The 138899-nt window shown below is 34.8% G+C and overlaps 13 protein-coding genes across 21 annotated transcripts; 3 read left to right on the top strand and 10 right to left on the bottom strand.

The window, feature by feature from the left end:
- The first annotated feature begins 26286 nt into the window (after positions 1-26286).
- LOC141692834 (glucan endo-1,3-beta-glucosidase 8-like) lies at positions 26287-29069 on the top strand. The gene is made up of 2 exons (XM_074497785.1): positions 26287-27092; positions 27875-29069. The coding sequence occupies exons 1-2, from the start codon at positions 26779-26781 to the stop codon at positions 28980-28982; spliced, it is 1422 nt and encodes a 473-aa protein (XP_074353886.1). The 5' UTR covers positions 26287-26778; the 3' UTR covers positions 28983-29069.
- Positions 29070-34088: 5019 nt separating this feature from the next.
- LOC141689034 (GATA transcription factor 5-like) lies at positions 34089-35622 on the bottom strand. Its single transcript, XM_074493193.1, has 2 exons — positions 35320-35622; positions 34089-35059 (listed from the first exon to the last, which is right to left on the bottom strand). Exons 1-2 carry the CDS (start codon positions 35581-35583, stop codon positions 34265-34267), a joined length of 1059 nt encoding a protein of 352 aa, XP_074349294.1. The 5' UTR covers positions 35584-35622; the 3' UTR covers positions 34089-34264.
- On the bottom strand, positions 35466-43026 carry LOC141689035 (uncharacterized). Of its 5 annotated transcripts, none has more exons than XM_074493196.1 (9): positions 42501-43026; positions 42218-42272; positions 41771-41845; positions 41439-41530; positions 40982-41063; positions 40662-40745; positions 40174-40291; positions 38018-38050; positions 35466-37151 (listed from the first exon to the last, which is right to left on the bottom strand). In XM_074493196.1, exons 1-7 carry the CDS (start codon positions 42809-42811, stop codon positions 40184-40186), a joined length of 807 nt encoding a protein of 268 aa, XP_074349297.1. In that variant the 5' UTR covers positions 42812-43026; the 3' UTR covers positions 35466-37151; positions 38018-38050; positions 40174-40183. The 5 variants fall into 5 exon arrangements, with proteins under 5 accessions (XP_074349297.1, XP_074349298.1, XP_074349299.1 ...); XM_074493197.1 differs by having other exon boundaries at positions 35466-36742; XM_074493198.1 differs by having other exon boundaries at positions 35466-36719.
- A 2222-nt stretch (positions 43027-45248) lies between these two features.
- On the bottom strand, positions 45249-46554 carry LOC141693705 (putative carboxylesterase 9). Its single transcript, XM_074498866.1, has 2 exons — positions 46260-46554; positions 45249-46143 (listed from the first exon to the last, which is right to left on the bottom strand). Exons 1-2 carry the CDS (start codon positions 46318-46320, stop codon positions 45515-45517), a joined length of 690 nt encoding a protein of 229 aa, XP_074354967.1. The 5' UTR covers positions 46321-46554; the 3' UTR covers positions 45249-45514.
- Positions 46555-59778: 13224 nt separating this feature from the next.
- LOC141689223 (protein SINE1-like) lies at positions 59779-63631 on the top strand. Its single transcript, XM_074493440.1, has 3 exons — positions 59779-60050; positions 60946-62270; positions 62996-63631. Exons 2-3 carry the CDS (start codon positions 60957-60959, stop codon positions 63503-63505), a joined length of 1824 nt encoding a protein of 607 aa, XP_074349541.1. The 5' UTR covers positions 59779-60050; positions 60946-60956; the 3' UTR covers positions 63506-63631.
- A 1447-nt stretch (positions 63632-65078) lies between these two features.
- Positions 65079-72087, bottom strand: LOC141690079 (T-complex protein 1 subunit theta). The gene is made up of 13 exons (XM_074494683.1): positions 71761-72087; positions 69986-70248; positions 69614-69760; positions 69365-69530; positions 68902-68975; positions 68669-68802; positions 66710-66782; positions 66557-66634; positions 66358-66480; positions 66167-66261; positions 65662-65871; positions 65474-65531; positions 65079-65383 (listed from the first exon to the last, which is right to left on the bottom strand). Exons 1-13 carry the CDS (start codon positions 71906-71908, stop codon positions 65312-65314), a joined length of 1641 nt encoding a protein of 546 aa, XP_074350784.1. The 5' UTR covers positions 71909-72087; the 3' UTR covers positions 65079-65311.
- A 6908-nt stretch (positions 72088-78995) lies between these two features.
- LOC141690310 (glutamate dehydrogenase B) lies at positions 78996-83304 on the bottom strand. Of its 3 annotated transcripts, none has more exons than XM_074495042.1 (10): positions 82843-83304; positions 81378-81519; positions 81181-81294; positions 80743-80964; positions 80542-80616; positions 80292-80408; positions 79891-80141; positions 79711-79786; positions 79545-79631; positions 78996-79441 (listed from the first exon to the last, which is right to left on the bottom strand). In XM_074495042.1, the coding sequence occupies exons 2-10, from the start codon at positions 81483-81485 to the stop codon at positions 79256-79258; spliced, it is 1236 nt and encodes a 411-aa protein (XP_074351143.1). In that variant the 5' UTR covers positions 81486-81519; positions 82843-83304; the 3' UTR covers positions 78996-79255. The 3 variants fall into 3 exon arrangements, with proteins under 3 accessions (XP_074351143.1, XP_074351142.1, XP_074351144.1); XM_074495041.1 differs by having other exon boundaries at positions 81378-81509; XM_074495043.1 differs by lacking the exon at positions 82843-83304 and adding an exon at positions 81638-81776 and having other exon boundaries at positions 81378-81509.
- Positions 83305-92225: 8921 nt separating this feature from the next.
- Positions 92226-93104, top strand: LOC141692166 (uncharacterized). The gene is made up of 2 exons (XM_074496903.1): positions 92226-92550; positions 92897-93104. The coding sequence occupies exons 1-2, from the start codon at positions 92386-92388 to the stop codon at positions 92981-92983; spliced, it is 252 nt and encodes an 83-aa protein (XP_074353004.1). The 5' UTR covers positions 92226-92385; the 3' UTR covers positions 92984-93104.
- Positions 93105-98970: 5866 nt separating this feature from the next.
- Positions 98971-100383, bottom strand: LOC141690298 (uncharacterized). Of its 2 annotated transcripts, none has more exons than XM_074495027.1 (2): positions 99490-100383; positions 98971-99327 (listed from the first exon to the last, which is right to left on the bottom strand). In XM_074495027.1, exons 1-2 carry the CDS (start codon positions 100198-100200, stop codon positions 99214-99216), a joined length of 825 nt encoding a protein of 274 aa, XP_074351128.1. In that variant the 5' UTR covers positions 100201-100383; the 3' UTR covers positions 98971-99213. The 2 variants fall into 2 exon arrangements, with proteins under 2 accessions (XP_074351128.1, XP_074351127.1); XM_074495026.1 differs by having other exon boundaries at positions 98971-99330; positions 99490-100378.
- A 3392-nt stretch (positions 100384-103775) lies between these two features.
- On the bottom strand, positions 103776-109380 carry LOC141692337 (5'-adenylylsulfate reductase-like 7). Of its 2 annotated transcripts, none has more exons than XM_074497137.1 (4): positions 109073-109380; positions 105834-106015; positions 104840-104964; positions 103776-104590 (listed from the first exon to the last, which is right to left on the bottom strand). In XM_074497137.1, the coding sequence occupies exons 1-4, from the start codon at positions 109244-109246 to the stop codon at positions 104157-104159; spliced, it is 915 nt and encodes a 304-aa protein (XP_074353238.1). In that variant the 5' UTR covers positions 109247-109380; the 3' UTR covers positions 103776-104156. The 2 variants fall into 2 exon arrangements, with proteins under 2 accessions (XP_074353238.1, XP_074353239.1); XM_074497138.1 differs by having other exon boundaries at positions 104840-104946; positions 109073-109378.
- A 6436-nt stretch (positions 109381-115816) lies between these two features.
- LOC141693336 (ethylene-responsive transcription factor ERN1-like) lies at positions 115817-116908 on the bottom strand. The gene has a single exon (XM_074498405.1). It carries the CDS (start codon positions 116708-116710, stop codon positions 115949-115951), a length of 762 nt encoding a protein of 253 aa, XP_074354506.1. The 5' UTR covers positions 116711-116908; the 3' UTR covers positions 115817-115948.
- Positions 116909-122258: 5350 nt separating this feature from the next.
- Positions 122259-125793, bottom strand: LOC141692165 (fatty acyl-CoA reductase 2, chloroplastic-like). Its single transcript, XM_074496902.1, has 8 exons — positions 125542-125793; positions 124471-124599; positions 124191-124379; positions 123912-124147; positions 123664-123825; positions 123497-123578; positions 123205-123327; positions 122259-122906 (listed from the first exon to the last, which is right to left on the bottom strand). Exons 1-8 carry the CDS (start codon positions 125791-125793, stop codon positions 122667-122669), a joined length of 1413 nt encoding a protein of 470 aa, XP_074353003.1. The 3' UTR covers positions 122259-122666.
- A 1856-nt stretch (positions 125794-127649) lies between these two features.
- Positions 127650-130480, bottom strand: LOC141692164 (fatty acyl-CoA reductase 2, chloroplastic-like). Its single transcript, XM_074496901.1, has 9 exons — positions 130162-130480; positions 129972-130075; positions 129666-129865; positions 129461-129561; positions 129154-129370; positions 128761-128922; positions 128545-128626; positions 128055-128425; positions 127650-127982 (listed from the first exon to the last, which is right to left on the bottom strand). Exons 1-9 carry the CDS (start codon positions 130478-130480, stop codon positions 127829-127831), a joined length of 1710 nt encoding a protein of 569 aa, XP_074353002.1. The 3' UTR covers positions 127650-127828.
- Positions 130481-138899: the final 8419 nt, after the last annotated feature.

The following is a 138899-nucleotide window of genomic DNA, read 5'->3' as shown; positions in this document are numbered from 1 at the left end:
TCAAGGCTCCAGAAAGACATTTGTTCCCGCAAGGTGGGAATGTTACCAGAGATTCAGGGCTCGTCCTTTCAACTGATGTAAAACCTCGATTGAAATGTATAGTATCTGAACACAATACACACGCACACTCTTATGTGTATAACACAGTGAGGAAGTAAACCACGGTACTTCTTATTAAACCAAAACAGCGTACAAGAGAATAAATAGAGAACATAACATAAATAGAACCTATAAAATAGGATCCGCTTAACTACTACTGCTTATCTAGTTAACTACTCCTACTAAACCTCTTCTGATTTTATTCAATCCCTACTCAGAAGACCCATTCCATTTTCACTCCTAACGACTTAACAAACTAATTAGATAAAACAAGCTAAGACATGCTAAGATTAAATATAACACCCAACATATTCCCCCCTAATCTTAACATGGTTCCAGAATCTAGTTCAGCTTCCTGCAACAAGGTCCTTAACTCTTATTGCCTTCCTCATATATTCAAACTTGACTCTTTCCAGTGCCTTAGTTAAAATGTCCGCTCTTTGCTCTTGAGTAGCCACATGCTTGACAATCAACTCTCCTCGTTCAATGCATTCACGAATGAAGTGAAATCGAACATCAATATGCCTGCTCCTACCATGTAGTATTGGATTCTTCAGCAACTCAATAGCAGACCTATTGTCTATATGGAGTATAACTGGACCAACTTGTTGTCTCGAGATCTCTCCCAATAACCCCCGAAGCCATATGCTCTGGCAGGCTGTTGTTGTGGTTGCAATATATTCCGCCTCACACGAGGACAGAGCAACAACCTTTTGTTTCTGTGAGTTCCACGAAATTAAGCTCCTATTTAGATAAAAACACATCCCTCCCGTGCTTCTTCTGTCAATAACATCACCAGCCAAATCACTGTCTGAAAACCCGTGTAAAGTTTGACTAATCTGCTCTTTTTCATAAACCAGCCCATAGTCAATCGTTCCTCTTATATACCTCAAAATATGTTTAACAGCCTGTTGATGCTTGATCGTAGGACTCCCCATAAACCTACTTACTACTCCCACGGCGTAAGAAATATCTGGGCGGGTGTGTGTCAAATAACGCAGACTTCTAACTATACGTCTGTACTCAGTAACATCTACCAAACTTCCCTCTTCATCTTGATCCAACTGCAATTTATATTCCAGGGAAACTTCGACGAGTTGCAGCTCAGTACTCCTGATTTTTCCAACAATTTCTTAGCATACGCTGATTGTTTCAATGTTGTACACACTCCCCTTTGGTTGACTTCAATGCCCAGATAGAAAGACAGCAACCCCATATCGCTCATCTCAAACTGCTCATTCATTCCATGCTTGAAAACCTCAATCTCTTGTTTGTCTGAACCAACCACCAGTAAATCATCGACATACACTCCTACCACAAGTACACTTTTAGTTCCACACTTCGTATACACATCATGTTCGTGCAAGCATTTGTTAAAGCTCGTCTCTTTTAAACATTTGTCCAGCCTTGCATTCTAGGCTCTAGGAGCTTGACGTAGCCTATACAAAGCCTTTATCAGTCTATACACCATATGTTCTTGCCCTTTCTTCACGAACCCCTCGGGTTGAACAACATAAACTTCTTCAGTTAGTTCTCCATTTAATAACGCTGATTTAACATCAAGATGATGGACATCCCAACCTTCTTTTGCTGACAATGCTAACAACAATCGAACTGTATCTAGTCGAGCAACCGGGGTGAAAACTTCATCACAGTCTATACCCTTTCTTTGAACATACCCTTTAGCGACAAGCCAGGCCCTGTGTTTCACCACATTTCAGACCAATTGGTTTGTGCCCAGGTGGAAATATCGTAAGTGCCCATGTCCCGTTCTTCTCTATTGTTTCAAACTTTGACTTCATTGCATCTCCCCATTCTTCTAATTCTGCAGCTTCACGATATGAAGTTGGTTCTTCAACCTTTAGTAACATTAACTCATCAATTATATCAACAACTTCGCTATCATTATAAACATCACTCAACAACTTGTATCTCTCAGGTTCACTACTGCTTGATGATGATGATGATGACCCACCAGTGGTTTCTGCACTTGATGCAGCTGTGGTGACAGGCATAGTCTGTTGTGACGATGACTGCACAGATCGTGACTGTGAAGATGGTGACTGCAGAGGGGTCATGGGTTCTTGTTCTGTCTCGACACTTTCTTCTGTTTCTGCAGACTCATTTAATTTAATATAGTTCCCAGAAAATGTCACTTCACCATCCTCTTCTCGTTGCATGGCCAAAACATACCCTCTTGGCACACCACATCCCTGCTAATATGTACAGCCCCAGTCTCTGGGTCGTACAAACGACACCCTTTAGTTCCTGGTTCCTTGCCAATGTACACCACTAACTTACTCCTATCATCCAATTTTATCACATGTACTGATGGAACCTTCATAAACGCACTACATCCAAACACTCTCAAGTGCGTCAAGTCTGGTTTATTCCCACACCACGCTTCATATGGAGTTCTCCCATCCAGATTCCGTGTAGGCAATCGATTCAGAACATAGATCGAGTGACGTACCGCCTCTCCCCATAAAAATGCTGGTAGGTTTGCCCCCTTCAAGAAACTCCTCGTCATGGAAGCAACCGTCCTATTCCTTCGTTCAACCACCCCGTTTTGATGTGGAGTATATGACTTTGTGTAGTGCCTTAAGATACCCATCTTTTCACAGTATAGTGTAAATTCCTTGGAACAAAACTCACTTCCCTGATCGGTCCTCATGATTTTAATAGTTTTCTCAGCCCCATTTTCGACTAATGCTTTAAACTTCTTAAACATTTCAAATGCATTGTTTTTCTCTTTCAACATATAAGCCCACATTTTCTTACTAAAATCATCAACAAACAATAGGAAATAACGATTACCTCCAAGCGTCATTGGCGAGATAGGTCCACAAATATCAGCATGTACTAATTCAAGTGGTCTCCTTGACACAGAGCTAGTCTGGCGTGGGAAGGGCTTTTTGGAATGCTTTGTCATCAAACAGCCTTCATATTTCTTTAATGGTTGAGCCATGGTTGGAATTCCATATGCCATTTTCTCTCGTGACATCAATTCCAAGGCTTGAAAATTTACATGCCCGAGTCGAGCATGCCACAACCAAGTGTCTTCTTCCACCTTCGTGAGTAGACATGAAGCTTTACTTTCTTCGAGACTGATTTTGTACAACCGATTTTCAGTCTTCTTTACTTTCATCAACAACCTGCCACCAGCTTCGTGAACCCACAAATATTCTCCGTCAAGAATTACTCTATTACCCGCTTCAGATAATTGACCCAAGCTTATGATGTTGTTACATAAATTCGGAATGTAGTATACATCCTCGAGTGTTCTCTCTTCTCCATTTTTACACTGAAACACAATTGTCCCCTTTCCCTTGATACTCACGGTTGACCCATCACCGAACTTAACTTTTCCAGACACACATTCATCCAACGTTTTGAACTTTCCACGTTGCCCAGTCATATGATTACTAGCACCGTTATCTAGGTACCATACTTGTGATTCCTTTTGATCTTCGTTATTTGTCCGTAATTTTGGTACCAATGCCTCTTCCTTCAAGAACATGGCCAAATTCTTCGTTTGTCCAACCTCGGCAATCAACAGGGCCGGCTCATCCTCTTGAATTCTTGAAAGGTTCGCCTCCCTTGACATGTCTATTTCCTTCCTTGGTCTACGACAATCCGCAGCAAAATGTCCATGTCCTTGACAATTAAAACATCTCACTCTACTTCTGTCCCGTACCCCACGAGTATTTCCTCCACCTCGAGTCCCCTCTCTGTTACTCTTCTTTAACCATTCCTCTCGAGTTAATATCAGTTGTCTCTCGCTGCTTTCTTTTCTTTTCCACTCTTCCTCTGTCAGTAGCAATTGTCCCTGGCCTTTCTCCGTTGTTCCCCGTAACCTCTCCTCACGGGCCTTCAGAGAACCGACAACCTCTTCTACCGACATCTCTTCCAAATTCCTAAATTGTTCGATAGCCGATGCAATTTGCAGAAACTTGGAAGGAACCGCTCTGAGCAATTTCTTGACCACATAGGCCTCACCTACTTTCTCTCCCAAAACTTGAATGTTGGTGACCAAACTGTTTAGTTTCAAATAAAACTCATCCTGTTGCTCATCTTCTTTCATACGCAAAGCTTCGAATTCACTCTTAAGGGTCTGTGCTCTGGCCGCTTTCACCTTATCTGCTCCCAAGAACATGGTTTTGACAGCCTTCCAAGCATCTTTGGACGTGTGTTTCTCTGAGATTGATAACATCACATCCTCTGGAACCCCCTGGTAAATCACAGCAAGTGCACGTTTTTCCAGTTTGTCATCTACAACAACCTCAGGATTCTTAGGCTCGACTGCATCCCACACCCCGTGAGCTTGCATGAAGACCGTCATTTTCAGAGCCCATGTCGTGTAATTTATTTTTGTCAACAACGGATAACTCAGACCAAACGAACCCTCTTTAGTCTTGCTCGTCCCCTCCATTCGAACATGTTAAAGCTCTGATACCAAGTATAGTATCTGAACACAATACACACACACACTCTTATGTGTATAACACAGTGGGGAAGTAAACCACAGTACTTCTTATTAAACCAAAACAGCGTACAAGAGAATAAATAGAGAATAGAACAAAAATATAACCTATAAAATAGGATGTGCTTAACTACTACTGTTTATCTAGTTAACTACTCCTACTAAACCTCTTCTGATTTTATTCAATCCCTACTCATAAGGCCTATTCCATTTTCACTCCTAACAACTTAACAAACTAATTAGATAAAACAAGTTAAGACATGTTAAGACTAAATATAACACCCAACAAAATAGACCCCAGATCTTCATGAACGGTTCCCAGAAGCAGTTAATCAACTCGGAGGAGCAGAGAGTAAGTGCAAACGCTTAAATTCAGTTCAAAGGTACCCTGTAACTTTAATACACTGCAGTGACCTAATTATTTATTTTTTGTTTCTCTACTGCAGAGGCTACACCAAAATCAGTTTTAAAACTAATGGGAATTCAAGGATTTACTTATACCACTTGAGAAATCTAGACATAAACAGTTTACTATTATTCATTGAGAAACCAGTTTTCCAGTTTATTAGTATCAGAATTTAGGTCTTTAAGGAAAATATCTTTACACTTTTATTGTAACAGCCTTTCAGTATATTAATGAAAATAATAATGAAGACTAGTATATTGCACGGGTTAATATCATGAGCATTACTATGCCCAGCAAGTCCATTAAGAGAAATAATAGAAATATGGTAATTTTAAAGAAAATAAAAATAGAACAAATCGCTTAGCCAGCAAATAAAGAAAAAAAAATGTTTACTCGAAATTTAACCTTCATTTACTAGAGTGATCAGCTCTAGTGGCCATCAATTTTGTAACATGCATATACTAAACCCATCATTTGTGGATGAATACCATCATGTAGCCACATAATTTCAATTACAAAACCATCAAGTAAGACAAGGTTGTATATCTTTGACGTTTGTCAACAAGTATTGACACATAATAAGATACCATGCTTCAATAATATCATCAGTCTTAATTATCAGAGTTTAAGAATTGTCCTTATTTCATTCCCAATTCATTCACCAATCTTGTAAAAGTAGCTTCACAGAGAGGTTTGGTGAATATATCTGCTACTTGCTGATCTATAAAAAACAAAGACAAATTACACCGTACCTGCTTCCACATGTTCCCTTATGAAATGATACATGATGCTGATATGTTTAGTCATTGAATGGATCTGTTTTACAGACTGAGGTATCTGTAAGGGTCTAACCACCTTTTTCTTAAGGTCAACATTTATCAAGTCATTAAAAGCCCGTTTTGCAAGTTTAAATGGTGGAATTAAGTCGGTGGTAGGTTGGGGTTCATCAGCAATCAGAACTTGAAGAGCCAGTTGTATGTTCTGATGCTTCTTGAGATGTGGTTGTATCTTCAGTATGCTCCCCCTGCTCAGGTGCATCCTCTTTTGACATAGTCACCACAGTTTCAATGACATCAGAGTTTAATCCATCAGAGTTTGCAGTATCAGAACTTAGACTGTCAGGGTTTTCAGTATCAGAATTTAATTCTGCTCATCACCAACACCAGTCCTATCAACTACTTGTGGCGCATGAGAAGAACCCTCTGTAGGCACTGGAATATCCGTCCAGCCACTCTCTACATCATTAAAAATATATCCCAACCTCTTAACATGAGGTGCACCTAAGAATGAATAACTCAAGTGATCTGGTAGTATGACACTTTATCAAAGTTTCTTGTAAAGAATCACTTCACTAGAGGTACTGTAGACAAAAATTTATTCTTTAGAAATATTAATGGCTTTAGCATACTTGTTCGAATTTATGTAGATGACATTATTTTTGGCTCTACAGACGAAAAACTTTGCAAAAAGTTTGCTAAATTGATGCAAAGTAAGTATGAAATGAGCATGATGGGAAAACTAACTTACTTTCTTGGTTTGCAAGTTAAGCAAGTTAGTGAAGGAATATTCATTAGTCAAACTAAATACATTTATGATCTTTTAAAAAGGTTTGAACTAATGGATTGCACACCGGCAAAAACTCCCATGGCCACTGCAACTAAACTTGAATTAAACACTACTGAAAAGTCTGTGGATATTTCAAGTTATAGAGGCATGGTTGGCTCACTTCTATACTTAACAGCTAGTAGGCCATATATAATATTTGCTACATGTCTTTGTGCTAGATTTAAGGCTGATCCTAGAGAATCTCATGTAATTGCTATTAAGAGAATTTTCAGATATCTCAAAAACAACTCCTCCAAATTCAACAACAAAATCATGATGCAGGTCTATCTTCGAATGAAAAATCTGAATTGGAGGAGTTGAGGCTTATGTGCAAAAACCAGGCTCTTATATGTCAAAGTCAGGCTTGATACAGAAGTCAATCCAGGCAAGAGGGAAGTTGAAGAGCAGGTGAACGCCATCATCTTGAGGTATGGAAAGGTCGCAAGCCCCCAAATTCAGCAAGACGAAGAGCCTGAAAAATCTCAAGATTCAGAAAATGCAGTTGTGGCTGAAGAAGAAGTGCAGAAGGAAGCAGAGGTGGAACCAAGGAAGATTAATATGGAACACACTCCTTGCAGCTCAGGAAGGAGATCAGGAATCTCTGATCTCAAAAGAGCCACAATTTGCTGAAGCTACTGCATCTACACCTCCATTGTCACCAACTCAGGAAACTGCTCAAGATAAAGTATCTACACCACCTGTGACTCCTGTAAATGAACCAGTATCTACTGCCGACTCATGCACAAGTTTTGAGATTGATATTCACAACCTAAGAATCAATATATGAGGATACTTTCAATCAAGCTCACTGTGATTAACAAATAAAAATTTACTCTCAAAGTACGGAGAAATCTCAAACATGCTATCTAAACGGAAATAAAATGATCACACATATCAACAAGATACCAACAATAAAGCAAGGAAGAAAGAGAGAACATGATGTTAAAAGAGAGGGATGGAGAAAGTGAAGGTGGTCTCCTCTTCTTATAAAGCCTATCTTCCGAATAAATTCCTAAACTCGTGTTACTCTATCATACCTAACCCCCACATTAGTACTCTCCAGATATTATTTTTTTTAGCTTTAATAAGTTGATATTTAGCACTTAAAAAGAAACTTAACTATTACTAAAAAATATTAATAAAAGAACAATAAACTATACTATATAAACTAAAGATATCTAAAATATTTTCCCTTATTAATATTAGCATTAAAAAATGACAATTTGTTATTTTAAACTAATTTAATATCAAACAAATTTTCACATCAATGTACTAATTACTATTATTACCAGAATAGTAATAATGTTCACAATTACAATATTATAATTTACTAGTCATTATGCCCGCTACACTATGTTTTTAAAAACGTAAAATTGAGTATTCCAAAAAATATTAAGTTTTACTTACATATTTAGAAAATGTTTTGGGAGAGGGAGGGAGGGAATACATAATAAAACACTCAGATTACTATTCCTATATTGGATTATGTGATAATAATATGTGTTTGTCTTGAAAAATGAATGAGGAAAAGATAACTTTGAATGATCTAAATTTATTTGAACAAAATTTGTTTAAATATCAAATCACATGTACACATTCAGGTATAAAAAAGCATAACTGTATACATACATGGTAAATGGAAAAAAGATGTAGGTAGTATATTATATAACGGTGATTATAAAAAATTCAACAAAACACAATATGCATTTTTTATAAAAAATTTTGTGAAATTGTCTGAAATTAAAATCAATTAGAGTACATTCCATGGTAAATGATAGTGAGGTTTTTTTAGGATAATCCAATGCATAGTGGGTTTGTGTCAAGTTCATTCAATATTTATGCAAGGTGAATTAATTGAGTAAAATTAGATTTGAGTGTAAATTTTACTGTATAGGGTTTGATAGTACTATTGACCTCAACTCAGACATCGATAGTATACAAACATTGATAGTATACAAAATCCTGCACAATACTATCCTTTTATCACAATTACAATATTATAATTTATAAAATTCATACTAACACGAGGCATTACATTTATGCCGTGATAAAGGGAGTGAGAATTATGGCTGTTCACGAACTGAGCTGAGCCAAGTTTTGATCGAACAGAACCGAGTTTTAATTTTTTTTCTGACGAACCGAGCCGAGCCGAGCTTTCTTATCGAACAAAAATCGTGTTCGAGCTCGTTAACTAACGAGCCGAACACGAGCTTGTTCGCAAACATAAACGAGCCGAGCCGAGCCAGAAAAAATTATGGTCAACCAATGTTTGACTGTGAAAATAACTAATCAAATAAATTTTTTTTTTTGAAAATTTGGTTATATCACTAAAATATACTCCCTCTGTCCCTCCCATTTGTTTACACTTTCCTTTTTGGGATGTCCCTTCCAATTGTTTACATTTCAAAATTTTCCAAAAATAGTAAAGTTTTTATAATTTTTAAATTAACTACATCCACTACTTTCCTCCACTATACCCACTTTATACATATAATATTAATCGGTCCCACTACTTTACTCATTTTTTCAACTTTTCTCCACTACTTTATCATTTTTCTTAAACTCCGCGCCCCACCCAAATGTAAACATTTGGGAGGGACGGAGGGAGTATATATCTTGACATCCATACGGTTGGATCGAGGGAAAAATATTTTAAAAAAAATCGAAACACCAATTAATGACTAAACACTAGTTAGTGGTAATAGTCAAACTACTACTTGACTGTTAAAATAACAAACCAAATAAAATTATTTTGGCTGAAAATTTGGTTATATCATTAAAATATATTTATTTTGACATCCATAAGGTTGAATCAATTAAAAATTATTTTAAACAAGTCAAGATACTAATACATGACTAAATACTAGTTACTAATACTAGTCAAACTAATGTTTGACTGTTAAAATAGCAAACCAAATAAAATTATTTTGATCTGTAACTTTGGTTATATCAATAAAATGTATATATTATGACATTCATACAGTTGAATCAATATAAAGTATTTTTAAAATAATCAAAACAACGAATCAGGACTAACCACTAGTTAACGGTAATAGTCAAACTAATACTTGACTGTTAAAATAACAAACAAAATAAAATTATTTTGATCTGAAAATTTGGTTATATCATTAAAATATATTTATTTTGACATCCATACGGCTGGATCAATTAGAAATAATTTAAACAAGTCGAGATACTAATACAAGACTAAATACTAGTTATTAGTACTAGTCAAACTAATGTTTGAATGTTAAAATAGCAAATTAAATAAAATTATTTTGATCTGTAACTTTGGTTATATCAATAAAATGTATATATTATGACATTCATACGATTGGATCAATATAAAGTATTTTTAAAATAATCAAAACAACGAATCAGGACTAACCACTAGTTAACGGTAATAGTCAAACTAATACTTGACTGTTAAAATAACAAACCAAATAAAATTATTTTGATCTGAAAATTTGGTTATATCATTAAAATATATTTATTTTGACATCCATACGGTTGGATCAATTAGAAATAATTTAAACAAGTCGAGATACTAATACAAGACTAAATACTAGTTACTAGTACTAGTCAAACTAATGTTTGAATGTTAAAATAGCAAACCAAATAAAATTATTTTGATCTGTAACTTTGGTTATATCAATAAAAATGTATATATTATGACATTCATACGGTTGGATCAATATAAAGTATTTTTAAATAATCAAAACAACGAATCAGGACTAACCACTAGTTAACGGTAATAATCAAACTAATACTTGACTGTTATAATAAAAAAACAAATAAAATTATTTTGATCTGAAAATTTGGTTATATCATTAAAATATATTTATTTTGACATCCATACGGTTGGATCAATTAGAAATAATTTTAAACAAGTCGAGATACTAATACATGACTAAACACTAGTTACCAGTATTAGTCAAACTAATGTTTGAATGTTAAAATAGCAAACCAAATAAAATTATTTCGATCTATAACTTTGGTTATATTAATAAAATATATATATTATGACATCCATACGGTTTGATCAATATAAAGTATTTTTAAAATAATCAAAACAACAAATCAGGACTAAACACTAGTTAGCGGTAATAGTTAAACTAATACTTGACTGTTAAAATAACAAACCAAATAAAATTATTTTGATTTGAAATTTTGGTTATATCATTAAAATATATTTATTTTTACATACATATGGTTGGATCAATTAGAAATAATTTTAAATAAATCGAGACACCAATACAAGACTAAACATCACTTGCCAAGACTAGTCAAACTAATGTTTGTCTATTAAAATAGCAAACTAAATAAAATTATTTCGATCTAAAACTTTGCTTATATCAATAAAATTTATATTTTATGACATCTATACGGTTAGATCAATTAGAAATAATTTTAAATAAATTGAGACACCAATACAAGACCAAATATTAGTTAGCAAGACTAGTCAAACTAATGTTTGACTATTAAAATAGCAAACCAAATAAAATTATTTTGATGTAAAATTTTGGTTATATCTATAAAATATATAGTTTATGACATCCATACGGTTAAATCGATATAAAGTATTTTTAAAATAATCGAAACAACAAATCCGGACTAAACACTAATTAGCGTTTATAGTCAAACTAATGTTTGACCATAAAATAGAAAATCAAATAAAATTATTTTTATGTGAAACTTTGGTTATATCATTAAAATATATATTTTATGACATCCATACGGTTGGATCGATGAAAAATATTTTAAAAAAAATCTTAACCAAAATATAATTATGAAGCCACATTTTAAAATTAGAAACTGATAGGGATAAATAAATTATGTTTGTATAATTAAATACTGCATTAATTGTACAAACTGTGGGCTGCCAGGCCCAATAAAAAGATATATGATACTCAGACCAGAAAGGTTAAGCCTGATGGACCAGATCAGGTCTGATGGAATAAAAAAGGCCCAAAAGCCCTGATTATTAATTAATTTCGTAATTAATTAATAAGGGAGAAATCAGATGTTGAAAAGAGTCCCGATGAGGATATAAATCCTTAGAGATTAGCCTCAAGGGGGCCTAAAAAGATAAGGAATCAGCTTCCTACTTCCTAGGACTCCTAAGTCTATCCTAATTCAGAGGCTTATCCACCAAGTCTCCTATACCAAGTCCAATTCAAGGACTCTCACATCTATATAAGGGGTCTCACCCCCACCAATCAGAACTACGTTTTTTGACTTGATCCTTGGTAATCAGCAAGGTACGTAGGCATCTTGTTAAGGCAGATTGAGTCACGAAATACAAGAGCAGTCAAATCGAGCCTTGGAGCTCACGTTCCTTAGTATTAAATACAGCAATTATATATAGTAGTTTTAATCCATAACATTTGGCGCCGTCTGTGGGAAAAACGCAACAACAACCATGGCGAGAATACGGAGAACAACCAGCACTCTGGAGGAGGGAACACCATCAGGGACAACCCAGGTGATTTCATCAACCGTGGAGGTTCCTCCCCATTCAACTTATGCATCTACCCAGGGGGAAGCCCAGACAGGGGCAACTCATCCTCAGCCACAAGGGACAACTCCCCCGATTATTCAAGGTACGAATCCTCAAGTTCAACAAATACATATACCTGTGAATTCTCGACCCGTCGGGTATGAATATTCAACTATTGTTACTACTAACCCCCCTTATGGGATGCCCCTTCACCCTGAGGTTGGAGGAAGTGGATATGCTGGGCGAAGCGAAGCACGAGGGCGGTCGCCCCCCTATATACGAGGTTTGGATCCTATCCCTGAGGATCGGGAATTTTCTGGTCCATACACTGAGAGAGACTCCGAATCTTCGGATGATGAAGTGGCCCCGAGAAGGAGGCGTCCTGGAAAAGAGCCAATGGCCGATGGAAGGCAACGCCCCCAAAGCACCCCAGGGGCGAATCCCCAAGAAGTGCAGGAAAAGATCAGGGCTCATGAGGCTGAAATCCAAAGGCTGAGACGTGATTTGGAGGCTCACCAAGCCACCAGATCCCACATACCTCCTAGGGGGAGAAATCATCCTCCTATCATAGACCTGGATGGTCCGGTAAGAAGAAGGGCTGCTGTCCCAAGAACTGATCCAAGCAATCTCCTTCCCCTTGGAGATCCTGATGATCCAACTCCACCCTTCACAGAAGAGATAATGAATGCCCATGTCTCAAGGAAATTCAAGATGCCCACCATCAAAGCCTATGATGGCACGGGAGACCCCGCTAATCATGTTAGGACATTCTCTAATGCACTGCTGCTGCAACCCGTGAATGATGCTATAAAATGTCGGGCCTTCCCTCAAACCCTGTCGGGTATGGCTCAAAGATGGTACAGTCGCCTACCCCCAAATTCTATTGGATCATTCAGAGAACTAAGTCAGGCTTTTATTAAGCAATTCATCAGTGGAAGGGTCCATGAAAAAAGTTCAGCATCTCTTATGAGTCTTGTGCAAGGAGCTAAGGAATCCTTAAGAGATTACCTGAATCGTTTTACAAAGGAGGCTTTAAAAGTCCCAGATCTTGATGATAAGGTAGCCATGATAGCATTGCAACAAGGAACTAGGGACGAGTTTTTTAAGATGTCTTTGGCCAAACGACCCCCTGAGAGCATGTTGCAGCTCCAAGAGAGGGCAGGGAAGTATATCAAGGTTGAAGAAAGTATGAGGAAGACCGTAGTAAGTAATGAGCCCACTGGAGGCAAGAAACGAAAAACTGATTTGGAGTATATCGCTAAGGACAAATATCCTAGAACCGAACAAAACCCTGATTCAACCCCTAAGAAGGGAGGACCTGGGCAAAAGTTCACTGAATACGCTAAGCTGAACGCTCCCAGAAGTCAGATTTTGATGGAGATTGAGAAAGACAGAGATATTCGCTGGCCTAAGCCCTTGAAGGCTGATCCCGCCAAGCTAGATAGGGGCAAGTATTGCAGGTTTCACAAAGATGTTGGCCATGACACCGATGAGTGTAGGCAATTGAAAGATGAAATTGAGTTTTTGATTCGAAAAGGAAGATTGAATAAGTATACTGGAGATGGAGGGGACAGAAATAATAATGGAAGGAAGAACTTTGAAGATCGTAGGAGGGACCAAGATGATCAGGGGCGGAATCCCCAACCTAGAGGACCAGTTATAAACACCATTTATGGAGGGCCGAGACCTCAAGGGCCTGTGATAAACACGATCTTTGGAGGTCCAACTGCTGCTGGATTGTCCAAAAATTCCAGAAAGGCATATACTAGAGAGGTTATGCATATTGTTGGAGAAGCCCCGAAGAGGGCCAGGACAGAAGTAACATTGGCTTTTGATGATTCCGACCTAGAGGGTGTGAAGTTTCCCCATGACGACCCGCTGGTCATAACACCAATAATAGGAAATAGCCCGGTTAAGAGGGTCCTTGTGGATAATGGTGCTTCTGTGGATATCTTGCTCCACGACACCTTTCTAAGGATGGGGTATAACGACTCCCAGTTAACACCAACCGACATGCCGATATATGGATTTGCTGGAGTAGAATGTCCTGTGGAAGGGATAATCAAGTTGCCAACCACCATAGGTACGGAGCCAAGGCAAGCAACGCAGATGCTGGATTTCGTAGTGGTAAAGGCTAGTTCAACTTATAATGCTATCATGGGGAGAACAGGGATACATGCCTTCAAGGCAGTCCCCTCTTCCTACCATTCAGTCATGAAGTTTCCCACCCGAAATGGGATTGGAGAAGAGAGAGGAGATCAAAAAATGGCTAGAAGCTGTTATGTGGCCTCTTTGAGGGCAGATGGAGTCGGGGGGCAGGTTCTTCCTATTGAAGATATGGATGTTCGAGAAAATGATGAGAATAGAGGAAGACCAGCAGAAGAATTGGTTTCGGTTCCTTTAGATCCCAAGAATCCTGAGAGGATGACTTTCATTGGAGCCACATTAGAGGAGCCCCTTAGAGGGAAGTTAGTGAAATTTTTGCAAGAAAATAGTGATGTGTTTGCATGGTCAGCAGCTGATATGCCAGGCATAGACCCGGAGTTAATTACTCACAAGCTAAACGTGGATCCAAGTCGGAAGACAGTGAAACAAAAGAAAAGAAATTTTGCCCCGGAAAGACAAGAGGCTATAAAGCAGGAAGTGGAAAAGCTCTTAGAGGCTGGTTTCATTGAGGAGATTCAATTTCCGGAGTGGTTAGCAAACCCTGTAATGGTGAAGAAGGCTAATGGAAAGTGGAGGATGTGTATAGACTTCACCAATCTGAATGATGCATGCCCCAAAGACTGTTTTCCGCTGCCTAGAATTGATACTTTGATTGATGCCACCGCTGGACATGAGATGCTGAGTTTCATGGATGGGTTTAGCGGATATAACCAGATCAAAATGCATAAGGATGACATTCCAAAGGTATCATTTATCACTGACTTTGGTGTTTATTGTTATCTTGTTATGGCGTTTGGTCTCAAGAATGCAGGAGCCACCTATCAAAGGTTGGTGAATAAAATTTTTAAGGATCTTATTGGGAAGACTATGGAAGTCTATGTTGATGACATGCTAGTCAAGAGTCTAGTAAAAACTGATCATATAACCCATTTGAGGGAAGCTTTTGAGGTCCTGAGGTACCACAAGATGATGTTGAATCCCGCGAAGTGTGCTTTCGGAGTAGGATCTGGAAAATTCTTGGGATTGATGGTCTCAAAGAGGGGAATTGAGGCTAACCCCGATAAAATAAAGGCAATCCTGGACATGGAACCCCCAAAAACTGTCAAGGATGTTCAGAAACTCACAGGAAGGGTTGCTGCGCTAGGACGATTCATCTCCAAGTCAGGAGACAAGTGCTTGTCATTCTTCAAGTCATTAAAGAACATTAAAGACTTTGTATGGAGTGAGGAAAATCAGAAGGCATTTGAAGAGTTAAAGAAGTATATGGGCCAGGCCCCGTTGTTGGCCAAGCCAGTTCTGGGTGAAGTTTTATTCTTGTACTTGGCTGTTTCAGAAAGCGCCTTGAGCGCGGTGTTGGTTAAGGAGGAACTGAAAGTCCAGAAACCCGTATACTATGTCAGCAAAATTTTGCATGGTGCTGAGTTGAATTATTCAGCCATTGAGAAATTCGCTTTAGCCTTGGTGATGGCTTCAAGAAAGCTGCGTCCTTATTTTCAAGCTCACCAAATTGAAGTGCTAACAAATCAGCCACTGAGAAATATCATTCACAGTCCCAAGGCAAGTGGGAGACTAATTAAGTGGGCAATAGAGTTGGGAGAGTTCGATCTCAAGTATAAGCCACGTATGGCCATAAAAGCCCAGGCACTAGCTGACTTCGTGGTGGAATGTACCATACCCAACCAAGAAGTCGGGGGGCAGGAAGATACCACACCTCAAGACAAGGGAGTCGACAATGGGGACAAGGAGAAAGAATATTGGGTTCTCTATTTTGATGGAGCATCAAAAACAAATTCCAGTGGAGCAGGGTTGGTTTTGCAAAGCCCTGATGGATTCTTAATTGAGTATGCCATGAAGCTAGACTTCCCAACCACAAACAATGAGGCAGAGTATGAAGCCCTGATTGCTGGCCTTGGTCTAGCTGGGACACTTAGAGTCAAAAACTTAAAGGTCCGTGGAGACTCGAAGTTGATCATATCCCAAGTAAAGGGAGAATTTGACGCAAGGGATGATACGATGGCAAAGTATGTTCGCCTAGTAAGGGCTGTGATGACCCAATTTAATGAATGCCATGTTGAACACATTCCAAGGGAAGAAAATGCTAAAGCAGATGCGCTATCAAAGTTTGCTTCATCTGAGATTGAAGAAAGTTCAGGAAGTGTGTACTTCCGTGTTTTGAAGACACGAAGCATAGATGTTAAGCTTGTGGCTCCCGTAGGCTTGGGGACGTCATGGATTGATCCCATCAAGGCTCACATTCAGACCGGTTGGTTGCCAAGCGATACAATTGAGGCACGGAAGTTAACTGTTCGAGCACTAAGGTACTCTTTGATAGATGGGATTCTATATAAAAGATCTTTCGTGGTTCCTTACTTGAGGTGTCTCAGGCCCGATGAGGCACGCTTGGCTCTTGAGGAAGTGCATGAAGGCATTTGTGGGCAGCACTTGGGGGGCAAGGCCTTGGCTCATAAGATAACTCGTTTAGGCTTCTATTGGCCAGAAATGATGGCTGATGCCAAAGAATATGTAAAGAAGTGTGATCGTTGTCAGAAGCATGCACCAGTCGCCAGACAACCCCCCGAGATGCTGACCTCTATCAACTCACCTATTCCCTTTGCTATGTGGGGGATGGATATTCTAGGGCCTTTTCCTATGGCCACAGCACAAAGGAAGTTTCTGATTGTAGCCATTGATTATTTCACCAAGTGGATCGAAGCCAAACCTTTGGCCAAAATCACAACTAGGCAGGTTGCACAATTCCTGTGGGAAAACATTATGTGCCGATATGGAATTCCCCGTATCCTCGTCACTGACAATGGAACGCAATTCAACAATGAGGAATTCAAGAAGTATTGTGAAGAAAATGAAATTGAGTTACGATTCACCTCTGTGGCTCACCCGCAAGCCAATGGGCAAGCGGAAGTAGCAAATCGGATAATCTTGGATGGACTAAAGAAGAGGATCGAAAAGTCGAGAAATAATTGGGTAGATGAGATACTTCCCATATTATGGGCTTATAGGACTACCTGTAGAGTCACGACAGATGCAACTCCTTTCATGTTGGCATATGGGGCGGAAGCAGTAGTTCCTGTGGAGATATCACATTCCTCTCCAAGGATTCAGGCTTTCGATGAGAAAGAAAATGAGGAAGGGCAGAGATTAGCCCTGGATTTAATTGATGAAGTGCGAGATAAAGCACATGCAAAGATAGTAGAATATCAGAAAAAAGCTTCATTCTACTACAACTTAAGGGTTAAAGAAAGGTTTTTTAAACAAGGCGATCTAGTCTTGAGGAAGATAGAAGCATCTGGTGTAGGACAAAAAGGGAAGCTTGCCCCAAATTGGGAAGGGCCGTACAGAGTCAAGAGTGTTCAAGGTAGAGGAACCTACAAGCTCGAGACTATGGATGGTTTTGAAGTCCCGAGGACCTGGCATGCACAAAACCTGAAGGTTTACTACGTGTAAGATAGGCGAAGTACGATTCTCACTTGTCATTGTGACAAGTAGGTTTAAAAGCACCTGGAAGCTTTGCTTGCATAGAATTTTATATTCCAGTAGAATTTACATTGTCTAGTTATTATTGATTAGGGTCGAACCCATGCTATGTAAGGTTTTGAAAAACCAGACTTCAAACTGAAGAAATCGAAATTATTTCAACCTATGGATGTTTGAGTTGTGATAACACTGGTGTGGCCAATTAGTTCAAGCTTGAATGCATATTAAAGTATCAGAAAGATAAAGGAGAAAAATGCGAATAAGGAAAGAAGCATATAAAATAACCCCGGAGGGTAATAAGATCTGATACAAACAAAAGTCCAGACATAAATTAAGGATCAAATTACAGAATAGAAAAACTACTCCTCCATGTGGGAGCCTTCATTCTCTTTCTCCTTATCAGCGCCTTCAGCGTCCTTCGCAGGAGAAGCGGGAGGAGAAGCAGTGTTAGGATCCAAGATGCGATCATCTGGCTGAGGGGAGTTAAAGAGGGCATCTATGCTGTCCTCCGACTCAGCCTGCTCAGGACTTATAAAGTCCTTAGGGTCGACTAAGCCCGGGTACTTCTCAGAAACCGCCTTCACGGCCGCGTCCCATCCCTGAGTAAACTGTAGGGAATAAAGACCCTCATCATGAATCTCCATGAGATTCTTAAACTTGTCAGAATCCATGTAGTCATCGATGAGCTTATCCTTATCGCTCCTAAGTTTCACCAGCTCGGAATGAGCCTGAGCCAGCTCCTCTTTCTTCGTGTCCAGCTTCTTCTCCAGGACCTTGGCTCTCTCCTCCCATTTCTTCATCTCTTTCTCAAACCCATCTGAGTTACCCTTCCAGGACCTAGCCTGATGGAGGGCCGCCTGGAAGTAGGTATTACTCTGCAAAGAAATATGTATGAGTTAGCACAAGTTCGTTGGAATACAAGAAAGTTGGGATTCAAAGAAGGAGAGAAAGAAAATTACCGCAGCTTGGGCTTGAGAACCCAGAAGCTCAATAGTCTCAATATCACTCCCCGTAACAATGTCAGTAAAGTCATGGGGAGTGACGGAGTGATAAGACCAATCTTTAGCGTGTTTGGTGGATCCAACCACCGTATCGCTCCTCCTGAAGCCCCAGTTAGGCCTGAAGGAATGTGCCTTAAGTGGAGGATCCACATCGTCCCCCAGCTCGACCACCGGGACGTGGGGCTTAAGAAAAGAAGGACCGTCAGGTTTGCTCCTAGGGTCCCTGTTTAGCTTGGCCCTTTTCTGACGGCCTGACTCCCCCTCCTTAGGCCTGTTAACATTATTGATGGCCTCGCAAGCTGAAAGGAAAAGTATAAGGAACATTAAAATCCAGAAAAAAAGAAAAAGTGCGATTAAAAAGAAGGAAAAATAATTACGCAGGAATAAATTTACCCTTATCACTGGCCTGGGAGAGACCAACTTTCTTCAAGGAAAACTCCTCTAAAAGGGTCCAGGTATCCGTTTTCCCATCATCTGAAATTAAGGCCTGGTAGGCCACCTCCTCCTCATCAGTCAATCTGATACTACCAGGACTACCATCTGATACCTTGCAAAATGGCCTACGGAAGAGTGTGGCCCAATCACCCCCAGCCCAGGTCAGCCTCACAAACTCATCCCTCCATTTAGGGTTGTTCTCGACTATAGAGTTACTATCAAAGATATGGGGAACTTTGGGTCGTTGGCGAATTAAAACCATCCCGGTTGACTCATGGAGCTATTATAGAATTGGAAAACTTTCCTAAAGACAGCTACGGAAAGAGGGAAGTTATTCCTGAGACAAAGGACCATAAAACAGATAATATTCCTCCAGGCGTTGGGAGGGAGTTGACAAGGGTTGATTTGTACATCGGCTAATAAACGAGGAATAAATTCGTGGAATGGGAACCTAAGACCTGCGGTCAGGGCTCCTCGATAAATGAACAGGGTATCCCCCTCCCAATTACAAGTCCTATCCCCAGGGGCGGCTGGAGTGATCCTAAGGTGGGGTGGAAGTCTGTACAGGGTGTTCATAGATTCTATTCTACCATCTAACTCATGAAAAGTGTTACCATGATTATACGAATCTAACTCAGATAGAGAAGGATATTCATCACCTCTCGAGTTAATCATGTCAATAAGAGAAGTATATGGAGATTGAATTTGAATGTTTGTACCTCTCTTAGAGACATTCATCTTCTGCAAACGAGCCAAGTCGCGGTCCGCCATTGATGTGCTTCGTTTAAAAGCTTGAAACCCAGAAATGCTTGAAAAACGGTGGAAGCTACGATGGCTGTGAGCTCGCCGGAAATCGCCTACTCAAAGGGAGAACTCTAGAGAAGTTTATGGGAGAAAATGAGAAATGAGAAATGAGAAGTGAAGTGAGGATTCTCACTTCACACTACACTTATATAGGCGAAAAGCTCGGAATACGAGGCGTTTCTAGGCCCATTCAGACAGGCCCAACCTAAAAGCCCATCTACTAGAAATATCAGGAATAATCTAGAGGCTCCTATGGAAAGTGAATGGTCAAAAATCGACCAGAATTTTAAACTGGACCAATCAGAGTCCTGATCGACGCAAAAACGAGAATCCTGATCGATATATTATTCGAACAGAAGGGAAGAAATCCCCTAAATCCGATCAGAGTCCTGATCGATACAAAAGAGAATCCTGATCGATATATTATTCGAACAGAAGGGAAGAAATCCCCTAAATCCGATCAGAGTCCTGATCGATACAAAAGAGAATCCTGGTCGATATATTATTCGAACAGAAGGGAAGAAATCCCCTAAGATCGATCAGAGTCCTGATCGATACCAAAGAGAATCCTGGTCGATATATTATTCGAACAGGAGGGAAGAAATCCCCTAAGATCGATCAGAGTCCTGATCGACACAGAAGAAAATCCTGATCGATATTCCATTCGATCAGAATGATAGAAAATCACTTAATTCGATCAGAGTCCTGATCGAAATCGATCAGGAATCCTGATCGAAATCGATCAGGAATCCTGATCGATTAAGCACGTGTAACAGTCGACTAGGGTGTCACTTTGAAGATCAATTCGATCAGAGCCCTGATCGAAATCGATCAGGAATCCTGTCGACCAGAGTGTAAGATCCTGAGTTAATTCGATCAGGATCCTGATCGAAATCGAGCAGGAATTCTGATCGATTTGGCTGAATCCTGATCAATTTCTTCTGCATCCTAATCAATTTTGTATGCATTTTAAACCAGAAATTACGGATAAATCCAGAAAATTGCGGATAAATCCAGAAAATTACGGATAAATCCAGGAAATTACGGATAAATCCAGAAAATTGCGGATAAATCCAGAAAATTACGGATAAATCCAGGAAATTACGGATAAATCCAGAAAATTGCGGATAAATCCAGAAAATTGCGGATAAATCCAGAAAATTGCGGATAAATCCAGAAAATTACGGATAAATCCCAGAAGTTAAGGGAAAAATCCAGAAAATTAGGATAAATCCCAGAAATTAAGGGAAAAATCCAGAAAAATTAGGATAAATCCCAGAAATTAAGGGAAAATCCAGAAAAATTAGGATAAATCCCAGAAATTAAGGGAAAAATCCAGAAATTAAGGGAAAAATCCCGGAAATAAGGGAAAAATTCCTGGAAATTAAGATAATTCCTGAATAAAAGGAAAAATTCGTTGTGAATGTGTAGGTCGCTCCACACTTTACGGAAAAACGAAACCCTGTAAGGGAACAAATAGACTTAACTTCTGCGAAACCTAATCAATGTTTCCCAAAAGTTGGGGGGCAAATGATAGGGATAAATAAATTATGTTTGTATAATTAAATACTGCATTAATTGTACAAACTGTGGGCTGCCAGGCCCAATAAAAAGATATATGATACTCAGACTAGAAAGGTTAAGCCTGATGGACCAGATCAGGTCTGATGGAATAAAAAAGGCCCAAAAGCCCTGATTATTAATTAATTTCGTAATTAATTAATAAGGGAGAAATCAGATGTTGAAAAGAGTCCCGATGAGGATATAAATCCTTAGAGATTAGCCTCAAGGGGACCTAAAAAGATAAGGAATCAGCTTCCTACTTCCTAGGACTCCTAAGTCTATCCTAATTCAGAGGCTTATCCACCAAGTCTCCTATACCAAGTCCAATTCAAGGACTCCCACATCTATATAAGGGGTCTCACCCCCACCAATCAGAACTACGTTTTTTGACTTGATCCTTGGTAATCAGCAAGGTACGTAGGCATCTTGTTAAGGCAGATTGAGTCACGAAATACAAGAGCAGTCAAATCGAGCCTTGGAGCTCACGTTCCTTAGTATTAAATACAGCAATTATATATAGTAGTTTTAATCCATAACAGAAACTAAAATATAAAATTTCTAAATCGCGTCAAAATATATCACATATGGTATGCAAAATGATCGTTGGAAGATAAAAAAAAATACAGTGAAGTCAGATTTTTTTTTTAAAAACATACCTATATTAAAATATTTAGGATATATTAGACTTTTTTTGAATTTTAACGAACGAGTTCGAGCCGAGCCGAGCCGAGGTCGAGCCGAGCTCGAGCCGAACAACCCAAAGCTCGGCTCGAGCTCGATTTGCTTAACGAACACATTTTAACGAGCCGAGCTCGAGTTTGAGTTCGTTACCGAGCCGAGCCGAACGACCTCTTAATGAGCCGAGCTCGAGCTTGTTCACGAACAGCTCGGTTCGTCAACAGCCCTTGTGAAAATATTAGCATCATCACAACAATTTTCGATAGATTCTCTCGATTGTAATGTTGTCGTAAAAAAAATATAATCATTGCTTTTTGGCTGGCGGAAGTATTGAGCAAGAGTATACATGGACTATTACAATCTGGATCAAACAAAGTTGGTGAGGCAAATGAGAGTCAAACAATTAATCTGAGCATCGGAACTCAAACGAAAAAGTAAGAAACATCTGGCCTTAATTTGATTCTCAAAAAAGAAATGCAGTTCATACATTTTTATATTGATGATGTTGTAATTTAACTATGATGATGTGTTACACTGAAGTTCACATATGAGTGAAGCAATACAAATTGAAGTGCTGAGGCAGCTACATGAGCAGCTTGAGGGATGCAAATTGGACATGTATCAGATACAAAAACAGAATTTAGGCTACGATGGACTCGAGGCTACAAAGATCCAGCTATCAGAACCAGTTTCTGAAGTATCAAACAAATGCACAAATTCCGCGAAACTCGTTTCCAGCTTCTATCAGCAGCAAAACCAATCAAATCTAGATAGTTAGTTACCTGCTTAACGCAACAACCCACTACATGTCAGTCGGAAAAAACTAGCAGGTGTCAAACACTCTTATTCTTTAATCATAAAGTTTTCTTTGAATCAAATGATGCCGCTAGTTTTCCTGATCGAGTTACGAAAGGATCAGATTCGACTAAACCGAAAAATAACGACATAAATTAATGCAAGAGTTACAGCTCTCCTGCTTGATGCTAAAGTTAGACCTAAATATACATGATGACTATGATGCTACTCCAACATGTAAGAAATTTGGTTTGAATGGTTTTAAGTGGTGCTAAGGAGTTAACTTCTTAGGCCAAAAGACCTAACATTGTTTACTACTACAACTAAATTCTGGGTTCTGGATTAAGGAGCCAACAACGTTGAAAATGATCTTAGGCGGATCTCGAATTGAACGTATTCAATTCAAGATATCGCATTCTCAAACTCCCTGATCAAATTACATAATTTACAGTTCGATGTTTAGGCCAACTAAATTTACACAACAATAAGTATAACAAGAAATCAATTAATTGTTAGAACTTTAATTTAATGGGATAAATATGGGGTGTTTGCCACTGAGTAGCGGATTGAACTAAATTTGAGGTTTGATCGTATAATTCCTATTATATATACTAACCTATAATCTGCTATTGTTTTTAATATTCGATAGTTTTTAATAATATATTTTATAATATAATTTTCAATAGTTGAAAAATAAATTGAAGAATAAAATAAGTTATAACAATATATATTTTATAATAATTTGAGACTTAACTGAAAATAAATAATATAATATAATATGTTATTCACAGGACTCGAGTCCTGAACCTGTAAAAATTGTTAAAATAAAGAATATAAAAGTTTAAATATAATAAGTTGTTGACGGAGTTCGAACCCTGAATTCATGAGAGCGGTTTAAATATTAATATAATAATATTTTATTATTGAATCCAACTATTCTCATCATTCTGACTTTAGATCTGACGGTTGTTATTTGTCGTACCAAACAACTGTACCGAGTAACGGACTACCAAATAAAGGGTATTCTGCTTATAATAGTATATATAGATATTCAATAATTAATAGATTGAAATAGCGATTTAGACATAATTCGTTAATTTTCAAAAAATTGTTTGGTGAAATTTTCAAAAATTATATTTTCCACTAACATTTCCCCCTAATTAATTTTACTTTCAATACTCTCTTTCATTAATCCTCCACTCATTTTCTCTATTGCCCATTTTTCTTTTCATTTCATTTCCTCCTTTTTATGGCCTTCAATTACTCTTCTACTAATTTAATTTTTTTTATCAAATTCTTTTATATTTTTATATTTAATTAAAAATTGATAATATAAAATATTATATTTGTGTCGTACTATTTTTTTATGTTACATTGTAAACACAACAGAATATATATTAAAATTAAAATATTTCAAAATATATTTTTATAAAAAAATTATATAATCGGGCATATTCCCGGGAACTAATCTAGTATGCATCACAAATTTATCACGTAATTTAAACTTGAATTTATTAATATTCCGAATTTATTTTTTGCAAATTATTAACTATTTTAAAATAAGTGGTTGAACCGCAAATCGATCCGCAATAACCACAAATTCGCAACCGCAATTGACGCGGTTAACCGCAACCGCAGGATAACAATTTTCTAAAACCGCTCTTCGCGGTTTGGTCATTTACGATTGCTGATAACAATTTTCTAAAACCGTTTTTTATAATTTGATTCAACTTTTACCCAAAACCGATCCGATCCGAACAACGTATCTAGATCTTAAACTTCAAACGGGACATTTGCTCAAACACTGTCAACCATATCCTCAAAGTGTTTGTATGCTGAGGTCCCACATATACACCACCAAACATGTCAATTTAAAGAAGAATTTTTACTAAACAAAATCTCAAAGCTAGCCGTTAGGATTTGTCACATTTCTGTTCAATTAAGGGATAAATGTATAACAAATCCGTTACTTCACTAACATTCGTTTCATAAAAATTAAAACAAAACGTAAGCATTTTTTTTTTGCATCGGACATATATGAATTAATTTAGTAATTGTAAACAAAAATAACTACTAGATACTATAATTTTTTTTCAAGGAAACTAAAACGAAAGAGCACTGCTGGACAAAGTTATCATCAATTATTTACCAACACTTTTTATTTTTTTTCCCTTTTTACATCCTTTCCTTGCCACACTTGTTTAAAATCTTAACATAGAAGACTTCTAATTACTTTTCCGTAATTCCAATATTACACCGATGTAAAATGGTTGGCTATAATGATTAGCTATTATTATCTTATAAAATTTTAACTAACGGATTTAATATACACTTTAATGGTATTTTCTAATATTTAATTATGTAAAATTATAGGTAAGAGTTTTTTGGTTGGCCAAATATAGCCAAACTAAAAATCAAAAATGATTGTCTATAATTGGATACATGACTCGAGTGTAATTTTTTTTACATATTATCTAAATATGTCACATACTTAACATCTGAATGTCAACTAAATTATTTACCTAAGGATTTTGTAGTATTGGAGATGCTCATAGAGTGAGAGAAATTGACTGATTTATCAAAAAACGTTGATAAATCGGTTAAATTTTTTTGATCAATTTTGTAAGTTGTTGAATTTCATTGATAACGAATTTTCAAAAATTAACGAAAATTTATAAATTAATAACTCGATCGGGTAATTTTGTTTCTGAAAATTATAGTCACGATCACACCCCAAATAAAATGTAGAGAAATTACCAAAAATACTATTTTTTTTCTATTTTTTTGTGATTTTACTATTTTCTGATTTTTTTTATAAAAATACGGAATTAACCAAAATCAAGCATATGTGCAACCAGAATCGAGTTTTTTTTTGTTGAATTTGAGGTTGCATGAAATTACAGAAACTCGTCGAAATTTGCATTCAGTTGATATCGGTTACAAAAAATCGTATTTTTGCAAAAAAAATTAAAATAATATTTTCACAAATAAAGAAATACTTTTATAAAAAATTAAAAAATAATACTAATTTTATAAAAATATCTTTCAACTTGGATATTTTTTAAAAAAACCCAAAAATGTAATATCAAAAGATAAATTTTATTTCTTCCCAACAATACTAAAAAATGAACAAAGTCGGTGTGAAATTATACTATCCAAACTTTACACTGTCAAACCGCGTCATTTACACTGTCAGTTACAAACTTTACACTTCCATTTACAAACTGTACAAAACACACACACCTTCATATAAATTCATCACTTTCACCAAGATACACACACACACACCACCTTCTTCACCTCCCCCTGCACTGTACTATCCTCAGTTTCCCCTAGATTTTCGCTCTTTTGCCTCATCATTACACTTGCCTTATTTCTCTCATAAACATACTTACATATACATACATGTCTGAGCTTCATTCTTACATTTTTACAGACACTCTCTGTCTAAATTCTTGAAAAATCTCCCCAATCAATCACCATAGCATAAAGATTCAATCTTTTTAACACCCATAACAAAAATACTCAATTTTGTTAATACCCATTTTAAAAAAATCAATCTTTTGAAGCATCAAAGCATAAAGATTGAATCTTTTTGAGACCCCTGGCAAAAAGATCCAATTTTTTTAATACCCAGAAGGAAAATTTAATTTTTTCAGTCACCAAAGCATAAAGATTGAATCTCTTTGAGACTTATAGCAAAAAGATCCTATTTTTCTAATACCCTTTACAAGAAGATTTAAGTTTTATAATGGGTTTTTTATTTTTAATGATTTTGGTGTGTTTTGTGAGAGTTGAAGGTCTAGGTGTGAACTGGGGAACAATGGCAACTCACAAATTGAAACCAGAAGATGTGGTTCAGATGTTGAAAGACAATGGGATTCAAAAAGTTAAATTGTTTGATGCTGAACAGAGTACAATGAGTGCACTTGCTGGCTCTGGGATTGAAGTTATGATTGCCATTCCTAATGATCAACTTGAGTCTATGAATAGTTATAAAAGAGCTCAAAAATGGGTTCAGCATAATATTACCAGATATAATTTCCATGGAGGTGTTAATATCAAGTATGTTTTTTTTATCCCTCTTTTGCTATGCACCCCCCTCTCTCCCTCTCCCTCTCTCCCTCTTCCTCTCTCTCCCTCTCCCTCTCTCCCTCTCCCGCTCTCTCTCCCTCTCTCTCTCTCTATATCTCTCTCTATATCTCTCTCTCTCCCCCTCTCTTTCTGTTTGTGTGTCATTGATTTAAAGTTGATGGCAAAGCTTGTTTATGGTTTTGCCTGATTGAGATTACTATTTATTACATTCTGGTTAGCATTGTTATCTTTGTGCAAGTTGTATGATGTTACATTGCTTTGAAAGAAAGTTGGCTTTCTTTCTTTGACAAATATTGATCATTGAAAATTTGCACATGGTTTTGTATACTATCTGAAGCTTTTTCGAGATTTTGTCTTTCTTTATAGCCGTTGTTGGTAATTCCTGCTCTGTTTTACAACCTAATTGTTTAGCTGTATATTGGTTGTTTGCCATATAATTAGGCTTATTAGTGCATACTTTAGCAGTCTCGACGTACATGACAACTGGAAAGACCGAAAGAGTGGAACTGCAGCTAATTTTAGTATTCTTCAGAATCTCGGGAAAATTGATAGTAATAAACGGAGAGGAGTTTACTGATTGAAATTAGGAAGCGATGCCAGATTCCCTTGCTGTAAATCGCTTATAGTTGTTTGATCCATAAATAGGCATTTGTTCACCCTTATCAAATTGCTAAACCTATGTAGTGCTACCGTTGGTTTAATCTGTTTAAATTATCAGAAAGAGAGGTTATAATTACTTTGTTTATGTGTAGATATGTGGCGGTTGGTAATGAGCCTTTCCTGAAGGCTTATAACAATTCATTTCTGAATACTACCTTTCCAGCACTTCAGAACATCCAGAATGCGATAAATGATGCTGGTTATGGGGACACCATCAAAGCGACTGTTCCCTCAAATGCTGATGTCTATAGTTCACCAGATGATAATCCTGTCCCTTCTGCTGGTAGATTTAGGCAAGATATCCTAGATCAAATGACCCAGATTGTGAAGTTTTTAAGTGATAACAAAGCGCCATTCACGGTTAATATATATCCGTTTCTAAGCCTTTATGGCAATGATGACTTCCCCATTGACTACGCCTTCTTTGATGGAGTAACTCTTCCCATTCACGATAACGGTATTGACTATCAAAATGTTTTTGATGCCAACTATGATACCTTGGTTTCATCACTGAAAGCGGCAGGTTACGGGGACATGCCGATTGTGGTAGGGGAGGTTGGATGGCCAACGGATGGAGATAAAAATGGTAATATCGGATATGCTCAAAGATTCTACAATGGGCTTCTACCAAGACTTGCAGCCAATAAAGGCACCCCACTTCGGCCTGGATTTATTGAGGTTTATTTGTTTGGACTTATTGACGAGGATGCTAAGAGCATAGCGCCTGGAAATTTTGAGCGACACTGGGGTATCTTTAGATACGACGGACAACCCAAGTTTCAAATGGATCTTTCAGGTCAAGGCCAGAACAAATTTCTTGTACCTGCACAAAATGTGAAGTATCTACCTCAGAAGTGGTGTGCGTTCAATCCAGACGCCAAGGACCTCAGCAAACTTGCTGAGAATGTGAATTACGCTTGTACATTTGCAGATTGCACAGCACTTGAGTACGGATCATCTTGTAACGGCTTGGATGCTAATGGAAATGTATCTTACGCTTTCAATGCGTATTTCCAGGTCCAAAATCAAGGCGACTTGACCTGTAATTTTCAAGGGCTTGCCTCAGTGACAACGCAGAACATATCGCAAGGGCAATGCAATTTCACCATTCAGATCATGCCGTCGTCCCGATCTTCCTCCACAGACCCTTCACTGGTAGCTGTAGTATTTCTAGCCTTTCTCATGTTATTGGTGGCTTGATGATTGTTGTTGATTCATAACTCAGATTTGGACATGAAATAGAAGATTTTATATTTGATCTATTCCAGTTTAAAAATGCATCATCCATTTTTAATCCGTCATTCCCTTCCAATTGTCTACATTCTGAGTAAGTCTCGGTCACGACGTGCATAAAAAGTGTATGTAACTTATTTTTATAATTTTCTTTTTCTGAATTAAAGTTAAATGTTTTAATTTTTATTCAGAAAAATACAATTATAAAAAAAATTACACAACTATACGTAATATGTACCTCAAAATACGTGTCGGACACTCTCTAAAAAAATATAAACAATTGAAAGGGAAAGAGGGAGTATGTCTTAACATACACCTATTTATCAAACTGATTTTAAAGTCCAAACCAAGATTTTATAAATTTAGGGCTTGTTCCCGAGTTTTTTAATCGGAATGAAGAAAGTGATTAGGAGTTAAAATACTTTTATCTCATTTTTGAAGTCAAAATTTATCAAATTTGCATTTATTAACATTGTTTTTATCTCATTTTTGAAGTGAAAATTTATCAAATTTGCATTTATAAACATTGTTTACTCTCCTTAAAAATCGGGAGCACAATTACGAAATGAAATTAGTTTACTTATCCTCCACTTATTTTTCTTTCTTTTTAAAACTCAGGAGTAGAAGATTAAATTTGATCTCCAGTTATGAGTTGTGTTGGGCCGTTTAAATTTCAGCCCACGAGCCCAAAATAAAAACAAATGTGGTGTTGGTAGCTAAACGGGCCTATTGGGTTTTAGTTCAAGTTATGGTGTTTGTAGCTAGACGGGCCTGTTGTGTTTTAGTTTTTGTCTGCAACTTTTATTTGTTATAAAGTATTATTTTCCAGTAAAAAGGTCAGTATAGAAATTTAAATTAAACTTTTTCATTAATTTAAATTAATGAAAAATAGGAATATTGTTAAATCAGTATATTATTCTGAATCCAAATATAAAACTGATTTTAGCCTTAAAAAGAAAGATGATGTAATTCTATAGTACGACACATAAATTTATATTGTATTTCAAAAAATCCGTATGATGTAAAAATAAACTGAATTTTTTTATAATATCTAAAAAATTGTATAAATTTCTTGATGCTTTGAAATAGAAGATTTGAACACTAGAAATACACCTAATTGTACTATTCGATTATCGATTTTTCTAGTGTGTTTTCAAGCGCACACGCTAAGAATCCGAATTTGACTAGTTGTTAAAATTTTATTATTGAAAAGTTTATTAATAGTTATGGACCTATTGCTTGACAAAAATCTCCTATCAAAAAAATTTTGGCAACTTATTCTATTAGAGCAAGTCCAACAGTGTTATAGTGGTTTATTATAAATATTAAAAAATATTTACTTTTAGTGATTTAAGACATTATTTTGAATTTCAACTCCAACAATGATCCTTATCTTCGTTCCTTATTATTATTATATTAATAAATTTGAAAAGATATGGACAAAAAATGAAACAAAGAGAGAGACAAATATAAAAAAAAGAAGAGATAAATGAATTTTTTATTGCTAAAAATGTTAAATAATGAAGCTCATGTCTTAGTGATATAAGAAAGTATTAATACTGTTAATACACTGTTGAAGTGTCATTTTTTGTCAAAATCTTTATAAATAAGCTTAAGAGCTCATATAACGGAGCCGTTGGACTTGCTCTGATAGTGTGCACTTTCAATTATTAATACAAAAGATTAATAATTGAATCTAAATTATAGTATCATTGTCACTTCAGTGACTCACTGCAGTAATAAACTACTCCCTCCGTCTCAATATACGTGTTCTCTTTTAACTTTCGTTATTGTTCACGTTAAGCGATTGACTAATAATTTACGTATAATCTATAATATCAAATATAGTCATGAGTGATCTCGTTGGATACGTATTTATCAGCAGTGAAATTTTTATATTTAATACTAATATGAATTTAAAGATATTAACGATCAAAAGTGTGCATTGGTAAACGTGTCCAACACAAAAAAGAAACGTTTTTAGGGACGGGGGAGTATTGAACAGTCTAAACAATCATCATTTTGAGTGACCATTTGCTCTGGTCACATGAAGTCATGTACTAGCAACTTTGACCCATTTTCTCTCTCAAATAATTTGCGCCTAAATATGGCACTCGTAGTAGTACGATTCAAAAATAAGATTGGATCAATTTTATTATTCGATCAAATAACAAGAGATTTTATTCTCTGTCGTTACAGGTGGTTCAATCATGGCCATTTTGAAAAGGTATACGAGAATTGATATTTGGTAATTAGCGGATTCAGATAATAATTTAGACTCAATTGTGCTTTTAATTAAATAATTGACGTTATGTATAAGTTAAAATGCAAACAGTTAATCAGACAGATATTTGTCAAACAGTTATTTTAATGTAATATGTTCTTATAAATATTAATGTTTTCATAAATATTCGGGGTGACCGGGTATCAAATCCAACATCATAAAATAACAAAGGATAAACTCACAACCACCTGAACTACCCAACCGTCTTTTGAAATAACTATGTTTAATTCTCAAGTAAAAACAACTTCTTAAGTCATTTAATCCGTCGATTAAAATAGCTAAATAACTATATTTTTTTTACAAATATGATTTATAGTCTTAAAAATAAGTACGTGTTCTCATAAATTTTCCGGATAAATAAATATCGAATAACACCTGAAATGACATACGATAAACTCATAGCTACCCAACTGGGCTTTAAAATAACTATGTTTAATTCTAAAGTAAAAAACAACTTGTTCAGTCCGCTAATCCATTAGTTAAAATAGCTAAATGGATTTATTACCGCTAATTGACAAACATGATTAGGCATGATTTCTTGAAATGAGAAATCAATATTGTAAACAGATGAAAAGGGACCCATGGTAGGGCCATATGAAAGCAAGAAAAGGAGAGTGATGGGGGTGGTGGGTATAACAATAACATGGAAGACAATTGCATACTTATTGGCAACCACCCACCTGCACCACTCATTTTTCAAAAATTTTTGTGTCTTGTTTGCTTCCTCCCCCATTCAAATTCAAATCCTTTGGAATCTCAAATTTCACTTTTTTACTTGGTAGCAAGTTCAAAAATTCACATTTTTCACATTTTGAATATAACTTGTGTTTAAAATTTTAAATCAGAGGTACACATTTTTTTTATCGTAGATAATTCACGGCCGTTACCCTTCAGGTGCGTATTAGGTAAATCATACAAGATCATGTAATAGCTTGCAAATCACGTGAACCAAGGTAAACTGTATTTAAACGATATGCTCTGACTCAGGAGGCATAATCATAAATTCTCCTTTCACGGGATTCGAACATGTGCCCCGGAGAATAGTTATCCCCTCCCTCTTTAACCAGTTGAGTCAACCCTTGCGGACAATACACTTGTAATCAAGGGTCGTGGCCCTAAATGTCACTTCAAAACGGTACATCATGTACCGTTTATGCAAAACACCTAAAACGGAATTTCGTGTAAGGCTTTGGCATTTTGAATTTTTTTTATGCGCAAAACGGTAGATAAAGTTCCGTTTTGGTACAAAACACTATATGATGTACCATTTTGAGCCAAAACGCTACTTCAACAAACGTTTTGCACATTATAAAAAATTTAAAAAAAAAATAAAGTACCAAAACAGCACACTATGTACCGTTTACAAAACGGAAGACGAAGTACCGTTATGAAGTGATATTTTAAGCCATTATTTTCAAAAGCGACATTTTGGACCATTTAACACTCAAAAATGACATTTTGGTCCATCGTTTACATCAAAGAGTTTGGATTTCTTATCCTCTCCTGTGTCTCTGACATGTTCAATTTTTACTATTGGTCAATTTTTTACGTTTCACGTGATCGACTCAAAATATGTTCGTAACTAAACTGATTAATAGAAAAAACGGAACACATTAAGGGACACGTTAGGAGACATGTCAGGTACAGATCATCCAAAATCAAAATTAAAATTTAATCTCCGAATAATAAATTTTTGTCAAGACCGAATCTCGGCCAACTGAGCCTATTATAAATCGAACCTAACATATAGAAGAATGACTAACAGTATAATGACATCTTATCATTCGAAAACATTTCCTAAACTATTTTGAAAACGTTTTAAGAAACTTTAGCATTTTGAATTTTTCAAAAGATAACAAAACAAGGGTAATCAAGCTGCTGATTACTACAGTAAACACAAAAACAGAGCATGTTAGAGGAGAGTAATCAACGGAGTAATCAAGGAAAAGGAGAGCAGCAGAATCATGTGAAAAAGAAAAAAAAGAAACAGAATCCAATAACTGTTTCCAGTTTTCACGAGTTTCATCATACTTTTCCTTTCTTGAATAAAGCTAACCCTATCAGTTACATTCCACGTGCCTTGTTGCGTGTCTACCTCACCCTATCATCCCAGTGCCACTTTATAACTCGGGGTTCGGTCCGGGACAACCGTTTGCCACGTACGAGTTATATAACAAACGGTTTTCTGACCGTTCGATAAACTATCAACAGTTATAATTAAAAAAAAATAGTTACAGGGATCGCAAACATTATCTACGGTCTGGAAACAAATAAAAAATCATTTATTGTATAAGGATTCTATGACAAACCGTTGACAGGGACTTTTCCCGAACTTTTAAATTTTTTATTTTTCAACATTCATGTACCACGAGGAGTCTAGTACTACTACAAATTTTTCCTCATCATTTTTACATCCCGCTCCAAAAGCAAGTTCGAAAAGATCAAAAGAAAAATGTACGTAAATCTTATCTCTACGGTATGTCGAAGCAATAGGCTCTTGCAAGCAAAAGAGAGAAATGACTTGAGACGAATTCATGTTATTTCCAAATTCATGTTCTACTAATTTTTCCGGTATGCATAAAACAGAGTTCGGAAATACGAAGCAATAAAATGTACTAAATTTTACCTCTAACCAGTGTTCCAGAAATCGCTAGGCGTCCAAGTCGGGGCGTTTTACCACCGCCTAGCCTAGGCGCCGCCTAGACCCATTTTAAGAACACTGCCTCTAACACACGCGGGAACAATAGGCTCTTTAGTTCATGTTCTTTCTTTTTAGTGTGGGGAAATGGTTGTAATAGGAAAAACTAAAGACTTCCATTGATGGACTCTTTTAGGTTATAATATATATAAAGTCCTCAACAAGGGCTCTGCTCAATGCTAAGACAACAAGCTACATAGCTATAATTTGGTAATAATAAACTCTAATTCAGTAGTAATTCTCCATCTTTCTTGACTAAAAATAACACTAATAAGATGAAGTATTGGTTGAAAGATGAGACATGGTTCTCATTTCCAAGACTTTCTTGTGTGAATTAGAGTGCTTGTAGCTCACAAAAGTTGGACTTTTAGCAGGCCTGTATTCGGGCAGCAACCTGCCCGACTTGTACCTCACTCCACATGCATTGCACAGTGTTTTTGGACCTAATGGTCCTGTCCTCCATTGAGGTGTCCTCTGTGATAAACAGTGTGTGCATCTTCTTGGCTGTTGCTGTTGCTGCCCATTGTTGTCTTCAAAGCTGCCCAAGATTCCCTCTTCTTGATCTTGATCCTCTTCTTCCTTGACTCTCTTGAGCCTAGTTTTTTCATTCTTGACTTCTTTATTTTCCTCCTTTATGGGCAAGATTAGCTCACTGTCAGCTAACCAGTAGGTCTGTTTTAGCAAAGGTGGATCAGAGTTTGTCATGTAAGGATTGTGAGACCAGCTAGGAAACTGGCTAGTGATTCTTCTTGACTTGTTACCAATTGGACCTGGGCCTCTACTTCTTTTGCTTCTTGCCTTGCCTGGTATCACAAACTTGTGGAGCATAGATGACTTGAAGTCCATTTCAGGCTTCACCACTTGTAAGGGCTTTAAGTTTGCTTCTGCAACTGCTGGTGTTGCTGGTTTAGGGATGCTTTTAGTTGTGCTTCCATTGGTTGTATTAGTCTTTTTTTCGACAAATTGCGGTATCATTGCAGAAGCATTTGGTAAGCAGTTCCCAGAGCTGGAGAAACAATCTTCAACATAAATTGATAGCCACTCTAAGTTCATGTCCTCTTCCTGCACTTTTTTGCATTATAAGAAAACCAAAACACAAACACTGTCTAAACTTGCTATATAAAGAAAACAAAAATGACCCTTTATCCAAAAACACATACAACATACTAACATGACAAATCAATCATCTTTATCTAAGCAAGAACTAAAAAAGCTTGGTTCTTGAAAAGGTCAAAAACTCAAGAAAATGAGAACAAAGTGGCAAGAAAACAAGAAAACCTTGCTTGAACTCAAGAAAGAAGTGAGGTACTTAAGTTTCATACCATGTTGTTGCCTGAAAACATGTCATCCAGGCTTCCAAGCTTGGAGCAAGAAGAAGGAAACATCTGCTCCTGCTCATACTCTGAACTCAGGCCACCGGAAACTGAGAGATTCCGGCAAAAGTCCATGTTTTTTGGCAAAGTAAGTACAGAGAGAGAGAGAGAGAGAGAGAGAGAGAGAGATTGGAGTAAATTGTAGTAGTTCTTATAATGACTTGTTTTCTGTCGGTTGATAAAAGCAAGAATACAAAATACTTCAAATTTCATCAATTAAAGAGAAACCCCACATTCCCATACTCCCTGTCTTTTTTCTATCCTGACCTGCCTGTCTCTCACACTCTCAATTTATAACATGAACACAACCTGTAAACAATTTAAATGCATGCATAACCAGACCCTAATCACTGTGCCTACTCTACTGTCTTGGTTTCAGCAAACTACAGATTAAATTATTCACCTCACTTTTTCTGATTTATCACTACACTGTCAAAATCTTGAATTTTTGAATTGAAAAACCATCAACTTGATATTTAACCCGGGATAGTGTTCATGTATGTTTGTTACATCTTAGGTTCATTAATTACAATTTTTGAAGGTGCTTCAAAATCGGGAGTTTTGATATTTAATCCCAAAAAGCGTTCATGTTAGTTTGTTACATCTTCGGTCCATTTAAAATTACAACTTCCAAACGTTCTTTCAAAACCGAGAGCATATGCGGAAACAATAGTGTATGCATGTTAGATTGTTACATCTTCGTCCAATTAAAGTTACATCTAACAAACATTCTTTCAAAATCGAGGATATCTAAGAAAACGATATCTCTACTCTTCATGTTAGAATAAACTCCATTACTTTCCTCTCCTATACACTCGAGTACTTTTAAAGTACTTAAGTTATAACACAGATTCATACTATGCGGAAACAATAGTGTGTGCATGTTAGATTGTTACATCTTCGTCCAATTAAAGTTACAACTAACAAACGTTCTTTCAAAATCGAGGATATCTAAGAAAACGATATCTCTACTCTTCATGTTAGAATAAACTCCATTACTTTCCTCTCCTATACACTCGAGTACTTTCAAAGTACTTGAAATTATAACACAGATTCATACTTAGCAGAAAAGAACATTACAAATATAATATAAATTATTCTTTACTTCAGTTGCTAGTTTTGAATGCAAATGGTAAATGAAAGGCCCACTGGTCCAGTGGCCTCTACATCTATGCATTACATGTTGCACTAGTACTATTCTTCACAACTCACAAGTGAGGGAGAGAATAATGCATGTATGTGTTCACAAAGAACCAGACAGTATAAATTACAAGTCCAAAAATATCTTACAAAATGGTGCCAGATTCTCCAATTTTCAGAACCATGATATTCTGGAAATGGCAATGCCTCTGCATTAGGACCATCAAGTGAGCTGAACAGAATTTTTTTCACAAGTAAAAAGTAGGAAAAATACAATGAAACAATTGAAAAGAGGCATCAGATATAATTGGTCAATCTAGTAAACTACATCAACTGGGAATCATTTTGATTGATAGTCCATGCTTGCTTTAATGTTTATATCACTTTCATTGTAAATTTTAATCAGAAGGAATCAAGTTAGTAATCATGTCTCCGTGGAAGCACGTGTGCGTGAGTATTTAAATTTCCGCGGTTGACCTTACCAAAAAAGAGTCCCAGAATTATACAGCTCACAAAGAGTAATGTGTAACAATTATACAGCTCACAAAGAGTGTGAACAAAGCAGTAATAAAACTTCTGACAAATATTTACATTGGTCACAAATGTATTCCAGTAGTTTCTTTCATAATGTGGACTGATCACTGCAGAGCAAGTGAAGCAATGGTATGTTCAGAAAACAGGACTTGTTTTGTACAAACAAGATCATATCTTCAGATCATAATTTAAAAAAATTAAAAATAACTATCATCACTCGCCAGACGATAAACGAGGTCTGACAATATGTATGAACCGCATAAACCATACATACCCGGTATATCCCGCTTACAGCAGTAAATATTCACAAAAAATAGTAATTATATTACCGGAGATTAAAAAATAATGCAGACATACAAAGCTATAATTTTAATCATTTAATTTAATAATAATTGTGTATAATTCTTCCTTCTGGAAATATCAACCTTATGTGTGATTTCAATCACACAGCATGATAGATTGATAGCCCCATGGCCATGACTACCAATTTGGTTGCACATGCAGCTGGCTATACATGAATATGACTGATACTAGATATAATCATAAAAATCGGGTGTCGGGATTTATCGGCAAGATGACTTTGTAGCGATGAGTCAAATAATTGGAGATTAATCGGAACACTAATATGATACGTTTAAAAAATAATAATAATAAATTTATTAAGCTTGTTATATTAGGTTAAGAAAAATATGTATAAACATTGACATAACACCTAATAACGATTAATCAGGTGATCAATCGGCTATTTTAGAATGATGCATGTAGTCAATTTATGTTGAAGCACATAACATGGTTTGGTCAATAATAGATTCAACAAGAATGAAAAGAAAACAATAGATAGGTGAGGGTTCATAATACTCTCAGAGATTTATGGCAGCAGATAGATGAGCCCCAACTACCAGGAAAAGCATTTATTTGATAGATAAGTTGTTGATACCTCATAGAAGGTGAGAAAAAAAAAGTGAGGCACTACCTTGGCTTATTGGCTATGGTTGGTTCCTTCAATCTGCAAATTCAATGACAGACAAGAAATTTATCGATTAGTGAGAGAATGATCGAAAGAGCAGGTAGTAGTATTACATTTTAAAGATATTCCTGACAACGGATTTTGACTTATAACTTATAAGTTGTGCAGAAAGTGCAAGACAAACGGGCGATATCAAAAAACTGGAAATAAGGTCATCAGTGAATAGAAAAACGGGCGATATCAATAAATGACATAATTAGCTACGGACTGATGAATAACATCAAATGAACAACAATTGTTCAAGTCATACGATAAGTATTAATCAGCTACGGGTACAAAGGAGATCATAGATCTCCTTTAATGGTATGCAGACACTTACAAATGAGAGAATATCATTTCATTTGATGAATGTGCATCAGTTTGCCAACAATGGGACACCACTGATCTTCAGAAACTAAGGGCCTAATTAACATTTGGTGGAGTCTATTCAAACAGCGCAAAACATTTACATTTAAGCTTTGAAATACCAATCCCACTTGATGAACAATGAAGCAACTTCTAACCACAAGGATTTAATTATAGTTAGACAGCTCATTTTTTTAATTAGTTTCGGTCTTTGCTCTACTTAGCTTAATTTTAATCGTAAATGATCCTGATAACAAGTTTACGGAAACCTAGAAGCAATGGAATGAAACAATAACATTGAGACAAACAACTTCCATGGGACTGAAACTATAATCAACAGACATATAATTTGGAACTGATAATTCAAGATAACTGTACTGAGATGTATTGGCCATACTTGATGTTACTTATATGCAAATGTTCTAAGACAGAAATCATTTCCATACATGTCACTGAGGCGGCTTCTGAAATAAGAATGCAAATCATAGAGCAGTTGTAATACTGGAGTCCCCAGACTCCAGCTATTATGTTGGCTGATACGCCACGTTCTCAAGCGATTGCCCTACACAGGTGTCTTAGTTTGATGCTAATTTTTACGAAAGGAAGTGACTATATTGGACTTAACTAAAGAAATAGAAATGGACAGAAAAATATATCGAAAGAATCAGCAGTACAAATTAATGCAAAAAAATTGTTCAATGTTACAGGGTCAATGTAAAGAGAAACAGAAAAGCATGCCAATTACAGATCAAGAAACGATCACTGATTCTTAGCATCATCTACAAGATCATATCGTCAAGACTCAAGACCGATAATTTAACCAAATGGAGGATGTGGAGAGCACATTCAATTCACTCTGGGAAAAACATACCACGAGGTTCGTATATTCTGGCAGGCTACTGAAGCCAATGAAGAGGGAAGCAAAAATCATGAAAAGGCAGTATTACCAAAAATGCAATGTCCGGACGAGTAACTGTAAGAGATATTAGTCGACCACTTAGACGACAATATTGACTAGGGTCTGATAGTGGAGTACCATCGGATGGGAGTAGTTTGAGATGTTATTCCATAGGGAAAGGGGATGGCCTTGTGTTAGTTAAGCCGGAATCTTGTAAAATATCGATATCTCAAACTACTCCATTCTGATGGTCCTTAACCCTGGTCAATATCGACGTCTGTTTGATCGACTATTATCTCTTACAGTTACTCGTCCGCGCATTGCATTTTTGATAAATTATTTTACTCAATGCATGGAGAGATTGTAGCAATAGTTAAGATATGGGAGCTGATCTTTGTAGTACTAAGAATCTCTGTAGTACTAATTTGTTAATTATAAATCAGGGATATAAAAGTATGTAAAGTTGCTATACTAATTGCTAATTATAGTTAAGGATCCTATCATGTTTACTTGACATAGTACATCTAACAAAGCCCATCTAAACTACATAGATCATCCAACAAGTACATTAAAGAGAACCAATAAAATCGGCAAATAATAGTACAGTTGAAGCCACTTTAGTTATACTATGAACAAGTAAAGAGTATATTAACTCTATATACATGTTATACCATTAGAAATATGAAAGCAAAGCCCTAAGACATAATGTACATAATGTGGATTAAGAGAGTGGGACGCCTATGAAGGCAGCAGAATACAGAAGATATTATGTGTATTAGTAAGACTGCAGACTGAAAGAAATTAATTTGACTGTATTACTGAAATGTACAAGTCAGCCCTGTGTTGATCATGAACTGACATGATGATGGTTAAGCAAGGTATTCCTGCCACTCCTCCGGTGTTCCCTTTCTCATTCTCAGCATCTTTATTGCGGAGTTTGTCAAGGGTATGGCAACTATGTCATAGTCTTTAGGGGCCTGTAAAACCAGAAGAATTCAGAAAACTGCTAACCAAATCATCGAACTACTAAAATCTTTAATCTTCCTATTGCAACTCATTGATCCAGTATATCAGAACCTATTGTCTGGGTATTACAGATAAATGAATCAAATTGCCATTGTAGAAACCAAGCCTGCAATCGCGTTTTTCTTGGATCATATCTTTTTAAGTTTACTCTATTATGGAAAAAAACTTTCTGTTCACCAACTTAAAAAACTAAACTCAGTGCCAACCCTGATCATAACTCATTGCACAACATATTCTCTATATGAAAATTTTATTTTCCAAAATGTTAAAGCAGGCAGATAAATGAAATTAACGATAATTCCACTGATAAGTAAAAGCTACCTTGGGGACCTTATTCAGTTTCATGTTTGCTTCCTCTAAAATCTTCTGACCTTTTCTGGAGTTGCAACGGGAACATGCAGTCACCTGTTATGCACAAGACATCGTAAGAACATTACAAAGATGACATCTATACGATGATAATGATAAATGAATTATTGAAAACCACATCAGTGTCTATTAACTCAATACTACCATGCAAAATTTTGTAAATCTTCTGGAATAACTGTCATAATACAACTTCAGACTCAATCCTTTATGAAGATAGTATCTAGGGGCTGCAAGAAGCTTAGAAACATAATACAATTTCAATATTATCATACCAGGTTTTCCCATGTCCACTCCCCACCTCGCGCAATTGGAATTACATGGTCAATCGTCAGGTTCTCAGTCGAAGAACAATACCTGTTGCCAAGAGGAATCACAGTATAATTAAATAAAGAACTTGCCACACAAAACTACATTACTACAGTTTTGATCTATCTGATAGGAACAATTGCAGCCTGTAATTAATTCATATTAGCTTCTTTATCATATTCTCCAAGGCAATAATTTTTTCTATGCTATCCCTTACGGCCTCTCCTTACATGCCAAATCTCTATGAACATATCTATTCGTCATCTGTGTATCCTACATATAACTGTCTTTTTTACCAAAATGTATCATGGCTCAAGGGAAGAATGTGATCCTTAAGCAACACATATCTTTGCAAGTTTTACTTGTTAACATAGGAAACAAAGACACCATACATATTGTTAAAAATGTAGGAAGACTACTTACTGACAAGTAAAGCTATCCCGAGCAAGAATATTTTTACGACTAAGTGTATTCTTTATTTTCCTTCTCCTGACAACTTGTAGCAAATGCGGTACCTGGAAGAAGGAACCAGCAAATCCCAATATAATAATCTTCGATTAGTGGAAAGCACTTAAAGATCAGAAACATAAAAAAAACCTATAGAAATAGATCTCAGAGTGAATAGAAAGGCAGTTCAGTTAATGGTAGATGTAGTAATATTAGTAGTAAATTGACCCTTCATCTCCACACAGGCCCAATTCATCTCACCAAGAAGAGAATGTGATACACAGAAAAAACACTTTGAGGTTGCATACCCTTAAAACAGCAGGTATATAAAAGGATCCACTAGGAGAATTGACAGATCGATCATAATACTCCAGAACATCAGCCTGTAAAAAAACATAACCTGTACTAACTTCAGATTCAAAGATTCAGAGCAGAAATTCCAAGCACTTGAGATTAAAAGCAAACGATATTATGACAAGTCTCGGTGTTAAAAGCTTGCAAACTATATATTTCTTTAATTGGGTGAAATTAGAACATCATATTGCTCAGAAATCAGAATACTTGTTGAAATACAACATACACTCGTAATCTCCAGACTTTTCATATCACAAAATCCAAGAAGTAGTACTATATAACGATAGACTAAGTACTTGTCACTTGACACGATTACTAAAACATAGCAAACTAAAGTAATCAGAGTAACTTAAGTCAAGAATTTGAACTACTAATCTAATTTAACTAAAATTTAATTCAACCTTCTCCATAAATTCCAAACAAATTGCACGTTTCCAGCACACAACATTAATAGGCCTGCAACAACACAATTCAAAACTCAAAACACAATAAACACCATACACATACAAATAGGGCCACGTTCCATGGAGAACAGTTTTAGAACGAGAACACGTGAGAACAGTTTTGCAGAAGAATACAAACAAAAATTGCAGAACAATTGTTCACGCGCGTGCCTGTGGACTAAAATATAAAAATATCTTGAACAATTATGTTAAAAAACAGATAATTTAAATTACAAAATACCTGTAAGAAATATCAAGTACTAAACCCCGAAAACTAGACAAATCGTCTCTAAGATACTCCGGATCATCATAAAACAAATCATAACCAATATCATAGCAGCTCTTGTCACTATTAACAGGTTGCTTAAACTTATAACTCTCAGAAGATGACACAGCAAACACTCTACTGCTACTACTCCTGCCAAGCTTAATTTTACGCTTGTGACATCGCAATGAAATGATCGACTGATCTCTCGGTTCGAATCCGATCAACATTCCATCACCATTAAATAAAGGTTTCACTTGACTCTGTGCTTTGATCAGCTGTGCCATTGTCAGATAACTCTAAATAAAATGCAGTTTAATGAAAAAATGTCGAATTTCAGTGATTTAAATTCGAGGTTTGATCAGATGTTTGCACGTTATGATTTTTGATTGTGAAGATGAACACGCAAATGTTTTGATCACGTTTCTGTAGGTAGAGTTGTGTGTTTGTTTTAATTTTTGTGGAGAAAAAATTGAATTTGTAGTGCTGAAAATTCTGTTACCACATATTTTCTACTCCCGCTTTAAATATCTCTTTCTGTTGTGTAATATTCGTACTGGTTTAGTGCAGTTATATCATCACTGTTTCGTACTTTTTACTTTTGTTTCCTCAAGTTTTGATCCTTCTTTGTTTTTCCTTTTATTTTTCGAATTTAACGCACTCAAAAGGATAATGTTCTCTTTCAGGCCTTTCAACCAATCGCGATGAGTTTTTTTTGCTAAATTTAAAACAGATTTCATTAATAATTTGGTATGCGGATTTTTATCATGATACACTTGTTTGGTTATAAAAAATAGAGGAAATAAAAATACCTAAGAAGTTAAAATACCTATATATATAATACAAGAAGTTACCTAGAGGTCGTTTGGTTGACAGAAATTTAGATGGTACTTCAAATACCTGGGAAGTGATAATTGATAACACAAAATATGGGTATTAGAATTGCCTAGAAACTCCAAATCCCTACACAATGTGCGAAGTTGTTCACTCACCCCTACCTAGGTTAGTCACACTTCCCTGGATTTATAATCAATCCATATATTAAATAATTAAAATCCAAAATTTATGTCTAAATGAAAGATATTTGTTATTAAAGTTATTTAAAAATTAAGAAAACCTAACTCACTATATTAATAAATTATAGTATAGGTGCAAATAATATTTCATAATATTAATTTTTAAAATCATGTAAAAAAATTTGATATTCAAAATTTTAGTTAGCATACGAGTTTGTAATTAAAAATATAATTATTTCAATTCAATTTTTATTATTATTCAACTAAATTTTATTTCAAAATTTAAAATGTACATTTATAATTTATTGATGATAGCAAAAATAATTTGAAGTCATGTGTTAAAATACTAGTAATTATGTTTTTTAATACATTAATACAAAAATATATTGAAAAGATATATAATTTTGTATAATTATTTTTTATTTTATATAATTAAAAAATTAAGATAAACAATAAGATAGATATTATAATGAAATAATAATAATAATAATAATAATAATAATAATAACTCAAAATAATTATTATGAAAAAAATAAGTAAATTAAATTAAATATGATAACAGAGTACCTATAAATTACATATATAGTCAACCAAACAAGTTTATTACACTTCTAGGGATTCCGAGGGAGTGCAAGTAGATGAGAAGTATAACTTCCAACGTAAATTAGTTCCCTAGTGGAACCAAACAAGCACTTACTCACTCCGCCTTGGTTATCTACACTTCCCATCCTAAAAAATAATCACAGACACATTTGCTTATAACTATATATATACATGTGTTTATATATTTTGTAATTACAAGTTCCTGCATGTTAACTAAACAGAAAATTTCACTTCCAAGAACTTTAAAAAGATAGAAAATATGACTTACCATGGTAAGTTAATTCCCAGTATATACCAAACAAGCACTTAATCGGGATAAATTCTCAATTGATCATGAAATCAAGTTGAAAAACAAATAGAGTTAAATAATTAGTCGTTTTATTTTCGGATTACTTAACAAACTGAATACAAATATTCTGAAAATTAAAAGTTAAGGTAATGATTTCCTGGGCAAAATCTAGCATGCATCTCCCCCCGAAAACAGTAGTTTCACAATTGAGGCTCATATTAATTCCATTAATAGTGCAATCTTTAGAGGACTCAATTGCAACAATTGAGTTTAGAGGCCTTATATTATGAATAAATATTTTTTGTAAGAGGTTAGCACATGTGATTTTCACCACCGTTTAAACACACCCCAGCTATCTACCTGTCGGACACCAGCTCCAGACATGTCGAAAGTGTTATTAATGCGAGATATTCAGATCTCACAATACACTGTCAAATTCATTTTCAAGACAACCACCACATCGCACAAAGCGAGATGCATCGCATACATCGAGACAATCAAACATAAAAATAATAGCTTAAACAAAATAATACGAAAAAAACCCAAATTTTAAAAATCTCAAAATAACACTAAATTGTAATATGTTGCTAAACCATAGATTTTAAATTCAAAAACTGAATTTTATTCTAAAATCTAAACTCTTATCTTAGTAAATTTGAAAATTAAAGTGAAGAATTGTATTGGATTTTTTGAGTTTTGTGAAACAAATCTCGATTTTATTAAAAAATAAATAAATAAAAGGAGGAAATGGAGATGAATATGGAGATAGAAATGCGCAGAAAGAGTAAAAAAAAATGGTTAAGATTAGAAGAAGGTAGGGCGACCGACTCTCGTACAACAGAGAAAAGATAAAGATGGACAGAGGCGGTTGGAGTGCCAATAGCGATGAGTTAAGTACACAGATAACCGATCATGAAGACTAATGATTTGTGCTTTCTTTCGGTTTACTTGAAATTTTACATTATCTCCTATGTTGACGATTCATAAGAAGAACGGAATGTTTACAAATAATCAGCATTCCACATTTACGGACTTATAAGTTATAACTTCTGCAATACAAGGAGCTCATCATGATACGAAGATCAGACGAACTCTTTGATGAAACTTATAATAGCAGCAGCCCGTCTAGGATCAATCATATCGATATTATGGAATCCAACATCATCAAACTTGGCTTCCACCATTACTCCACTAATCACCAACATCTTCACAAACTCCTGTTGTCGATCAATTAAAGGATCGCCTCCGAATCCAATAACCAAACACCGCCCAATGGACTTGAGTTTTTCTTTATTGTTCTCTTTCAAAGGGTTACAAAATCTATGATCTCGATCCATCCCTTGTGGCAGGGAAAGTTCCCATAACAAATCAATAACTGGCAACGGAAAATACTGATCCGTTGCCAGTTTTAGTTCTGACTTTGTTCTTTTCTTACCTCCAATAAAAGGCTGATTCATGATCATCCCTACTATTTTTAGTGGCTCAATTTTTGTTTCAAGAAGACGTAATGCTGCATTATATGCGATGTTTGCTCCACAACTTGCTCCGTATAGGTAACATCTTGAGTAATCAGCATAATCTCTTAGCCATTGATCACCTTCTGGATCAGAGGCTTGATTTCTGACCCAATTAATTGTTTCCACAGCATCATCATACTGTGCAGGAAGTCGATGTTCTGGTGCAAGCCGAAACTCAAGGCCAATCACAATGGCTGGAATTTCATGCGACATTTTGTTACATGACTCGTGACAAAATACATTAGATACACTCAAATCAATCCAACCTCCAGCATGGAGAAAAATTATGATAGGAAGTTTAGCAACTGACTTGTCATTAGAAGGCAGCTTTGTAGGTCGAAAAATACGCATCCAGGTCTTGTTCTGCTCATTCAGAGTGACATCCTTAGATACTACAGTTTGGCCTGGTAAAAGCTGGTCTTCTCCTGTGGCTGGAAGCCTGGGGAGGTTGAGGTGGCGCGTGAGACTTCCGTCTTTATTAAGGCTGACATTGAGGTGCTCATAAGGATCGAATTTCGACATGTTTAGGTAAAAGTTGAAGATGAAGTGATGGATTAGTTGTGCAGAGGATTAGAGTTTGCATGGGATGTTGAAGTTGTGTTAATAAATGTTTGCATGTAGTGCAAGTTTTGGCTGTCCGTGAGCATTGGATGGGGGGTTAATTTGAGCCAGCCAGGTTTGATGTTTGTTAAATTAGCTGTGAAATTACTGTTTCTTATGGCAAAGATAGATCTATTTTTACTAGTCCCCTGTCATTGGAGTTTCACAGTCTTGTTTTGTGGACAAATTTTGAAATAAAAATTTGTATTATCATTACATTAAGACTTCAATCTTAATCCAAAATAATGTTTTTTCAAAAGTATTTATGTTTATATGACGTACAAGTGAGTATACATTCTTAAAAATCTCATGGTAATATTGGGGTGAGCCAAAATCGAAACAGATTATATGTTTATTATTATAAGATCATAAAATTGAAAAAGAATTATCTATTATTATCTATCACCGTGAAAATGTAATATCCGGAAAAAAAAATTATGTGAATATTATATGTTAAATAAATAAATATTGTGTGTTTTATAAATTTAAAGTAATTGTTGCTATGATATGAGATGTTATAACTGTTATGTGTGTTTCTGTGCGGGCCAGAAAATTTTTCGATTGATTAAAAATATGTTTAAATTGCAATTATATGAACTTATCTGCAAACGGAACGCGTAATTATTAGTGTCTTTATTAAGATACCTGTTTTATTTGATTTTATGTGCGTTTGAATGTATTTTACGTGTTTTCGGGATTTTCTGGTAATTTAGGGATCGTTTCCGTTTTTCAAAAATTTATGAACTGGGACCCCACCCGGACATCAAACCCCACAAAATCTGTGTTTTTATTTTTATAAAATTATTCATATTTCAAATACCCTTTATCTTTGTATTTTTGAATTATTCGCAATTTTTGGGGAATTTTGACATTAATTTTGTATTTTATCATTTTTAAAATTATTCCCCGTAATTATTATTTTGGGGCCCTAATTATTGTAATTAGGGGATAAAAACACCCTTAATTTATTTTGGGATATAATTTTTGTATAGATATAAATAGGCCATTATTTCTTTTAGTTTCTTTTAATTTCATTAAAACCAAAAATCAAGAATATAATTTTGGGGGTAAAATCTTGTCAAGAACACAAATTCAGTGATATTGGGAGTTCTAGGAATCCTCTGTTGATGCTCTTGTAACCAAAATAATCCTTATTAAGAGCCCGTTCTATTGATATCAAAATCACGAATTGAGGTGAGTATTCTGTAAAATCGATTTTTTTAGTTTTGTTCTTGAAATCGTTCTTGAGTTGTGTTGATTTTTGATTGATTCTGATGTTACAGATAGTTTTAGATGATGTTTTCCAGTCGTTTTGATTATAAATATGTGTTGTTTGATCCCCGAAGTGTTGAAGTCGAGTTCTAAGTTTTTGTGGATTTTTCAATTTGATTTTATGGATTATAATGACGTTCTTAGTTATACTTGATGATTGGATTAGTTTGTATGTGTTATGGGCTTCATTTTGATACCGAGAACACAAGTTTTGGCGTTGATTTGGTTATAATCGGGTTTTCCGATTTGGTTCGCCGGGAAATGTTTGAATTTGATCGGAGTTGTTGTTTGGGTTGAAGTTGGAGGTTAATATGGTTGCAGTTGAGTTCCTGGGAAAGATTGGAATAGATTGGTATAAAAACCCATCGAGTTTGGCTATGATTCGAGGTTGTGGTGTGGTTTCTGGGCGGCGCCGGATTCCGGGAGGCTTCGCCGGATTCTGGAATCATTTCCAGTTTCCGTCGGGTGCTCTTGAATTTCCGGCCGTTTCCCCACCGCACAGGCCGCTGTTCGATCCATTGGAAGGGATGGCCCAAATGCCAATTAACGTTTCTGATTTTCTTTTTACTTTTTAATAAAAATCATTTTTCCTATTTTCAAAAATCAATTTATTTAATTCTAAAAATCAGTTATTAATTATTTTAAATTCCTAAAATTATTTTCTTTAATTATTTTCAAAAATACAATTTGATTTAATTATTTATAATTTATTTTAGTTAATTATTTATGAATTTAATTAATTGATTAAAAATCAATTAATTTTATTTATAAATAGTTAAATAAATGTAAATTATTTATAATTAATTCAAATAATTTCTAAAAATTATTTTAAGGTTTTAAAAATTATATTTTGGTATTTAAAAATCAATTAATATTATTATTAATTGATTTAAATCTATTTATTCTTATTTTATTCATAATAATTAAACCGTTCGTCCGTTTAATACGAAACGAACGCGTATAGACTCAGAAAAATATTACGCTTTCAATAAAAATACTTTTGAGTCCTAATTTCTTTGGTATTACAATGACATTTGATTTGTGTATCAGTTTGAGTCGGTATCTGATTGGTAAATATTATTAATGACCTGATTTTCATTCTGATCGCACTGAGACATATCTTTTAACGATCTGACTTATGTGTTACATAAAATATGTGATTAAGTGTTATACGAATGCCATGATTATGTGCTACATGAAATGCATGCTATCTGTTTACAGTTTTAAAATACCATGCTGGTTATAAACGATCGGGTAGATGTCAAGACGTATAGTTACGTCGATTGAGTTTGGTTCTGCTAATTAAGATAGTTCTTTTGTTTATAGAATCGAGTAGCAAGGAGTGCAGTCAACTGTTAGACGGAGATAGTAGCCATCAGTTATAAGCAGAGTTATAGTAAGAGGTTATCGAGCATACCAGGCAAGTACCCCTAACTTCACTTATTGTTCAAGTGATGTGTAGTTTGAATCATATTATGCAAATATTATAACTTCAATTATCATTCAATTGATATTGACTTTGAATTATATTCTTTCAATTTCCAAACTATTCTAAGTTCAGAATAGTTAAACGTTTTATATATTTCGCTATAAATCACTCTATACAGTGGAACATTGAATTGGGATTAGCGAATAACTAATTGTTCTGGTTATTTCGCCATTGGTTGTTGAGAAAACTCCGGACCATGAGAAATGGGGAGTTATGTGGTTAAGGATGTCATTTGATTCGACTCCTTTAACGAAAAATTGTTTTAATGGGTTGGATGGTTGCGTAAGAGGCCGTGGCGGCGGTCCAGTGTGAGCTATGTGTTATACGGGATATAACACCTTGCTAGGCCGATATGTGCCTTGGGTACCTTTTGTTTAGTTGGATATGCTTCGGCATACCGGTGTTGCTCCGCGGCTGATCACCGGCGGCAACACACCGTCGTTCGAGGATTCCAATCCCAAAATAAAATATATTGCAAATGTTGTTTATTATCAAATATATATCAGTTTTGATATTGTTCAGATATTTTGGTTTGGTTTTGTTCATCAGATATGTTGTTATTGTTGTTCCAAATCATAAGTTATTTACTGCTTGCTGAGCATTTTTTTCGCTCATACTTGTTTCATATCCTGTTTCTTTCAGCCAGGCCAGGGCAAGCTTAAGTTCCAGGTCTGACCAGAGGTTGTGTGCTTGTAGATAGTTTGGTGTGTTTTCCAGGTAGACAGTTTGGGACGCTTGAATAGTATAAAGGTTTGTAATAAAATTTGAATAAGTTGTAAAACTAATTAGACTTATGGTTTGTAATAACAGTTGGTTTGTATTAGTGCCTGTTCCACACTATAACCTGTGATCGATCCAGTTGCATGCAAGGGGTCATATTTATTATATTATTTCGCTGTGATTATTATTTTGGTTTATTAGCTAGTGACCCCCGAATCTAGACACCGGGTTTGGAGGGCGTCACAGGTTGGTATCAGAGCTACAGGTTATGGTCACTGAAACAGGCTTAGGATTGTCATAGATGAGTCATAGGAAGATCACTTAAGATAGGCGCGTGTAGTCTAGCTTTTATAGGATTAAATTTAGGTTATTGGGTTAGGATATAGTTAAGTTATTTAAGTTCCTTGTTTTGCGTTTAGCTTTAGGCCTTGTGTCATTGCCCTGCTATTTTATTGGTTTAGTTAAGATGAAAGCAAGGATTTAAAAGGGTTGGATAATTCGGAGTAAATTTTCTTTGTGTTATTATTCTTGAGATAATAAGCAGGATTATGTGATAATCATGTCGCTTGTGTTAATAAGGTAGCAAGTTTATGATATTCAGGGAAGAGATACTATTTGCGAATTTTGATATGCTAAGGAATTGCTACATATTTGACACAATGCTTGACAGATTATTATATATGTTGCTTGTTTCTTACTAGAATAATGGCACCAAAGAGAAGGAATAATTCAGGAGAGGGTAGTACCGAGAGCCGTACAGATCCAACGATTATCCAGATGTTGGGACTGATGCAGCAACAGATGTTACATCTTACGCAGCAGCAACAACAGCAGCAACAACAACAACAGCAGCGAGCAGCACCACCTGCAGTGACTTTTAAGCAGTTTCAAGCAGTGAAGCCACCTGAGTTCAAGAGAAGTGCTGATCCTGTGGAAGCCAATGCATGGCTCAAGGAAATGGAAAAGGCTTTTGAATTGGTCGGAGCAGGAGCTGAGCAGAAGACCAAGTTTGCAAGTTACTTTCTGAAGGGTGAGGCGAACTATTGGTGGGAATCCGCGCGAGCATTGGAAGGAGGTGAGTTTATAACTTGGGAGAGATTCACAGAGCTGTTTCTAGAGAAGTATTTTCCGAGGTATATGAAGAATCAAATGGAGATCCAATTCTTGAACTTGACCCGGGGAGATCTTACTGTAGCTGAGTACGAAACTAAGTTTACTGAATTAGCGAGGTTCGTGCCAGACCAGGTTGATACGGATGAAAAGAAAGCAAGAAGGTTTGAACAGGGATTGAGATTTTGGATTCAGAATAGGGTGGCCATGTTTGAGTTGACTTCATATGTGGCAGTGGTTCAGAAAGCAATGGTGATCGAAAGTAGGAGTGATATGTATCAGAAAGGGAAGGATGGGAAGAAAAGGAAAATAGAAACCTCAGGAGGAGCCAGCAACAAGGTAACTTCCAGAGCCGTTTCAACAAAAGGCCAGAATATCAGGGTAATAGGAATATGGGATTCAGAAGACCACAATCAGGAAATGGAGGACAAGGCAACCGTTTTCAGAATTCAAATCAGCAGAGGCTCAATCGTCCACCAGTACCAGATTGCAAGTTTTGTGGTAGAAGGCACTTTGGGATTTGTAAGGCTAATGTGTTGTGTTATAAGTACAATCAGAAGGGACACTATGCTAATGAGTGTCGAAGTCAGACTATCGCTCAGAAATCAGGGACATTGTGCTTTAAATGTGGAAAGATGGGGCATATTGCCAGGTTCTGCCAGACAACTGAACCAACTGCTAATGTGCCAAGGATTGAAGGACCACCAGCAAAGGACCAGCCAAAGGCTAGGACATTCAATATGACTATGAAGGATGCTGTTCAGAGTTCAGACGTGGTTACAGGTACGCTTCCAGTCAACTCCATAGATGCTAAAGTTTTATTTGATTCTGGAGCTACAAGATCATTTATTTCTCAAAGTTTTGTCGATAAACTGCATTGCGAAGTTAAGTTGTTAGAACAAGCATTAATGATAGAGTTAGCTAATAAGGATCAAGTTTCCGTCGACCGAGTGTGCCCGAGGTGCGATATTGAGATAGGAGGACATCATTTCTATGCCGACTTAATATCTTTTAAGTTGGGAGAATTTGATGTTATTTTAGGAATGGATTGGTTGTCAGAAAATAATGCTCAGATTGATTGTAAGAATAGAAAAGTAAGACTTCAGACCTTGGATAGTAAGAAAAAAGTGATATTTCGAGGAAATAGGCAAGAGAAGAAGTTCTTAACGATCGCTCAAGTGAAGAGGTTATTACGTCAGAATTGCGAAACATATTTGACTCATGTGGTAGACACCAACAAAGAAATTCCAGCACTAGAAACGATTCCAGTTGCCAACGAATTTTTAGATGTCTTTCCAGACGATCTACCAGGATTACCTCCCGACAGAGAAATTAAGTTTGTAATTGATTTAGCACCCGGAACAGAACCAGTTTCTAAAGCTCCGTACCGGATGGCACCAGTGGAGATGAAAAAATTGGCAACTCAGTTGCAAGATCTTTTGGAGAAAGGAGTTATAAGACCCAGTGTATCCCCATGGGGCGCACCAGTACTGTTTGTCAAGAAGAAGGACGGGAGTATGCGATTGTGTATTGACTATCGAGAACTGAATAAGCTGACTATTAAGAACAAGTACCCGTTGCCGAGGATTGATGATTTGTTTGACCAATTGAGGGGCGCTATATGGTTTTCTAAGATTGATTTAAGATCCGAATATCATCAATTGAAGATCAAGCCTGAAGACATTCCGAAGACCGCGTTCAGAACTAGATATGGGCATTATGAGTTTCTGGTGATGGCATTTGGATTAACCAATGCACCAGCAGCTTTCATGGATCTGATGAATCGAGTATTTAAGAAGTATTTGGATAAATTCGTGATCGTGTTTATAGACGACATCTTGATCTATTCTAAAACAGAAGAGGAGCATGCAGAGCATCTGGGAATAGTTCTGGAAATACTGCGACAGGAGAAATTGTACGCGAAGTTCTCCAAGTGTGAATTTTGGTTAAAAGAAGTACGATTTCTTGGGCACGTGATTAGCAATAAAGGAGTGGAAGTGGATCCAGCAAAGATTGAAGCTATAATCAACTGGGAGAGGCCAAAAACACCAACAGAAGTAAGAAGTTTCATGGGATTGGCAGGTTACTACAGAAGATTTGTGCCAGGTTTTGCAAAGATAGCTACGCATTGACAAAGCTCACCAGGAAGAACCAGAAATTTGAATGGGATGAGAAATGCGAAGAAAGTTTCCAGGAATTAAAGAATAGATTAGTATCTTCTCCAGTGCTAGTTTTGCCAGATGATCAAGGAAATTTTGTGATTTATAGTGATGCGTCGTACAAAGGATTGGGATGTGTTTTGATGCAGCATGACAAGGTGATAGCCTACGCTTCAAGACAGTTAAAGCCACATGAAGAAAAGTATCCAACGCATGATCTAGAATTGGCAGCTATAGTGTTTGCATTGAAGATTTGGAGGCATTATCTTTATGGGGAAAAGTGCGAGATCTACACGGACCACAAAAGTTTAAAGTATATCTTCACCCAGAAGGAATTGAACATGAGGCAGAGAAGATGGCTAGAATTGATCAAGGACTACGATTGTACTATCAACTATCATCCAGGCAAAGCAAATGTGGTGGCCGACGCTCTAAGCAGAAAAGAAAGGTTAAACATGATAACTTCATCCGAGGAATTAATCAGGGAATTTGAGAAGATGGAAATAGAGGTTAGTATTCCAAGTATGTCTACAGAGGTATTGTGTGCAATGTCTTTTCAACCAGAATTATTAGAGAAAATAAGAAGATGTCAGGAAGAAGTAATGAGCCATGAACGAGACAATTTGACAGGAGAAGAAATAGGGAGTCAAAAGGATGATAAAGGGATATTAAGATTTTCTTCCAGAATATGGATACCCAACGTAGTCGAGCTGAAAGATGAAATTCTTCGAGACGCTCACAACTCCAGATACTCAATTCATCCCGTAAGTACGAAGATGTACAGAGACTTAAGAGAAAACTTTTGGTGGCCCAGTATGAAGAAGGAAATTGCGGAATGGGTAAGTAAATGTTACACTTGCCAGCGAGTCAAAGCGGAACATCAAAGGCCCAGCGGATTGATACAGCCATTAGACATTCCAGAATGGAAGTGGGAGCATATAGCGATGGATTTCGTAGTTGGATTACCGAGGACCAGGGCAAATCATGATGCTATTTGGGTTATTATCGACAGATTGACGAAATCAGCACATTTTCTACCTATTAACGAGAGATTCTCAATGGATAAATTGGTTTGGTTATATCTGAAGGAAATTGTGACAAGACATGGAGTTCCAGTATCTATAGTTTCAGACAGAGATCCTCGATTTAATTCAAGATTTTGGAGAAGTTTTCAAGATTGTCTCGGAACGAAGCTGAACATGAGTACTGCGTATCATCCGCAGACAGACGGTCAAAGTGAAAGGACGATTCAGACTATTGAAGATATGCTGAGGGTATGTGCACGAGATTTTGAAGGGAGTTGGGACGAGCATTTGCCATTAGTTGAATTCTCCTACAACAACAGTTATCATGCCAGTATTGGAATGCCGCCTTACGAAGCTTTGTATGGGAAAAGATGCAGATCTCCAATATGTTGGGAAGAAGTTGGTGAGAGAAAGATTTTGGGTCCAGAATTGATCCAGCAGACGAAAGAGAAAATAGAACTTATTCGGAAACGATTGATAGCAGCTCAAGATCGTCAACGCAAATATGCTGATCCTACCAGAAAGGATATGGAATTTGAAGTTGGTGAAGCAGTTCTATTAAAAGTTTCTCCTTGGAAAGGTCTATCAAGATTCGGAAAGAAAGGAAAGCTGAGTCCGCGTTATGTTGGCCCTTTTGAGATTTTGAAGCGTGTGGGAAAAGTTGCTTACAAATTAGCTTTACCACCTCACATGCAGCATATCCACAACGTGTTCCACGTGTCAATGTTGAAGCGTTATTCGCCTGATCCGAACCATGTGATAGAATACGAGCCAATCGAGATTCAGCAAGATTTGTCTTTTGTAGAGCAACCAGTGCAGATTTTAGATAAGAAAGAAAGAGTACTTAGGAATAAGTCTGTATCTTTAGTACGAGTCTTGTGGAGGAATCCCAAGGTTGAAGAGTCGACTTGGGAATTGGAAAGCGAAATGCGATCCAAGTATCCTCATTTGTTTTCCTAGGTTGATTCTGAGGACAGAATCCTGTTAAGGGGGGAAGGATGTAATATCCGGAAAAAAAAATTATGTGAATATTATATGTTAAATAAATAAATATTGTGTGTTTTATAAATTTAAAGTAATTGTTGCTATGATATGAGATGTTATAACTGTTATGTGTGTTTCTGTGCAGGCCAGAAAATTTTTCGATTGATTAAAAATATGTTTAAATTGCAATTATATGAACTTATCTGCAAACGGAACGCGTAATTATTAGTGTCTTTATTAAGATACCTGTTTTATTTGATTTTATGTGCGTTTGAATGTATTTTACGTGTTTTCGGGATTTTCTGGTAATTTAGGGATCGTTTCCGTTTTTCAAAAATTTACGAACTGGGACCCCGCCCGGACGTCAAACCCCACAAAATCTGTGTTTTTATTTTTATAAAATTATTCATATTTCAAATACCCTTTATCTTTGTATTTTTGAATTATTCGCAATTTTTGGGGAATTTTAACATTAATTTTGTATTTTATCATTTTTAAAATTATTCCCCGTAATTATTATTTTGGGGCCCTAATTATTGTAATTAGGGGATAAAAACACCCTTAATTTATTTTGGGATATAATTTTTGTATAGATATAAATAAGCCATTATTTCTTTTAGTTTCTTTTAATTTCATTAAAACCAAAAATCAAGAATATAATTTTGGGGGTAAAATCTTGTCAAGAACACAAATTCAGTGATATTGGGAGTTCTAGGAATCCTCTGTTGATGCTCTTGTAACCAAAATAATCCTTATTAAGAGCCCGTTCTATTGATATCAAAATCACGAATTGAGGGTGAGTATTTTGTAAAATTGATTTTTTTAGTTTTGTTCTTGAAATCGTTCTTGAGTTGTGTTGATTTTTGATTGATTCTGATGTTACAGATAGTTTTAGATGATGTTTTCCAGTCGTTTTGATTATAAATATGTGTTGTTTGATCCCCGAAGTGTTGAAGTCGAGTTCTAAGTTTTTGTGGATTTTTCAATTTGATTTTATGGATTATAATGATGTTCTTAGTTATACTTGATGATTGGATTAGTTTGTATGTGTTCTGGGCTTCATTTTGATACCGAGAACTCAAGTTTTGGCTTTGATTTGGTTATAATCGGGTTTTCCGATTTGGTTCGCCGGGAAATGTTTGAATTTGATCGGAGTTGTTGTTTGGGTTGAAGTTGGAGGTTAATATGGTTGCAGTTGAGTTCCTGGGAAAGATTGGAATCGATTGGTATAAAAACCCATCGAGTTTGGCTATGATTCGAGGTTGTGGTGTGGTTTCTGGGCGGCGCCGGATTCCGGGAGGCTTCGCCGGATTCTGGAATCATTTCCAGTTTCCGTCGGGTGCTCTTGAATTTCCAGCCGTTTCCCCACCGCACAGGCCGCTGTTCGATCCATTGGAAGGGATGACCCAAATGCCAATTAACGTTTCTGATTTTCTTTTTACTTTTTAATAAAAATCATTTTTCATATTTTCAAAAATCAATTTATTTAATTCTAAAAATCAGTTATTAATTATTTTAAATTCCTAAAATTATTTTCTTTAATTATTTTCAAAAATACAATTTGATTTAATTATTTATAATTTATTTTAGTTAATTATTTATGAATTTAATTAATTGATTAAAAATCAATTAATTTTATTTATAAATAGTTAAATAAATGTAAATTATTTATAATTAATTCAAATAATTTCTAAAAATTATTTTAAGGTTTTAAAAATTATATTTTGGTATTTAAAAATCAATTAATATTATTATTAATTGATTTAAATCTATTTATTCTTATTTTATTCATAATAATTAAACCGTTCGTCCGTTTAATACGAAACGAACGCGTATAGACTCAGAAAAATATTATGCTTTCAATAAAAATACTTTTGAGTCCTAATTTCTTTGCTATTACAATGACATTTAATTTGTGTATCAGTTTGAGTCGGTATCTGATTGGTAAATATTATTAATGACATGATTTTCATTCTGATCGCACTGAGACATATCTTTTAACGATCTGACTTATGTGTTACATAAAATATGTGATTAAGTGTTATACGAATGTCATGATTATGTGCTACGTGAAATGCATGCTATCTGTTTACAGTTTTAAAATACCATGCTAGTTATAAACGATCGGGTAGATGTCAAGACGTATAGTTACGTCGATTGAGTTTGGTTCTGCTAATTAAGATAGTTCTTTTGTTTATAGAATCGAGTAGCAAGGAGTGCAGTCAACTGTTAGACGGAGATAATAGACATCAGTTATAAGCAGAGTTATAGTAAGAGGTTATCGAGCATACCAGGCAAGTACCCCTAACTTCACTTATTGTTCAAGTGATGTGTAGTTTGAATCATATTATGCAAATATTATAACTTCAATTATCATTCAATTGATATTGACTTTGAATTATATTCTTTCAATTTCCAAACTATTCTAAGTTCAGAATAGTTAAACGTTTTATATATTTCGCTATAAATCACTCTATACAGTGGAACATTGAATTGGGATTAGCGAATAACTAATTGTTCTGGTTATTTCGCCATTGGTTGTTGAGAAAACTCCGGACCATGAGAAATGGGGAGTTATGTGGTTAAGGATGTCATTTGATTCGACTCCTTTAACGAAAAATTGTTTTTATGGGTTGGATGGTTGCGTAAGAGGCCGTGGCGGCGGTCCAGTGTGAGTTATGTGTTATACGGGATATAACACCTTGTTAGGCCGATATGTGTCTTGGGTACCTTTTGTTTAGTTGGATATGCTTCGGCATACCGGTGTTGCTCCGCGGCTGATCACCGGCGGCAACACACCGTCGTTCGAGGATTCCAATCCCAAAACAAAATATATTGCAAATGTTGTTTATTATCAAATATATATCAGTTTTGATATTATTCAGATATTGTGGTTTGGTTTTGTTCATCAAATATGTTGTTGTTGTTGTTCCAAATCATAAGTTATTTACTGCTTGCTGAGTATTTCTTTCGCTCATACTTGTTTCATATCCTGTTTCTTTCAGCCAGGCCAGGGCAAGCTTAAGTTCTAGGTCTGACCAGAGGTTGTGTGCTTGTAGATAGTTTGGTGTGTTTTCCAGGTAGACAGTTTGGGACGCTTGAATAGTATAAAGGTTTGTAATAAAATTTGAATAAGTTGTAAAACTAATTAGACTTATGGTTTGTAATAACAGTTGGTTTGTATTAGTGCCTGTTCCACACTATAACCTGTGATCGATCCAGTTGCATGCAAGGGGTCATATTTATTATATTATTCCGCTGTGATTATTATTTTGGTTTATTAGCTAGTGACCCCCGAATCTAGACCCCGGGTTTGGAGGGCGTCACAGAAAATGTATTTCGATATTTTTAAAATAAATACTGTAATAAGAGCCCGGTCAATAATAAATAAATGTATGTTATAATTAGTATTCTATAATTCGGAAATCGGTATTGTTCGGTGGAGGTATATTTTAGTGATTAATTAGACAATCAGTAATTAATTGGATTGATTAATCGGAGTATTAATCGAAATCAATTTAATTAATTAAATAACAATATATAAATTTCTATTTAAATTTCATTAAATTTTCATAAGATTTACAAAATTAATACCGCATATCACTAGTTCATATTGGATATTTATATGACATATACATATTTTTTATAGTTGATTTATGGATAATAATAAATGTTCAATACTTAGTAGTTAGAAAATTAGTACCGACTATAAATAATTTAGGAAATTTACCAAAAATACAACTTTTTAACAAAATATTTGCAAATAAATTACAAGAAATAAATCAATCGAGTATATTTTCGGAAAAAATAAAAGGAATTTAATTGAAAAGACTTATTCAATTATTAGAGATTAGAATTTAGGGGCATGTCATAGTCAATATATTATTATTAAATATTAACTATTATTTTGGATGTCAAATTTTCTTTTAATTTTTTTTATTAATTTTCACATATTGACCGAACTAACCGATTTATGACCCGAACTAACCGATTTTTGACCGAATCGACCGACTTTCAACCGATATTTCTAAAAAACACACATTAACCCGATTTCCGAATAATCTAAACGAGAGCCGTCCAAATTCTGATTAATCGATCAATTTTTTGAATACTGGTTACAACATATCATACGATGACATGTGTAAAGTAATAATTCTAGTATTAATAAACCAAATTGCACTGTAATACTAAATACCATAAAAATTGCTTATAACAAGATTTCGACAAATTAGATTTTTTGCACATTAGAATCTCGGGATGTAACAGAAAATAACTAATATTTTTGGAAGAGATCAAAAATATATTACAAATCAACCGAAAATAAAAAAATTTGGACAAAATTGACCAATAAAAGAGGGGATAGGGGCGGCATTTATTACAAAGATTTGAAACATGTACTTTCTCATATGACTTTCCCCTTTCAGCTACTCAAACTAATGTAATTTACAGCTCACTTCTCTCTTTTTTACTGCAGATTCTTGCATACATATATACATACATACACATTATCAATCAAATTTCACAAAATTTGAATTCCAAATCTCCACGTAATATTCCCCTTTTTCATATCTTTTATTATTTTATTTTCAGTTTCAAAGTTAAATTCTTGAAACTGTTCAATTCTTGCCAAATAAACTTCAAGATTTGTAAAGATTTAATCTTTTAATTGATACATGTGTAACATTATTACAAGGTTAAGTTTTGAACAAGGGGTTTAATTTCAAGAAGCAGAAGCTCTAAAGGTGAGATTTTTATGTTCTTGATTTTCTTGAAGTTTGATTAATCTGCATTTTCTTGTGCTTGTAATGCAAAAATCTTGATAGCCCTTTAAGTTTAATCTTGTTTTAGGCCGACCCATGTTGATGGTTTTGCTTGATTTTAATTAATCAAGATTGTGAATTTGATGAATTTTGTGCAGAGTGGCCAAAATTTAAGTATTTGTTTAGACCCGAAACTTGTTGCTCGTTTGCCTTCCATCTCGGTGTAATTATACAATATGAGAAATATTTATTAATTCAAAAATGTTAGTTTGTTTGGAGTAACCAAATATAATCTATATATTTTTTTAGACCCGAAACTTGTTGCTCGCTTGCCTTCCATCTTGGTGTAATTATACGATACGAGAAACGTTTATTGATTCGAAAATGTTAATTTATTTAGTTAATGATGTATAAAATTATATTCTTGTTGTTGATTTTAGATATGGATCAGTATTATAATACACAATGTTGGTTCTATATATGAATTTGTACTTAAAATCTTGTTTTTGGACTCGGGGATTAGTAGATTTAGACAAACATTATTATGCTTGCAATTTTGAAATTGCTTGAGATTTGTATGACATAAGATATAAGAAAGAGAAGTAATAGATTGTAACAAATCGGAATGTTTAATGTTTATGCATATCTTAGTTCTGTAGAATTCTACATGTTCAGTTTTTATGAAGCTAGTCTGTAAAATATTTGAACAATGTAATTACTGATTTGGATATTCTGAGGGAATCTGAGTGTGACTGAATGTGACTGCATCATGAAATGTTGTTTGCATGTAATTTGGCAAAATGTGTAACTGTAGAGTATTTGTTCACTTAAATGCATTTATTTGTGTGATTGTAATGTTGGTTCACTTTGATATCAGTTTGATAAGAAATGGGGAGAAATTTAGGACCTGGGCTAAGGCGGGAATTGGAGAAACTTGGAAAGGATGCTGATAGTAGAAAATCAGCAATGAAAGCATTAAGGTCTTATGTGAAAGACTTGGATACAAAGGCGATTCCATATTTTCTTGCTCAGGTTTCTGATAGAAAAGAAACCACCTCATCAGCTGGCGAATATTCAATTTCCCTCTATGAAGTTCTTGCTCGGGTTCATGGGCCAAAAATTGTTCCTCATATTGGTAACATCATGACGACCATTATAAATACTTTAACTTCGAGTGTAGGATCATTTGCTCTTCATCAGGCCTGCTCCAAGGTTGTTCCCGCAATTGCAAGATATGGGATTGACCCAACAACTCCGGAAGACTTGAAAAGAAAAATAATTCATTCACTTTGTAAACCTCTTTCAGACTCCCTTCTGGTTAGCCAAGAGAACTTATCTTCTGGATCTGCACTTTGTTTAAAGGCTTTGGTGGATACTGATAATTGGCGATTTGCATCTAATGAGATGGTTAATGAGGTTTGTCAAAGAGTTGCTGGCTCTTTGGAGAAGCCCATGCACACTAACTCTCACATGGGCTTAGTCATGGCACTAGCTAAGAGTAACAGTCTTATTGTAGAAGCATATGCAAGGCTGTTGATACAATCTGGATTAAGGATCTTGATTGCCGGTGTTGCCGAAGACAATTCTCAAAAGAGGCTTTCAGCCATTCAGATGGTGAATTTTCTGATGAAGTGTCTTGATCCTAAAAGCTTATTCTCAGAGCTAAAGAATGTAATGGAGGAAATGCAGAAATGTCAAGCTGATAAAATGCCTTATGTCAAAGGGGCTGCTTTTGAAGCATTGCAAACAGCCAAGAAAATTGCTGCTGAGAAAGGACTTAACTTCGAGGGGGATACAAGTTCAGTCAGTGGATCGAATTTTTGTAGGAATGATAACTGGAGGAGAAATTTTTCTGATGCAGATGATCACTCACCGACATTGACATCACCTGAATCTCAAACTGTTGATTCATTTGCTGAATATGATTCTTTCATAGAATCACCATTCTCCAACAGTTATGCCTTTGGTAATATGGACTATGATAGGAGAGTCAAACAACAGCTTTGGAGGAGATTTGAGAATGGGGGACTTGATTTATCATTCAAGGATGGGCCATTTACAGAGGCAACTTCTAGGAGTGTAATTGAAAATTCTGAAGAACATGAATGTACGGAGAACAGAGAATGTGCAAATGAATTTGCAGGATTTTTGCAGGGTAGTCCTAGAAATGCATGCGTGAGAAACACGACTCCTAGTCCTCAGGTATATTTCTTTAACATTTGTTTACAGTTTACATGAAGTAGGTACTAAATACAATCCCAATAGGCAGTCACTGCAAAGGGATATGCAGCGGATGTTCTTTATGTGGTATCTGTTATCGGACGATATACAATCTTGAGTGCAGAGACACTGAATAAGCACAAACTTTAAAGAATGAGTTAGATAATGAAAATTACATCAAACTTTTTTTTTATTATATATTCGCCATTGCCTTTTAGGTTCAAGTAAACATACACAGATACAGGTTCTTCCTAACATTATATTTAACACCAAAATTAGGAAGGCGGAAATATTCTTGATGTGAGGGTGTGTTTGCTGATATCTTATGTTATATGTCACAGCATAACAATGGTTGGATTGTAAAGGTTTGGTACTACAGAAGCTTGAAAAGTTTATTAATGGTCAAGTTCATGCTTCATTCCAAATTTAATTACTAATTTTATATCAAAATTAAGCCAGCAAACTATTCTTGCTTTTTTTTGAACAAGTGTTCTTGCTTTCATAACATTGAAAACTAAATAAATAATTCAGTTTTTAACAGAATCCTCTCTTTTCCTACTACAATGTGACAAACCAAATCTTTGTTATAATATTTGCCTTGGTTTTTCTTATAAAGACCTAACATATCTTGTTAATGCCCAAAGAATTGCAAAATAGTCATACTTTGCAGATGCGAAAATTCACTTGTCACTTCATTTGTTTTGCAGAGGTCACGATCACACATCAATGTCGATAATGTCAAAATATTCGCAACTCCAAGAAAGCTATTTTATTCTCTTCAAGATCCAAGCAGCGAAAACTCAGATATCTCCAAAAATCAAGGCAGACAGTTTAGAAGCCCTTGCAGAAGCAAATTTGAATCGAGCCCATCAAGGTGTGACCAAACCAGCTTTTCACATCATCCTGCATCATTGTATGACCAATATGGCTTCCTGCGTAATGTAAATCATGAGAAAAGCAAAGACGATTTGTCTATCACTAGCAAGGAGTCTCAGGGTAGCTCCAAATCAGTTGCTTCACTGGAAAATGTGCAACTGTCTCAAAAGTCAGTTCCTGCTGCTAAAGCAGAATCACGCAAAACCAATGTTCTGGATCACTATCCAATGTCTATCCGCAGTCTGGTTTGTGTCGTCTTTGCTTTACTATTTGCAGCTTCTTATTGCTTGTTTTGGATTGGAGGTGACCAGGATGACGTTTATTATCTTCACCCTACCTAATGTCATTCTCAGTATTAGATATCAAATTTTCCTAATCCTTTTTAAATTTTAACTGTAGTTTCTGAACTTTATCTTGTAACTTTTGTTTAACATCCAACTTTAGATATTGATGTTATTGATGGTTTGAGTTTCCATTCAAACGGTGCGACAGGCATGGTCCTGATAAGCTTTGTTTGATTTTTAGTCTGCTTACTAAACGCAGTTTGACAAAAGAAACCTTATATTGGGCCTGTTTGTTTATTTCCCACTTATAAGTCAATGACTTATAAGTTCGTAACAACTTATCGGCGAGTGTTCGTTAACTCAACTTATAACTTGTAAATGTTAATAAGCTGAATGTTAGCAACAACTTACCTTTTCTCAACTTATTTTGATTTTTCTCCTTTTTATTAACTTTACTTTTAAAAAAATATGTTTTTAAATATTAATTTAATTTAAAATTCATGAATTACGATAATTTTATTTGAAAATTGTTTATTTTAGTTCATTTTAATAAAAAAAAATTGACTTATAAGTAAAATTAATCAAACACTTATATAACTTATAAGTGTTCTTCTACTTATCACTTAAAACTCACTTATTCATTTTAAGTGATAAGTTACTTATTTTAAGATTTTCCAAACGGGCACATAATGCACTTAAACTTTTTTTGGGCTCTCTTGAGTCTGGATGCTTCTTCTCAATCCGGACTAAGAGGCCGGTTTCAGACCCCGAGTGCCATACCTTGCTGAAGGCGATTCATGAGAGAATCACAATTTTTTTAATTTAAGAAAGTATTAACAAACCGGCCGAGAAATTTAATAATATTCTATTTACGATTTTAGTAGAATTTTATATCGTAATTGATGTTTGAATAATATCAGAACTATCATTTTCTTTTTTTATGATTGTATTAAGAATATACTTATATTCTAATAAAATATAATTTTAACTGTCTATTTTTAATTATATCAGTTTAACGGTTGAGATTATTTTGGCGTTATTTTTTATCGCCGAGCCTTTTGTAGGGCAGGCTAATATACGGCTTCGAGTTGTTCAGTAAATTCATTGCTTAATGATGACAGTTTCTGTGACTGATGAGATTTACCATCCATGGCTTGTTTTGTGCGACTTCTCGTATGACGGAATATTCTTGCCGAACCCGTTCACCGAGAATATGCAGAAAATTATCCGAACATGAACATGAGCAGGGACGGAGCCAGAAATCCGAGTTTGGGGGAGCCAAGTATTTTTTCTGAGTTAACTGATATATATTTTTAGTTTATACGATGAATGGATTTGGATATGATGAATTGAATGATGATTATTAAGTATTTGCAATATTTGGACCTACTGTGTCAGTTTATATAAATTATTTCCTAATTTCCTAGACAGTTATTTCTCAATTTTATTGACAATTATTACATTTTCACTGAAACAGAGCAATTCATTTACTTTCCTGATAAATCAAGCTATGAAACAATGTTTTGTACAACCAACCATTAGTCTAATTTATCCGACAGGCATTGTTAAAAGAAGATTAAAGGGGATTTTTAATTTGCGCAACTATATCTATATTTAAACGACAACACAGTTTAATTAATAAAAGGTTCCTACATTAGAAATAAGCAACCAAAATTTCAGAAATGCGGCAGCCTACATCAAACCAGCAATACTCCAGCAAGGGGTATAAGAACTGGCATATACAATAAATTGTATCTATTCAGTAGCAAATCAAAACTCAGCCAATCTAGAGCAAACATGAAGAAGGCTTTTGAACTAGTTAAAGAACAAATACATATCATAAAATAACCATTTCCGTACAACTTAGTCCTCGTCCATAGGTCCAGCAGGCTGTTGATCTCTCCTTGGACCACCTGCTGGTTTTGCCATTATAATCTACATGGAATATAAGACAAATTAAAAGTTGCTAGTTAGGGAAGCACGGAGCTTTTTAGGAAATGGGAGACAGTGAAAGACTAAAGGTACCTGGTCTACTCGTAAAACAGTGCAGACAGCATCAGCAGCATATTTAAGTGCAAAAAACCTGCAAGGGAAACAGGAGTATAATAAAAGCATTTCAAATTATTAATTACTGCTCTTATCAAAGGCTGATGCTGAGCTAAGTCAAAACCAATCTTCAAGTAGAGTTTAACCAAAATCAATAGAAAGCTTACTTGGTGACATGTAGATCCCAAATATTCATGGTGGAGATATCCTTACAGGCACCCTCTTCCAAATCAATGCCAACTTTGGTGTTTCCGGCTGCATGTTCGGCATACAATGTAGATATGATCTCCATGGCATTAAGCCCAGCATTCTCTGCAAGTGTTTTAGGTATCATCTCAAAGCTTTCCGCAAATTTCGCGATAGCATACTGGTCCAATCTGCAAAATAGATAAAAGTTAAATCCTGATACGGTCTGGCAGACATTACTGAAACTGCATTTCATGAAAATTTATCTAGTATCAAAACAGATATTACAGGAAAACAAGTGTGTGGTTTTTAAGGCCGTCATTGTGGTACTTAAAAATAAGTTTACCAGCTATCTAATTAAAGAGTACAATTTCACATTTAGTATATAAGCAGTAGTGCACTACACATAAACTCTACAGTAAGTGAAGATGTCAAAGTTTCACTTGGCATGAAGTCACAATTAGTAAATCAGAAAGATAAACGCACCCTGTCTCTTTAAATGAAAATTCTTTTAGTCTCCTTGCCAACTCGATTTCTGTGGCAGCAGCTCCAGGTACTATCCGACTGTCTCTGCACATTGCCTGATATAGAATGTCATGATAGTACAACTTATTTAAAAAGGCCCACAAATTCTGACAAAAATAAGTACTTTATTAGATATCCCAAAAATATATCACCTTGTAGGTATTTACACCGTCGTCAACTGCCCTTTCAAGGTCATCCAATATACTATCGGTGCTACCTCTTAGGAGCACTGTAGATACTGAGTTACCACCTTCTTCATTTCTCACAACAGTGACCTTTAAGATATTGGTTGGTAAAATCATAAAAGAGAAAATAATATAAATAAACAGAAAAATATAATGCACTCCATACCCTGGCACCACCGATTTCTTCTACCGAGACAGAATCAGCATATCCAAGATCGTCAGGGTTAGGCTGCCCAAGCTTCAACTATAGAAAATAAATAAGGCATTAGATAACCAGCCAAAAAAATGCAGAACAATGAAAATACTAATATAGACTTACCATGGCAACAGCGCCAGTAGTACGACAAAATCGCCTTAGTTCAAACTTCGAGTTGATTTTTAACACCATAAGTCTACAAGTAGGTTGAAATGAGTAAGAAGTAAACTTCTGATATTCAGAGAGTACCCAAGATACTTTCATAATACATGCATAACTACTATAGATCTAACTAGTAACTAGAATACCAGATATCAGTCAGAGTAAAAAAATTCTAAGCAGCAACAGCATGATTTGATGTTCATCTCATATTCAGAGTACTTTCAGTCACGAAGAATTCATTTAACGTACCTATCTATGCTTAAAATAACTCAAAATTCGAGTTGTAGAACAAATAAAAATATCTACTGATCAATAATCCACACCAAATACCCTCCCATAAGGGCTTATTTGGATAGGGGGTTGGGAGGGGGTGGGTTGGGCTGGGAGGGGTTGAAATCATGCAACCCTCGTTTGAGAAGGAATTTAAACCAGGGATTGGGTTTCTGAGAGGTTGGGGACGGTTGGTAAAGGATTCTGATTCAACTGAAAAACGTGAGTACTCCAACACCTCAGGTGTTGTACTGTTATTATAACCTGCGACTGTGACGCTGACGATATACAGTGAAGAGACACGGTCACACTGATGGTACAAGTTGATGAGGATGGGGTCCACCATTTCAATGTCTAATTTACTCGTCCACTCACTTCTTCAGAAGGAATATATTTGTATGATTGAGTAACAATTATTCAAAAGGAAATAAATATAGATAGACCAGAAAGACCCCTCCATCTAAATTTACTTTTGTTTTAAAAAATTGAAAGTTGGATTATACTTACTATATTATTATTATGTTATATTCAAAATTTTATAAATTTTATGTTTTAGTGTTAAAATAAAAATTCTCTATTCAAATTAAATTTATTTTACAATAATTTTTTTTATTATAAAATTTATATTCAACCCCTCCCCTTGACCGTTTATCCAAAGGGAGATAAAGGGTTGAACCTCCCTTACTTAACCCTTCCATCCAAACAACGCAAGGGTTCAACCCATCCTAACTCAACCTAACCTAGTCCAATGCTTACCTTCTCAACCCCCTATCCAAATACACCCTAACAGCAAGGCAGGTTGTAAGAGCTTAATTTTGAGCTTTTGAAGCACTCTTTATATTCCTAATTATCCTTGTAAGTTACAGATAAAGTCACCACCATTATACCATCATCATCAAGAGAAATGGAAAGTGAAAGTTATTGATCCCGAATCAGTCAAAGATTGGTGGGATATGCAATCACTAAGCCGCACTTTCCAAAATGCTTCTAAAGGTTTTCTGACTTACGATAATATCAAGAGAGATTTTTAGTATCATATTGCCTACCTAAGCTTTGGAAGGGGAGGTAGGCCATTCGGGTGTGTCATAAGAGTCAGGTAGCAACTTATAAACATCAACCAAATTGTTGAACCGAGTTTGGTGCAACAAAGTCTTATTTATTCAGAGGACATGAGTCCTCTGAATCAGGACTGTGCCCTTCTTCCTTCAAAGGACATGGGTATTAATACGATCTTATATCACATGCACCATTTGTCCAGCTGACAACTTCAGTCACAACCATTGAGCTTTATGGTATAAAACATGCTAAACTGAATTGGTAAACTTTCCAACATTTCAACTATATCTGTTTAGTGTTCAACTAAATTCTACCTTAACAAATCCTACATAGTACTCCCTCCATCCCACCCATTCAGGTTGTGCACGGAGGACAAGGAAAGTGAAGAAAAAAAGAAGGCAAACACGTGCAATTAGTGGGACCTACTAATACTAACAGAAGGGATTGCCATTTTTTAATATGTTAGGAAAAGGGTGGCACATTCTGAAAAAAATATTTACTGAGTATCGTTTATATTAAAATACTTGGGGCATATCCAGTAACTTTCTTCCAAATACCAAATAGCAGAACAAACTTTATATAGATAAAATATACTTGTATCGCTCGCAGAAATGTAGTGCCATCTCCCCAACAGCTGCACCACTGACTATAACCTTGGCACCTGATTCTGCAACAGATTTAATAAGCTCCTCAACCTTTGCTTCTTCAGTTTTTGCATAATTCTCAAGCTGCAAGATATACAATGACAAAAATGTAACAAGAAAGTTATCATACAGACAAAAAATAACCAGTTGGCTTTCTGAATGGGACGTCAGCATTTGACCTACCTGTTCAGCACTATGAATAAGGACAGTTCCTTTTGTTTCAGTAGCAGAAGTGTCAACGCCGCTGACAAACACAGCTACCTGCAAATGTTAAAATTCTATAACAAAGCACTTTGTTCTCAAATGAGTGTGTGTCACATATCATACTAAAAATCAAAAGAACATGGTAAGCCTTCGCCACTTAAAGCTTAAATTGGAAGATATCCTCATACTTTTTGAAAAAATTTACTCTCATTTAACCCCTTTGACTTTGAACTGCCACTTACACCCATTTCACAACTAAAGTTGAACACATTTTACTCATATTTACAAAAATAACTTCTAGTTATAATTAAGTTGTATTTATAACACAAGCATACGTATTAGTTTGAATAATGTAATAACAAAACCTTGTGTTAACGATGAGTAAATGAGATTAGACAGAAGCATTACAGAGACCACAAGAAAGATGCAACTATAATGGTACTTGCCTTTACTTTCTCCATTCTCTTTATGCTCCCGACTGCATCATTCCTTAAAACCATACCTCTAACAATGGTGCAATTGTGTAGACCTCCACCCACAAGTTTTGCAACCCGGACGTTATCAACATTAAAGTTTGCTGGGTTCTTCGGGCAAACTTGTATGCAAGCCTACATGTTCAAATTATTACAAGATTAAAAAAAAATATCAGATGAGGTTTTGTACAAGTATTAGAAAGTAAACTTTGACTTGCATCAGCAATGAGAGAGCACAATATATCCTCCTGCCCGAATTGTTTGCTAGCCACTGCAGATTTCATCCGTAAGGTAACTTGGTCCTTGTTCCTAACATCCATGGTTTCAGAACCATCCTCGATCAACTCATTCAATATTTCGATTGTCTGCAAGAAAGTTTGAAAATTTACAAACTAACATAAAGTTGTACTATGCCTATTGAAAATAATAACAATATGTTATCACCCTTCAACCTTCTTGTTCCTCTGCCAGTGTGTATTTCAGGTTACAAGTATCTTTATCAAGGTTCATTTCTATCTAAATAAGATATGTTTTAGCTTATCAGGGGGTTGTTTTTAATTGCATTAACACTGAACATAACAGTTACAAACCTTATTAATCGCTTTTGTGTATCCAATGATGATCTCACTCGGGTGCAGCCCCATCCTTATAAGTTCCTCTGCATTCTGGAGGAGCTCTCCAGCAAACGAAATAGTCAAATTAGCTCCATCTCCAATTTCCTCTTGTTGGGCCTTCCCTGCCAAAACCAATAACTTGGCTGCAGGATGCTGAACTTCAAGTTCATTAACTATCGTGGCAGCATCGTTTGTGACAAAAAGTTTGTCCAGATGATTAATAACCATCTTATTCATACCTACAAACAAAAATCAATGTTAACTTCACAAATCAGATATCACTAGACCAACTAAAGAGTGCTAACAATTAACAACAAACTACACCCATGTCTAATCACTGTAATAAACATTAAACACCATACGGTGTCGATGAAACTTCCAGTTTAGTACCATCCACTACATTCCAAAATAATTTACACATCGTGCTTCTATGTCCATTACTAACTTACAACATCACACTCACAGATAAAATCCACCAAAGTCCATTACTAACTTACAACATCACACTCACAGATAAAATCCACCAAACAAACCATGAATTCATAATCATTAACAAACAACAACAAACCAACAAACACTACAAAACTTATAAAACGACTTCAATCATCCGAGAACCAAACATTCCAGTAATTCCTCTACATCACTACACAAAAACCAACAAACAATCGACACAATAATCACAATACTGAATATATGCAAACACCTAATCCATCTTCCAAACACATAATTCGCGATACAACTCAAATCCCACAAAAAAATAAAACAAAAATACACAATCATACTACAACCACAACTCTACTAAATCGTTATAATTGTTATAATAAAATTCATAGTTAGTCCGTAGTACGCAATTTAAACAGCATCACCAAATGTACCACAAACAACTAATCCATCTTCCAAACACATAACATAATTTGTCATATAATCCATATCTAAACATACACTCATACATAAACATCTCTACTACATATTATTATAATCGAACACCAGATAATTCTTAGTCAGTCGAAATACGTAATTTAAACCGCATCACCAAACGTACCGCAAACAACTAATCCATCTTCCAAACACATAACATAATTTGTATTTTGTCATATACTCCTAATCTGACATATACACATACATAAGCATCTCTACTATATATTATTATAATAGAACATGTAACTTAACTGCATCATTAAATATACACAAAAACTAATCCATCTTCCGAACATATACTTTTGTCATATAATTTAAATCTAACATACACGCATATATAAACATATCTACTATAGTATTATTCTTATCATTATAACTGAATCATTAGTACGTAATTTAAACCGCATCACTAAATGTACGCAAACAACTAATCCATCTCACAAACACATAATTTGTCATATAAATTAAATCTAACAAACACACATACATATACATTTCTACCATATTATCATTATAATCAGACATTCGAACATGAGATAATTCGTAGTCAGTCGATAATACAAAATTAGAGCTACACAAGTATATTAAATCTAACATACACACATACATACACATCTCTACTATATTATTATTACATTCGAACACGAGATAATTCGTAATTAGTCGATAATACGTAACTAGAGCTACACAAGTAAAATTAAATCTAATACATACAAATCTCTACTATATTAATTATAATAATCGAACACGAGATAATTCGTAATCAGTCGATAATAGGTGCTACACAAGTAAAATTAAAGCGAGATCTGGAATGTCATAGTGAATTAACTAACCATTAGGACCGAGTGAAGTTCTGGTGATAGTAGAGAGCTGTTTACAAGCATCGATGTTTTTTAAAACAGCCTCGTCGAGACCAGAGAGATGCTTGTGACCTTCCTTAAGCATGCTTTGAATCCCATACGATTGCGATGATAATCCCATTGTTGATTGAGAGACTGAGAGAAAGAAAGATGAGAGAGAGAGAGAGAGCGAGAGAGAGAGAGCGAGAGAGAGATTTGAGAGAGAGAGAGAGAGAGAGAAACCCTAGGAAATAAAGTGAGTGATTTGAGTTGCAGGGAGAGTGAAGAGAGAAACCCAAATGAAAAGCCCTAAAAATGCTACTTGAGCGGCCTCTCCTTTCCTATTTTTTTTTATTTTACACGGTATATTTATTTGGATTAAATTTATATTCTTAAAATTAATTATAAAAAATAAAACATTTATAAAATATATTTCTAGATAAATTTTATAAGAGTAGAAATAATAAAAACCATAATAAATATATTATAAGGTAATATTATGAATATGCAAATGTAATTTTTTCTAAATAATCGTACTATATATGGCTATGAATTATTGAAAAATATTAGAAATTGGTCCCAAATTTTTCCAAATACTTTTTTTTGCCAAATTTAAAGCAGATTTTATTAATAATTTGAAAAAGATTCAATCAGGACAAACCCCCAACCGTCAATGATAACATTAATCTATATAAATGATCATTAATTTATGTCCAATGTTAATTGTCCAATGTTACCAAAATGGAACAAACACATCTCAGCCGTCCATGTTTCTAAATCTCAAGACACCCCATATACAAGGGGACGACTGGGGCCATTAGTAATTTAAACAATCCAATCATTCACCAATAAAAATTTACCAAGAGTTAGGATGAAGAGGTACAAGCCCCTAAAATAAATTTACCAGGAGTTAGGATGAAGAGGTAAAAGCCCCTAAAATCCTAAATTTAGGAGCCTATAAAAGGCCCCAAAAAAGGGGTTTTAGGGGTTGGAAAATATTTACTTGTTCTCTACACATGTACACACACCACTACATATGTATTTGAATAGCCCCTTCTTTCTTCTTCTTCTCCTTCAAGAAACCTCATTCTCATTCTTGCACCGGAGTTGCCGCGGGGACGGGACCGGACGACCCCCCTCCGGTCCCGTTTTGCGGAAGACCCCACGCTGCAGCTTAAACACACAACTCCTGCCACGTATATTGGGCTCGAGCTCGAGGAAAGAGAGGAGAAGACCGAGAAAGAAACAGATTTATCATTGGCGCTAGAAGGAGGGGTCGAACCTCCGACTCGGTGGTGTCACACTCGGTTGTGCCATTCTACCCCAAAATCTGGAAATATTAAGGTTAACACCCCCACTTTCTCTTAGATTTATTTTTCGTATCGTTCATACCTTAAAACCATACATATCGTTGTATTTGTGGTACTTTTGCCTATTTTACCCTAAAAATGACCACAAGGAAAAGGAAGACAACAATCTATGGACTGGTTCAACCCATTATCGTCCCACCCAGGGATGGTGAGATGGAGGAGATAGAAGAGGGCCCCCCCATAACCCGTGCTTCGTCTCAACAACTCCATCCAGGAGACCAAAGAATAACTATTGAGAAAGCTGCCCATAAGTATGTTGAGACTTCCGCAAACCCTTAAGAAAGTATGACACCGGGGCAGATTCAGACAACTGTGAGCTTATGGAAAGAAAAGAACCACCGTGAACCTGAAACCCACCCAGGGGATCCAAAAGAGCATTATGGGGAATCCCGCGGATCAGTCCTGGACCGAATTTCCAAGAACCTGAAGAGGCCACCTGAAGACGTCCGGGACGAAATCCGGAGAGCGCGCTCCGATACCGGATCCGAAAGGAGGAGAAAGCCAAGCCCAATGCTAACATTGAAAAAAAAAATCCAGGAAGAGGAGGCAAAGCTGAAAAAGAAGACGTGCAGAGTTCACGTCTCCTCAGATTCCGAGCCGAAAAAGGAGTCCAAACAAGAGCATATGGTCCGGGCTCTCCGGGACCTCAAGAGGAAAGTCGAGGGAGACATGGAAGTTGGAGCAGCAGCCACCCCTTTCACCAGAAGGCTAGAATCCACTCCTAGAGAATCCGGACTTAAGCACTTTAACCTTGATGCATTCGACGGGCTGGCGGACCCCGAAGAACACCCGAACTACTTTGAGCAGATATTGAATATCTATGACTACGGTGACCTCACGAGGTGTCGTTTCTTTGCATCAACACTTAAGAGATGAGCTCATAAATGGTTTAGTAGAATTCCATCCCGAAGCATTGACTCGTGGAAAGACTTCCAAGAAACATTCATAAAGTCGTGCAAACCGTATGAATGAGCTACATATGTGCCATTTGGAGACCATCCAACAAAGAAGCAAGGAATCGCTCCCCGAGTTTATCAAGAGATTTCAAGAAGCAGTCAACCAACTCTCCAATCTGGAAGAAAAGGAAGTTGTTAATATCTTCCGGAGGAACCTCCACCCGGTTTCTTACGAGGGCTATGTCAAGGACCTGATCCACAGAGAGCCCCAAAGCCTTGCCCCGGCCTATGTACTTGCCTCGAAATTTATAAAGGAGAATGATTTCCTAAAGTCGATGAAAATGAACAGGAGAATCCACGATGAAGACGAGTCCCCGGAGAGGCGCTCATCGTACAAGAGAGAGAGAAAATGTTCAAAGTAGATAGACAGAACAACTATATTCAGCAATCCCGGGAAACCCCACCCAAGAGCGATTATTCAGCTCCAAAAAAGAACCAAAGAAAGCCAATAAGCAAGAAAGACCCGAAACCCGAGCCCGCGTGGACCCCCCTCAACCGGTCCCAGGAAGACATTATGAAAGAAGTCAAATGAAAGCCTTTTTACTGCCCTCCAAAGCCCCTTCTTGCTCCTCCGGAGAACAGAGCAAGGGAAAAGCATTGTGGGTACCATGAAGACCACGGGCACACAACCGAAAACTGTTTCTCTTTTAAAATATTTATAGAAGACCCGATTAAAAAGGGAAACATGAACCAGTACTTACAGAGGAAGTCAACACACAAGGTCAAAGCCCCAGGGAGCGAAAGACACGTGGTGAACGTCGTACTTGGAGGTACTTCCACGCCACCCCGAGCCTAGATATGGACAACGATGCCATGATAATCCAACCCTATGAAGATGAGCCAATCTCTTTCTCGTATGCCGACTACGGAGGACTGGACCCCGGGCACAATCAAGCGTTGTTGGTAAGCCTAGACGTGGCAGATAATAAGGTGAAGAGGATTCTGGTTGATAACGGCTCATCTTCTAACATCATCTTTGAACAAACCCTTAACAAGATGAAGTTAGGACACCAGTGCATGGATCCCTGCCTCGAAGATCCCCTCTATGGCTTTGGAAATTTCATGATTCCCATCCGTGGAGTAATTTATCTTCCTGTCATCTTCGGAATGGCACCCCAACAGGTATCCCATATCATGAAATTTTATGTCATAAGTGTAGCTTCATCGTACAATATGATTCTAGGGAGACCAACCATGACCAAACTCCGGGCCATTCCCTCCACGAGCCACCTAAAACTCAAGTTTCCTACCCCCAGTGAAATTGGCGAAATCATAGGAAATAGGGACATGGAAAACAGATGCTACAGGCAAGCTCTGATCATGGCCGAGACCGAACCTGAGAACGGGAAGAAGGCAATGTCCCTACCCAAGGGACAAAGCCGCAAGAAGCACCGCGAGCACCTGAGGAAGAGGAAAAAGATGGATGTAAATGTCATTGAGGACTCGGGCTACAGCGTAACCAACGCAGATGCCCATATCCAAACATTTGTGGAAGTCAAAGGGAAAACTAAGGTCGAGCCAGCTGTCCAAACAATGGAAATTGAGTTAGATCCCGGGAACCCACCCGGAGGTTAAAGATTGAAAAGGGACTTGAAATCACCTTTCAGAAGGATCTAATTCTTCTACTGAACGATTATGCTGACGTGTTTGCGTGGAGCCCATAGGATATGCTCAGAATTGACGAGTCTGTGGCCATGCATAGTTTGGATGTACATCCCAAACAAAAGTTCATTTAGCAGAAAAGAAGGAACTTGGTTCCAGAACGACAACAAGCCATCGACGAAGAAGAAAAGCTCCAAACTTCGCCTTGAAGAAAAAACTCAGAGGGTGTTTGATATTTGTGATTGCGTAAAGAATTAAGAAAATAAAGGAGGCGGGTATTTATAGAAGAAATGAAGGGTAAAAACCCACTCAATCGTTGGAAAATCATGTCCACTCGAGGAGGACACATGGCGCGATCCTGGCCTTCCGAAAAGTAACCGCAACAGTTAATGATTACATAGTTGTAATGATTTAACAGGCACGACTTTTGAGTAGAGAAAGAGGGGAAAAACTGCAACGTCTGGATATATACATATACACTTATATATATATATATACACAAAGAAATTATTATCAACATGACGGACTCATCAAATCATATCAACAATATCAAGAACAAAAATTCATATTTTAATTTATAAATAATACGAAATAAAATAAGTAAACCAGAAAAATACCTTGATTTCTGGGCAAAAACAAATGGTTGATTCAGAAAGAAGATTTCAAGAGCTTCGTTTTGATATGCTGCACGCCCGAATCGGAGTTCGATAACGCCTTCGTTCATACGTTTGATTCTCAAGAACGTATCGTTTTTAGGGTTTTTCTCTGTAATTACTATATTTTTAATGGTTGTAAATGGATAAACGAATAAAATTAAATAAAAAATATGCTATTTATATTTACGGAATATTGGTTCGTTCTGGATCGTTTTGGATCGTTAAATTAGTTGCTTAGCCCCTAAGTAACTGCATAAACGAGTATTGAATCGATAAATTAGTTACTTAGCCGCTAAGTAACTGCAAAAACGATCCAATTTAGTACCCGTACCGGATAATTATCCAAACCGGGCTTCTTATAAAACACTTCATACGAAAATAATGTAAGAATATCTCGTCTTTCAAAAATACGGGTTTTGTTGATTCACCGAAATGATTATTGTCTCGAAAATCTTGCGCCGGGCCGCACACGGGTCAAACCGTAATCCGGATTGAAAAAGTCAAAATACGGAAAATGTCCGGAATTATCAGATTAGGTTAGGAAGGAGTTTTCGGAAGAGTTTTGGGCTGTAAAAATGTAAAAACGGTTGAAGTCGGATGATTACCGGCCTTATAAAATAATTTTGTAATTATTCATAAAATAATTTGGTAATTATTCAGAAAATAATTAATAAATTCACAAATCAATATAAAATCATTTAACAGCCCAAAAATTACCAGAAAAATACCATAATTATCTATATTTTATTCTAGTCATAATAAAATTAACAAACTTATATTGTATCACATATAAGCATTCACATATTCACACCAATCATCAGATAATTCATCAAAAATCACATAATAATCATATAAGAATTACTTATTAATAAAAATAATTACACGCGATATCCCAGATGTTACATCGTTCCCCCCTTAAAAGGATTTTGTCCCCAGAATCATACCAAGGATCAGATAATGATATATTCAAGTATCTCACTTCCACTTTCTCAGGTTGATCTTTCAACCCTACAACTTTTCATAAACTTTTACTCGCAGCATCACTCACTACTTAACAGCCTCTTATTGGCATCATAATCCATCCGATGCTCATATAATTCAACTCAAGTCTCCATTTTATATATAATGGAGCTAAATTATTCTTCTTGAGTGTACACGTATAAATACCTTGTGAATCTGCTAAAAGCGTGTCGGTGAAACCAACTTACTTACACTTATCCTGACTATTTTACTGTCTCAAAAGGACTAGCGTAATTCTTACTAATTATCCTTTCTTCGTAATTCTAGTAATTCGTGCTCATGAACGTTTGTAATAGCTACCGGTTATTGAACCTCATTACCACATGTTTCTCTATTTTGTTAACTTAGTTCATAATCGCTTCTAATCGCATTCCAAGCTCTTTAATTAATCGTTCTTTTAATCTCCTCGTCCATCTGCAAATGATATACTGAACCATGGCGTATTCGATTTCTAACGTTCTCGAGATTACTCGAATTAAGGAGAAAATCTCGACTGAATATGACTGACCCACAAACTTATCACCATATTTTATTTTCCTTGAATCACAATCGAGGATGTTTATCGAGCGAAGATCTTTTACCATTTTAAAGAAAGTACACTAACCTGGAGGCATCACCGACATATTTTTAACCCATATCATCATTTATTTTGATTTTAAGGAGTTCTCATACGAAACTGAGCGCAATGCTTTCCTTGGCGTCTAATCACATATAACGTTTATTCTTTCCTTATGCCATACTATCAGAAAATTTTCTTTGACATCTATGTCTCGTATCATACCTTCGGAGTACCTTGAATCTCTTGAGTTATCATTGTTCAACCAGATTCCTATCTTTTTAGTTCTGCTTTACTTAATATCCGTTCATCTAGGAGTAGTACATACCATTCTTGTTCGACATAATTTATCGTATTCTGAATACTCTCGTCAAATTTTAAATCACCCCATATTGATTATCTACAATTAGTTTATGGATCTGATGACGTACCGCCATTTCTTCAAGCAGCGACTAACCCACTTATGGGATAAACTGTTTATTACTAAATGAAAATGATCAGATTTAAATTAGTTGATTTAAATTACTAAATGACGTTCATCCGGATCTGTTTATTACAAATTAGTAATGTTTTCTTTGTTAATATATTCATTTCGTGTATGTGATATGTCGTGTAACTTTAAATTACAATATTTTTTTTAAAATATTAAATTTTAACTAATTGACTCCCCGATCAATAAGCCATACAAAATCATGAATTAGATGAGAATTTTGGAAAAGACTTTCATTTATAGAAAAAGACTCATGGTCAAGTCCTATGAAATTTATTTTGTATCTATCTTTTATAAAATTATATGTAAAATATATATATTCATATAATTTAAATAAATTTATTAAAATATTTAATTTTTTCGTATACTTTCATTTTGTATCATGTTTGTTTTGCAAAAGAACCCACACTACGTTTAACCACACAACTCGTGTCACGTGTACTGTGCTCGAGCTCGAGGAAAGAAAGGAGTTGACCGGGGAAGAAACAGAATTATCAATATGTTTTCGAAAAAGATCATAAGCATATGGGCTGTTGCTTTGTTAGAAATGTTATGTTTTTGACAAAGATCATAAGCATATGACTGGGAAAACAATCACCACAATAGAATTAGGTAGAAAATTGGCAAATGTGTTACAAGTGATGGATGCTTGATACTTCCCTTATCTAATGGAAGCCATTAGGAAATTACAAAATGAATGAAAAACAGAGATTCACAGTAATGTTAAACCAGAGTTTAACATCATTAAACCTTCTGTTGGACTACAATGCATGCATGAATCTAGAGAAGAACTGCAGAAATACAGACAAGGTCTTCTCTTTATTTAAAGCAGTGAGTCCTCAAGCTTCCCAGCCTCGAAGGACTGTAGCCCGAGCTACGCGATTAACTCCAAGGGTAAAAGCTCCCATACGGAGATCACAGCTGTGTGTTTTGCACATCTCTTTGACATCTTTGAACCCATTGGTCATGTAAGTCTTGAGCTCTGTGTTCACTTTGTCCTCGGTCCACATAAATCCTTGTATGTTCTATGAGGTACGAAAAATGGCCACAATCAGTATAAGAGGATAGCAATGTAACAAGAAACCAGGGCAGTGTAATGCTGCATTCTTGTGAAGAGAAATAACATACCTGAACCCACTCAAAATAGCTAACTGTGACTCCTCCGCCATTAGCAAGGATGTCAGGTAGAATAACGACGCCTTTCTTTTTCAAGATCTGTAGATTAGGACACTGGTCATGCCACTGTATGAATTTATAATTTGTGTACAACTTCGGACTTCAGACATGAACTAACCTCATCAGCCTCGGGATCAGTTGGGTGGTTAGCCGCTTCAATAATGAATTTGGCTGTGATATCATTTGCATTCTCCCTTCATATAGACAAAAATGAACAATAAGGCATCCTTGTTTTCCTTTTTAATTGATATTGTGGTGACAATAAGAGAATGAGAGAACAAGCTTGTTAGATAAGAACCTATTGATCACCCCCCCGAGTGCTGCAGGGATAAGAACATCACAGTCTTCCACCAAGATTGAATTGGCATCAATTGAATCTCCACCATGGAAACCTTTCACTCCACGATTTTCTTTGACGTGCTTGACTAGGTTTGGAATGTCAAGGCCTTTACTGTTCTTGATTGCACCAGTTATATCACTTACTGCAACAACTTTTCCACCCTTTTCATGTATGAATTGAGCAGCCCAGGAACCTACATTCCCGAATCCCTGAGAAACGAGTAAAATTCATTAGCATGATATGTTCACTAACTATATTCTCTTCTTAGACTTCTTTGCTAACAATGGGGTATTGCAACTGCAATCTGTCCTGTAGATCTTAACCAATAACCAATCTCTTACGTTTAATCAGTAACTAACCTGTATAACGAATCGTTGTCCAGAAATGCTCTTTCCGTGCTCATTGAGTAAGGCTTCTGTTGCAAATAGCACTCCCCTTCCGGTAGCAGCATCTCTACCTAGGGATCCACCAAGATCCTGATATGAACAAACAGCTGTTTTTGTTAGTAAACCAGTTTTTGTTTTATTAGCCGCGGCAAATAAGAACTTCAAAGAAAGATGAAGATGTTAATATGTAAATTATAAGAATGCAGTATTCTTGGATGCTTACTATAGGTTTTCCAGTTACTACTGCTGGTGAGTAGCCATGAAACTTTGAGTATTCATCTAGTATCCATGCCATTGTCTGCTTAGCCACAAGGAAATAAAAATTATTAATTTCAACAATCATAAACCTTGACCAAAATTAGCTTGATGCAAATACTTTAAGGCGCATTATTTGAATATCTTAGCAAAAACTAATTCTGCAGACCTGTGGATTTGTTCCCATATCAGGTGCAGGAACATCTGTATGGATCCCAATTAGATCATGTATCTTTTGCGTAAAAACTCTGGTTAGTCGTTCTAGCTCAGAAATGCTCAGCTCCCCCGGATTACATCCAATCCCTCCTTTAGCACCGCCATAAGGTATGTTAGCTACTGCTGTTTTCCATGTCATAAGTTGTGCTAAAGCATTCACCTCATCAGGATCAACCTACAAACATTCGTCAACCCAATTAGATTCAGAATGATACTTAAATTTGTACTTCAAGACCGATGACAGGCAGGTAATGACCTGCATTACTCAACCAAATAGAATGTGACCGATTTAGAACACATGAACACAAATTCGACAATTTATCAGAAATATACAGAGAAACAAGAAGAATGAAGTTCGGTGACAAAACCTCATTTTCCCCTGGAAAATTACCTCTGGATGGTATCTAATTCCTCCCTTCATGGGACCTCGAGCATTGTCATGTTGAACCCTGAATCCTACAAAAGACGCTAGAGTGCCATCGTCTTTAGGTATGGTACATTCCACCTGCAATTTTGTGTTCATGTGAGCAAGATATAAACAACAAAGTTGTGGTTAAACTCCAAAAAATCTGCTATTGTAGCACCAACCTTGATTTCCCTAAATGGGATAAGTAAACTCTTTTCGAGCTTTGAGTCCAGCCCCAACAAGCGAGCTGCTAGCTTGAAATTTCTGTTGGTGGCAACCAATGCATTCATCTTCAGAAGAGCAGTCTGAGCAGCCTGATCGGAACTAGAAATTTAGACTTCTTACTATTGTATTTAGATCGTGGAACTTAATGCAAGCTTGTAATAATTTGCTTCTATAAACAAATGTAACTTCGAGTAAGATGCGGAGAAACGTCTCTTACAATCAAATATTTATAGACAGGTCACAGGTGAGCTGGATGGAACATGGAGAGGTTGTGACAATGTCAAACTAGATGAAATGAGTAATATTACACAGATAACACATGTCAATCTTAGCCAAAATAGTCTTTAAAAACAGGTCAATGAAAATTTCTATTTTGTGTCCCTCATCTTCTTCTTGTGACAATTTTAGGCATGCCTAATTACTAATATAAATAATACTAGAGGCTGCTGTGGAAGTTAGGCTTTGCGATTTCTCTTCTTTTAGGCTTTGCAGCTTTTCTGGACTCGAAAGGCCAAAACAGAACTAGAATTCTAATATTTTCCCTAAACATGATAAGTATGCTGCATAAGCATTATAGTTCCTTGAGTTATGTCTGTTACAAACCAAATAACAGCAACTAACTTCAGCTAATGTGGATCGACAATTTGTCTACACCAAATCTGTACTAAATCCGGGGTGAAGAGCCCTGCTCTCGGGCCCTCTTAGCAATGCTGTCACGATACCTTACAGGCTTAAGTCGTTTCCAGTAGTCGCGTGCCAATTTTTTCTAGGAATCTAAGATAGTAATTACTGCCTTAATCTGATTAATTCTAAGTTTACGCGTAGGAGCTGTACTGATATTTCTATTGCCAAGGTATCTGTAGTACAAAACAAGATAATTCTCCCAGCTATACATCTATCTGTCAGGATCAAGTTAAATATGTTGAATTGGACTTTGAGGTATAAATTCTGATGCAGACATTTTCATATACATGGAGTCTACATGGAGACAGCACCCTAGTAACCAAGTAACAGACTTTTCTTCTATGCTACTTAATATAGGTTGGGAACTTTGACATTATCCTGATAAACTCTACAAGAAGACTATTCAACAATATTATTATCATCCGAGAATTTTATAATACTCCCTCGTGATCCTTTAAACTAAGGCCTAATTTAAAATCTAACACAACCTGCAGTAATTTTCTCATATTTTTATCCTATGTGTGCAGGATCTCCTCGTCTCCTACACGTTCAGGTCGTTCCCTTCCCCTTCTATTAACACGTAAAATTGCATATACACGTTCAGGTCGTTCCCTTCCCCTTCTATTAACACGTAAAATTGCATATACAGTATGGCAATCATGCAATTAATCACAGTTCACATCATTGTGAAACAAAATGCAGGAAGAGAGATTAAAACAATGTCATATCTGAAGTTACCTTATCGAAAATCCAACGAAGAGTTTCTTGTCAGAGATGATTGATGATCAGAACTCCTTAGTGAATGGTAAGTACAAGGTTCTCAAACCCGAAACTACAAATTTATACACTGGTACTAGAATAAGTAGGCCTGAAACAAGAATCGAATGATGCTCGTAAATCTACATAAATATTATATTCTCGAGCTTTCTTATGCATGAATATTGCAGAGCTGCAGAGGTAGAGAGAATTCGAGATATCGATATCTAGTGGGAGGATGAATAAGAGAGAGTGTTTGCAGTGAAGAATATAAATGGAACAAGTGCGGATCGAGTGACGTCGCTAGGCACCATTAGGTACTGATCATTTCCGACACAGAATATAAACCTCCTCAGACTTCCACTATCCTTCTTCCTAACCACACTTGCTCTGTTTCTGTTTGACACACAACTCTTTTGCTTGCGTTAGGACTTGCATCAATGCATAAGTATTTGATTATTTGAGGAAAGAGTTTCTATTTAGAATTGTAATTGTCTACTAAGGGTCTTGAACACTTTAATTTTTACATTTTTAATCGCTTTTGTGATGATGTACTGATGTACAAACACTGTAATCTTAACATTTCAATCGTTTTTGTGACGATGTACAAAGACAACATTCAAGCGAACTCATACGATATACATTTCTTTGATATTATTCAGTAGTAGCAAAGAAAGTGTATAATGAGTATCGCATAACTATAAATTATGTCGATAGTAATTAATAGTAAAGAAAATATGTAATAAACAACGCACGACTGCAGATTTTGTCGATCGGTAGCAACGAAAATGTGTAACAAATAGTGCATGATTACAAATTTTGTTTAGATGTATACGCCATTTTTATTCTCCGAAAATTTTATGTTTTCTTTTTTACATATTATTTACTCTTGTTTTTGGATGATCCTCTTACCTTGTAATATTCCATATGTTGCAAATTGAACAACCTTATAAAATTTTATATTTTCTTTTATGTGCTATTATCGAGTAATAGCAAAGAAAGTGTATAATAAGTAGGGCATAATTATAAATTTTGTCGATAGTAATTAGCAGCAAAGAAAATGTATAACAAACAGTGCATGACTACAGATTTGGTCGATAGAAAGCAAAGAAAATGTATAATAAATAGTGTTGGAGATGTTTACAACATTTTTTTATTCTCCAAAAAAAATTATGGTCTTTTTACATATAATTTACTCTATTTTTAGATGATTCTCTTACCTTGTAATTTTTCATATGTTGCAAATTGAACAACCTTATAAAATTTTATGTTTTCTTTTCTTTGCTATTATCCATTAGTAGCAAAAAAAGTGTATAATGTGTAGGACATAATTATAGATTTTGTCGATAGTAATTAGCAGCAAAGAAAATGTATAACAAACAGTGTATGATGACAGATTTTGTCGATAGAAAGCAAAGAAAATGTATAATAAATAGTGTTGGAGATGTTTACAACATTTTTTTATTCTCCAAAAATATTATGGTTTCTTTACATATAATTTACTCTTATTTTTACATGATTCTCTTATCTTATAATATTCCATATGTTGCAAATTGAACAACCTTATAAAATAGATAAAAATGAGAGAATGAGGACAAAATGGCTAATCCTTTTGGAGCTAAGTGACTCCCACGCTAATCCCACCATATCTTTCGTTATCATTATTGCATATTTGCATTTGTTCCTTCTTATTTTACACCATTTGCATCTTTTCTATGTGATACATGTTATTTTTTGTTCTAATTCTAGATAGCATTTTCAGAATCTGTTATAATTAATACTACTTCTGTCCCCCTCATTTCTTTACGGTTTTTTTCAGATGCTTGACACGCATTTTAAGACAACTATAAAGTATATTTCCATAATTTATTTTTAAATTTTTCTTTTTTTGTATAAAAGTTTGAATATTATATTTTATTTAGAAGAAAAAAAAATTAAAAAAAAACATTTATGTAACTACATTTAATAAGAGTATTAAAGTGCGTGCCGAGCCCCATCCCCAGTGTAAAGAATTGAGGGGGACGGAAGGAGTATAATTTAGTATATTATTATAGGATAGTACAAATAAAAAGGTTGTCCAAATACTTGACAAAAAATTGTAAAAAAAAAGTTACCGAACTATACTTTATATGCACCTTAAAATGCGTGTCGGACACTCTCTCAAAAATGTAAATAATCGAAAGGGATGGAGGGAGTATAATTTAGTATAAATATAATAGGATTGTAGAAATAAAAAGGTTGTCGAAATAATTGACAAAAAATTGTATAATGAGAATATCAATATATTAATGGATCACTAAATTGTTTTTCCTTTCTTCTTGCTGACAATTTTTTTCGAAACAAATTTTGAGTGCAGATCACCCTACGAGAACCAGAAAAATGCGAGTATTTAGTGTTCTGAAAATCGGTCAACTCAAACGTGTAATCTAACGAATACTCAGTAATTGGAGTTCAACGGATTCAGATTTATGCGAATACTCAACCGATTACTCGAATACCGAAAACGAATGCTAAAAACTGGCCAGTTACTTGGATTTTGGAGATATAATCGAGTAGATTCGATTTAACGAGTTTTACAAGCTTTATAGACGGTGATCCTCTAAAATGTTTGCTTCCTCTTCAACCTCAAAATCAAACACTCATACATTTTAGTTTTTACTACTAGGACACTAGATACTTTCTTCCATTTGTACTAATGGAAAAATGGTCCTATCGTCCTTATTATTCGTTCCAATTATACCTACATCTTAATGTAAATGGGCAGCTGAGCTAACCTAAAATGCATAGAACAAGCACATCGTACTTATATTCTAGAATACAATGTCCTCAATTATTTGCCCGACCCGGGTCGAAACCCGACGGAGACGGAAAAATTAACATTTTTTTCGTCTTAAATCATGTTCATCCGTAAAATTAGTACAATTTTTTTTTTGAGTTCCGATTAATCTTGAATCACCGAATAATTTTTTAAAATTTTGTACTGACACGGGTCATTTCTAATCTTGATTTCGTCACTGTTTAGATTTTAACCTCAAAATTGCGGTGTACCATTCTCCCTCCGTCCCGTTGATTTCACTATGGTTACTATTCGCACGTATTTCGAGATCTCTATAAAATATATTTTCGTAATGTTTTTTTATTTTTTTTTAAACAAAAGTTTAAACATAAAACTTTTATACAAAAAAAATTAAAAAAATATAATGTAGTTATACTTTGAATGGGTATTGAAAAACGTACCAAAAAGTGATGTAGAGAATTGAATGAGAGAGAGGGAGTATTAAGTTGTTAATTCATGTCCGATGATCGGAACACTTAAAAATAAGATAGTGTTATTTCCAGAGCAAAAACTTAACTTTCAGAACAAAAAATATTGAAAATATTCAAATACCCTCATTATTTTTTATTTGCTTTTTATTATTATGCTAACACGAGGACACTTTTGTCTTTTCAATAAATTTTACTCGGGAACTAAAAATATTGTTCTGGATATAAAATTTTCCTAAAAATAGTGATATAATACTTATATCCCTTAGGGGTCGTTTGGTTCAGGCTTTTCAGATATGAGGTATGGTTTTGATCATTCCAAATCCATATCTGATGTTTGGTTCTGAAATTCAATCCTCCAAACTTATATCTCAAACCCCCAAGGTATGGGTTTTTGATACCCTAGCGGGGAGATGGGTATGAAACATGGATATTAGGAATCAAATATATTTTTCATTTTGAATATAATTCTATGTAAATATGTAATACAAAATTAAATCGATAAATCAAAACAATATAAAATTCAAATTTTATTAATTTTTTAAATTTATAAAAAATAATAAATTAATAATATTTTAATTAAATATATTCATTCCACCACTCAACCAAACACGTGATATCGAGAATGATACCTCAACCCTATACCATCTTAACCCGATTTCTCATTCCAACCCCATACCACTTCACGAACCAAACGACCCCTAATAGTCAAAAGAATGATTCTTTAAACTGATAATTTCGCTTTTGTCTTTTGCATAAATACATATTAAAACGGAAATTTGATAACGAAGTTCAACGAATTCAAGAACGGAGTAGAGAAATTGACAAATACATATGAGTTATTTCGTAATGCAAAGACAATGAAGAGTTAGAAAGAAGAAACATTAGTTCTTATTTTTCCCACTAGAGTAAGAATCTTTTTTGTTGTCATGGAATGTCGTCTCAGAATCTTTAAGATTCCACCATTGGAATATCACTATGATTCTTTTCATCTTTGGAACAATACTCTGATTCCATTTCATCAAATGCATCACATTATCCTTCCAATTTCTTTCTTGTTGTGATTCTAACGAGGTGTATTTATTTCAGATTTTAAAGGATTGGTAATAATTTACGGATTTTAATTTTTTTTGTTGATTTCAATTCTTTGTGGATTTTGATGGAGTTGATCCAAAATCTTGTAGAGTCTTGCAGATTTTGTAGAATTTTTTAGAAATCCATCAAAATCTCATGTATTTTGAAGAGATTTCAAGATATTAAAAATGTACTAGCAAATCCATCAAAATCCACAATTTTTTTAAATAAAAGAAAATTCATGGACTTTTGAATACCATCAGATTTTGATGGATTTTTTAAAATCCAAATTGAATACCAACAAATTTTGATTGACTTTTTAAAATCTAAATTGAATACACTCAGATTTTAAAAGACTTTTTTCAATCCTTGTTGAATACCTTCAGATTTTAAAGGATTATTTAAAATTTAAATTGAATACCCCATTATGTCTAAAATCCATAAAAATCTTTCAAAATCACAATTGAATACACCCCTCTAAGACATAAAAAACTATGCTATTCTTTTAGGTTCTTGTTAAGAATAAACCTGCCAATAAACCAGTACGCAGAGATGGGATAATTATCCTTTTTTTTTTTTTGCTAAATAATAATTATCCTTTTGATGGGAAATTTATAATTATGTCTCATAAGTCAAAGTCTGTTGCTTAAATTCGGTTTACCTTGATTCACGTGGTTTGTTGCTTAAATTCGATTTACCTTGATTCACGTGATTTATCGCATAAATTCGGTTTAACTTGGTTCACCTGGTTTGCTTTTAGGAATTACCTAGTACGCACAAATAACCGATTGTTGTAATTTTTTTATTAATAACAAAAAAAATGTCCGCTTGGATTTTGAGTAATAAGAATGAAGATATGTTTTTCTTAATCCACTATTTTTTTAATCATTTCACAAATCACAACTCAAAAATTTATTCAAAATGACTATTAAATACCCTCTTACTCTTTTTGTCTCTCTAGCTTCTTTATATTGGGGGATGGAGATCCAACATTTTATTCCCTAAATAATTTTAAATATATTTTCTTTTAAATAAAAATATAATATTTAAATTTTTATACAGAAAAATAAAATTTTAAAAATAAAATATAGAATTAAACTTTATAATAATTTTAAAACACGTGTCAAATGAAAAAAAATATATAAAAAAATGAATATGACGCACTGGAAAATTGATATATCTGAAAGTGTCTTTTTAGAAGCTTTGCCATTAGCTTTTTCAAACGTACAAGTTGATACCACTACTTAAAAGAAGATGTGAGCTTAATTAAAGACTCGGAGAATTCGAGTCAATAAAGCTTGAATAATAATATTACATACTTTTGTTTTTTTTGAAAAAAAAATCAGAATTAATTTAATAATGAAAAGTCATACGGCATCTACAAGAACAATCGAGTCGAACAAACATAAAATAGATCATATCGCTGATTAATCTAGTCTTTATGAAAACACAATCAAACGATTTGTTGAAATTAATATATACATATGTATCGCATTCACCAAAATCGGTTTGAGCTATCAATCGTAATTACAATCCCATATAAATCTTTATCACTGAATCAAACCTCTGAAAATCCTGCAGATCTAACGTCCTGAACATCGAATCACACCAAAACACACCAAAAACACACCAAACTCTCATAAGGAGAGAATAAACAAAACCCAAATAAATTGGGAACAAATCTCACCCAACAAATATTTTATCAAACAAAAATGTAATTTTGAACGATAAAAATCCTTATCCGGGGAGGAGTATTATTGAAAAACACGAACAAAGTAAGGAAAATAAATGATTTGGAACTTTCCACCGGTGAAAACCGACAGAAACTCCGAACGGCGGCTAGAAAAAAGAAAAGTTGAGAGAGCTTTTCTTAGGGTTTGAGGAGGCTGCGTATATTACATACTTTTGTTAATCTGTACTACTCATTCCGTCCTAATTTACTCATCCAGTTTAACTTTTACACGTGATTCAAGGTACATTGACCCATATTTTCGTTCATCAATTCTCAAATATATTTTTGATTACGTGTTTTGCATGGGTAAGCACAATAACATGGCAAGGGAGACTAATGTAATTTAAAAAAAGACTTGAAAGACCTCTATCTGCAACCAAAACGACAAGATGATGCAACTACACTATTATTGTTCGCATTGCAGCAGTATACTAGTATACATTATCTTGTTTTCTTGTTTCCGTAGTACCTGTTTGTAGGGGTATCGCTTCTTTTACGGGATGTCGAAAATTTAAACATTATCAAAGATAAAACGAACGTGCCCGAGTGTTTAACTAACAAAACAGAAATATCTTGTTTGATCAGCTTGGGATAATATTAAAGGGTACTGGTCCGTGACAATCGGGTTCCTGAAAATTGGGTGACGGAAATCGTTTAAATAACAAACTTCAAGGACGGCTGATCTATATTTTAATAAATCAGATTAAAGATTTTTTTTATCCTTTTCGCGGATATTTATAACGGAAAGGAAAAAGTCATTTCCGTGAATATTTATAGCAGAAGAAAAAAACTCTTTAATCTGGATCCTTAAAATAAAAATCTAATAATTTTAGAACATTATATTAGATACATTTTTCTGTCCCACTCATTTCTTTACACTTTTTTTTTGGATGTTCCATCCAATTCTTTACATTTCAAAACTTACCAAAAATAGTAAATGAGTCCCACCACTTTCCTATTTTTTTTCATTTTCACACTACTTTTACTCCACTAATATATTTTTATATATTAAAAATTAATGGGTCTCACTACTTCACTTATTTTCTTTTTCTTTTTCACTATTTTATAAATATTTCTTAATTTCGGTGTTCAAACCAATTATAAACAATTGGCCGGGACGCAGAGAATAAGAGTTATTGAGGAATGACCAAGGAGGACGTCTTTGATTAAAGTTGTGACAAGTCAAAGACTTGCTAGTAGTCCAAGTCTTGCTCGTTATTGGGCCGGATTGGGAATTATAAGTCCACAAGCAGAACGGATCACAACCAAAGGCCCAAACTATATATTTTCTTTCTCTGCACTATCCAAAATGTTATTTCGACGGCGACGCCTGAGAATAGAGTACCTGTCACGAGATTACCTAAAGGTATGTCTATAGATATGATTTTTGTCAAAAGACATGTCTAAATGATATGTCATTTATCGATTAAATATAATAAAATCTAAAATATAATAATTATACTAGTATAGAGTAAACTTGAATACAAAATTAAAGTTAATCGATATTAACAACCAAATATTATCAGAATGCTCATTTATATTAATAAATTTTTGAATATTCAAATATATGTAAATATTTTAGAATGATATTTGTTATTTCTTAATATTGCAAATATAAAAAAGAATAGTAAAAAATAAAAAAATAGTAAAAAGGCATGCCAAATCTTCAAAAAACATATCTGGCTAATTGATATCATAATATGCCCATCTTCACATGTCCGTGCCGCTATAACATACACCGTAACCGAGAGACCACTTCTGTTTTACTTGGCATATATCAAGCACCGAAGACCAGAAGACGTTAAGCGACCTCCGGGTATATTTAGATTTAGTAATAAGATCACTAAGTAATCAGTCGCTTTAATAAGATTTTATATTTTTTAACACTTACCCTCAACAGTATAATTGAACAATCTGAATGCAAGTTGAAAGCTAAAAACATAAACCACTAAATAAACAACATATGATTATACCTCCGGAGCCGGAGCAAAAAAATAAAAATAAATAAATAACAACATATGTATATTTTGTTAAGTAATTAGTCGGTCTAAAATTTTAAAGTGGTAGAAGAAGAAACAAACAAGATCTTATACTGTTTAACACTATCATCAGTCGTAAGATTTTTTTCTACTACTTTATATTACAATATTTAAATATCAGTTTTTTTATCATGTGCCAATAAGCACACTCACCTCAGTCGTAATATTTAATATTTTAACGATTTTGATTAAATATTTTTTTTTTCCTTTCCGCGGATATTTAACGCTTTTGATTAAAATTAGTGACAAGTCCAAGACTTGCAAATTGTCCAAATCTTGCTCGTTATTGGGCCTGATTGGGAATTAAAGTCCACAAACAGAAGGCACAAATGGATCACTCTCCGCAAAGGCCCAAGCTATATGTTTTCTTGATGTTAAGCAACCTCCGGGTTAACCAAAACACTGATACCATGTTAAGTAATCAAGTGATTTAAAATATATTAAAATTTAATAACAAGATTACTAAGTAATCAGTCATTTTAATAATATATTATATTTTTTAACACTCACCCTTGATAATATTTTTGAACAATCCGAATACAAGTTGTAAGCTAAAAACATAAACCACCAAATAAACAACTAACATATGTATTTTTTGTTAAATAGCCGTTCGCTTTAAAATTTTACGGTGCCAGAATAAATTTCGAACAAGATCTTATACTCTTTACCACTCCCCTCAACCGTACAATATTTGTTTACTACTTTATGTTACGATATTTAAATATCAGTTTTTTACCATGTTCTTATGAGCACACATTAAACGCAAAAATTTATAAATTTTAACCATTTTAATTGGTATCTTTTTGTGTATGCAGGAGTCCATCACTTTTAAAAGAAAAAACCAATTAAAATGAATTATATTTATAAATTTTCACGCTTATTGTGTGCCCATGAACACATGATATAACATTCGTTTAAATATTAAGGTGTGAAGAATGGAAATCGATATTACAATCTAAATCGAACCCGATGACGATCTGAGTAACCAGTCACTTTAAAATTTAAAAATTTCAGCAAAAAGAGAAGTCAAAATGAAGCATAGTGCTAAAAATTGACCTAGTGCCGAGTTTTCTAGATAACACTTCTGCATAATAGTTCATATCTATTCGTTGACAAGTATCGTAAAACAAAAAGTAAGCATTACACCAACTAAATTTTCAAACAAGAGTTGGTTGCCACTAGGCACCAGCCATCTTTTAGACCTGGTAAAAGCAAAAAATCCAAAAACCTAACCAAAACACGCGTTTAAAACTATTTGTATATAAATATTTTAATCACTAGGATTTATCTTAACGTACGTATTCTTTAAAGCATCTTCATCGCTAGCTGCCTAACCCATTCAAAAGCAAAAGATAAAGCAATTATACCTGCTAAACTTTGATTAGCACTGATCCATTTTTCTTAAGTTGTCTGAAGATGTGTCCCATGAGGTTCTTTCTGGTGTTCTTCTCGGTGATTTTGGCAGGGTTTGTTGCATGGAAATCTGTTGGCACTAGTGCAGCTACTGATTCTTTGTTCTCTGAGGATTCTGAAGATGTTAAGGGCTCGGAAAATGATCGACAAGAACACAATATCACGAAGGTATGATCATCATTTATACTGTTTTTGTTCTGATACGTTTTAGATGAACCGGTTACTTATCATATACAATACAACAATGTCTCGTGTTCTCGTTTATGTTAACTTGAGTTGAAATCTTGGTGTCCGATTAACAAATTAATGATTCTAATAATGTTGGTGGAAGTAATTTATACCGTCGAATAACATAAGATTCTATTCTGCTGAGTTCTATGGTATCTTAAGATTTTAGATGAACTTTTACTTAATATGATGAACAACCGAGGTTCGTTTGAATCATAAAATTTCAACCCCGTTAATAAGATTAATAACATGATTTTTAACTAAATATATGTTGTTTGATAAACAGATGATGCAAAATGGATTCTGGGTATTTGTTGACATGGCAAGTGGAAAGTATCTGTGGAAAGCTCTCAGATCTGGAGTTTCAAGTTGAGTGAGCTTAGTCTAATAAACTCATGTAATTAAGGATGAACCTAGTTCTTTTTTGTTCCAGTTGCATGTATAATGTTTAAGCTCCAGTTTATGAAATCAAGCAGAGCTTATCTTGCAGTGCACATATTATCTTTGTAGTTTGTACATTGAATTTTGAAATTACAATCGGTTCTAATTTGCAATTAGCTGTTTGCGATTTTGGGTAACAAATTAAATTAAACGTACTAACTAACAGATTGAATTCTTTGTTTCATGAAATCAAACACAAATGAGGTATTTTCTAATGATTATAGAATTTTTCCACTACGTCATAGATGGTCAATTGTAACGCTCTCCTCTCTGATGTTACAATAGACCTTAAATCTGTTATAACAGAGCTATTATAATAGTAAAGTGCGTTGCGTTTGTGAGCGTTATAATTGCTACTAATTATAACACTTTTGGGAATCTTCTGATTGTGAGCGTTACAATTGCAACTCCAGCATTTTTATTGTAACACTAACTTTCGACTAGTGTAATAGTAATTGAGTATTGTTGCATTATGTTAAGGGAAATGTTATTTTCAGAGTTCTTTTTTTGTTTCCAGAGCAAAATAATGCGAAAAGACCAAATTACCCTTACATTAATATTTTTCAGGGCTTTGATTGTAAATGCAGGGAGGACAGTTTTGTCTTCTCACACTCATGTTGCTCTGGATATAAAGAAATAGCTCTGGAAATAACATTTTCCTATGTCAAAATCTCCCTAACTATTGTAATACATGCTTTCAAAAAGCGTTTCAATACGACATTTTATTCCGATTCATTAATTAAAAAAACATGTTTTTCTTGTAGTGTAAATTACTTACGACGACCCCGGAATGTAGTTATTCCATATCATTATTTACATATATCAAAACAAAATGAAAACAATAATTTATCCTAGCTACTTAACTGAAAAGCCATCAGTTGTGATTTTTAACTTAGCTCTTGTATATATATGGTGATGATAACTAATATTGTCGGTGGCTTAATGTCTATTTTGAGCTTAATCGGAGAAGACAAACGAGTGATCTTGAGCTTAATCGGAGAAGACAAATGAGTGATCTGCAGATTACTGCGTCAATGCAGGCCAGACAACTTCTTTTTCCTTTGTTTGATAAAAAATGTTTAGCAAATTACTCCGTCTGTCCCAAATTACAAAGAAAACAAAGTTAAAAGACCCCTCATATGAAGTTAAATATCTTAAAATATTAGACTTCCTATTCTCCATATTCTCCGTACATAAAATACAAATGAACCTAACGGGGTGTATTGAATTAGGATTTTAATGTATAATTCATGAGTTTTATGAAAAAATGCCCAAAATACACCAGTTTCCACCTTCAACTGCCAAAATGCCCAGATGCGTGCGAACCGCCCAAAATACCCACGAAATACGCATTTCAGAGATGCGTATACAGCCATTTTAATTTTAACAAAGAATACGTATGTTGAACATGCGTATTCACTTTTGATTTTACAAAGAATACGCTTGTTCAACATGCGTATTCATAAAAAAACAAAAAGTGAATACGCATGTTGAACATGCGTATTCTTTGTTAAAATTTTAAAAATTAAATTCGCATCCCCCACATGCGTATGCAGTGGGTAAAAAAGGCGGAACATCCCGCCAATAGGTAGATTTTTCAAAATGGTGGGTATTTTGGTGCAAGACCCGAGTTTTAATGGATTATATCAGATTTTAATTTTACGCGGATTCTAGATAAAATGTCGTATAGTTGATGAAAAGTCTTTAGGATTTAAATACAATCCTTCAAACTCTCATGAATTATGATGGGATTTCAAAAACCATAAAATACCTTAAATAATGCCACAAAATCCATCATTTTATGAAGTACAAAAAAATCCGTCAGCATATGAATACCATCAGATTTTAATGGATTTTAAATAATCCCAGTTAAATACCTTCAAAATTTTAAGCATAATTTAAAATTCTGATTAAATATCACCAGATTTTGTAAATGAAAAAAAATCCTTTAAAATCCTAATTCAATACACCATGTGATTATGCAGGACAGGAGATCAAAATCAATCTCACAGTTATATCATAACAGGTCATTCAAAGCTGGCAGCCCAAACTATTTCCTATCTAAATGCCATAACAGGTTTCAGCCCACTCTGAAAAGTTTGGGCTTTTTCTTAATACATATTCACTCAAAACCGGTTTTCCGGATTTTGACGATAATCGCGAAACGTAGATGCGGTTTGATTATATTTTGCTATTTTAATATATTTCAGATTTTCAATGCATTGAGTTTTTGTTGTATCATGATTTTTTTTATCATAAAGGACCCGCAGCCGCTATTCTTGGGATGCGCACCGAGTACAATCCAGATGTTCAAGTTCAAGCAATACTCTGCAATAGCCTGTAAATCACGTGAAACTATAAACCGCATGACAAACTCTGATTATATAAGAAACATGACTTATTGCTCAAATCAAAAATTCTCTCTCCCAAATTTTAAACCTCAGTTCTGAAATTTAATTTAAAACATTTTCTATTGGTAACATACTGCAGGTTTGAGCTTTTAGATATTCGTATAAACATCATTAAAACTGTAATAATCAGACTGGTTCACTGTTCACAATCAAATTAAACAGAGGGCAATATTGAGATTTTCTACAGAAGTGTATTCAAATATTACCTGCTTTGCCCGCAAGGGTTGGCTCAGTTGGTTAAAGAGAGGAAAATTGTCCTCTTGGTCACATGTTCGAATCCCACGGGAGGAGAATTTATGATTATGCCTCCTGAGTCAGAGTCTGTCGCTTAAATGCGGTTTACCTTGGTTCACGTACGGGCTCACGCAGTGCGCACCCAAAGGGTAGCGGCTGCGGGTTACCTACGATAAAAAAATAAAAATATTACCTGCTTTCGAATAAATACAAATACAAATCCTAATTCTATTTATATATTTTTTTTAAATTCTAATTCTATAATATAAGATTCAAATTCAATTATATCTAAGTTTCTTTATACTGTAGTTGCTTGATCAAGTACTTTAAAAAATTAAAATCCTAACACAAATTTGTTTCATATAACTCCTTTCTTATAAATACATGAACTCCTCAGACATGCTTCTTCAGTTTCATCATCCACCTTCTCACACAAATTTCAAGCAATGGCTAGAAGATCAAGGTCTCTAGATGCTCCTTCACCAAAAGCTTGTTATTCGAGATCAAGATCTCTGCATGTTCCTTCATCAAAAGCTTGTTATACGTCTAAATCAAGATCTCTGCATGCTCCTTCATCAAAAGCTTGTTATACATCTAAATCAAGGTCTCTGCATGCTCCTTGTTATGCATCAAAACCTAGTACAAGGATTGTAAAGCCTAGCTCTCCCCCTCAATGTCTTCCCTTTTCGGACTTCAACAAAATTATAAAGCCTGTTAAGATAGTGTACAAGGATTTACGAGTACATCTTGCTCAATTTATTCGGTGGGTAGAAAACCTAGATGCTGACAAGTCTGATCATCGTAAAAAGGCTCGTGATCTATCGTCCAAGCCTAGCTACATGCAGGATCATGGAAGAAAAGCTCGTGATAGATCATCGAGGCCTAACTTCAACTACGATATGCATGATCAAGGAAACAAGGATGGTGACAGATCAAAGCCTCGTTTCAGGGATGATAAATCAAAGCCTAGTTTACATTATCGATGTTATCCATTCTCGCATATAAACAAGTTTGATTGTGAAGATGGTAACAAAATTATGATGCCTAAATCTGCTCTTGAGGCAGTCATATCCATGAGAAATTTTGAATACCCTAATGCTTTTAAGATCATAAACCCCTTGGTGTGTAAATACTCGCATTGTGGAGTTCTAGAGTATATTGAAGACGAGGGTAATGTGTATCTTCCTAACTGGATGATGAATAGTTTACTGTTACAAAAAGGTCAGCTTGCTAACTTTGAGTGTGCTACTCTTCCGAGAGGCACATTGTTGAAAATACAACCACATAGTACTGAATTTATCATGAATCTTTCGAATCAGAGAGAATCCATGGAAAAAATCTTGAAAGGCTTTGCATGTGTTACTACTGGAGATACTATTAGGGTAAATCATGAAAATCAGACTTATTGCCTCAATATTGTTGAAGCGAGGCCAAAGAAGGCTGTGTCTTTAATCGAGACTGATTGTGAACTAGAGTTTACAAAGACACTGGACCATGAAGAGCCAGAGGGTGAACAAGTTGAAGATGCGACAAGTAATGAGAAGTTGGTTGTTTCTTTTAGAAAATATTCTAAGAAGCCTGTTCGTGGCTTCGATGGTAACTGCTCTACAGGCAACAAGAGAGGAAATCGAAGACATCAAAGAGAAGGCAGGAGACAACATTGAAGAGACGAAAAGAAGTACACATTATTATCTTGCTGATATTGCTATTTAACTTATCTTTTTGTAATCTTAATTTATTTTAGATGTTCAATGCATTGTGTTTTCTTATTATGTTGGGAAATAAGCTTTTTACTTGACCTCCATTCTCATACTTGACCTCTGAACAAGACATATTGATATGTTTGATTCCTTTTGGATAATGCTATTTGGCCTTGATGCTGTTTCTCTTCTTTTACTTGCAAAAAATAGGCTTTGCAGCTTTTCTGGACTCAAAAGGCCAAAGCAGAACTAGAATACATGATAAGGATAATAGTTCCTTAAGTTATGGTTGTTAGAAACCAAACAACAGTAACTAATCCGAGCCTAGAGTAGTACTCGTAAAACAGTAAATCTTAATGTGGATCGACAATTTGTCTACACCGAATCTGTACTAAATCCAGGGTGAATTGCTCTGCCCTCGGACCCTCTCAGCGATGCTGTCACAACACGTTACAGGCTTAAGTCGTGTCCAGTAGTCGCGTGTCAAATTTTTCTAGGCATCTAAGATAGTAATCACTGCCTTAATCTGATTAATTCTAAGTTTACGCATAGGAGCTGTACTGATATTTCTATTGCCAAGGTATCTGTAGTACAAAACAAGATAATTCTCCCAGCTATACATCTATCTGTAGTACTGAAATTTATTTTAGATGTTCAATGCATTGTGTTTTCTTATTATATATTCTGAATCATGCCAAAAGTAATGTTGCATGCTTATCTCCATTCTCATACTTGACCTCTGAACAAGACATATTGATATGTTTGATTCGTTTTGGATAATGCTATTTGGCCTTGATGTTATTTTCTTTAGTTCAAACAAATAAATATCTCAGGTAGAGACCAAATTGAAGTTATACAATATCGTTTTGCGTTTGATTCTCGTGTTCCTCGAGAATTATTAGATAAAGAAGACTACTACTAAAAATATGGCTTTCAGGTTGTGCCATTCTAGTGATTAATATGGTAGTGATAGTTGATTGCTATGTACTAATTCACCTGACAAGAAAAACTTTGTATCAGAATTTGATTGAGGAGTCGAGTCTTTTCAAGTTACGCGAGTATTTCTACTGAGGAAATTACAATGAGTTCTGTCAATGAAATTTTACTCATTTCAGTAGTTAGCTAGCATAACCAGAAATCGGACTAAAGCTCTCACGTTGAACCAGTGACAATGTTAAGCGCGATGAGGATTTGCTTACTCACCTTGCTACTCGAAGAACTGAGGGAACAAGTTCAGATCATCAGATGAACAACAACCAACCAGAAGACAGAAGGTTTGGGGACACAAGACAGATCACAGAAGGCACTTAAAAATATCATTTCTGCAATAAAATTAAAATTTGGGTTGGTTTGTTAAATCAGTCCCTTTCTTTCCCTATCAAAGCTTGCTAAAATATCTATATTCGGTTAGAATTTTAGCATCTGTCAATTTTTTGCTTGCGTATGGTTTGAAATCTCTTCTTTCTCATTTAAAAATTGTGTTTCCAGATTAGTATCTGATCTTGCGGGTTTGAGCTTCCAGATGTTTGTAAATATCGCGATAAATGTGATAATTGTACTTTGAAACGAGCACGTTAAGATAAAAATCTTACATTACCTAATGGTGCTTCCTTACAATCACTAATCAATTCCAGCAGAAGCTCAATACAACACAAAATAAGTTGCAACTGATAAGCAACCACCTCATGCTTCTAAAAGAGACTATTTGCAGAACAAGTGATCTAAACTGAACAAGTTGCAGAAGATATGCAGATTCTATATACATAATTTTATACATTATTTAGGCACAGAGTGACATATTTATCGAGAAGATCGGTTTAGAAACCATCATAGTAACCGCCATATGTTATGTGAGCTCTTGCAATGGGAAGTCCTCTAGCTGCTGACATTGCATCATTCAATCTGCTTGTCTGATTAACCACTTCCTTGATCTTCTGTAAAAAATATAAATTGAGTTAGTTAACTTAATCCGATATAGCCTAATGGTCCAGGCATATCCGCGGTGTTGAAATGAACTCAGATCCGATCCTCATCCCTCCCTTGTGTACAACTTACAAAGTTTAGTAACTGATGTTTGTAGAAAATTCACTAACCTTGTCATCAGCATAGATCTTGAACTGAAGCTTTTGATGTTTTCGCTGTTGCTGACTGTTTCCAAGAATGATGATACAAATGGTAGCAGCAGCAGCAACACCAAAAGAACATATAGCTCCTACGCCAGTTAAGCTCCATTTCCACATGTTGACAGCATCATGTTCTTGATCTTTCTTAGTCATTGTTTCAACTGTCTGATCATCAGGTGTCTCCTCAAACTGAAACTTATTCGCCTCGATCTGAGGCACTACTCCCCTGCTACCAGACTTCGGTGACTCCACTTTGATATCAATCCCATAATCATTTTCATTCATTTTCTTGAACACAACCCTTGGTACAAAGTCTTGATCAACTTTTAATGAAGCCGGAGACTTGATTTCCTCAGTGATCGCGTTTACCACGAGACGAGTCTCACTAGAATCCTCAATAATGACTTGTTTCACATGTTCTTGATCATGGTTTTCTTGAGTATTTGGCTGAAACTCAACTGGGAAAGGAACAAGTTGTTTTGGTAGTCTAGGCAGGTCTGTTTTTTCGACAAATTGTTGGGATTTTGAAGATGAGGTATCATCAAAATAGCGGTTGAAAACACTCTTAGAAGAGTCTTTCACATAAGTTCTTGGAAAGAATTTTTGGCCCTCATCCTCATATAACTCAAGAAAGGCATCATCAGAAATGAACTCCCACTCATCAAGATCCATTTTTAGCATAGAAAGTTAGAGAGTACAAGTATATTTATAGGGTGGATCTAAACTTGGGTTTTGAGGACTTGTGATGAATTATTGAATTCAATGAAGGTGGCTTTCATGAAGTGTTGTGTGCAACTTCACTTCACAAGGAGGAGGCCACCTCAAAGGTGTCCTTTTGCTCTTGGAGTGAAGATTGTAGCTACTGTCTTGGAAGATATTAATGTGAATTTGAGAGGTTTACTTTTCTAAATTCTAATAGGTGGACAGATGGGACCACTAGGAAGACATCTTACTTCAAACTTCAAAAAATATTGCTTTTAATATATGTTTATAATTTTATATACGGTCAAGATACCGTTCCCTGACAAACGTAAACTGCAGTATAAAAAAACCGCAAAATCGTCTTAGTTTGTGTTTTTGTGACTACATCATATGCTCCAACAATCGATCTGTGTACCGAATCTCGTTTTATACATGCTTTTGGTTATGTAGTTGACCTCCCGCAAGGGGTGCGAGGGGTACATGCAACTTTCATTGGTTTATTGTTGATGTGGATAAAGATGAGCAATAGTTTAAATTATAATGTAGGAGTAAGGATTGGTTCTAAAGACTCTGTTGTTGGACTGTTTCTGGATGCTTAACACTAGTATATCACATGTTGCAGGATAAGATGAAAGCAAGTTAAATGCTTATAATATGTTCTTGTAAAATATTGAAATTAAACTTCTATGAGAAGATGGTTTCAAAGTGTAAATTGCTTGGAAGAGTATACTTGATAGTTGATATGAGCTGTTTGAAGGAGAAAAAGAAAAGATGAAAAGGATGAAAGTGAAAGCCATACAAGTGTCCATGCTCTAGTATCTTGCAAATACTTGTACACTTGTCTCATGCCCAACTTCATAATTTTTATTTTCCAGAAAACAAATGTATTTAGCAAAAATGTTTTAATTTACTTAGTTTAAATCCCGTGCGCTGTTCGGGTTCCCGTTAATATTTAATTTTTTTTATTTATCCCTTCATATTATATTTTTAAAATATTTATATAAATATATAATAACTATAAATTTATAATAAAAATAACAGGATAACTTGTGGTCCTAGTTCAGTAGAACAAGTATACTATATCTAGTCGTTTAAGTTAATAGTTTAGTAGAGTGCGGTTGGATAGCTCAAGTGGTTTCTGTCGTCCCAAGTACAAATACTCATTTGTAAGGTTATAAGCCATATTAACACTATTTATTTATTTTTTTAATAACCAAAATTAGGGAATAACCGTTGAACCAAATTATATCTCATTCCGGTTATTATAATATATCATAGATTTAACGATCAACGCGTTCTTTTCAATACGAGTCATTTGAGTTAATTAAACACGATCGGAACAAGGGTTGAACATAATAAATCATACATGTCATTTACGCTAGTTAATTAGATACGATCAGAACAAGGATCGAACAGTATAAATCGTACCAGTCATTTGGACGCTTTTCGATATGAGTCAATTGGACGAGTTAATTCGAAAAGATCGGAACAAGAGTCGAACAATGTAAATCATATAAGTTATCCGAAAAACTTAATTTGACTAGATCGAAACAAGAGTCGAACAGTATAAATCTAATACTAGGACAAAGAAAAATTCAACATTTTTGTCCGAAAAAGCAAAAACATCTTGTGAAGATACTTTTTTGTTACTTGCAAAACTTTGCGTACAATGGGCGTGCCACGCTTTAACAAATAGTATGGGTGTAAATATAGACACGCACAGTATATCCCATGCGTCACCTTCAAGTTTATGCTAGCCAATAAAAAATAAAAGCAACCGACACTTCAATCAAAATATTACTAAATCACTAAAATAAACACAACTAGTCATGTTTGTTTCGTATTTAACAGAGTTTTCAACACGCATTTTTAGATTAATAGAAAATATAATTTTATAATTTTTTTTCAAAATTTTCCTTTTTTTTGAATAAAAATAAAATGTTTATACTTTTATTCAGAAAAATAAATTTTCTTAAAAAATTATAAAACTATACTCCCTCTGTCCCATTGAATTTTATACATCATTTTTCGGCACACTTTTCAATACTCTTTTAAATTATAATTCCATAATATTTTTTTTAATTTTTTTTTGAATAAATGTTTTATGTGTAAACTGTTATTGATTTTTTTTTAAAAAAAATTATTATGAAACTATATTCTATAGAAGAATTGAAATACATGCACTATTTTTAGATTAATAGAAAATATAATTTTATAATTTTTTTTCAAAAATTTCCTTTTTTTAAATAAAAATAGAATATTTATACTTTTATTCAGAAAAATAAATTTTCTTAAAAAAATTATAAAACTATACTCCCTCTGTCCCATTGAATTCTATACATCACTTTTCGGCACGATTTTCAATACTCTTTTAAATTATAATTCCATAATATTTTTTTAATTTTTTTTTAATAAATGTTTTATGTTTAAACTTTTATTGATTTTTTTTTTTGAAAAAAAACATTATGAAACTATATTCTATAGAAGAATTGAAATACATGCAAACAGTGCACGTATACATCCCAGGGGAAGGGAGGAAGTACTCCCTTCATCTCATATGTCACATTATAAAAGTCAAATTTATCAACTTTTGACTAACGATTAAATATTACTAGTATATTATTTCAAAAAACTAAAAATTATAGATTAAAGTAGATTAAATCTACTTTCCGGTGATGTAATTTTTTTATTTTGTTCAATTATAAATTATTAATAAATTTTAGTCAAATTTAAGTCAATTTAACCGACACAAATCCAAAGAAGACACGTAATATGAGATGGAGGGAGTACTTTTTATTCATTTTAAAATGCGTGTCAAACACACTCCCAAAAATGATAACAATTGAAAAAATAATAACAATTGAAAGGGACGAAGGGGAGTATTATTTTTGTAAAGTAAAATCATGACCAATATGTAGCTTTTTCGAGATTAATTTTGATCTGAATTCCGATATATGCAGTCTTACCCTTCCCTTCTAGTAAATTGTCGCTACACTACAAGTTCAAACTTCAATCTCGATATACACAGTCTTACCCTTCCTTTCGACATATCAATATATAAATGTTTAAATTACTAATACAAAATAAATTATAAAGGATTGTTTGGAGCTTATGGGTGTTTTGCAGAATCAATCTAAGCTAAACTACCATTGATAAAGATGGAAACAGTTAAATTAAAAGTCACAAAATAATAATACAAGGGGAGACTGTTAAATAACAAAAATGCAATTACGTGTGGACCATAATAATAGCATTATTATTGTGGACAAAAAAGCAGCAACCTAATTTGATTAGAGAAGAGATTGTGACAGATACAGGCCATAGGTAACGTACATAGACAGACATGAAATCCATCACGGTGAAGTCTGTAACAAGAGTCTAGTACAAAAATATCGAAAAATATCGTTCTTAGTTGTAACTCTGACATCTATACGAGCATTTCGCTATAACGTTTATGACTAATTGAAGCATATGGCATAAGTACGGGTTAAACGTAAAGTTTCAATCACTAATGGTAACCTACGGAATTGATTGGGAGCATAAGACAAGGAGGATGAGACGTAAACTTGTACATGGGACATATATACTAGATACCTTGCGAGGAAATACATGTTTAGATAATTATCCAACTGTTTCTATAAGAAAACGAAACAGATGTTTCGTGCAAAAAAGAAGCTGGTCTAAATTTACAAGCTTTGCCTACGCTCCTTCCTAAAAGAAACCACCCAAAACTACAACACTATCATCAACCGGTGGTCGTGATTTAGGATTGGAGGACTTTGTAACTAAACAAGATGGGAAAAAAAATTCATTCTGGAATGAGAGGGGAAGGATGATGGGTTAGGGAGCGTAGAGCTCCCTCAGAAATCTGTTTTATTAGAACTTGAGAAATTCTACCTCCTCAAACAGACTATGATACAAGTTTGCAGGCCAGACTATGATTCAGACTTAGATGATGAGGTTTTCCCCAAAGAGACAGAAGGCAGAGAAGAAGCCCAAACACGAGCATTCTTCAATTTTTTAGCACATTGATAGAAGCTACTGGTTTTACATAGTTTCAATTTGGTCCAAATCATCTTTATATTGATCATCTGAAGGAGGCGTCCCAATATCTGGCTGGTCTCTCCAAATATCCCCAAGTTCAAATGTGGTCCATACGCCACCCACAAAGGTTTGAAGTGTAATAAGACCTTTGGTAGTGCATTTATCAATACTGCTAAACATAGAAACAGCAACGAGAGTACCAAGTAAGGTTCCCTTTTCAGAATCTCGGATGGTGATGAGCCTACCCATGACCGCATAACAAACTCCCCACTGACTTCCGAACTAATAGGTTGCTCCATATCAACATATTGAATTGGCTCCCACCCTAAAAATAATAGCAATCAAATGCATGAAACTCAATTAGAAAACTAGTTTAAGTACCCAAGGCTTCGCCTCTAATAAGGAACTAACAGTTGCAATATACTCTAGTGACTAAAAGGAGCTGTCTAAACACAAATTATGGAAGAAGAAATGTGTTTCCATGGACCATGGAAACCTATTTTAGTGTGTACTGTAAAGAGCAAATTATAGGGGTTAAAAGAGTAAATTGATATGTTGCATTGGAGTAACTTGCCTGTTGTTTTTCTGTAAAATCTTACAAGAGTTTTAAGATCTTTTGCACCCAGATATCGAAATTTCGATGTCTGCTTCACCATTAATATTGTAGGAAAGCTATGTACCCTGTATCTTGAAAGTACGCTGCATTAGAACCACCATTGCAGAAATAAAATGACCAAGTCATAAAAAAATTAAATTTAAATATTAATACCAGCCCAACGAAAAATATAGCATCATATAATTAATTTGGCGGGTTCAGCAGTAGTTTTTTAATTAATTTCAAGCAGTAATCTAGTTTTTCTTTTCTTTTTTACTTCAAGTTTGTGCTTCTATTAGGAAGTCTTTCCTTCTCCCGCTTATCTTATACACGGATTTTATATATTACCCCTTAATAAATATTAATTACCATAGTCGGTTTAACGGAAAGTTCAGAATCAAGTCAACCTTGACTACTAAGGAAACACCAAAAATTTATAAATTAACTTTTCTTTTATTCTTTTGCGAATTATTTTTTTAAGTTTTTTTTTATTCTTAACACCAGAAAGTAATCAACAAACATATTCTAGTTCTCTGGTAACAGGAGTCAATTGAGAAAAGAAAAAATTTATGGTGAAAAAGCAAACAGAATGTACTAGGATCCTGATTCAATAGTAACAGCGGAAAGGGATGATATATCACTGTCTATTTCTTTAAAAAACACTAATCTGATACAAATAAATAAATCTACATCTTATGTTTTTTTCACAAGTCCTGAAATTCTCGACCTCATTAGCATTTCTAGTTAGTGTACTAAAGATTAAGGTATACATAAACATTAACATGTAAACTGTTAGGCATGGTTCAGGGAGAGTTAAATTAGCAGTAACATGCTCTGAACCAAGAAAATTTTATTTACTTCTACGAAACAGAACGAAAACTATAGGGAGCTGTATTAGCGAGACAAGGAATTAACTAGATAAAACAAAAAATGGGGTGATTTTTCATTGAGCGAAGTTAAGTGAACATATCACCTTGGAACCACTGAGGATTCTTCAACCTCCAGATGTTCAATATGGGGAAACATGGCACTCAAGGTTCTAAATGTCAACCGGACATTATGTGAAAACGGACACCAAGAAGCATAAAAAAGTACAGAAATGTACGCATTATTACCCTTGGAATTCAATATTCTGTCAAGAAAATCACTTCCCACCTGAGAAAAGAAAGCATACTTACACATTTGTAATATATATCATCATACATCATAGAGGATAAGAAAAGAAATGCTGATGACAATGACATCTGGTTCCTTTTACCGAGAACCCCTTGCGGGGACCAAAGGTGAGGCAACTGGAGAGTTCATTAAACATGCCAAGAAGGATAGGTGTCGGGAGTAAAGACTTTTAAAAGATAAAAGAAAAAACAGAGTAAAAATATACATGGTTCAGCAACTCGCTCAGGTATTAAGGAAACAAAGATACAGGGACTAGATCAACCAAATTGCAGTAGATAAACAGTTAAGTCATGACAAGGACACCAATCTTCTGTTGCTCATTTTCCTTTTTCTTGTAAATAGAAAAAAAAACCCTACCAGTTTCACTCATTTAATGACTAGTTACACAATATCATGGAGTACAAATCAATAACAAGTTCTCTAAAGAGATTAGCTATCCAAATTAAACAGACTAGTTATCCAAATTAAACAGACTATCTATTATCAGGTCATAGAACTTCGCAGACATGGTAGTTCCTGAGGTTGACTAGCTTATTCGCTGGCCGAGGTGACCCCAGGCCATACCACAACTATCTGTTCTTCAATGTTTTGTAAAAACCAAAAGAGCAAGACTCAATATTGCCTCTCAGTCGAACACTGTACCCAATGAACAGAACATACAAACAGAACATCCACTGATTAAATAATAGCCTAAAGTAATCAAGTACATCACAACAACGCACACCACTTTGTCAGCATACCTCTGCCTTTAGTTCACTAGACAATATACTGCACTACTTCTTCCTGAGTTGCAAATATCAAAAGCTTGTCTTACATTTATTGCAACCACCAAATTATTACACTACTAAATATAATCAACTACCAATATTATTATAATTCTAATATTAACAAATGTGGTACACTTTTTGCTCCACCGTTAGAAAAGAACTCTACACCTAAATTTAATATGTTTTTATTAGATTTAAGGGGAAAAGCTTACAACATCGACCTGTATATAGTTGATTATGTTTGTATGATTGTATATTTGTATAATATTTTATATTCTGACTGTTTCTGGAGCGAGCTGAAATTGTAAGGTCAAATTTGTTTTGTTTAGTTGTTTTGGGTTTGAGCACCCAAACTATAGTCTTAGACTCTTAGGATGAGATGATGCATTACTAGATTTGCAAGAGCTTGGTTAAACTTCACTATTAATCTGTTCTTCAATATTTTAGAAATCCCAAAAGAGCAAAACCCAATATTGCCTCTCGGCCATACCTTATACCCAATGAACAGACAATAGCCACTGACAGATAAGAGCTTAAAGCAGTTGGGTACATCACAACAAAACACAACCTTGTGAGCTTGCCTTTGCCTTTAGTTCATAAGACCATATATCGCACTACTTGGTCCCGAATTGCAAACCTTAAAGCTTTTCTCACATGTTTCCGAAAACCAAAAACAATGGCAGAGCATATGACCGCGGTGTTTTCACAAGTGTATGCCGATATTGTCCATAAGTCCTTAATTCTTCCATGTGTAGCTGCTTAATTTTTATTTTTTTTGCCACAGTGTAGCTGCTTTATTTATTTATATTTTAAATCATCATGATTATAACCAATGGTCGGATTATTGTATTTCACTTCTTAGATGGGTATATTGTGAGTAATTATCTCTAGACAGCTGTAGGTTGACTATCATCTGCTTGAGTAACTCACTGGTAAACTTAGTTACCCGGACTCTTCATTTTGCTTCGATTACCCGTGTCGGACACTCGACATTCGGACCTGGGTATAGACACTTGGACACTTATTTTAGACAGAAAATATGTAAATTTTTCAGAATATTGTCGAGTCCGACACTTGGATACGAACCCGTGTCCGACACTCATACCCGAGTACGGGTAACATAGCTGGTAAATGGGAAAGGCATTAAAGGTCTCGCTTTAAAGAGAAGAAGAAAATTGCCACAATCTATACTTCCATTGTTTTCAGAAAAATCTATAATATTTCACACCTCCTGAACATGATACCTTAAGTCCGGAAATACAGTTGCCGAACAGCCACATACAAGTCACTGGTCGCAATCGGCTCACAAGGACTAATATTTTTTTTTAATTGACTATATTTATAAGATATACTTACTTTCCGCATTGAGGGCATTCCTATACTCTATTCAGTCCAAAATCCAGATACGAGCATATCTAGGACGATAATGTCAACACAATCAGAGTATTATTTGAATTGTTGTGTCTTGCGGATTTAATACCTAATTTAAATAAATTATGCAACTTCGTAGAAAAGGGGAACTAGTAACAGCTATACTTCTACGGTCCTGCATTGCATAACGTATACATCTTAGCTCAAAAACTATACACTATCACTACCGAATGTAAAATGAAAAACAACGCACAACACATGAAAGAATAAACATTGCCTAGTAAAGCCCTAATACCAACTTATATATCCATCTCTTCCCCATCCTAAACAACATACATAAAAAGTCAAAAGCTTGATCCTTTTCTTGGCAGTTAAATTCAATAAATATTAAATTTTACATAGAGGGTTAGACAGGGATATTCTAGGCAGTACAAGCAGCTTTGCAACCAGTATACCAATATTCTAGGCAGTACAAGCAGCTTTGCAACCACTATGCCACTCCCAATTCTCGTAAAGACTCTACCTTTTTCTTTCTTTACCTAAATAAAAGGCTAAACCTGTACCTCTTCTCTCCCAATCCAATTAAAAATCCCCCAATTTCACTAAAACCTACAAAATCACCAACCCTAAACCCGAAACTCCGAAAACTCAACCAAATCGTTGACTTTCCAATCACACCAAATTCACCACAACCCAAACCCAAAACAAACATCACAAACACTTAAAATCAACTAAAAAAATCAAAACTTTACAACAAAAACCCAAAAACAACATTAAATCAAAACACAAATTAATAAATAAAAACATCACAACCATCACAAACACTCTCAATCAACTAAAAATCAAAACTTTACAACAAAAACATTAAATTAAAACACAAATAAATAAATAAAAATACCTGGAGAGGCGAATTAGGCGAGAAATGAAAAGGGCACTGAGAATTGAGAGTGCTGATCAAGAAATTGGGCTGTACCGGACACATCGCCGGCGGCGAATCGCCGGAGCTCGCCGTGAAAATGGCCGAGAAAAAGACAAGAATCAAAGGTGTAGTAGTAGCCGTCGATTTCGACATCGGAATATTAATTTTATTAATTTAATTAAACTAATAAAAATGTTTGATTAAAAAGGTTGTTGTTTTGTTTTTGTTAGATTTTTTGGGGAGAAGCTTATGACCACGATTTTATATGTAGTTGAAGAGATGTAAGTATGTGTGTTTGTGTGTGATTGTAAGTATAGATTGGATTAGATAGATTCTGGTTGTGTAATGGGCTGGACTTGGAGACTCTGGTTTGTTTAGTTTAGTTAAGTTGGGTTGGGTTTTAGCCCACACAAGCCCGGCCCATGGACTTGAGGTCCTAGGGCTATAAGCCTATAAGGCTATAACTACTGTTCTTCATTTCACGAACTAAACTAATATTTGTTGACAATGGAGCACGGTTGGATAGCTCAAGTGGTAAAGGGCTTATCCTCTGTCTTCCCAGATCCTGGGTTCGATCCTGGCTCACCCCGAAAATTGTTGAGAACAGATACTCATTTGTAAGGCTATAAGCCAAAATTAGTCAAAAAAAAAAAATATTTGTTGACAATGGATTGTGTAATTATGTATTTGTTGAAGCGTGAATAAATTTAATATTTAAAAATTGTGAATCTAAGAAGTTAGGTTATAGGAGAGCTATAGTTGAACATAATCGAATTCACTTAAATAAGTTGATCGTAAATTTTATTCACGTGTGCGTACGATTCTGTTCATTTGCAGATCAATATTATATATATAGTTCAATGGAACTTTTTTAGGATTTGAGTTATAGGTGTACGAATGGATGGTTTGTTAATTATGTGATGTTATTTGCATTATGGACGGATAAGAATGTGTATATGACAATGTCTACTACTCCTTTCATCTCAAAATAATTGTCCATTTTAACTTTTACACGTATTTTAAGGTATTTTGACTGTATATTTTTTTTGATTATTTAAAAAAAATTGAATGAAAATGTAAATCTTAAACTTTTTGTTCACAAAAGAAATGAAAAATAATTAACGAAAATTTGCAGTCAATGAATCTTAAATTACGTATAAAAGTCAAATTGGACAATGTTTTTGGTAATAAACTAGAGTGTATTTAATGTTAGGGTTCGTTAGCTTCAAGCCTCTATTTGACTGCTCTCGTGTTTCGCGACTCAATCTGCCTTTACAAGATGCCTACGTATCTTGCGATTTGTCAATGATCAAGTCAAATAACGTAGTTCTGGTTTGTGGTATGTGACCCCTTATATAGGCATGGGATAACTTGAATATGATTAGGATTAGGAGACTTGGTGGACAAGTCACAGATTTAGAGTGGACTTTGAAGTCCTAAAATGCAGGAAATTGATTCTTTATTCCATGAGGTTTTTTGGAGGCCAATCTTAAGGAATTGTATCCTTAGTTGGACTTTACTTATCAACTTATTTTTCCCATATAATTAATTATGAAATTAATTAATATTCAGAGTTTTGGCCCTTTGAATGGGTTTTATTAACAGCCCAAACTGAAAATAATTAATGTGATATTAATTACGCAACCATGGTTTATTTTACCCCCTATCATTTGCCCCTTAACTTTGGGAAATTGTACAAGATTTCGTAGAAGTTAAGTTTATTTATTCCCTCACAAGGTATCGTTTTCAACGTAAAGTGTGGAGCGACCTACACATTTACAACGATTTACCTTATACGAGGCTTCGAGATATTTTCTGAAATTTCCATATTTATTTTCTTACCTTATTCCTATTTTTAGGGATTTTCTGGCATTTTTCAGGATTTTTTCCTTTATTTTCAGGAATTTTCCTTGATCTTTTGGAATTTCCCTTAATTTTCAGGATTATTTCTAATTTTCAGAAAATATCCTCCAAAGTTTCCTTTATTTTCTTCCTCTTTATATATATATATATATATAATTTCGACCAGGACTCCTTATTCGACCAGGATCCTCGTCGAATTATGCCCCCATAAGTTTTGGTCGTGGGGTTATACTTATAGGTCAGGAATTTTCGGTCAGGATCCTGACCGAATTTTGGTCAGGATTTTCCCTGTCACTTTTCTGACCGAATTAAGCCTCCATTTATCCTGTTCGTGGGGCCTTTGGGGCAGGATTTTCGACCAGGATCCTAACCGATTTTTAGTCAGGATTTTTGCTTTATGGTTTCTTCTAACCGAATTAAGCTTCCATTATTTCAGATCGTGGAGCCTTTGTGGCAAGATTTTCGGCCAGAATCCTGGCCGATTTTCGGTCAGGATTTTCCCTGTCATTTTTCTTACCGAATTAAGGTCCCAAATGTTCTGATCGTGGGTTTTTCGGTAAGGATCCTGACCGAAATTAGGTCATGATTTTTATTGGCCTTGATATCTTGACCGAATTAAGGTCCCAATTACTCTCCTCGTGAGTTTTTCGGTCAGGAATCTTTCGGCCAAGACCCTGACCGAAAATAGGTCAAGATTTTTTTATTGGCCTTAATATCCTGTCCGAATTAAAGAAGATACTACTCATTTTGTTTCATTTCAAGTAATTAAGCAAGTTGCTTTATCAAAGATATACACTACTTCTTTTATAAATTATTAAAGAACCATCAATTGGAATATCTGTCTTTTAAATGTAATACGAGTGATCAGCCCGTACTGACTTCCATCCGGTCATTAAGGTACCCATGACATTATTTCAGCCTTATAATGGACTAGCCCCGCTAGCCTCTTATATGAATGGACTAGTCCCACTAGCCTCTTACGTCTATATCCAATCTTCAAGGAATTCATCTAAAAAACCTTTGTGTTGGAATACAAGAAAGTTTATCTAAATTCAGTTTTAACATTACCGATAAATGAAATTGTTTGGACTCTTTCAAGTCAAAAATCATTCTTAAGTCCAGTTCAAGAATTCAAGGAAAGTGAATAAATCGAGAGTAAGCAGGGATCATCAATTAAAGATATTGATCAGACTTTAAACAAGTGTATAAGCTCGCAATAAGGATAGTTCCAAAGAACGATACGTAACAAGGCTTAAGGATTATCAAGGAATCTAGGTTATCAAGATGTAACATATGAAAAACTTGTAAAGACTCTCTTTGGGCTAAGGGATTATAAGTTATCAAACACAAGGGTGGGGTATATGTACTTGAGCAAGGGTTTACCATTAGGGTTGTTACAAGGAATGATAACGGACTTATCGCAAAGAACAATTATAGGGGTTTCATAAGAATCAATAACAAGTTTCATAAGAACCTGTACTCTATCATTGCATCAACAATAGTCTTTCTGTAAACGATTCATAATAGAAGGCAGAGTTATTTGCCAAAAAATACTTTTCTGTTTAATGGAACCTGAGCTACTTCCACCTAAAACTTCCTTTCCTTTACTAGCCCGAATGCCTCCGCTATCCAAATCTACAATACAACACAAAACTCTAATTAGGTACTTGATCGATTCCTGACATTTCTCAAAACGTCTAATTTCTACCCCAAACGCGATAAACACTTATCTTATATACATATCCATATCATGTAGCACATAATAAGATATACCTTTATATTCTTTATAACACCAATTATTTCAGAACTTTACACTTAACACATAATCATCGATTTCAAATAACTCGATACCATATACAATCTATTTACTGACTCGTCGAGAGTCGGACATGACGTATTCATAATTACGTTTACCCTTTATACTAAACAATCCATAAATCACAACAATCAACGATCCAACTAGTTTTTATCACATGTCCTAGTTATAAATTATCAATCGCTCAACCAATTACTCTTTAATACTTGAGACCTTAACTCGACATATTTCGAAAATATAACATGCAACTCGACTTATACCAATATCAATATAACGACTCACTAAATCAAATCATATTTTTAACACGAGGATCAAATCCATGAACTCAATTCTTTATTCACTTTTAAACCGAATTATAAGTTAAATTTGTAATCAAAACTCACGTTTCATACATGCATGTTCTTCAATCAAGACTAAACTTAATTTCAAACTAACCTAGTGTACAACATTATATCGATCGAACTTATCAAATAATTTCGAACTAATTTCCTAAAAATCGAAGCTTCACATGGGTTTTTCGAACCAAAATCGACATGCATTCACACAAACTTGACATGCATACTTTTAATTCATAAACCAATCCTAATCCGAATCAAAAACCCATGAATGAAACTTTATAAATCAAATTCTTCACATAACTCAAACCAAAACTTGCAAACTTGAAAAAATAATCCAAATCACATATACACTTCGATATGCACCTAAATAAACAATTTTTTATGATTTTCACGGGCTCAGTAACGACAGCATAGCCCACCACCGACTCATCGGAGTTCACCGCCGATGGCGATAAGGGTTCGGGGCTGCCCAACCGGCCTCCAACCGAAATCTCGCCAATTTTTCTCAAACTAAATCACAACAACTAACATGCAATTATTCAACAACAAATTTCAGTAAAAATCAAAATAGAAATCCAAATTGAAACAAGAAACCGAGAAGATATCACCATTTGGACCAAACACAAACACACACATACACATGCAACTGTGTATGTATACATATAAGATAAGAGAAGCTCAAATCCTAAGTTGGATTTGAGTTTTGCTGAGAGAATCGAAGAAAACAGAGGAGAGAGGGAGATACCAAGAGAGAGAGAGTCGAGAGAGCGAGATAGAGAGTGAGTGAGAGTGTGAGTGAGATAACAGGGTGAAAAAGAAAAAGAAAGGGAGAGAGTGAAGGTATATATATTTGCCAAGGGCAAATTTGTAATTAGCAAATTTAATTTCTGATTTTTTTTCTTTTTCTAATTCTTTAACACACTAAGCAATTATGATAATATAAACTATCTTACAAATATGAAAATAACACCACTCTTATTTTTAAAATAAAGGATATGAAATTAGCTCTTTATTCAAATTTTTAAATAATTTTTTGAGCAAATAGATAATTTATTATGGATTTTATAAATAAATCCCAAATAATTGAAATAAACTTCATAAAATCATTTTAAAATATCAGAACATCCAAATAAATCCAACTATAATTTTTAAAAAGTATCTGGAATTATTCCATAGCTAATAAAATAAATTTCGCACCTTGATCACATTTCAATTATTTAATAAAAAATATATAAGGACCATTAAATTCTTATTTAAATCAAATAAATCTTTTTTTAAAACATTTAAAGCTCACGAATTCAAAATTCAAACACGTACTCACAAATAACACATATTCACATAACACTAGGCACCACAATTCACATTTTTACACCTTAGCGCATAATTCTTTTTTTTAATTACTGATTACGCGAGTAACAATTACTTGATAAATAAATTATCAAAAATAACTTTTTTGTAATACACTCAAATCGCAGAGACACATAGAGGTCTTCACATTCATCACACCACATTATAATTCTCAAGTTCTATTATCTTAATCCTACTCATTTGATCCATCCTTTGAATAACGGGTCCCGTTCTACCTGACTGTTCGACAATCACAGCTTACGCCCTTAGCCGACTCATCAAACTGGAACGAGATTTTACATGTTCCCTATTACTATTTCACATAAATTTTTACATATTCCACAAAATCATTTATCTTTTTATTTTATTTACAAAAACCCACGTAATAGTATAAGAACTATACTTTATTTATCATATAAATACATCACGAATATCCCAGTCACTACACCTATTTTTACAACACTGCTGCCAAGTATCATTAAAAAATAATTAGTTAATTTCACTAATGTTTGAAAAATGAAATAAGGATGTGAACCTGTAGTCCTACACGAGAGAATTATTTTCTTCCTGTCACTTATTAGTCTTTGGTTTTCAAATAAGACACTCATATGAATAATAATTTTACAAACTTAATTAATGCAAATTTTTAATAAGTTAGGTGCAATTCTATTGGACACATCTATAAACAAGTTACCTAACTGCATTTTAAATTGCAACTTGTCCGATTTAAATAACAAACATAACCCTCCGAGGAATAGAAGAAGATGATTGAGTTGAGACTTTCTATTCTAAACCATAAACCACGCATACAATCTAAAAATCACCGATTTTATCGATTAATTATCCGATTAATTATTTTAATATATTGTGCCGATTTGATTTTATAATTCGATTAATCACTACACCTTTTTTTTATAATATATTTAGTTTAGTAAATTAATTATTTTTATATTTTATTAAACACAACCGATTAATATTCTGATTAATCACCGATTATCCGATTAATAACTAAAAGGTTGCTATACCGAACAATAGCGATTTCCGCTTTTTACAAGGATGTTTGCAAGATTCAAAAACTAATTCCAATATACTCCCTCCGTCCCTTTCAATTGTTTACGTTTTTTAGAGAGTGTCCAACACGCATTTTAAGGTACATAAAAAGTATAGTTATGTAATTTTTTTTATAATTTTGTTTTTCTGAATAAAAATTAAAACATTCAACTTTTATTCAGAAAAAGAAAAATGTAAAAATAAGTGACATAACTATATTTTTTATGCACCTTAAAATACATGCCAGACACTTTCTCATAAATGTAAACAATTGGAAGGGACCGAGAGAGAGTATTTAATTTTCAGGAATCTTAACTAAACCAATAATGGCAATCAAGAACACAAGTGATATATTTGCACATTCATTTTTTCACCAGAAACAGAGAGGGAGGAACAGAAGAGATGATTGTGATAATTTTCGCAGATTAACAAAATTCGAAACTAAAAATACAAAGAAGGAAGATCCCAGATAGCTTCATAAGGATCATGAACTGTGTTCATGTACTCTTGAACACCATTCATAGCATACAGAGATGCCGAAATCTGTCGTTCAACCTTCATCCTTTCGAAATCTGGAAATTCGATATTAGTACTCGACAGCAGGTTCACAGTATTTGGCATCTGCAACATTTCTTGTGCTAGTGGAAACCTATTGATCATCCCACAATTCTCGAAACCCCAAGGCATATCATTAGGTTTCATATCGAAATCGCTTAAATCAGGCCTGTATGCATCATCAAACAACTGAGCTTGTTCAAACACCTTCTCACATGAGTCAGAATCACTCTGACTACTAGTAGAAGTACTACTAGTAGTGGTGGTGGTCGTGGTGGTGGAGGTGGTCGAGGTGGTAGTAGTAACAACGTTTTTTCGGGGTTTTTCAGTGGTTTTTTTGTTTTTCAGAAGATTCTGAATGCGGGAAGCAAGAGGAGAATTAGGTTTAACATGAGTAACAAAATTTGTACGAGTATTGGATCCACGAAGCAGACAAGCAGCTTCATCGTAAGCACGAGCAGCCTCTTCAGCTGTTTCAAATGTTCCGAGCCACATCCTTATTTTCTGAGTAGTGTCTTTGATTTCAGCTACCCATCTTCCAGAAGGCCTCTGTCTAACACCAACAAATTTGTTTTTGTTGCTGTTCTTGTTATTTCTCCCCTTGAACTTGGTCACTTTGTTTTTCTGTAGTTGGAACTGAATTTCCATTTTATCGATCGATACGCAGAAATTCAGATTGAAAATGAAAATAAATCTAGGAGAACAAGAGTTGTCTTGATGTTCTTGTTATTGTTGTGAATGTTGTGTACATATATATAGGTCTGAGTATCCTAGGAGAAGGGCTAGTTGATGAATGGTTTTTGTTGTTTTGTGTTTGAAAGTTTCCGGTGAATTTTTTTATGCAACATTCACCATAGAGTTAATTAACATTAAGTACACACTTAAGTAATTTCTATCTAATAATTTGGGGGAGGCCAGCACAGACTGACTGGTTCAATAGAGTACTCCCTCCGTCCCAAAATGATCTTCCCGTTTTGATTTTTTGTACTATTCATGGTAAGCGATTGACTACTAATTTACGTCTAATCTATAAGATCAAATATAGTAATGAGTGATTTTGTTGGATTCGTATTTATGAGTACTTTAATACAATGAAGTTTTTATATTTAATACTAATATAAAATTAAAAATATTACTCTCTCCGTCCCGTTAAACGTTGCCTAATTTGACTTTCGGTACTGTTCACGGTAAGCGATTGACTACTAATTTACGTTTAATCTATAATATCAAACATAATCATGAGTGATCTCGTTGGATTCGTGTTTATCAGTACTTTAATACAGTGAAATTTTTATATTTAATACTAATACGAATTTAAAGATATTAACAATCAAAAGTGTGCATTGACAAACGTGTCCAACACAAATAGGAAACGTTTTTAGGGACGGAGGGAGTAACAATCAAAAGTGTGCATTGACAAACGTGTCGAACACAAATAGAAAACGTTTTTAGGGACGGAGGGAGTACTTAGTAGTAATAACAGTGTTAATCAAGGTTGACACAGTAGGACATTAATGTGTCAAAATTGCTGATGCTGCATCAAGTTTTATGAACCTTTCAGCCAAAATTCCTGGAGAAGGACATTCCTTGAATCATTGAACATAGATGACTTGATCTAATTTTTACTCCCTCCGTCCACCAGAACAAACTCTAACCAACTCCACTATACAAAAGTTGACGAGAACAAATTTATCGAAATTAGTGATTAAATAAGCTGTAAATTTAAGAAGTTAGTCATTGTCTCATCTTTCTCACCTCATTCTCATAGTACTATAGTAGTGAACAATGTCATCTGTGCGTCTTACTAGGTCAAACATCCGACAAGGAAGATTTTAAACTCACCAGATATTGCCACGTGGAAGACCCTCAGTAACTCTCCAGACAAACCCAAAAACTAAATCTCAAAATCAAAGCTTCATACATAGTGACTGACCTTCGTCAGGTTGACTCGCGCATTAGATACAGCGATGACATAATTATTGAGCATGACCACTAGTACTACGTACCTCAAATCGATTTTCATAATTTATTTCGAATAATGTGACGTGATATTAATCTTATTTTAATTTGTAAACAGATATGAATGCACGTGTATTCTCGTTTTATTATAAGAAAGTTGGCAAATATGAGTTTTATATGTTCATTTCATTTCGTTTCGTGTTCGTACCTTCATTTCGGATAAAATTAATAATAAAATAAGGATAAAAAAATATATATTTAAATATTAAGTTTTTATTAGTCGAATTTTAAGTTAATGAGTCATAAAGACTCGAGTGCAGTCCATTCTTATGAAATTTAAATTTGAATCTATTTTATATCTATTTTCCGTAAATATTATATGTAAAATATTATTGTAAGAGATATGCATCATATAATTTTGATAAATTTATTCAAATATTTATTTATTTCGTGTACTTTCGTTTCGTGTCGTGTACCGAAGTGTAAATCCAAAACCGACACTAAATTCATCTGTGTACTTTCTTGTTCGTGTACCAAAAATGTGAAACCAAACCCTGTTCGTGTACCGAAAATGTCAAACCAAATCCGTTATTTTTGTATCGTTTTCATGTCGTGTTATCGTGTCGTGTACGAAATTGTCGACTCTAGATTTATTAACACAAACACCAAACATTACTCAATGCATCAAACATACAATATCTACACAAAAATTAATTCGAATTTTTTTTTTAATATTCTAGAGTTTTACAACTATTCTGATGACTTTTTGTATATATGGAATAAGGTGTGTATATAATCCAAAAGATGCCTTTTTGCTGACATATAAAGAACCCCACCTCACGTCATTTAGCTAATAATCTCTAATCTCTAGCTAATTAGTTTAATAAACAAGTTGGTAAGTGATAATTACGTTCTAACATCCACTTGAGCTAAACTCTAAACTTTAGGTAACCTATCTCTTTCAGATTGCTCCATTATTGTATCTTTTCTTAATAATGTAGATTATCATTAACATGTTAATTATTAGTTTAATTACAAGGTCGTATAAGCCCAAACGACGCCTTTTGTGTGATATACTATGCTAGAACTATTATATTTCTTTTTTTTTAAAATGAAAATAATTCAATAATGAAAATCATACATCATCTACACATTTGATTGAAATTGAACAAACACAAAATTTATATCACTGTTGAATCCTTATTTATTGGATAGACAACCAAGCGATTTTTTGAACTGATACATACATGATTTAATTCTCCAATTGTTATTTTGAGCAATCGACCACAAATGTATCACCATAAAAACCTTTATCACCGAATCAACACCATGAAAATTCCGCAGATCTCTAATCTCGGGCATGATGTACTGTAAAACCAAACTCTCACAGATAGAGACAAGCAAAACCCAAATGAATTGGGAAATTATTGAAGATTAACAACAGATGGACTAAGAGATGAATCAACAATAATAAAAAGAAGAATAGATCGGGGCTTTCCACCGGTAAAAGCCGATGAAAACCCCTCAAAAATGATAGGGAGACTGCTTCAAGGTTGAGAGAATTTTAGGGTTTCAGCACGATATTTCTCTAATTATGCACTCGTATGCATTCATATTATTCCTTACAAAGTGGCTGCCTCGTTTGATTTATCATTGTCAAATGGAGTTTAAGATCATTTTCAATAAGGATTGTTAAGATAGTTATCTATTCTTGTTAAATTATTTCATATATTAATTTATTATTTTAATAAAAATTTAAATATTTAATATTTATTTAGAAAAGAGAATTTAAAAATAATATATATAACTATAATAGATAGAATACTTAAAATACGTGTTAAACACTTCATTTCAAATCTTAATAAATTAAAAGGACAGAGAGAGTACTTATTATCTAATGTGGAATAAGGACCTTACTTTTTATTGAAGTACTACATGTCAATAATTTTCAAAATTATTATAAATACCCGATAAAGGTATTTTTTTGATATCGTGAGATTTCTCACAATTATTATGAATAAAATACAATCAAGTCTTATATATCTTGAGATTTTAGATAGTTGTTTTTTGTCATAGATTATATAATTTTTTTTACAGTAAACTTTTATATTTGTAAAAAATGAACCTAAATTCCTTCCCTTAACAATACTTGCATTACTCAGAAAAATGACTATTTTACTCAATATTGAATTACTAATTTTATAGAATATAATTATTTCTCATTTGTCTTCAAATAATTTATATATTATCCAGCCGTCCGCATAAACAAGATACCCCATATAAGCCAAAAGAAACCTTTTGGCTGACATTATAAATTAAGCTACTTGACCCAAAGTTTCATGTGTAACATCACGCATCAGTGTTACAAATTTCAGAAACCGGGATTATTTGGTTGATATACTGATTTGCGATTTATCGGACGATTTTTAAAAAATCGGATGATTTATCGAAAATCGGTCAAATCGGACAAATTTTTTGTGCAATTTATCGGCGATTTTTGAAAAATCGGCCGATTTCTATAACAGAGAATATGAACCTTAAGTTGAAATTTATCTATCTAATAAATTAATATACACACATCAAGCTTATAACCTAATGATCTTTCAATGACTAATCTCTTGCGAACTGCAATAATTGTGCATTTTTCTATATTAAAAAAGAGAGAGAATATGATTAGTTTACAAGGTCCTATAATCCAAAAGATGCCTTTTTGATGAAATGCTTTGGATCCTAATTACAAGATATGCCTTTTTGATCTTGATATGCAAATTGTTTCTTTAATTATCTGACCCGGAGTATGAACTTGTTGACCAAATCAATTGCTTAGGCTAGCTAAGAAACTGTGAACATGAATACGTGTTCAAGTATCAATATTCTAAAATAATATAAAGAATGATACACATAGCGTGGTTATAAAAATTGATAATCAGTACTTATCGATTTAGGTACCGACTAGGGATTAATCGACAAATCGGGGATTAATGAGAGCGATTAATCGGAACAAAAATCGGATATATTTAAATATTTTATTAATATTTAATATATTTACCTTATTTATTATAAAATATTTAATTCAAAAATAATTTATAAATATTAATCGGATTTGAGAAAATAGATCGGTCAAATATTTTTTAAGGATTAATCTGGAATTTTTTTAAAAATCGGGATTTTTTTTTTTTTTTTGCCAAGAAAATCGGGATTTTTAGAACACTGACAGATAGCGATGAAACTAAAGGTTATATAAGTTGCAATCAGAAGAAGGATATAAGAGAAGAGAATGCATGCAAGCAAGCAGTGCAATGCAAGCATAATAACTATGAATGTACTAGTATAGTTGGATCATAGATGAGCTGATGAGCATCATTAGCATACTAAGTTTTCTCTACAGCTAGCTTTATTTTGTCCACAAAGGTTCAACCTTATCTATACTAGCTACTAGTCTTCTTTTACTTGCAAATGTTCATCTTATCAAGACACAATATATAGCTGCTGCATTTTACTTCTTTCACTTTGCTTCACACAACCACATATTTATACATCTTATCGTCGAGCCAGCTGTGGTCTATTTGATCCTGCTGCTGCTTATACTTGACAAGCTTAGTATCCAGACCTTCAGGAAGTTTGTTTCTTGACTGGATGAAGCTGGTGAATCTGTGAATTCTGAACAATACAGCTATTATTCTTCAAGGGTTTGAATTGTGACAGGCAATCTCTCCTTCATCACATGCTTCCTTATACCTGGAAGATGGACACTTATAATGTAATCTTTCCAATCTGTAGAACCTACATCGAATCCAAAAGTTTCTCAACCCCGTTGTTGTCAAACCTGCATTTATATGCGAGTCTTAAAAGATATGTCAGTTTTGTATTAGGTTATGATTTATTTATATGTCTTTGAAGACTCTACTTGCATTGAAATTTAGTAGAGGTTTGAATACCTTCCTTTAAAACAGGTATAAGGTTGATTTAATTCAGCAAAGTACTTAAAATGTTCCATTGATTTTCTTCTAATAAGTTCCTTTCTCAGGGAAAACTTTTCATGATTACCATTAATGTTCTTCATGTCAGACAAAAAATCTTTTATGGATGTGAAGAACTTGAACGCTGAAATGCGGATTGGATTCTCCATGTGATCAAAGCAAAGGGAATAGGCTGAAATGCTGATAGGTCAGGTCTGACAAGTCCTGGCAAATCAAATGATTCACAACAGATGAGGTAATCTGGTACACGCGATCATCACTATAATTGCTGTCTTCTGGTTCACTTTCCTTGCGACCATGTTTTGCAATGGACGCTAATGTTGAATTTACCAAAATGTCTAACTGGTATCTGTAATAAGTAGTACTCATATGAATGTCAGAATTAAGTGCATTCTGCTATTGATGCAGATTTTTAAGCTTCAACGTATTTCTTATATCGTGTTGATTACGAGTTAACTCATCCATCGAGGACTTCATGTTTCATCTATCTCAAGTAGAACATATTTAAAAGAATTACCACATCCAAAGCAATATTGGGATCTCATCCAAATGTTCATCTTATCAAGACACAATATAAAGCTGCTGCATTTTTACTTCTTTCACTTTACTACACACTATCCGGAGCTTCAAGAAGTTTGTTTCTTGACTGCATTAAGTTGGTGAATCTATGAATTCTGCAAGGATTTGAATTGCAACACTCTCTCCTTCATTACATGCTTCCTTATACCTGGAAAATGGACACTTATAAAGTAATCTTTCCAATCTATAGAACTTACATCGAATCCAAACTCTTTTCTTTCTTTCTCGGACAAGCACTTCATTAGTTTCTCAACTCCGTTATTATCAAACCTGCATTTGTTATTTTTTGTATTAAGGTATGCTTTGTTTAAATGTATTGAGGAAGACTGATATTACTTAGTGGTTTGAATCAGACTGGTACCTTCCATCAAAGAAGGAATACGGTTGATATAGTTCAGCAAAGTACTTGAAATGTTCCATTGATTTCCTTCTAATAAGTTCCTTTCTCGGGGAGATCTTTTCATTACCAATAGTATTCTTCATTTCAGACAAAAAATCTTCTAGAGATGTGAAGAACTTGAATGCTGAAATGTGGATCGGATTTTCCATGTGATCCAAGCAAGGAAATAGACTGAAATGCTGATAGGCCATGTCCAACAAGTCCCGGCAAATTAAAGGATTTGCCACAGATGAGGTAATCTGGTACACGTGATCATCTCTAGAATCGTTATCTTCTGGTTTACTTTCCTCGCGACCATGTTTTGCAATGGCCGCTAATGTTGAATTGACCACAATGTCAACCGGTATCTGTAATAAGTAGTCTATGAATGTAAGAAGTGCAGTCCTCTATTCATGCAGATTTTAAAGTTTCAGTTGATATTTTTCAGAAGGTGCTAATTACAATTTATACTAGTTTGGTCTTGCAGGTTAAGAGATCATGTTTCATCTATCTCTAGAAGATATTTAAAATAATTACCACATCCAAAGCAATATTGGGGTCTGAGTAAAAACCAGGAAGCTTCCCTTTTCCATACAAGAGCATAATTGGATCTATCATCCTGTGCAGATACAAAAATATCTTGAAATTCATTATCATTATCATTATCATTTTTTAAGGTCACGAGTCGTGCTGCAGTTAATCACCTGTTACCTTCTATCCAACCTGGAAATGGTTCTTTTGAAGTGCTTTCGATGATACTAGGCCGGATTATGATCACAGGTAGGTGTCCTTTTATATCTTCAACTACCATTTCACCCATTGCTTTTGTGAAGGCATAGGTGTTTGGCCACTGGTATTTCTGTGCCCTGCTCCATCCTTAAGTACTTGAATTAATTTTTTTTTTAATTTTTTTATTGAAGATACGAGACTGAGACAGAGGCTACATACTTACCTACTCATACCTAAATCCTTGAGTTTTTGATCAATTTCATTTTCTTTGAAAGATTTTTTCATTTCTGATGCAAGCTTGATTTCAGCTGCAATGTCCAAGCCATGGATAAGTTTATGTGGTGCTGCAAGTATATCAGAACTGCTTGCTACATAGTGCCCTTTACCGAAAGACTGTTCAATGATCTTTCCTTCACTTTGTCTAGAAGCATAAGCTGAACCAGCAGAAAGATTGACAAATTAAAACTGAACTCTAGTTCTATCTCTAGACCCTTGCTTATGTAATTTCATGACTAATGATGTATGAACTTGAGTGATTACCTGTTGATATATGCACGTATAACTTGAGCTTTTCGCACTTCTTAGCAAAATTAACAATCCGTGCAGCACCTACTGTGTTAAGATCAAGAGCAACATCAAACCTGGAAGATAACAAGACAATCAGAAGGATGAAACAAATTCTTCGTCCAGCTCAAGACAATAACTAGGTACCTTTCGTCGAATGCTGTAGTGGCTGCAGAGTTGATGATAACGTCCACTTCTTTTGCTATACTGTTAGCTACATCTTCCTCTATACCTAAATTTGTTTCACACATATTGCCAACCTCAGGAACCAACTTGTTCAAGATAAATTCTTTGAAGAACGTCTCGTGCTCTTCTCGTAGACACTTGAAAAGTTCTGTGTTTACAATCTGTTGCAGACAATATGCATTACTACTCCACAATCTTTAGAGTCTGTTTGGTATTGCTGTTAAAAACTGCTGTGCTGTGGGAAAAAGTGCTGGTGAAAAAAGTGCTGTCAGGAAAATTAGATGATTGTTTGGTAATTTTTTTAATTTATGCATATTTTCTGCAAAAGCAGCTTTTGGACCAAGAGCCCTGTCCCAGACAACGGCTTTTAGAATTTACCAAACACCTTTCTTAAAGCTTTTCACCAAAAAACTGATGTAGCTGTGTGTAACAGCAATACCAAACGGAACCATAATATCCTTAATTTCTTATGCATGCACATTAAGGGCATGTTTGGCAACTTAATATAAGTAGCTTATTAACTTATAAACTCGTAAGTACTTATCAAGGAGTGTTTGTCGCCCTAACTTATAAGTCGAATTTTCAACTTATAAGCTGATAAGTTGAATGTTAGCAACGACATACTTTTTCTCAACTTATTTTGATTTGTTTGCCTTTTCATTAACTCAAGTTTTAAAAAATAAATTTTAAAATGTTAATATAATCTAAAATTCACGAAATAAGATGATTATATTTAAAAATTATTTATTTTGATTTATTTAAATAAAAAAATTTCTGACTTATAAGTAAAATTATCCAAACACTTATATAACTTATAAATATTTATCCACTTATCACTTATAAGTTACTTATTCATTTTAAGTCATAAGTTACTTATTTTAAGATTTCCCAAACGGGCGCTAACTACAAAATGAAGCAAAATGATTAGTCCAACATACTTCATTCATTAATCTTTCCATTACAGCCTCCTTATCCTTGGCTTTGATCAGCAAATAAATCTTATCCACCTCTGGCATTGTCCTCAGAATCTTCTCCACGAAAACTACATGTGTATAAATAGGTCAGAGACTGAAACCCGTAAATTTAAATAAAAAGAACTGTACTGCCATGGAAGTAAGAAGAGTGCACCTTTTGCTAAGAATCCAGTAGCCAGTAATAAGCAGCTTCTTTCCACTAAAAAAATCCGCGATTCCAAGCCCACCATCATGCACATTTGAACTTAGCCGATCATTAGCAAGCACTGCCGAGTGCTTTTCATGCATATTTGCACACGAACGAAGACGAGATGAGAAGTTTCTGGAGGTCTGATTAACACAGAAGAACACATTAGTACTGGTCTTGTTTCTTAAGAACATTTTAGTCGAAACTCTGGTTATATTTAGTCTTTTTCTACTGGAAATCATAGGAAAGAGGTTTAATAAACCAGTTCCCATGGCTGTATATAGCTAGTTTTATAAAACTTTTTGCTGATTTTGAAAGCTCAGATACTATTTCAAAGTGAAATTTCTAGCTATCTGTTATTCTCTATATATAGCATTTTAGTTGCAAAATCATGAATAAGTTGACATGACTGAGTATTTGAGAAAGAGACTACTTTTAACACCTACTTTCCCTTTTTCTAATACTCCCTTGGTGCCAATTTATCTGCCCATTTTTTGTGATCAAATTGACTTAATTTTGTCTGAAAATTTAATATAGTATATAATTGAAAATATGTACAAAAATTATATAACTAGAAAGTACATTTAATATACTTTAATATGCAATTTTCAGTTTTTCAAAATAATGAAATAATGAGTTTTTATTTATGATCAAAGTTAGATCAATTTAACCATAAAAAATTAAATTTGACAGATAATTTGGGACGGAGGGAGTAATAAATAACAATATCTAGACTCTTTCTCTTTTTGAGTATTTCTTCTCTTTTTAGTTTTTAGCTCCTACTTATCCTTTTTAATTAACATTTATTTTTACTGCATTATTTCATTTTCTGTGTTGCGCAGAGCTATTATTTTAAAGTACATTAAAAACCTGGTTATTTGCATGACTTTTTTTTGTTGCCGTTAGTATTTAACACAAGTTTTATGGGGACCACGTTTTTGTTGAAAATCACTGAGACCACTTAAATCTTATCTTGTATAAAAGTATTGTTTGAAATAATATTCTAGAAAGATCATTATTTTATTCAAAATCTTGAACATCGTACATGTATTGTATGTAGAACATTACAAAATATTTTATTCTACAAAACATGTTTAGTTTGCAGAATATTTGTTTAAATTGCAGTTAATACACATAATACTTATTAAATTTAAATGATTTTCAACAATTTTAATGAATTAGTGATATCCGTAGAATATATTTAACAAAATAATATATTTTACAGTGTTTTGATTGCAGAACATAAGTAATTTATGAAAAAAATGTGGTCTCAGCATAACTTTTCTCTGTATATATATTCTGATTAGGTTGAAATTTTCATCAAGAATAATTAGCACACTAGCTGAAAAATCGTCGGTGTGGACATTTAACTAATTTTACTTGGGAGCAACTTAAATGTTTGGCACACTTATAAAATATTGTATTTCATATATTTAAGGGTGAAACTTTGATATGTTCTTTATATTTTGGTTGCAATTTAGGCAGAGCTGCAGTTTTCTTTTTAAGTAATCCAGCGGCTTACGTATTTCAGAGCGTTGTTTAGGAGCTTGAATTAAAGTCGTTCAATGATGAATGAGACCCGGTTCAATATATTAGATGAAAAATAATCGCATATCTTCTTAGATTTTAACACAGCTTATTTGCGGTTTTAGAGATTGGTTATATTCGGTTGAAAATGAGAATCAAAATCGATCAACTTGTATTTAAACTTATGTAAAATTAAAACCTACCAACAACTAGCATTTATAATTAGTCTTATTCAATTAGTCTCTCGTTCCAAAATAATTGTCTCCTTTATTTGTTTCGGCCATATTACTAAATTTTGATATAATTATTAGAGAATGTTCAATGGATGTCAGAAAGGGTGTCAAAATGACATGTGTCATGACGTGACATGACATTTTTGTTGGCTATTCATCGGAGATTTAAGGGTGTTAACCAAAATAACCAATTTTTGACACTTTTTGACACCCTCCCTAAATGAAAACAATGCAATATATCTTACTAAAAACATGTATCTTCATATCTAATTTTAATTATACTCGTTTGGCAACTTTGAGGGCTAATTATTGAAGTGAATTTTTGCAAGAAGGTGCCAAAAGTACAATCGAAGAAAGAGATAATATTGTGACGGTCGCTATATCCCTGCTCTTGCAGCAGCCGGAGCGAAGGCATCATAATATGGAGTGATCAGTGAAGCACTGAGGTGGTGTTCTGAACATAGCCACTTCAGTTCTCCTTCATTACATGCTTCCTTATACCAGGGAAATGGACACTTATAAAGTAATCTTTCCAATCTATAGAACCTACATCCAGTCCAAACTCTTTTCTTTCTTCTTTAGACATGCACTTAATTAGTTTCTCGGCTTTGTTATTATCAAACCTGCAAGTATAGGTGATAAACTTAAAATGATGCTTGCTTTCGTATAAAATTAAGGAAGAATTAGACTGGTACCTTCCACCAAAGAAGGAATAGTGTTGATACAGATCAGCCATGTACTTAAAATGTTCCACTGCTCTTCTTCTAATTAATTTCTTACCCCCAGTGTTCACTATGGCAGATAACATGTCTTCTAGGGAGGTGAATAACTTGAATGGTGAGACGTGGATCGATTTTTCTTCGTTATCAAAGCAAGGACTTGAGCTGAAGTGTTGATACACCATGTCTGCCAAGTCCCGGGCAATCAAAGGATTTGCAAATGATGAAGTTATCTGGTAGACATGATCATCACTACTAGAATTGGCGTCATCCAGTGATCTACTTTCTTCGCGGCCATGTTTTGCTATGGCCGCTAATATTGAGTTCACAACAATGTCAGCTGGTACCTGTAATTAGTAGTACATGGATGTAAACTAGCATTTGATATATAGTTCATTCATCGTGCTGATCTCCATTTATTTCTAGTTTACGCGTCTTGCAAACACAAGAAATTAACAAAACTTACCACATCCACAGCCATGTTGGGATTGATGTAGAAACCAGGGAGCTTCCCTTTTCCATACAAGAGGAAAAATGGATCTAACATCCTGTGCATTTACTGAATATTATTATTTGAATACAATTGTTAAATCTTTCAAGCTCTGTTCTTTCAAAATTAAATTTATCAGCTTGTTCTTTTGGGCTAGTGAAAATCTGACATTCTGCAACATACATTGCTTACCTGTTACCTTCTATCCATCCCGGAAATGGTTCTTTTAATGTGCTTTCGATGACACTAGGCCGAATTATGATTACAGGCAGGTGGCCTTTCGTATCTTCAACCACCATTTCACCCATTGCCTTGGTAAAGGAATACGTGTTTGCCCACCCGTATTTCTGTGCCCTGAGATCCATCAGAATTTCTATAAATTGTAATTTCAGAAAGAGATGAAATGAGAAAACTGGGCCGGAGGGTGTCCTCAGGCAAATTACATGAGGTTAAGTACACTTATGCTACACTTGTTTTCTTTTAACTTCAGGCATGTCTCATGAGGTCATCCTCGGGGCCAGCAATCTCATGACTTGAAACACTTATATTGCAATATATGTAGCTGAATAGCAGCAGTACACTTACCTATTCATACCCAAATCCTTAAGTTTTTGATCACTTTCATTTTCTTTTTCTTTGAATGATTCTTTCATTTCAAAAGCAAGCTTTATTTCAGCTTCAATGTCCAAGCCATGGACATGTTTATGTTGTGCTTCATATATATCAGCACTGCTTGCTATGTAATGTCCCTTTCCAAATGACTCCTCAACAATCTTTCCTTCACTTTCTCTAGTAGCATAAGCTGTAGCAATCAAAAAAATTAATACACCATGTTGGTAATGAATCTTGTTGGTAGTCAATGGCAGATCTAGCCTTAACCTGATTATATTACCTGTTGATAAATGCACGTATAACTTGACCTTCTCACACTTCTTAGCGAAATTTACAATCCCTGCAGCTCCTCTGGTGTTAAGATCAAGAGCAAGGTCAAACCTGGCAGAATATGTATAAGACAATCAGAAGGATCACAAACCACATCTATATGCTTACTTCAGCCCAAAAGAACTAAGAAACAATTTAAAAATCAAATTAGCTACCTTTCATCAAATGCTGTAGTGGCTGCAGAATTGATGATTACATCTACTTCTCTTGCTATAAGATTGGCTACATTTTCCTCCATGCCTATATTTGTTTCACACATATTCCCAGCCACCGGAACCAACTTGCTCAACATAAATCTTTCATAAAATGTTCCATGCTTCTGTCGGAGACACTTGAAGAGTTCTGTATTTATGATCTGTTGCAGGCAATATGCATAAGTACTTCACAATCTTAAATCTTAATATTCTTATGCATGCATGCAGGGAAACGGCAAAACCAAACAAAACGATTAATATACATACTTCATTCATTAATCTTTCATCTGCAGCCTCTTCATTCTTGGCCTTGATAAGAAGAAATATCTTACCCACCTCAGGCATGGTCCTCAAAATCTTCTCTACAAGAACTGTACATAAGGAAGCGAGTTAAAACAATAAACAAGTTCAGAACAATGAAATTATTACTCCTTTTATACGTCGTAGTAAAGTGTACCTTTTGCTAAGAATCCAGTTGCACCGGTTATAAGAAGCTTCTTTTCACTAAAAAATTCAATGATACCAAGACCATCTTGCATTTTCGAACTTGACTGGCTATTAAGAAACACAGATTCCTTTTCAATTATACCACTGAATTTTCCATTCTTTGCAGAAAGATTTAGACCTGAAGATAGGTTTTTAGGTATCTGAATCAGATCATGATGATCAGGAGAGCAGAACACAGTAGTTGTACCTCTAGAAACTTTATTTATGTGTAGTTTTTGTGTACCAGAAGTATGATAGAGGCTTGGAGAAATAGTTCCCATGGATACCATTAATACAGACATGATAAAAAGGCTAAATGATCTAAGCTCAGAGGTTTGTTGTATCGAAAAATTATAGTTCATTGCCCAAACTCTGGTTTCTATATATATAAGCAGCATTTTAGTTACAAAATCTTGAATTAGTAGGCACTGGCAGTTCATGAAAGCTCAGTAAACTGAATGTTAAGAGCCTTTTCTCTTTATCCTATTTCAGCAACTAGTTGATTTTTTTTTTCTAAAAACAGCATTAGTCATATAATTTAGGAACATGCATGCCTCCAATTGTGTTTTTTAATACTTTGTTGAAGTAGCAAATCCAGTTGCACCAGTTATAAGAAACAAAACAAATCCAATGGATACCGATACAGATATGATAAGAAGGCTAAATGATGAAAACTCAGAGATTCGCTTTACCAAAAAACGTAGTTCATGACAAAATAGCGTTTTAGTTGCAAAATCTTGGATTAGTAGGCATGGCAGTTCATGAAATGAAAACTCAGTAAACTAAATGACAAGAACATCTTCTCTTTCTTTCCTTTTTCAGCTACCAGTCGACAAATAATTACTACAATTTTAGCCATATAATTAAGAACATTTGTGCATCTCATGTGATATGTTAATCAGTGTGATAGACCTCCAATTTTTTTTTTATTTAATATTTTGATGAAGTAGGAGGTCTTTTAGTTACAGTTGTGCCCGTTCATTAGGCCCCTAATGACATTTTAGACTCCTAAATTACACCTAAGTTAATTATGCTCCCTTTTGAATAATCAATATTTTGTGGTTAACTCATGTTACAGATGCCATTATTCTCAGAAAAGTACATTTTTGGGATTAATGATTACAACAAAGAAATAAAGTCACTCAGAAATAAGTTAAAGATCATCACCAGAGTTGGCATTTTCGCAACCATGTTTTGCTATGGCTGCTAATGTTGAATTAACAACAATGTTTTACTCGAGAATCTGGCTTGGAACTTTCCCACTGTTGAAATGGCTGCTCGAGCTCACGATGTTGCAGCTATTGTACTCAGAGGTTGAAATGCCTGTCTTGACTTTGCTGCCTCTGCATGGAGGTTCCAGTTCCAGCTTCTTCCAAGGCCAAGAACATTCGGAAAGCTGCAGCTGAGGCAGCAGAAGCAAGTATAGGGAAATATAGTGGAAAGTCAAGTATGAGGTATTGTAATTACGCATGCTGCATTCAAGAATTGGTTAATATCAATATTGGACCTTCAAAAGCTTTTTTCAATATAGACGGAAAAGTATCTTCCATGAAAACATGTTGGGTCAGTTCATTTTGTACTTCTTACACAATCACAGAAATACAGGACAATAGAAGTACAAGATCACCCTAGTCTAGTGGGCAATAGATTATCCTTAGAACAACAGCCTTCACCGGAAGATACACGTGAGAATGAAATCTGATAACTTCATCAAGAAGATAGATGATAGCTAAATGATTATCACTGGATGCAAATAGAATGAGCACAGAAAAATATATTGATATTGTGTCTCAGCAATCATACTAGTACAAGGTTCTTGACTGCACATATATAGCTGCAGTAGAGGACAAAAGGTTATAACAAACTGAATGGACACCTTGACACATTGGTGCTAGAGGATAAATATGACAAATCAGAAAATAGGAAAAACAGGAAATTGGAAATATTTCTTGTTGGCCTTAATACTCCCCCGCAAGCTTGAGAGGGTTACTTCCAAGCTTGGCATTGTGGTTGTTGTGTAGCTTGACAGGTAGTATCTTAATCATGATATCTGCAACTTGGTCAGAAGATGATACTTGTGAAGTGATGATGGATCCTTCTTTGATTTTATCTCTCACAAAGTGACAGTCAATGTCGACATGTTTGGTATTCTCGTGTAGGGCAGGATTTGCGGCTATAGCTGGAGCAACTTGGTTATCACAATTCAGAACAGCTGGGGATAGATTTTTGATACCAATATCAGTTTCCCTAATAGCCTTTGATAAGTAGTAGGTGAAGGTAGCAAATCTCCTTTGTCTGGAGTAAGTTTTAGATGACAATCCATTAGTAGTTGTAGGGGCTTGACATTCACCATACCAAATTCTTGCAGAACATCAGTTGTATATTTCTTTTGGGACAAGAAAAAACCATCTTGAGATCTATTAATCTCAATACCCGGAAAGTAGCTCACTGGCCCTAGGTTTTCATATGAAAAATATGTAACAATATTGACTGGAAGTGAGTGATTTGTGACATATCATTGCCACAAATGAGTAAGTCATCACATAGATTAGTATCAGAAGTACTGACTGCTCAGATTGCTTAACAAATAAGCTGTAGTCAGCTCTTGATTGAGTGAACTATAGGTTGAGAAGAGACTGAGATAGTTTATGAAACCAGTTTATTGGTAATTGTTTCATGCCATAAAGAGACTTTCTAAGTCTGCACACTAGGTTGAAAGGTGGTACTGGAATCTTAGTAGGATCAGACATGCAGACAATTCTGGAGCCAACAGCAGTATAACCTTTGGGAAGTTTCATATAAATGGTCTCTTGGAGGTCACCATGCAGAAATGCATTGGTGACGTCCATCTGATAAGCATGCCACTGTTGGATAACTGCTACTGCCAAAATAGCTCTCACAGTGGTCATCTTGGCCACTGGAGCAAATATTTCAGAATAAGTATCCCCAAATTTCTGATGATAGTCAAGAACTACTAGTCTAGACTTGAATCTCTCTATTGACCCATCTGGATTATACTTGGTTTTAAATAACCATTTACATCCAATGGCTGATTTTCCTGCAGGTAAAGTGGTTATATCCTAAGTCTTGTTTGACTCTAGAGCTGTTAGTTCATCATTCATAGCTTTGACCCAATGAGGTTGTTTAACAGCATCTTTGAAATGAACCGGATCATGATTTTTGACCAGTGTTACAGGAAACAGTGAAATGTAGGGGCAATACTTGTGTCAGCTAAATTGGAAATGTGAGGTGTTGGGTTTTGTGTGACATAATCCTGATGCCAGACAGGAATTTGGTGAAGTCTTGATGATCTTCTTAGAGATGCAGGTTCAAGTACATGAAGTGGAGATGTATTATGTGTTTGTGAAGTAGGTGAGGTATGTGGTGTGGGTATAGGAGTATCAGTGTGTGAGGTTGAGTACTCAAATAGTAGGTCATCTGTAGGGTTAGGAGGTGAAGATAGCTGATGAGGTAAAGGTTTGGGTTCCATGTAAATATTAGATGACTTGGAATTGAAAGGGAATATAGAATCATGGAAGGTGACATCCCTTAAAACAAAGGGTTGAATTGTTAATAGGTTAAGAAGTCTATATCCCTTCTTTAGATGAGGATATCCTAACAGGACACAGGGAACCCCTCTTGGTTGAAATTTATCAGTTGGGAAATCAGAATTATAAGCAAATTCCAAACATCCAAAAATTTTCAGGTGATCATAGATTGGTGGCTCTTCAAACAGTAGTTCATAAGGAGTTTTGTGGTTTATGACAGGGGTTGGGAGCCTGCTAATTACATGAACAGCTGTCAGCACACAATCACCCCAAAACTCAAGAGGTAGCCCTGATTGGAATCTAACTGCCCTTGCTATTTCTAGTATATGCCTATGCTTCCTTTCAACTCTAGCATTTTGTTGTGGTCTTTTCACACAAGAAGTTTGGTGAAATATTTCTTGATTAGCAAAGAACCTTTGACAACTATGAGCATCAAATTCCAAGGCCTTATCTGACCTCAAGTACTTAATGGACTTATTAAAGTGAGTTTTTACATACTGCAGAAATTCCTCTAAGGTCTTTAAAGAATCAGATTTGTGTTGCAATAAGTACACCCAAGTATTTCGACTATAATCATCAACTATAGTAAAAAAGAATCTAAATTTGCCTTTAGTGCATACTTTATAAGATCCCTAAATATCTATGTGCACCAAAGAATCTAAATTTGCCTTTAGTGCATAAGTTTGACTAGTTGTTCCAGTTGTTGTGGAGAAAAAAGACTATCTGTAGATACAGGGCTTGATACTTGTACTGTTGTAGCAGCCATCTTGTTGTTTGAGTGTTTGGCTCCAGAACTCCATTTTGTGTTGTTGGATTGAGGTCTTGGTCTAGATGTTGTAGGGTTTTGTTGAGGGTTCTTTGGATGCCATCTTGGGTAGCCTATAACAGTCCAACATCTTTCACTTTTGTGGCCTTTAACTCCACAAGGTGTGCAGATATGTGTTCTATCCTGTAGAGCTTTGTTGTACATGGCAGAGATGTCATGGTCCACCTTACTGAGATTCAACGTTTCTCGTTGGGCTTCTTCTTGTTGAAGTGATGCTGAGGCTATTTCCACTGATGGTAATGGGACCAATAAGAGTAGTTGACTCCTTTGAGCGTTGTAAATTTCATCTAAACCATTTAAAAATTGGAACAACCTAGATTCTTCTTCATAAACAGTTATGGTATGAAGGAGTTTTTGCACTTCCTCTATGAGATTAAATACTGTAGGTAGAGTGTTTAAAGCTTCAAGTTCTTCCCAAACACTCTTCATCGCAGTATAATATTATTGATTGACATATTATTCTGCTTAATTTCATACAGATCTTTGTTCAATTTGTACTTTCTAGAGCCATTAGTAAGTGAAAATCATTTTTCTAGATTTGACCAGATATCTTTAGCAGTAGATAAAAACATAATAGATCGCTTTATGGTGGGAGATACATTACCAGCGAGTCACACAATCACCATATTGTTGCTGTTCTCTCATATGAAAAATATGTGACAGTATTAACTGGAAGTGAGTGATTTGTGACATATCATTGCCACAAATGAGTAAGTCATCACATAGATTAGTATCAGAAGTACTGACTGCTCAGATTGCTTAACAAATAAGCTGTAGTCAGCTCTTGATTGAGTGAACTATAGGTTGAGAAGAGACTGAGATAGTTTATGAAACCAGTTTCTTGGTGATTGTTTCAGGCCATAAAGAGACTTTCTAAGTCTGCACACTAGGTTGAAAGGTGGTACTGGAATCTTAGTAGGATCAGACATGCAGACAATTCTCATTAGCATCAACATCAGTGTGCGGGATCTCATTAGCATCAACATCAGTGTGCGGGATCTCATCAGCACTAGCAGCAGCATCTGTGTCTGAAATCTCCATTTTGGTATTTGTGATCTTCTCTGTGTCGTCATCCAAGTCTATGTCTATGCCTTTCCAGTGGTTCTAAATCATGATCCATGAACTATAGTACTTGAGATCATAAGGTACCGGCTTCCTGTCAATGAATGGTTCTCCTTCCCAAATACAGATTACATATCAATTTTTTTTAAGAAAACCCCCCTCAAAATTTAACATCAAACCAAAGCAACTCCCATAAAAGTACCTCAGATTCTCACTTGCAATTAGATAACATCACAAAGACTACAAGCATATATTTCAAGTTCAGTATCAACAACACAATATTAGAGATTCATATATCAAGTGGTGTCTTTGATACTTCTAAACATGTAAGTACGAGCTTGTAGGGGTTACTCCAATAATTAATTTCAACTTTTAGGTCTATAGTATACATAACTTTGCAGATCAAAACAGTGCAACCCAAAAATAGAGATGTTCTTACTCCTAGAATAACACTTAACAGAAAACATTAAAATCATTTTTCAGGTTCGGACATGTACCAAAAATTAAAGCTGACTTCACTTGTAGATTTTGAACCAAACTGTCTAGGACATTGAAATTCAGATTAAGAGAACCATAGGCTAATAAAAAGCCAACAATCTAGTTTAAACATCAAACTGATACAGGATCACCAAGCCGAAATAGGTCCCGGCTATATCCTCAGCAACAGATACTAGACCGTCAAAAGTGTAGAAAAATAAGGACTCTTTCCCCATAATAGTAATGAGGAACAAGACAACAAAGGTCTGGAAAACAGTTGCCAAACTCATTGAAGAGCTTCCAAACACAACACTCGTTTCATATAATTAAGTTGGCGCTGAAAGCATCCCGGGTCGCCTACAGGCTACGAGGTAAAGGGTAGAAGCTGATAGCAGAAAACAATTTCTTGCTCCGGGCTTAAAGTAGTCTGGTCATTCCAGTTTCAAAAAGTGGGTGGGACAAAGAGGGGTTGGGGCTGATTAGTTTAGTTAACTCGACCTAGATTTATGATCATTTACCGACATAACTGAGTTCCCTAATCGTTAAACCAGGTAACCTTGACCATCCAAATTGAGGGGTTAAATGGCGTGACTAACAAAACTGTGTGTCAGCTTATTAGTTTAATTTTATGTTTATTTGAAGTCCTGATGGTGTGTCTGTTGGGTTTCGAGCACATAAACGCAACGGAAACGGTAATTAAAAACGTGAAAAATAGAATTTTCGAAACCCACCACAGGATCCATGCGAAAAATATATATTTAATTCGTAGATCAGATTGTTTACCTTATGAAGCTTTACAAATTGGTTGACTAATGGAGATCCAAGCTTTTTCAATCACCACGCATCCCGCTCTCTCGATCTACGCTCTATCGGTATCCACACGAATGTTTGAATGCAAGGATTGAATGTGTACTAGCACAAACTCGTTTTTTCTTGCTCTCTCCATCTTTTCTCTTGGTGGCTAGGGTTTTAGTAAAAGTCTTACTTCCAGAATCAGTCACGCAAGAGATATTATATAGAGAATAGAAAAAGAGTTATAACTCTTAACTAATTAGGAGTTATTATTAATTCGAAATTCCTATTTGTATAATAATTAATTCACACTTAATTATTTAACAACTGAATTTCATAATTAATATTAGTAAATTCGAATATCAATATTTATCTAATTAATTAAGTCATACTTAATTAATATTATAAATAATTTGAATTACTTTAATATAATTTAAATCCAATTTAAATTAAATAATACTTCAAGTATTCTTTGTGTGTGACCATATAGGTTATTATTACGTTGACAACGAATTTTAAATCTAATTTAAAATCGTAAACAATGAGCGAAATCTAGTAATACATCATTTTTCCCCAAATAATAATAATTGAATCGGTGATCGATTAAACATTTTGTGAATAATATACAATGTAATATAATCCCTTTAACTAAATATTATAGATTAAACTAGAGGCATGTAATGTGTCATCCTCGTCAATGTTTAATCCAAGTTTCCTTGATCAATGAGTAGACTATCATATCAAATCAACATTTGAGCGTGACCACACATTTCATAGTCTAGGTCACACAAGAGGCCAATAATACCACTCCTAAAATAGGAGGGTTAAATCTCATTTAGATCATTCATATTTCTCATACGATTCATAATATACCTAATGTCCACTTTTATCATTATCCGGTTAAGGATAACTGTTAATGAAATCAATGTATATTAATTCTCGAATAGAAATATAATGACTTCAGGTCTAAGGACCATTACATCATTATCACTGTGAGAATTACTTATGACACAACAGATATGTAGAATCTCACATCGGGTCTGTCTAGCACCATGTACATATACATTTGCCTGTGTTTTTGACTTTTATATCACCATACATATGATCAATGAGATGTGATCATCAGTCAACAAACACACCAGTCTTAATGCATTATTATTGTTCCTTAATAATAATACTCGACTAGGGACCTTTAGAAATATTGATACTATTCTCATAATCTAATTTTTAAGTCACGTACTTAGAGATATATAATTACATATCATATTTCAAGGATATTTATTAATCTAACATTTATATCGCAGTAAATTAAGAATTAATAAAATGTATTGTATAATTTGCTTTGAAACTGAAATTGGTTTGCTTTTCTAACTCTACGGGTCTGGTCAAGTACAACCCATTTCTATTCGTGTCGGACCAGGTCGGGTTCGGGTAATTTGTATAGTACAAGGGTCGTGTTCGGTTTCAAGTATTTCAACCCGTTTCGGGTCGTGTCGGGTTCGGGTAGACCTAAAAATTATTCCGGGTAAACTCAACCCGACACGAACCCGATCCAATACCCGAAATTGCCACCCCTAGCCCCACACCACTTGAAGCACCCAGGATCGATCGGCTTAAAACTCTGTACACGTATCTTTCGGCTATTCTTTGTATAAATCTTTTTTATAAACCCTGAAGCCCTCTCCCTCTCTTTCTCCTTATATCAATTACCTAGAGAAAAATCGATTTTGCTCACTTGCAGCTTGTTAATATATAACAAAATTGTCAATTGCAAGTATAGATTGTCTCTAAGGGTAGGTTTCAATTTTGTGGCTTTTGGCCCTTCCAATATATATTGTTGTTTAACAAAAAAAAGTTGTAGTAGTCGTAGGTCTTTTAGTTACAGTTGTGCCTGTACATCAGGCCCCCTGATGACATTTTGGAGTCCTATTAGACATATTATGCACACTTCTAGCGCCGTGAATGAACCTAGTTGTTCGTTAATCTCGTCCACTTTATTCGAGT

The sequence above is a fragment of the Apium graveolens genome, chromosome 10 (assembly GCF_009905375.1).
Source record: "Apium graveolens cultivar Ventura chromosome 10, ASM990537v1, whole genome shotgun sequence".
Classification (NCBI taxonomy): domain Eukaryota; kingdom Viridiplantae; phylum Streptophyta; class Magnoliopsida; order Apiales; family Apiaceae; genus Apium; species Apium graveolens.
This window is presented reverse-complemented; position numbering and strand designations above follow the sequence as displayed.

Bases quoted from the DNA above. Each gene is read 5' to 3' on its own strand.
- LOC141692834 (XM_074497785.1), top strand. From the start codon at position 26,779: ATGGGTTTTTTATTTTTAATGATTTTGGTGTGTTTTGTGAGAGTTGAA. The intron at 27,093-27,874 runs GTATGTTTTTTT...GTTTATGTGTAG, and splicing joins CATGGAGGTGTTAATATCAA to ATATGTGGCGGTTGGTAATG.
- LOC141689034 (XM_074493193.1), bottom strand. From the start codon at position 35,583: ATGAAATTTGAAGTATTTTGTATTCTTGCTTTTATCAACCGACAGAAA. The intron at 35,060-35,319 runs GTATGAAACTTA...AAAAAAGTGCAG, and splicing joins TGTTTTCAGGCAACAACATG to GAAGAGGACATGAACTTAGA.
- LOC141689035 (XM_074493195.1), bottom strand. From the start codon at position 42,811: ATGGCACAGCTGATCAAAGCACAGAGTCAAGTGAAACCTTTATTTAAT. The intron at 41,064-41,438 runs GTAAGTAGTCTT...TCTTGGCAACAG, and splicing joins CGGGATAGCTTTACTTGTCA to GTATTGTTCTTCGACTGAGA. The intron at 40,292-40,661 runs GTAGCTTTTACT...CTGGTTTTACAG, and splicing joins AACTGAATAAGGTCCCCAAG to GCCCCTAAAGACTATGACAT.
- LOC141693705 (XM_074498866.1), bottom strand. From the start codon at position 46,320: ATGAGCAGAACAAGACCTGGATGCGTATTTTTCGACCTACAAAGCTGC. The intron at 46,144-46,259 runs GTCAGTTGCTAA...ATGAAATTCCAG, and splicing joins AAGCTGCCTTCTAATGACAA to CCATTGTGATTGGCCTTGAG.
- LOC141689223 (XM_074493440.1), top strand. From the start codon at position 60,957: ATGGGGAGAAATTTAGGACCTGGGCTAAGGCGGGAATTGGAGAAACTT. The intron at 62,271-62,995 runs GTATATTTCTTT...TTTGTTTTGCAG, and splicing joins ACACGACTCCTAGTCCTCAG to AGGTCACGATCACACATCAA.
- LOC141690079 (XM_074494683.1), bottom strand. From the start codon at position 71,908: ATGGGATTATCATCGCAATCGTATGGGATTCAAAGCATGCTTAAGGAA. The intron at 68,803-68,901 runs GTAGGTCAAATG...TATATCTTGCAG, and splicing joins TTATTCATAGTGCTGAACAG to CTTGAGAATTATGCAAAAAC. The intron at 66,783-68,668 runs GTATATTTTATC...ACCTACTTGTAG, and splicing joins CATTTCTGCGAGCGATACAA to ACTTATGGTGTTAAAAATCA.
- LOC141690310 (XM_074495042.1), bottom strand. From the start codon at position 81,485: ATGAATGCATTGGTTGCCACCAACAGAAATTTCAAGCTAGCAGCTCGC. The intron at 81,295-81,377 runs GTTGGTGCTACA...ACAAAATTGCAG, and splicing joins TCCCATTTAGGGAAATCAAG to GTGGAATGTACCATACCTAA. The intron at 79,442-79,544 runs GTATGTTATTTC...CGTACCTCATAG, and splicing joins GCTATTTTGAGTGGGTTCAG to AACATACAAGGATTTATGTG.
- LOC141692166 (XM_074496903.1), top strand. From the start codon at position 92,386: ATGTGTCCCATGAGGTTCTTTCTGGTGTTCTTCTCGGTGATTTTGGCA. The intron at 92,551-92,896 runs GTATGATCATCA...TTTGATAAACAG, and splicing joins AAGAACACAATATCACGAAG to ATGATGCAAAATGGATTCTG.
- LOC141690298 (XM_074495026.1), bottom strand. From the start codon at position 100,200: ATGCTAAAAATGGATCTTGATGAGTGGGAGTTCATTTCTGATGATGCC. The intron at 99,331-99,489 runs GTTAGTGAATTT...TATTTTTTACAG, and splicing joins AGATCTATGCTGATGACAAG to AAGATCAAGGAAGTGGTTAA.
- LOC141692337 (XM_074497137.1), bottom strand. From the start codon at position 109,246: ATGTCGAAATCGACGGCTACTACTACACCTTTGATTCTTGTCTTTTTC. The intron at 104,965-105,833 runs GTGATATGTTCA...GTTCTAATGCAG, and splicing joins GAATCCTCAGTGGTTCCAAG to CGTACTTTCAAGATACAGGG. The intron at 104,591-104,839 runs GCAAGTTACTCC...TATTATTTTTAG, and splicing joins ATTTTACAGAAAAACAACAG to GGTGGGAGCCAATTCAATAT.
- LOC141693336 (XM_074498405.1), bottom strand. From the start codon at position 116,710: ATGGAAATTCAGTTCCAACTACAGAAAAACAAAGTGACCAAGTTCAAG.
- LOC141692165 (XM_074496902.1), bottom strand. From the start codon at position 125,793: ATGTTCTTAAGAAACAAGACCAGTACTAATGTGTTCTTCTGTGTTAAT. The intron at 124,148-124,190 runs ACATAAGCAAGG...GTTCAGTTTTAA, and splicing joins ACATCATTAGTCATGAAATT to TTTGTCAATCTTTCTGCTGG. The intron at 123,328-123,496 runs GTAATTATTTTA...TACTTATTACAG, and splicing joins CCAATATTGCTTTGGATGTG to ATACCGGTTGACATTGTGGT.
- LOC141692164 (XM_074496901.1), bottom strand. From the start codon at position 130,480: ATGGTATCCATGGGAACTATTTCTCCAAGCCTCTATCATACTTCTGGT. The intron at 128,923-129,153 runs GTAAGTGTACTG...GATGGATCTCAG, and splicing joins AAGGATTTGGGTATGAATAG to GGCACAGAAATACGGGTGGG. The intron at 127,983-128,054 runs GTACCAGTCTAA...CTATACTTGCAG, and splicing joins TATTCCTTCTTTGGTGGAAG to GTTTGATAATAACAAAGCCG.